The sequence below is a fragment of the Kogia breviceps genome, chromosome 9, assembly GCF_026419965.1.
Source record: "Kogia breviceps isolate mKogBre1 chromosome 9, mKogBre1 haplotype 1, whole genome shotgun sequence".
Classification (NCBI taxonomy): Eukaryota; Metazoa; Chordata; class Mammalia; order Artiodactyla; family Physeteridae; genus Kogia; species Kogia breviceps.
Window position 1 is genome coordinate 88,363,064 of NC_081318.1, and position 141,701 is coordinate 88,504,764.

A 141,701-nucleotide genomic window follows, 5' to 3' on the forward strand; every position below is an offset into this window, starting at 1 on the left:
CTTACCTCAGTATGTTTTTGGACGAGTGTTATCATTTAGAGCTCGGCAGGTTTGTGAAGTGCAGTGCCCCAGAGCTCCGTTTGGCAGCTCGCTTTGGTGTGAGCTGGCCGCAATAGCGCAAGATTGCTTCAGGCCCTGTTGTGCTTGCGGCGAGGCAGGCCGAGCCTTTGGTGAATTCCTCTTCGTGATGGGAAATTAGAGTGACGTGGGCCTGTCCGAACACCGCCAGCTGGTCTCTCATAGGTTGCCCCTCTTCCAGTTCATCCTTCGGACCACTTGCAGAGACTACGAAAGAGGAGTGTCAAGACGCTGATCCTGCAAGTGGGGGAATTGTTAGTCAAGCGGCTGGAATGGCGGACGCTAGCACCCGGAGGTGAAAAATGAGGTGCGCTTTCGAAAGCTTTCCCGATCACACGGTGTACCATCCCCTGGGATTCGCATGAGTGGTTTGGCTGTAGGAAAGTTGCCTTGAACCTGGAGAGGTGGGACCCATGGAATGGGTAGCACGCAGTATAACTCTAGAGGCTCTGCCTTTGCTCCTCCAACCTCAGCAATCCTCTCAGCCTGAGGAGTATCCAGCCTTATGTCTTATGCCGCTGTGGGTGTAGATGTGGTCAATCCTGGTTGCATCACAGCCCCTGAACGCATTTTGGCAGAATTTCCCTCCCTCTCGCCGTGCTTCTTTCTTCTGTGTTTTGGAAATGTATTTTTAGAATGGGCTTTAGCTGATTTTCAGTGCTGTGTTGATGCCGCTTGACACACACTTGATTCACTTACAGAGAGATATCAATACTTAGGTTTTCAGATGCTTACGAGTCTGATATATTCTTCTGTGATGAATAGGAGCTGTTGAGTCCTGTTCACTGAGCAAGGAGTAGGTGGTGTCTATTATATATTTGCTTTTCCGACCGGTATCTGTGCTCATTTCCACGTCGTGTTTTATGCATCACGCCACCTCACCTTTCCGCTTAAGCAGGCCTAAGTGTGTTTTGGAAAAGCGTGAGTCTGTTCTCTTTTGTCATTCGGGTCGTGGGTAGCGATTTGTACATTCCCTCTCTAAGTGATATCCCAAGTTTCTTTTTCTGTGGGACAGATTTCACTTAGCATCATCGTACCTCAATCCACTCATTATGCTGGAACCAGCCTTATGACATGGATTCCATGGCTGAGGGATATTCCCTCGTACCTAAGTAGCACAAATTCTTGGTCCATTTCTCTCTTCCCCGGCATATGAAGGGTGTCCCGAAGTCGAGGTTGTTGTAAAGAGAGAATCCCTAAACTTTGGTGTGCCTGCGTCTGGTTGATTTTTAGTTTTCCCAAGATATAGGCCCACGTGTGGAGGTGCCCTATGCTCTGTGTTTCTGTTCTGTACGTGTTTTAGGAACGAGCATACGCTTCTCCAGAGTGGCTGTTGGCATTTTGCGTCCCTCCCGGCAACTGGACAAGGCTCCCTTATCTCCTTGGCCTGTCCTGCCTTTCTGGTTTTTAGACATTTTCCGGATGGCTCTTTTGCCCGGGGGGGGAGTGAGATTTCTTTGTAGTGCCGATTTGCTCTCCCCGGGTGCTTGGTTGTCCAAAAAGGGCGTATGCGTTTTTTCCTGAATATATTCAGGAAAAAACGCATACGCCCTTTTTGGCCAACTGCATCATTGTCCACGTTCTGCCGCTTTTCCTGTGCTGGGAAGGCCATTCCCATCTACCTCCTGAACTCCGTTTCGTGCAATTCTGCCTTGCGTTCAAATCCCCTTCGTGGCCTTACCTCAGTATGTTTTTGGACGAGTGTTATCATTTAGAGCTCGGCAGGTTTGTGAAGTGCAGTGCCCCAGAGCTCCGTTTGGCAGCTCGCTTTGGTGTGAGCTGGCCGCAATAGCGCAAGATTGCTTCAGGCCCTGTTGTGCTTGCGGCGAGGCAGGCCGAGCCTTTGGTGAATTCCTCTTCGTGATGGGAAATTAGAGTGACGTGGGCCTGTCCGAACACCGCCAGCTGGTCTCTCATAGGTTGCCCCTCTTCCAGTTCATCCTTCGGACCACTTGCAGAGACTACGAAAGAGGAGTATCAAGACGCTGATCCTGCAAGTGGGGGAATTGTTAGTCAAGCGGCTGGAATGGCGGACGCTAGCACCCGGAGGTGAAAAATGAGGTACGCTTTCGAAAGCTTTCCCGATCACACGGTGTACCATCCCCTGGGATTCGCATGAGTGGTTTGGCTGTAGGAAAGTTGCCTTGAACCTGGAGAGGTGGGACCCATGGAATGGGTAGCACGCAGTATAACTCTAGAGGCTCTGCCTTTGCTCCTCCAACCTCAGCAATCCTCTCAGCCTGAGGAGTATCCAGCCTTATGTCTTATGCCGCTGTGGGTGTAGATGTGGTCAATCCTGGTTGCATCACAGCCCCTGAACGCATTTTGGCAGAATTTCCCTCCCTCTCGCCGTGCTTCTTTCTTCTGTGTTTTGGAAATGTATTTTTAGAATGGGCTTTAGCTGATTTTCAGTGCTGTGTTGATGCCGCTTGACACACACTTGATTCACTTACAGAGAGATATCAATACTTAGGTTTTCAGATGCTTACGAGTCTGATATATTCTTCTGTGATGAATAGGAGCTGTTGAGTCCTGTTCACTGAGCAAGGAGTAGGTGGTGTCTATTATATATTTGCTTTTCCGACCGGTATCTGTGCTCATTTCCAAGTCGTGTTTTATGCATCACGCCACCTCACCTTTCCGCTTAAGCAGGCCTAAGTGTGTTTTGGAAAAGCGTGAGTCTGTTCTCTTTTGTCATTCGGGTCGTGGGTAGCGATTTGTACATTCCCTCTCTAAGTGATATCCCAAGTTTCTTTTTCTGTGGGACAGATTTCACTTAGCATCATCGTACCTCAATCCACTCATTATGCTGGAACCAGCCTTATGACATGGATTCCATGGCTGAGGGATATTCCCTCGTACCTAAGTAGCACAAATTCTTGGTCCATTTCTCTCTTCCCCGGCATATGAAGGGTGTCCCGAAGTCGAGGTTGTTGTAAAGAGAGAATCCCTAAACTTTGGTGTGCCTGCGTCTGGTTGATTTTTAGTTTTCCCAAGATATAGGCCCACGTGTGGAGGTGCCCTATGCTCTGTGTTTCTGTTCTGTACGTGTTTTAGGAACGAGCATACGCTTCTCCAGAGTGGCTGTTGGCATTTTGCGTCCCTCCCGGCAACTGGACAAGGCTCCCTTATCTCCTTGGCCTGTCCTGCCTTTCTGGTTTTTAGACATTTTCCGCATGGCTCTTTTGCCCGGGGGGGGCAGTGAGATTTCTTTGTAGTGCCGATTTGCTCTCCCCGGGTGCTTGGTTGGCCAAAAAGGGCGTATGCGTTTTTTCCTGAATATATTCAGGAAAAAACGCATACGCCCTTTTTGGCCAACTGCATCATTGTCCACGTTCTGCCGCTTTTCCTGTGCTGGGAAGGCCATTCCCATCTACCTCCTGAACTCCGTTTCGTGCAATTCTGCCTTGCGTTCAAATCCCCTTCGTGGCCTTACCTCAGTATGTTTTTGGACGAGTGTTATCATTTAGAGCTCGGCAGGTTTGTGAAGTGCAGTGCCCCAGAGCTCCGTTTGGCAGCTCGCTTTGGTGTGAGCTGGCCGCAATAGCGCAAGATTGCTTCAGGCCCTGTTGTGCTTGCGGCGAGGCAGGCCGAGCCTTTGGTGAATTCCTCTTCGTGATGGGAAATTAGAGTGACGTGGGCCTGTCCGAACACCGCCAGCTGGTCTCTCATAGGTTGCCCCTCTTCCAGTTCATCCTTCGGACCACTTGCAGAGACTACGAAAGAGGAGTGTCAAGACGCGGATCCTGCAAGTGGGGGAATTGTTAGTCAAGCGGCTGGAATGGCGGACGCTAGCACCCGGAGGTGAAAAATGAGGTGCGCTTTCGAAAGCTTTCCCGATCACACGGTGTACCATCCCCTGGGATTCGCATGAGTGGTTTGGCTGTAGGAAAGTTGCCTTGAACCTGGAGAGGTGGGACCCATGGAATGGGTAGCACGCAGTATAACTCTAGAGGCTCTGCCTTTGCTCCTCCAACCTCAGCAATCCTCTCAGCCTGAGGAGTATCCAGCCTTATGTCTTATGCCGCTGTGGGTGTAGATGTGGTCAATCCTGGTTGCATCACAGCCCCTGAACGCATTTTGGCAGAATTTCCCTCCCTCTCGCCGTGCTTCTTTCTTCTGTGTTTTGGAAATGTATTTTTAGAATGGGCTTTAGCTGATTTTCAGTGCTGTGTTGATGCCGCTTGACACACACTTGATTCACTTACAGAGAGATATCAATACTTAGGTTTTCAGATGCTTACGAGTCTGATATATTCTTCTGTGATGAATAGGAGCTGTTGAGTCCTGTTCACTGAGCAAGGAGTAGGTGGTGTCTATTATATATTTGCTTTTCCGACCGGTATCTGTGCTCATTTCCAAGTCGTGTTTTATGCATCACGCCACCTCACCTTTCCGCTTAAGCAGGCCTAAGTGTGTTTTGGAAAAGCGTGAGTCTGTTCTCTTTTGTCATTCGGGTCGTGGGTAGCGATTTGTACATTCCCTCTCTAAGTGATATCCCAAGTTTCTTTTTCTGTGGGACAGATTTCACTTAGCATCATCGTACCTCAATCCACTCATTATGCTGGAACCAGCCTTATGACATGGATTCCATGGCTGAGGGATATTCCCTCGTACCTAAGTAGCACAAATTCTTGGTCCATTTCTCTCTTCCCCGGCATATGAAGGGTGTCCCGAAGTCGAGGTTGTTGTAAAGAGAGAATCCCTAAACTTTGGTGTGCTGGCGTCTGGTTGATTTTTAGTTTTCCCAAGATATAGGCCCACGTGTGGAGGTGCCCTATGCTCTGTGGTTCTGTTCTGTACGTGTTTTAGGAACGAGCATACGCTTCTCCAGAGTGGCTGTTGGCATTTTGCGTCCCTCCCGGCAACTGGACAAGGCTCCCTTATCTCCTTGGCCTGTCCTGCCTTTCTGGTTTTTAGACATTTTCCGGATGGCTCTTTTGCCCGGGGGGGGAAGTGAGATTTCTTTGTAGTGCCGATTTGCTCTCCCCGGGTGCTTGGTTGGCCAAAAAGGGCGTATGCCTTTTTTCCTGAATATATTCAGGAAAAAACGCATACGCCCTTTTTGGCCAACTGCATCATTGTCCACGTTCTGCCGCTTTTCCTGTGCTGGGAAGGCCATTCCCATCTACCTCCTGAACTCCGTTTCGTGCAATTCTGCCTTGCGTTCAAATCCCCTTCGTGGCCTTACCTCAGTATGTTTTTGGACGAGTGTTATCATTTAGAGCTCGGCAGGTTTGTGAAGTGCAGTGCCCCAGAGCTCCGTTTGGCAGCTCGCTTTGGTGTGAGCTGGCCGCAATAGCGCAAGATTGCTTCAGGCCCTGTTGTGCTTGCGGCGAGGCAGGCCGAGCCTTTGGTGAATTCCTCTTCGTGATGGGAAATTAGAGTGACGTGGGCCTGTCCGAACACCGCCAGCTGGTCTCTCATAGGTTGCCCCTCTTCCAGTTCATCCTTCGGACCACTTGCAGAGACTACGAAAGAGGAGTATCAAGACGCTGATCCTGCAAGTGGGGGAATTGTTAGTCAAGCGGCTGGAATGGCGGACGCTAGCACCCGGAGGTGAAAAATGAGGTGCGCTTTCGAAAGCTTTCCCGATCACACGGTGTACCATCCCCTGGGATTCGCATGAGTGGTTTGGCTGTAGGAAAGTTGCCTTGAACCTGGAGAGGTGGGACCCATGGAATGGGTAGCACGCAGTATAACTCTAGAGGCTCTGCCTTTGCTCCTCCAACCTCAGCAATCCTCTCAGCCTGAGGAGTATCCAGCCTTATGTCTTATGCCGCTGTGGGTGTAGATGTGGTCAATCCTGGTTGCATCACAGCCCCTGAACGCATTTTGGCAGAATTTCCCTCCCTCTCGCCGTGCTTCTTTCTTCTGTGTTTTGGAAATGTATTTTTAGAATGGGCTTTAGCTGATTTTCAGTGCTGTGTTGATGCCGCTTGACACACACTTGATTCACTTACAGAGAGATATCAATACTTAGGTTTTCAGATGCTTACGAGTCTGATATATTCTTCTGTGATGAATAGGAGCTGTTGAGTCCTGTTCACTGAGCAAGGAGTAGGTGGTGTCTATTATATATTTGCTTTTCCGACCGGTATCTGTGCTCATTTCCAAGTCGTGTTTTATGCATCACGCCACCTCACCTTTCCGCTTAAGCAGGCCTAAGTGTGTTTTGGAAAAGCGTGAGTCTGTTCTCTTTTGTCATTCGGGTCGTGGGTAGCGATTTGTACATTCCCTCTCTAAGTGATATCCCAAGTTTCTTTTTCTGTGGGACAGATTTCACTTAGCATCATCGTACCTCAATCCACTCATTATGCTGGAACCAGCCTTATGACATGGATTCCATGGCTGAGGGATATTCCCTCGTACCTAAGTAGCACAAATTCTTGGTCCATTTCTCTCTTCCCCGGCATATGAAGGGTGTCCCGAAGTCGAGGTTGTTGTAAAGAGAGAATCCCTAAACTTTGGTGTGCCTGCGTCTGGTTGATTTTTAGTTTTCCCAAGATATAGGCCCACGTGTGGAGGTGCCCTATGCTCTGTGTTTCTGTTCTGTACGTGTTTTAGGAACGAGCATACGCTTCTCCAGAGTGGCTGTTGGCATTTTGCATCCCTCCCGGCAACTGGACAAGGCTCCCTTATCTCCTTGGCCTGTCCTGCCTTTCTGGTTTTTAGACATTTTCCGGATGGCTCTTTTGCCGGGGGGGGCAGTGAGATTTCTTTGTAGTGCCGATTTGCTCTCCCCGGTGCTTGGTTGGCCAAAAAGGGCGTATGCGTTTTTTCCTAAATATATTCAGGAAAAAACGCATACGCCCTTTTTGGCCAACTGCATCATTGTCCACGTTCTGCCGCTTTTCCTGTGCTGGGAAGGCCATTCCCATCTACCTCCTGAACTCCGTTTCGTGCAATTCTGCCTTGCGTTCAAATCCCCTTCGTGGCCTTACCTCAGTATGTTTTTGGACGAGTGTTATCATTTAGAGCTCGGCAGGTTTGTGAAGTGCAGTGCCCCAGAGCTCCGTTTGGCAGCTCGCTTTGGTGTGAGCTGGCCGCAATAGCGCAAGATTGCTTCAGGCCCTGTTGTGCTTGCGGCGAGGCAGGCCGAGCCTTTGGTGAATTCCTCTTCGTGATGGGAAATTAGAGTGACGTGGGCCTGTCCGAACACCGCCAGCTGGTCTCTCATAGGTTGCCCCTCTTCCAGTTCATCCTTCGGACCACTTGCAGAGACTACGAAAGAGGAGTGTCAAGACGCTGATCCTGCAAGTGGGGGAATTGTTAGTCAAGCGGCTGGAATGGCGGACGCTAGCACCCGGAGGTGAAAAATGAGGTGCGCTTTCGAAAGCTTTCCCGATCACACGGTGTACCATCCCCTGGGATTCGCATGAGTGGTTTGGCTGTAGGAAAGTTGCCTTGAACCTGGAGAGGTGGGACCCATGGAATGGGTAGCACGCAGTATAACTCTAGAGGCTCTGCCTTTGCTCCTCCAACCTCAGCAATCCTCTCAGCCTGAGGAGTATCCAGCCTTATGTCTTATGCCGCTGTGGGTGTAGATGTGGTCAATCCTGGTTGCATCACAGCCCCTGAACGCATTTTGGCAGAATTTCCCTCCCTCTCGCCGTGCTTCTTTCTTCTGTGTTTTGGAAATGTATTTTTAGAATGGGCTTTAGCTGATTTTCAGTGCTGTGTTGATGCCTCTTGACACACACTTGATTCACTTACAGAGAGATATCAATACTTAGGTTTTCAGATGCTTATGAGTCTGATATATTCTTCTGTGATGAATAGGAGCTGTTGAGTCCTGTTCACTGAGCAAGGAGTAGGTGGTGTCTATTATATATTTGCTTTTCCGACCGGTATCTGTGCTCATTTCCAAGTCGTGTTTTATGCATCACGCCACCTCACCTTTCCGCTTCAGCAGGCCTAAGTGTGTTTTCGAAAAGCGTGAGTCTGTTCTCTTTTATCATTCGGGTCGTGGGTAGCGATTTGTACATTCCCTCTCTAAGTGATATCCCAAGTTTCTTTTTCTGTGGGACAGATTTCACTTAGCATCATCGTACCTCAATCCACTCATTATGCTGGAACCAGCCTTATGACATGGATTCCATGGCTGAGGGATATTCCCTCGTACCTAAGTAGCACAAATTCTTGGTCCATTTCTCTCTTCCCCGGCATATGAAGGGTGTCCCGAAGTCGAGGTTGTTGTAAAGAGAGAATCCCTAAACTTTGGTGTGCCTGCGTCTGGTTGATTTTTAGTTTTCCCAAGATATAGGCCCACGTGTGGAGGTGCCCTATGCTCTGTGTTTCTGTTCTGTACGTGTTTTAGGAACGAGCATACGCTTCTCCAGAGTGGCTGTTGGCATTTTGCATCCCTCCCGGCAACTGGACAAGGCTCCCTTATCTCCTTGGCCTGTCCTGCCTTTCTGGTTTTTAGACATTTTCCGGATGGCTCTTTTGCCGGGGGGGGCAGTGAGATTTCTTTGTAGTGCCGATTTGCTCTCCCCGGGTGCTTGGTTGGCCAAAAAGGGCGTATGCGTTTTTTCCTGAATATATTCAGGAAAAAACGCATACGCCCTTTTTGGCCAACTGCATCATTGTCCACGTTCTGCCGCTTTTCCTGTGCTGGGAAGGCCATTCCCATCTACCTCCTGAACTCCGTTTCGTGCAATTCTGCCTTGCGTTCAAATCCCCTTCGTGGCCTTACCTCAGTATGTTTTTGGACGAGTGTTATCATTTAGAGCTCGGCAGGTTTGTGAAGTGCAGTGCCCCAGAGCTCCGTTTGGCAGCTCGCTTTGGTGTGAGCTGGCCGCAATAGCGCAAGATTGCTTCAGGCCCTGTTGTGCTTGCGGCGAGGCAGGCCGAGCCTTTGGTGAATTCCTCTTCGTGATGGGAAATTAGAGTGACGTGGGCCTGTCCGAACACCGCCAGCTGGTCTCTCATAGGTTGCCCCTCTTCCAGTTCATCCTTCGGACCACTTGCAGAGACTACGAAAGAGGAGTGTCAAGACGCTGATCCTGCAAGTGGGGGAATTGTTAGTCAAGCGGCTGGAATGGCGGACGCTAGCACCCGGAGGTGAAAAATGAGGTGCGCTTTCGAAAGGTTTCCCGATCACACGGTGTACCATCCCCTGGGATTCGCATGAGTGGTTTGGCTGTAGGAAAGGTGCCTTGAACCTGGAGAGGTGGGACCCATGGAATGGGTAGCACGCAGTATAACTCTAGAGGCTCTGCCTTTGCTCCTCCAACCTCAGCAATCCTCTCAGCCTGAGGAGTATCCAGCCTTATGTCTTATGCCGCTGTGGGTGTAGATGTGGTCAATCCTGGTTGCATCACAGCCCCTGAACGCATTTTGGCAGAATTTCCCTCCCTCTCGCCGTGCTTCTTTCTTCTGTGTTTTGGAAATGTATTTTTAGAATGGGCTTTAGCTGATTTTCAGTGCTGTGTTGATGCCGCTTGACACACACTTGATTCACTTACAGAGAGATATCAATACTTAGGTTTTCAGATGCTTACGAGTCTGATATATTCTTCTGTGATGAATAGGAGCTGTTGAGTCCTGTTCACTGAGCAAGGAGTAGGTGGTGTCTATTATATATTTGCTTTTCCGACCGGTATCTGTGCTCATTTCCAAGTCGTGTTTTATGCATCACGCCACCTCACCTTTCCGCTTCAGCAGGCCTAAGTGTGTTTTCGAAAAGCGTGAGTCTGTTCTCTTTTGTCATTCGGGTCGTGGGTAGTGATTTGTACATTCCCTCTCTAAGTGATATCCCAAGTTTCTTTTTCTGTGGGACAGATTTCACTTAGCATCATCGTACCTCAATCCACTCATTATGCTGGAACCAGCCTTATGACATGGATTCCATGGCTGAGGGATATTCCCTCGTACCTAAGTAGCACAAATTCTTGGTCCATTTCTCTCTTCCCCGGCATATGAAGGGTGTCCCGAAGTCGAGGTTGTTGTAAAGAGAGAAGCCCTCAACTTTGGGGTGCCTGCGTCTGGTTGATTTTTAGTTTTCACAAGATATAGGCCCACGTGTGGAGGTGCCCTATGCTCTGTGGTTCTGTTCTGTACGTGTTTTCGGAACGAGCATACGCTTCTCCAGAGTGGCTGTTGGTATTTTGCGTCCCTCCCGGCAACTGGACAAGGCTCCCTTATCTCCTTGGCCTGTCCTGCCTTTCTGGTTTTTAGACATTTTCCGCATGGCTCTTTTGCCCGGGGGGGGAGTGAGATTTCTTTGTAGTGCCGATTTGCTCTCCCCGGGTGCTTGGTTGGCCAAAAAGGGCGTATGCGTTTTTTCCTGAATATATTCAGGAAAAAACGCATACACCCTTTTTGGCCAACTGCATCATTGTCCACGTTCTGCCGCTTTTCCTGTGCTGGGAAGACCATTCCCATCTACCTCCTGAACTCCGTTTCGTGCAATTCTGCCTTGCGTTCAAATCCCCTTCGTGGCCTTACCTCAGTATGTTTTTGGACGAGTGTTATCATTTAGAGCTCGGCAGGTTTGTGAAGTGCAGTGCCCCAGAGCTCCGTTTGGCAGCTCGCTTTGGTGTGAGCTGGCCGCAATAGCGCAAGATTGCTTCAGGCCCTGTTGTGCTTGCGGCGAGGCAGGCCGAGCCTTTGGTGAATTCCTCTTCGTGATGGGAAATTAGAGTGACGTGGGCCTGTCCGAACACCGCCAGCTGGTCTCTCATAGGTTGCCCCTCTTCCAGTTCATCCTTCGGACCACTTGCAGAGACTACGAAAGAGGAGTGTCAAGACGCTGATCCTGCAAGTGGGGGAATTGTTAGTCAAGCGGCTGGAATGGCGGACGCTAGCACCCGGAGGTGAAAAATGAGGTGCGCTTTCGAAAGGTTTCCCGATCACACGGTGTACCATCCCCTGGGATTCGCATGAGTGGTTTGGCTGTAGGAAAGGTGCCTTGAACCTGGAGAGGTGGGACCCATGGAATGGGTAGCACGCAGTATAACTCTAGAGGCTCTGCCTTTGCTCCTCCAACCTCAGCAATCCTCTCAGCCTGAGGAGTATCCAGCCTTATGTCTTATGCCGCTGTGGGTGTAGATGTGGTCAATCCTGGTTGCATCACAGCCCCTGAACGCATTTTGGCAGAATTTCCCTCCCTCTCGCCGTGCTTCTTTCTTCTGTGTTTTGGAAATGTATTTTTAGAATGGGCTTTAGCTGATTTTCAGTGCTGTGTTGATGCCGCTTGACACACACTTGATTCACTTACAGAGAGATATCAATACTTAGGTTTTCAGATGCTTACGAGTCTGATATATTCTTCTGTGATGAATAGGAGCTGTTGAGTCCTGTTCACTGAGCAAGGAGTAGGTGGTGTCTATTATATATTTGCTTTTCCGACCGGTATCTGTGCTCATTTCCAAGTCGTGTTTTATGCATCACGCCACCTCACCTTTCCGCTTCAGCAGGCCTAAGTGTGTTTTCGAAAAGCGTGAGTCTGTTCTCTTTTGTCATTCGGGTCGTGGGTAGTGATTTGTACATTCCCTCTCTAAGTGATATCCCAAGTTTCTTTTTCTGTGGGACAGATTTCACTTAGCATCATCGTACCTCAATCCACTCATTATGCTGGAACCAGCCTTATGACATGGATTCCATGGCTGAGGGATATTCCCTCGTACCTAAGTAGCACAAATTCTTGGTCCATTTCTCTCTTCCCCGGCATATGAAGGGTGTCCCGAAGTCGAGGTTGTTGTAAAGAGAGAAGCCCTCAACTTTGGGGTGCCTGCGTCTGGTTGATTTTTAGTTTTCACAAGATATAGGCCCACGTGTGGAGGTGCCCTATGCTCTGTGGTTCTGTTCTGTACGTGTTTTCGGAACGAGCATACGCTTCTCCAGAGTGGCTGTTGGTATTTTGCGTCCCTCCCGGCAACTGGACAAGGCTCCCTTATCTCCTTGGCCTGTCCTGCCTTTCTGGTTTTTAGACATTTTCCGCATGGCTCTTTTGCCCGGGGGGGGAGTGAGATTTCTTTGTAGTGCCGATTTGCTCTCCCCGGGTGCTTGGTTGGCCAAAAAGGGCGTATGCGTTTTTTCCTGAATATATTCAGGAAAAAACGCATACGCCCTTTTTGGCCAACTGCATCATTGTCCACGTTCTGCCGCTTTTCCTGTGCTGGGAAGGCCATTCCCATCTACCTCCTGAACTCCGTTTCGTGCAATTCTGCCTTGCGTTCAAATCCCCTTCGTGGCCTTACCTCAGTATGTTTTTGGACGAGTGTTATCATTTAGAGCTCGGCAGGTTTGTGAAGTGCAGTGCCCCAGAGCTCCGTTTGGCAGCTCGCTTTGGTGTGAGCTGGCCGCAATAGCGCAAGATTGCTTCAGGCCCTGTTGTGCTTGCGGCGAGGCAGGCCGAGCCTTTGGTGAATTCCTCTTCGTGATGGGAAATTAGAGTGACGTGGGCCTGTCCGAACACCGCCAGCTGGTCTCTCATAGGTTGCCCCTCTTCCAGTTCATCCTTCGGACCACTTGCAGAGACTACGAAAGAGGAGTGTCAAGACGCTGATCCTGCAAGTGGGGGAATTGTTAGTCAAGCGGCTGGAATGGCGGACGCTAGCACCCGGAGGTGAAAAATGAGGTGCGCTTTCGAAAGCTTTCCCGATCACACGGTGTACCATCCCCTGGGATTCGCATGAGTGGTTTGGCTGTAGGAAAGTTGCCTTGAACCTGGAGAGGTGGGACCCATGGAATGGGTAGCACGCAGTATAACTCTAGAGGCTCTGCCTTTGCTCCTCCAACCTCAGCAATCCTCTCAGCCTGAGGAGTATCCAGCCTTATGTCTTATGCCGCTGTGGGTGTAGATGTGGTCAGTCCTGGTTGCATCACAGCCCCTGAACGCATTTTGGCAGAATTTCCCTCCCTCTCGCCGTGCTTCTTTCTTCTGTGTTTTGGAAATGTATTTTTAGAATGGGCTTTAGCTGATTTTCAGTGCTGTGTTGATGCCGCTTGACACACACTTGATTCACTTACAGAGAGATATCAATACTTAGGTTTTCAGATGCTTACGAGTCTGATATATTCTTCTGTGATGAATAGGAGCTGTTGAGTCCTGTTCACTGAGCAAGGAGTAGGTGGTGTCTATTATATATTTGCTTTTCCGACCGGTATCTGTGCTCATTTCCAAGTCGTGTTTTATGCATCACGCCACCTCACCTTTCCGCTTAAGCAGGCCTAAGTGTGTTTTGGAAAAGCGTGAGTCTGTTCTCTTTTGTCATTCGGGTCGTGGGTAGCGATTTGTACATTCCCTCTCTAAGTGATATCCCAAGTTTCTTTTTCTGTGGGACAGATTTCACTTAGCATCATCGTACCTCAATCCACTCATTATGCTGGAACCAGCCTTATGACATGGATTCCATGGCTGAGGGATATTCCCTCGTACCTAAGTAGCACAAATTCTTGGTCCATTTCTCTCTTCCCCGGCATATGAAGGGTGTCCCGAAGTCGAGGTTGTTGTAAAGAGAGAATCCCTAAACTTTGGTGTGCCGGCGTCTGGTTGATTTTTAGTTTTCCCAAGATATAGGCCCACGTGTGGAGGTGCCCTATGCTCTGTGTTTCTGTTCTGTACGTGTTTTAGGAACGAGCATACGCTTCTCCAGAGTGGCTGTTGGCATTTTGCGTCCCTCCCGGCAACTGGACAAGGCTCCCTTATCTCCTTGGCCTGTCCTGCCTTTCTGGTTTTTAGACATTTTCCGGATGGCTCTTTTGCCCGGGGGGGGCAGTGAGATTTCTTTGTAGTGCCGATTTGCTCTCCCCGGGTGCTTGGTTGGCCAAAAAGGGCGTATGCGTTTTTTCCTGAATATATTCAGGAAAAAACGCATACGCCCTTTTTGGCCAACTGCATCATTGTCCACGTTCTGCCGCTTTTCCTGTGCTGGGAAGGCCATTCCCATCTACCTCCTGAACTCCGTTTCGTGCAATTCTGCCTTGCGTTCAAATCCCCTTCGTGGCCTTACCTCAGTATGTTTTTGGACGAGTGTTATCATTTAGACCTCGGCAGGTTTGTGAAGTGCAGTGCCCCAGAGCTCCGTTTGGCAGCTCGCTTTGGTGTGAGCTGGCCGCAATAGCGCAAGATTGCTTCAGGCCCTGTTGTGCTTGCGGCGAGGCAGGCCGAGCCTTTGGTGAATTCCTCTTCGTGATGGGAAATTAGAGTGACGTGGGCCTGTCCGAACACCGCCAGCTGGTCTCTCATAGGTTGCCCCTCTTCCAGTTCATCCTTCGGACCACTTGCAGAGACTACGAAAGAGGAGTGTCAAGACGCTGATCCTGCAAGTGGGGGAATTGTTAGTCAAGCGGCTGGAATGGCGGATGCTAGCACCCGGAGGTGAAAAATGAGGTGCGCTTTCGAAAGGTTTCCCGATCACACGGTGTACCATCCCCTGGGATTCGCATGAGTGGTTTGGCTGTAGGAAAGTTGCCTTGAACCTGGAGCGGTGGGACCCATGGAATGGGTAGCACGCAGTATAACTCTAGAGGCTCTGCCTTTGCTCCTCCAACCTCAGCAATCCTCTCAGCCTGAGGAGTATCCAGCCTTATGTCTTATGCCGCTGTGGGTGTAGATGTGGTCAATCCTGGTTGCATCACAGCCCCTGAACGCATTTTGGCAGAATTTCCCTCCCTCTCGCCGTGCTTCTTTCTTCTGTGTTTTGGAAATGTATTTTTAGAATGGGCTTTAGCTGATTTTCAGTGCTGTGTTGATGCCGCTTGACACACACTTGATTCACTTACAGAGAGATATCAATACTTAGGTGTTCAGATGCTTACGAGTCTGATATATTCTTCTGTGATGAATAGGAGCTGTTGAGTCCTGTTCACTGAGCAAGGAGTAGGTGGTGTCTATTATATATTTGCTTTTCCGACCGGTATCTGTGCTCATTTCCAAGTCGTGTTTTATGCATCACGCCACCTCACCTTTCCGCTTAAGCAGGCCTAAGTGTGTTTTCGAAAAGCGTGAGTCTGTTCTCTTTTGTCATTCGGGTCGTGGGTAGCGATTTGTACATTCCCTCTCTAAGTGATATCCCAAGTTTCTTTTTCTGTGGGACAGATTTCACTTAGCATCATCGTACCTCAATCCACTCATTATGCTGGAACCAGCCTTATGACATGGATTCCATGGCTGAGGGATATTCCCTCGTACCTAAGTAGCACAAATTCTTGGTCCATTTCTCTCTTCCCCGGCATATGAAGGGTGTCCCGAAGTCGAGGTTGTTGTAAAGAGAGAATCCCTAAACTTTGGTGTGCCGGCGTCTGGTTGATTTTTAGTTTTCCCAAGATATAGGCCCACGTGTGGAGGTGCCCTATGCTCTGTGTTTCTGTTCTGTACGTGTTTTAGGAACGAGCATACGCTTCTCCAGAGTGGCTGTTGGCATTTTGCGTCCCTCCCGGCAACTGGACAAGGCTCCCTTATCTCCTTGGCCTGTCCTGCCTTTCTGGTTTTTAGACATTTTCCGGATGGCTCTTTTGCCCGGGGGGGGGGAGTGAGATTTCTTTGTAGTGCCGATTTGCTCTCCCCGGGTGCTTGGTTGGCCAAAAAGGGCGTATGCGTTTTTTCCTGAATATATTCAGGAAAAAACGCATACGCCCTTTTTGGCCAACTGCATCATTGTCCACGTTCTGCCGCTTTTCCTGTGCTGGGAAGGCCATTCCCATCTACCTCCTGAACTCCGTTTCGTGCAATTCTGCCTTGCGTTCAAATCCCCTTCGTGGCCTTACCTCAGTATGTTTTTGGACGAGTGTTATCATTTAGAGCTCGGCAGGTTTGTGAAGTGCAGTGCCCCAGAGCTCCGTTTGGCAGGTCGCTTTGGTGTGAGCTGGCCGCAATAGCGCAAGATTGCTTCAGGCCCTGTTGTGCTTGCGGCGAGGCAGGCCGAGCCTTTGGTGAATTCCTCTTCGTGATGGGAAATTAGAGTGACGTGGGCCTGTCCGAACACCGCCAGCTGGTCTCTCATAGGTTGCCCCTCTTCCAGTTCATCCTTCGGACCACTTGCAGAGACTACGAAAGAGGAGTGTCAAGACGCTGATCCTGCAAGTGGGGGAATTGTTAGTCAAGCGGCTGGAATGGCGGACGCTAGCACCCGGAGGTGAAAAATGAGGTGCGCTTTCGAAAGCTTTCCCGATCACACGGTGTACCATCCCCTGGGATTCGCATGAGTGGTTTGGCTGTAGGAAAGTTGCCTTGAACCTGGAGAGGTGGGACCCATGGAATGGGTAGCACGCAGTATAACTCTAGAGGCTCTGCCTTTGCTCCTCCAACCTCAGCAATCCTCTCAGCCTGAGGAGTATCCAGCCTTATGTCTTATGCCGCTGTGGGTGTAGATGTGGTCAATCCTGGTTGCATCACAGCCCCTGAACGCATTTTGGCAGAATTTCCCTCCCTCTCGCCGTGCTTCTTTCTTCTGTGTTTTGGAAATGTATTTTTAGAATGGGCTTTAGCTGATTTTCAGTGCTGTGTTGATGCCGCTTGACACACACTTGATTCACTTACAGAGAGATATCAATACTTAGGTGTTCAGATGCTTACGAGTCTGATATATTCTTCTGTGATGAATAGGAGCTGTTGAGTCCTGTTCACTGAGCAAGGAGTAGGTGGTGTCTATTATATATTTGCTTTTCCGACCGGTATCTGTGCTCATTTCCAAGTCGTGTTTTATGCATCACGCCACCTCACCTTTCCGCTTAAGCAGGCCTAAGTGTGTTTTCGAAAAGCGTGAGTCTGTTCTCTTTTGTCATTCGGGTCGTGGGTAGCGATTTGTACATTCCCTCTCTAAGTGATATCCCAAGTTTCTTTTTCTGTGGGACAGATTTCACTTAGCATCATCGTACCTCAATCCACTCATTATGCTGGAACCAGCCTTATGACATGGATTCCATGGCTGAGGGATATTCCCTCGTACCTAAGTAGCACAAATTCTTGGTCCATTTCTCTCTTCCCCGGCATATGAAGGGTGTCCCGAAGTCGAGGTTGTTGTAAAGAGAGAATCCCTAAACTTTGGTGTGCCGGCGTCTGGTTGATTTTTAGTTTTCCCAAGATATAGGCCCACGTGTGGAGGTGCCCTATGCTCTGTGTTTCTGTTCTGTACGTGTTTTAGGAACGAGCATACGCTTCTCCAGAGTGGCTGTTGGCATTTTGCGTCCCTCCCGGCAACTGGACAAGGCTCCCTTATCTCCTTGGCCTGTCCTGCCTTTCTGGTTTTTAGACATTTTCCGGATGGCTCTTTTGCCCGGGGGGGGGGAGTGAGATTTCTTTGTAGTGCCGATTTGCTCTCCCCGGGTGCTTGGTTGGCCAAAAAGGGCGTATGCGTTTTTTCCTGAATATATTCAGGAAAAAACGCATACGCCCTTTTTGGCCAACTGCATCATTGTCCACGTTCTGCCGCTTTTCCTGTGCTGGGAAGGCCATTCCCATCTACCTCCTGAACTCCGTTTCGTGCAATTCTGCCTTGCGTTCAAATCCCCTTCGTGGCCTTACCTCAGTATGTTTTTGGACGAGTGTTATCATTTAGAGCTCGGCAGGTTTGTGAAGTGCAGTGCCCCAGAGCTCCGTTTGGCAGGTCGCTTTGGTGTGAGCTGGCCGCAATAGCGCAAGATTGCTTCAGGCCCTGTTGTGCTTGCGGCGAGGCAGGCCGAGCCTTTGGTGAATTCCTCTTCGTGATGGGAAATTAGAGTGACGTGGGCCTGTCCGAACACCGCCAGCTGGTCTCTCATAGGTTGCCCCTCTTCCAGTTCATCCTTCGGACCACTTGCAGAGACTACGAAAGAGGAGTGTCAAGACGCTGATCCTGCAAGTGGGGGAATTGTTAGTCAAGCGGCTGGAATGGCGGACGCTAGCACCCGGAGGTGAAAAATGAGGTGCGCTTTCGAAAGCTTTCCCGATCACACGGTGTACCATCCCCTGGGATTCGCATGAGTGGTTTGGCTGTAGGAAAGTTGCCTTGAACCTGGAGAGGTGGGACCCATGGAATGGGTAGCACGCAGTATAACTCTAGAGGCTCTGCCTTTGCTCCTCCAACCTCAGCAATCCTCTCAGCCTGAGGAGTATCCAGCCTTATGTCTTATGCCGCTGTGGGTGTAGATGTGGTCAATCCTGGTTGCATCACAGCCCCTGAACGCATTTTGGCAGAATTTCCCTCCCTCTCGCCGTGCTTCTTTCTTCTGTGTTTTGGAAATGTATTTTTAGAATGGGCTTTAGCTGATTTTCAGTGCTGTGTTGATGCCGCTTGACACACACTTGATTCACTTACAGAGAGATATCAATACTTAGGTGTTCAGATGCTTACGAGTCTGATATATTCTTCTGTGATGAATAGGAGCTGTTGAGTCCTGTTCACTGAGCAAGGAGTAGGTGGTGTCTATTATATATTTGCTTTTCCGACCGGTATCTGTGCTCATTTCCAAGTCGTGTTTTATGCATCACGCCACCTCACCTTTCCGCTTAAGCAGGCCTAAGTGTGTTTTCGAAAAGCGTGAGTCTGTTCTCTTTTGTCATTCGGGTCGTGGGTAGCGATTTGTACATTCCCTCTCTAAGTGATATCCCAAGTTTCTTTTTCTGTGGGACAGATTTCACTTAGCATCATCGTACCTCAATCCACTCATTATGCTGGAACCAGCCTTATGACATGGATTCCATGGCTGAGGGATATTCCCTCGTACCTAAGTAGCACAAATTCTTGGTCCATTTCTCTCTTCCCCGGCATATGAAGGGTGTCCCGAAGTCGAGGTTGTTGTAAAGAGAGAATCCCTAAACTTTGGTGTGCCGGCGTCTGGTTGATTTTTAGTTTTCCCAAGATATAGGCCCACGTGTGGAGGTGCCCTATGCTCTGTGTTTCTGTTCTGTACGTGTTTTAGGAACGAGCATACGCTTCTCCAGAGTGGCTGTTGGCATTTTGCGTCCCTCCCGGCAACTGGACAAGGCTCCCTTATCTCCTTGGCCTGTCCTGCCTTTCTGGTTTTTAGACATTTTCCGGATGGCTCTTTTGCCCGGGGGGGGGGAGTGAGATTTCTTTGTAGTGCCGATTTGCTCTCCCCGGGTGCTTGGTTGGCCAAAAAGGGCGTATGCGTTTTTTCCTGAATATATTCAGGAAAAAACGCATACGCCCTTTTTGGCCAACTGCATCATTGTCCACGTTCTGCCGCTTTTCCTGTGCTGGGAAGGCCATTCCCATCTACCTCCTGAACTCCGTTTCGTGCAATTCTGCCTTGCGTTCAAATCCCCTTCGTGGCCTTACCTCAGTATGTTTTTGGACGAGTGTTATCATTTAGAGCTCGGCAGGTTTGTGAAGTGCAGTGCCCCAGAGCTCCTTTGGCAGCTCGCTTTGGTGTGAGCTGGCCGCAATAGCGCAAGATTGCTTCAGGCCCTGTTGTGCTTGCGGCGAGGCAGGCCGAGCCTTTGGTGAATTCCTCTTCGTGATGGGAAATTAGAGTGACGTGGGCCTGTCCGAACACCGCCAGCTGGTCTCTCATAGGTTGCCCCTCTTCCAGTTCACCCTTCGGACCACTTGCAGAGACTACGACAGAGGAGTGTCAAGACGCTGATCCTGCAAGTGGGGGAATTGTTAGTCAAGCAGCTGGAATGGCGGACGCTAGCACCCGGAGGTGAAAAATGAGGTGCGCTTTCGAAAGCTTTCCCGATCACACGGTGTACCATCCCCTGGGATTCGCATGAGTGGTTTGGCTGTAGGAAAGTTGCCTTGAACCTGGAGAGGTGGGACCCATGGAATGGGTAGCACGCAGTATAACTCTAGAGGCTCTGCCTTTGCTCCTCCAACCTCAGCAATCCTCTCAGCCTGAGGAGTATCCAGCCTTATGTCTTATGCCGCTGTGGGTGTAGATGTGGTGAATCCTCGTTGCATCACAGCCCCTGAACGCATTTTGGCAGAATTTCCCTCCCTCTCGCCGTGCTTCTTTCTTCTGTGTTTTGGAAATGTATTTATAGAATGGGCTTTAGCTGATTTTCAGTGCTCTGTTGATGCCGCTTGACACACACTTGATTCACTTACAGAGAGATATCAATACTTAGGTGTTCAGATGCTTACGAGTCTGATATATTCTTCTGTGATGAATAGGAGCTGTTGAGTCCTGTTCACTGAGCAAGGAGTAGGTGGTGTCTATTATATATTTGCTTTTCCGAGCGGTATCTGTGCTCATTTCCAAGTCGTGTTTTATGCATCACGCCACCTCACCTTTCCGCTTAAGCAGGCCTAAGTGTGTTTTCGAAAAGCGTGAGTCTGTTCTCTTTTGTCATTCGGGTCGTGGGTAGCGATTTGTACATTCCCTCTCTAAGTGATATCCCAAGTTTCTTTTTCTGTGGGACAGATTTCACTTAGCATCATCGTACCTCAATCCACTCATTATGCTGGAACCAGCCTTATGACATGGATTCCATGGCTGAGGGATATTCCCTCGTACCTAAGTAGCACAAATTCTTGGTCCATTTCTCTCTTCCCCGGCATATGAAGGGTGTCCCGAAGTCGAGGTTGTTGTAAAGAGAGAATCCCTAAACTTTGGTGTGCCGGCGTCTGGTTGATTTTTAGTTTTCCCAAGATATAGGCCCACGTGTGGAGGTGCCCTATGCTCTGTGTTTCTGTTCTGTACGTGTTTTAGGAACGAGCATACGCTTCTCCAGAGTGGCTGTTGGTATTTTGCGTCCCTCCCGGCAACTGGACAAGGCTCCCTTATCTCCTTGGCCTGTCCTGCCTTTCTGGTTTTTAGACATTTTCCGGATGGCTCTTTTGCCCGGGGGGTGAGTGAGATTTCTTTGTAGTGCCGATTTGCTCTCCCCGGGAGCTTGGTTGGCCAAAAAGGGCGTATGCGTTTTTTCCTGAATATATTCAGGAAAAAACGCATACGCCCTTTTTGGCCAACTGCATCATTGTCCACGTTCTGCCGCTTTTCCTGTGCTGGGAAGGCCATTCCCATCTACCTCCTGAACTCCGTTTCGTGCAATTCTGCCTTGCGTTCAAATCCCCTTCGTGGCCTTACCTCAGTATGTTTTTGGACGAGTGTTATCATTTAGAGCTCGGCAGGTTTGTGAAGTGCAGTGCCCCAGAGCTCCGTTTGGCAGCTCGCTTTGGTGTGAGCTGGCCGCAATAGCGCAAGATTGCTTCAGGCCCTGTTGTGCTTGCGGCGAGGCAGGCCGAGCCTTTGGTGAATTCCTCTTCGTGATGGGAAATTAGAGTGACGTGGGCCTGTCCGAACACCGCCAGCTGGTCTCTCATAGGTTGCCCCTCTTCCAGTTCATCCTTCGGACCACTTGCAGAGACTACGAAAGAGGAGTATCAAGACGCTGATCCTGCAAGTGGGGGAATTGTTAGTCAAGCGGCTGGAATGGCGGACGCTAGCACCCGGAGGTGAAAAATGAGGTGCGCTTTCGAAAGCTTTCCCGATCACACGGTGTACCATCCCCTGGGATTCGCATGAGTGGTTTGGCTGTAGGAAAGTTGCCTTGAACCTGGAGAGGTGGGACCCATGGAATGGGTAGCACGCAGTATAACTCTAGAGGCTCTGCCTTTGCTCCTCCAACCTCAGCAATCCTCTCAGCCTGAGGAGTATCCAGCCTTATGTCTTATGCCGCTGTGGGTGTAGATGTGGTCAATCCTGGTTGCATCACAGCCCCTGAACGCATTTTGGCAGAATTTCCCTCCCTCTCGCCGTGCTTCTTTCTTCTGTGTTTTGGAAATGTATTTTTAGAATGGGCTTTAGCTGATTTTCAGTGCTGTGTTGATGCCGCTTGACACACACTTGATTCACTTACAGAGAGATATCAATACTTAGGTTTTCAGATGCTTACGAGTCTGATATATTCTTCTGTGATGAATAGGAGCTGTTGAGTCCTGTTCACTGAGCAAGGAGTAGGTGGTGTCTATTATATATTTGCTTTTCCGACCGGTATCTGTGCTCATTTCCAAGTCGTGTTTTATGCATCACGCCACCTCACCTTTCCGCTTAAGCAGGCCTAAGTGTGTTTTCGAAAAGCGTGAGTCTGTTCTCTTTTGTCATTCGGGTCGTGGGTAGCGATTTGTACATTCCCTCTCTAAGTGATATCCCAAGTTTCTTTTTCTGTGGGACAGATTTCACTTAGCATCATCGTACCTCAATCCACTCATTATGCTGGAACCAGCCTTATGACATGGATTCCATGGCTGAGGGATATTCCCTCGTACCTAAGTAGCACAAATTCTTGGTCCATTTCTCTCTTCCCCGGCATATGAAGGGTGTCCCGAAGTCGAGGTTGTTGTAAAGAGAGAATCCCTAAACTTTGGTGTGCCTGCGTCTGGTTGATTTTTAGTTTTCCCAAGATATAGGCCCACGTGTGGAGGTGCCCTATGCTCTGTGTTTCTGTTCTGTACGTGTTTTAGGAACGAGCATACGCTTCTCCAGAGTGGCTGTTGGTATTTTGCGTCCCTCCCGGCAACTGGACAAGGCTCCCTTATCTCCTTGGCCTGTCCTGCCTTTCTGGTTTTTAGACATTTTCCGGATGGCTCTTTTGCCCGGGGGGTGAGTGAGATTTCTTTGTAGTGCCGATTTGCTCTCCCCGGGTGCTTGTTTGGCCAAAAAGGGCGTATGCGTTTTTTCCTGAATATATTCAGGAAAAAACGCATACGCCCTTTTTGGCCAACTGCATCATTGTCCACGTTCTGCCGCTTTTCCTGTGCTGGGAAGGCCATTCCCATCTACCTCCTGAACTCCGTTTCGTGCAATTCTGCCTTGCGTTCAAATCCCCTTCGTGGCCTTACCTCAGTATGTTTTTGGACGAGTGTTATCATTTAGAGCTCGGCAGGTTTGTGAAGTGCAGTGCCCCAGAGCTCCGTTTGGCAGCTCGCTTTGGTGTGAGCTGGCCGCAATAGCGCAAGATTGCTTCAGGCCCTGTTGTGCTTGCGGCGAGGCAGGCCGAGCCTTTGGTGAATTCCTCTTCGTGATGGGAAATTAGAGTGACGTGGGCCTGTCCGAACACCGCCAGCTGGTCTCTCATAGGTTGCCCCTCTTCCAGTTCATCCTTCGGACCACTTGCAGAGACTACGAAAGAGGAGTGTCAAGACGCTGATCCTGCAAGTGGGGGAATTGTTAGTCAAGCGGCTGGAATGGCGGACGCTAGCACCCGGAGGTGAAAAATGAGGTGCGCTTTCGAAAGGTTTCCCGATCACACGGTGTACCATCCCCTGGGATTCGCATGAGTGGTTTGGCTGTAGGAAAGTTGCCTTGAACCTGGAGAGGTGGGACCCATGGAATGGGTAGCACGCAGTATAACTCTAGAGGCTCTGCCTTTGCTCCTCCAACCTCAGCAATCCTCTCAGCCTGAGGAGTATCCAGCCTTATGTCTTATGCCGCTGTGGGTGTAGATGTGGTCAATCCTGGTTGCATCACAGCCCCTGAACGCATTTTGGCAGAATTTCCCTCCCTCTCGCCGTGCTTCTTTCTTCTGTGTTTTGGAAATGTATTTTTAGAATGGGCTTTAGCTGATTTTCAGTGCTGTGTTGATGCCGCTTGACACACACTTGATTCACTTACAGAGAGATATCAATACTTAGGTTTTCAGATGCTTACGAGTCTGATATATTCTTCTGTGATGAATAGGAGCTGTTGAGTCCTGTTCACTGAGCAAGGAGTAGGTGGTGTCTATTATATATTTGCTTTTCCGACCGGTATCTGTGCTCATTTCGAAGTCGTGTTTTATGCATCACGCCACCTCACCTTTCCGCTTAAGCAGGCCTAAGTGTGTTTTGGAAAAGCGTGAGTCTGTTCTCTTTTGTCATTCGGGTCGTGGGTAGCGATTTGTACATTCCCTCTCTAAGTGATATCCCAAGTTTCTTTTTCTGTGGGACAGATTTCACTTAGCATCATCGTACCTCAATCCACTCATTATGCTGGAACCAGCCTTATGACATGGATTCCATGGCTGAGGGATATTCCCTCGTACCTAAGTAGCACAAATTCTTGGTCCATTTCTCTCTTCCCCGGCATATGAAGGGTGTCCCGAAGTCGAGGTTGTTGTAAAGAGAGAATCCCTAAACTTTGGTGTGCCTGCGTCTGGATGATTTTTAGTTTTCCCAAGATATAGGCCCACGTGTGGAGGTGCCCTATGCTCTGTGTTTCTGTTCTGTACGTGTTTTAGGAACGAGCATACGCTTCTCCAGAGTGGCTGTTGGCATTTTGCGTCCCTCCCGGCAACTGGACAAGGCTCCCTTATCTCCTTGGCCTGTCCTGCCTTTCTGGTTTTTAGACATTTTCCGGATGGCTCTTTTGCCCGGGGGGGGGAGTGAGATTTCTTTGTAGTGCCGATTTGCTCTCCCCGGGTGCTTGGTTGGCCAAAAAGGGCGTATGCGTTTTTTCCTGAATATATTCAGGAAAAAACGCATACGCCCTTTTTGGCCAACTGCATCATTGTCCACGTTCTGCCGCTTTTCCTGTGCTGGGAAGGCCATTCCCATCTACCTCCTGAACTCCGTTTCGTGCAATTCTGCCTTGCGTTCAAATCCCCTTCGTGGCCTTACCTCAGTATGTTTTTGGACGAGTGTTATCATTTAGAGCTCGGCAGGTTTGTGAAGTGCAGTGCCCCAGAGCTCCGTTTGGCAGCTCGCTTTGGTGTGAGCTGGCCGCAATAGCGCAAGATTGCTTCAGGCCCTGTTGTGCTTGCGGCGAGGCAGGCCGAGCCTTTGGTGAATTCCTCTTCGTGATGGGAAATTAGAGTGACGTGGGCCTGTCCGAACACCGCCAGCTGGTCTCTCATAGGTTGCCCCTCTTCCAGTTCATCCTTCGGACCACTTGCAGAGACTACGAAAGAGGAGTGTCAAGACGCTGATCCTGCAAGTGGGGGAATTGTTAGTCAAGCGGCTGGAATGGCGGACGCTAGCACCCGGAGGTGAAAAATGAGGTGCGCTTTCGAAAGCTTTCCCGATCACACGGTGTACCATCCCCTGGGATTCGCATGAGTGGTTTGGCTGTAGGAAAGTTGCCTTGAACCTGGAGAGGTGGGACCCATGGAATGGGTAGCACGCAGTATAACTCTAGAGGCTCTGCCTTTGCTCCTCCAACCTCAGCAATCCTCTCAGCCTGAGGAGTATCCAGCCTTATGTCTTATGCCGCTGTGGGTGTAGATGTGGTCAATCCTGGTTGCATCACAGCCCCTGAACGCATTTTGGCAGAATTTCCCTCCCTCTCGCCGTGCTTCTTTCTTCTGTGTTTTGGAAATGTATTTTTAGAATGGGCTTTAGCTGATTTTCAGTGCTGTGTTGATGCCGCTTGACACACACTTGATTCACTTACAGAGAGATATCAATACTTAGGTTTTCAGATGCTTACGAGTCTGATATATTCTTCTGTGATGAATAGGAGCTGTTGAGTCCTGTTCACTGAGCAAGGAGTAGGTGGTGTCTATTATATATTTGCTTTTCCGACCGGTATCTGTGCTCATTTCCAAGTCGTGTTTTATGCATCACGCCACCTCACCTTTCCGCTTAAGCAGGCCTAAGTGTGTTTTGGAAAAGCGTGAGTCTGTTCTCTTTTGTCATTCGGGTCGTGGGTAGCGATTTGTACATTCCCTCTCTAAGTGATATCCCAAGTTTCTTTTTCTGTGGGACAGATTTCACTTAGCATCATCGTACCTCAATCCACTCATTATGCTGGAACCAGCCTTATGACATGGATTCCATGGCTGAGGGATATTCCCTCGTACCTAAGTAGCACAAATTCTTGGTCCATTTCTCTCTTCCCCGGCATATGAAGGGTGTCCCGAAGTCGAGGTTGTTGTAAAGAGAGAAGCCCTAAACTTTGGGGTGCCTGCGTCTGGTTGATTTTTAGTTTTCACAAGATATAGGCCCACGTGTGGAGGTGCCCTATGCTCTGTGTTTCTGTTCTGTACGTGTTTTAGGAACGAGCATACGCTTCTCCAGAGTGGCTGTTGGCATTTTGCGTCCCTCCCGGCAACTGGACAAGGCTCCCTTATCTCCTTGGCCTGTCCTGCCTTTCTGGTTTTTAGACATTTTCCGGATGGCTCTTTTGCCCGGGGGGGGGGAGTGAGATTTCTTTGTAGTGCCGATTTGCTCTCCCCGGGTGCTTGGTTGGCCAAAAAGGGCGTATGCGTTTTTTCCTGAATATATTCAGGAAAAAACGCATACGCCCTTTTTGGCCAACTGCATCATTGTCCACGTTCTGCCGCTTTTCCTGTGCTGGGAAGGCCATTCCCATCTACCTCCTGAACTCCGTTTCGTGCAATTCTGCCTTGCGTTCAAATCCCCTTCGTGGCCTTACCTCAGTATGTTTTTGGACGAGTGTTATCATTTAGAGCTCGGCAGGTTTGTGAAGTGCAGTGCCCCAGAGCTCCGTTTGGCAGGTCGCTTTGGTGTGAGCTGGCCGCAATAGCGCAAGATTGCTTCAGGCCCTGTTGTGCTTGCGGCGAGGCAGGCCGAGCCTTTGGTGAATTCCTCTTCGTGATGGGAAATTAGAGTGACGTGGGCCTGTCCGAACACCGCCAGCTGGTCTCTCATAGGTTGCCCCTCTTCCAGTTCATCCTTCGGACCACTTGCAGAGACTACGAAAGAGGAGTGTCAAGACGCTGATCCTGCAAGTGGGGGAATTGTTAGTCAAGCGGCTGGAATGGCGGACGCTAGCACCCGGAGGTGAAAAATGAGGTGCGCTTTCGAAAGCTTTCCCGATCACACGGTGTACCATCCCCTGGGATTCGCATGAGTGGTTTGGCTGTAGGAAAGTTGCCTTGAACCTGGAGAGGTGGGACCCATGGAATGGGTAGCACGCAGTATAACTCTAGAGGCTCTGCCTTTGCTCCTCCAACCTCAGCAATCCTCTCAGCCTGAGGAGTATCCAGCCTTATGTCTTATGCCGCTGTGGGTGTAGATGTGGTCAATCCTGGTTGCATCACAGCCCCTGAACGCATTTTGGCAGAATTTCCCTCCCTCTCGCCGTGCTTCTTTCTTCTGTGTTTTGGAAATGTATTTTTAGAATGGGCTTTAGCTGATTTTCAGTGCTGTGTTGATGCCGCTTGACACACACTTGATTCACTTACAGAGAGATATCAATACTTAGGTGTTCAGATGCTTTCGAGTCTGATATATTCTTCTGTGATGAATAGGAGCTGTTGAGTCCTGTTCACTGAGCAAGGAGTAGGTGGTGTCTATTATATATTTGCTTTTCCGACCGGTATCTGTGCTCATTTCCAAGTCGTGTTTTATGCATCACGCCACCTCACCTTTCCGCTTAAGCAGGCCTAAGTGTGTTTTGGAAAAGCGTGAGTCTGTTCTCTTTTGTCATTCGGGTCGTGGGTAGCGATTTGTAAATTCCCTCTCTAAGTGATATCCCAAGTTTCTTTTTCTGTGGGACAGATTTCACTTAGCATCATCGTACCTCAATCCACTCATTATGCTGGAACCAGCCTTATGACATGGATTCCATGGCTGAGGGATATTCCCTCGTACCTAAGTAGCACAAATTCTTGGTCCATTTCTCTCTTCCCCGGCATATGAAGGGTGTCCCGAAGTCGAGGTTGTTGTAAAGAGAGAAGCCCTAAACTTTGGGGTGCCTGCGTCTGGTTGATTTTTAGTTTTCCCAAGATATAGGCCCACGTGTGGAGGTGCCCTATGCTCTGTGTTTCTGTTCTGTACGTGTTTTAGGAACGAGCATACGCTTCTCCAGAGTGGCTGTTGGCATTTTGCGTCCCTCCCGGCAACTGGACAAGGCTCCCTTATCTCCTTGGCCTGTCCTGCCTTTCTGGTTTTTAGACATTTTCCGGATGGCTCTTTTGCCCGGGGGGGGGGAGTGAGATTTCTTTGTAGTGCCGATTTGCTCTCCCCGGGTGCTTGGTTGGCCAAAAAGGGCGTATGCGTTTTTTCCTGAATATATTCAGGAAAAAACGCATACGCCCTTTTTGGCCAACTGCATCATTGTCCACGTTCTGCCGCTTTTCCTGTGCTGGGAAGGCCATTCCCATCTACCTCCTGAACTCCGTTTCGTGCAATTCTGCCTTGCGTTCAAATCCCCTTCGTGGCCTTACCTCAGTATGTTTTTGGACGAGTGTTATCATTTAGAGCTCGGCAGGTTTGTGAAGTGCAGTGCCCCAGAGCTCCGTTTGGCAGCTCGCTTTGGTGTGAGCTGGCCGCAATAGCGCAAGATTGCTTCAGGCCCTGTTGTGCTTGCGGCGAGGCAGGCCGAGCCTTTGGTGAATTCCTCTTCGTGATGGGAAATTAGAGTGACGTGGGCCTGTCCGAACACCGCCAGCTGGTCTCTCATAGGTTGCCCCTCTTCCAGTTCATCCTTCGGACCACTTGCAGAGACTACGAAAGAGGAGTGTCAAGACGCTGATCCTGCAAGTGGGGGAATTGTTAGTCAAGCGGCTGGAATGGCGGACGCTAGCACCCGGAGGTGAAAAATGAGGTGCGCTTTCGAAAGCTTTCCCGATCACACGGTGTACCATCCCCTGGGATTCGCATGAGTGGTTTGGCTGTAGGAAAGTTGCCTTGAACCTGGAGAGGTGGGACCCATGGAATGGGTAGCACGCAGTATAACTCTAGAGGCTCTGCCTTTGCTCCTCCAACCTCAGCAATCCTCTCAGCCTGAGGAGTATCCAGCCTTATGTCTTATGCCGCTGTGGGTGTAGATGTGGTCAATCCTGGTTGCATCACAGCCCCTGAACGCATTTTGGCAGAATTTCCCTCCCTCTCGCCGTGCTTCTTTCTTCTGTGTTTTGGAAATGTATTTTTAGAATGGGCTTTAGCTGATTTTCAGTGCTGTGTTGATGCCGCTTGACACACACTTGATTCACTTACAGAGAGATATCAATACTTAGGTGTTCAGATGCTTTCGAGTCTGATATATTCTTCTGTGATGAATAGGAGCTGTTGAGTCCTGTTCACTGAGCAAGGAGTAGGTGGTGTCTATTATATATTTGCTTTTCCGACCGGTATCTGTGCTCATTTCCAAGTCGTGTTTTATGCATCACGCCACCTCACCTTTCCGCTTAAGCAGGCCTAAGTGTGTTTTGGAAAAGCGTGAGTCTGTTCTCTTTTGTCATTCGGGTCGTGGGTAGCGATTTGTACATTCCCTCTCTAAGTGATATCCCAAGTTTCTTTTTCTGTGGGACAGATTTCACTTAGCATCATCGTACCTCAATCCACTCATTATGCTGGAACCAGCCTTATGACATGGATTCCATGGCTGAGGGATATTCCCTCGTACCTAAGTAGCACAAATTCTTGGTCCATTTCTCTCTTCCCCGGCATATGAAGGGTGTCCCGAAGTCGAGGTTGTTGTAAAGAGAGAAGCCCTAAACTTTGGTGTGCCTGCGTCTGGTTGATTTTTAGTTTTCCCAAGATATAGGCCCACGTGTGGAGGTGCCCTATGCTCTGTGTTTCTGTTCTGTACGTGTTTTAGGAACGAGCATACGCTTCTCCAGAGTGGCTGTTGGCATTTTGCGTCCCTCCCGGCAACTGGACAAGGCTCCCTTATCTCCTTGGCCTGTCCTGCCTTTCTGGTTTTTAGACATTTTCCGGATGGCTCTTTTGCCCGGGGGGGGGGGAGTGAGATTTCTTTGTAGTGCCGATTTGCTCTCCCCGGGTGATTGGTTGGCCAAAAAGGGCGTATGCGTTTTTTCCTGAATATATTCAGGAAAAAACGCATACGCCCTTTTTGGCCAACTGCATCATTGTCCACGTTCTGCCGCTTTTCCTGTGCTGGGAAGGCCATTCCCATCTACCTCCTGAACTCCGTTTCGTGCAATTCTGCCTTGCGTTCAAATCCCCTTCGTGGCCTTACCTCAGTATGTTTTTGGACGAGTGTTATCATTTAGAGCTCGGCAGGTTTGTGAAGTGCAGTGCCCCAGAGCTCCGTTTGGCAGCTCGCTTTGGTGTGAGCTGGCCGCAATAGCGCAAGATTGCTTCAGGCCCTGTTGTGCTTGCGGCGAGGCAGGCCGAGCCTTTGGTGAATTCCTCTTCGTGATGGGAAATTAGAGTGACGTGGGCCTGTCCGAACACCGCCAGCTGGTCTCTCATAGGTTGCCCCTCTTCCAGTTCATCCTTCGGACCACTTGCAGAGACTACGAAAGAGGAGTGTCAAGACGCTGATCCTGCAAGTGGGGGAATTGTTAGTCAAGCGGCTGGAATGGCGGACGCTAGCACCCGGAGGTGAAAAATGAGGTGCGCTTTCGAAAGCTTTCCCGATCACACGGTGTACCATCCCCTGGGATTCCCATGAGTGGTTTGGCTGTAGGAAAGTTGCCTTGAACCTGGAGAGGTGGGACCCATGGAATGGGTAGCACGCAGTATAACTCTAGAGGCTCTGCCTTTGCTCCTCCAACCTCAGCAATCCTCTCAGCCTGAGGAGTATCCAGCCTTATGTCTTATGCCGCTGTGGGTGTAGATGTGGTCAATCCTGGTTGCATCACAGCCCCTGAACGCATTTTGGCAGAATTTCCCTCCCTCTCGCCGTGCTTCTTTCTTCTGTGTTTTGGAAATGTATTTTTAGAATGGGCTTTAGCTGATTTTCAGTGCTGTGTTGATGCCGCTTGACACACACTTGATTCACTTACAGAGAGATATCAATACTTAGGTGTTCAGATGCTTTCGAGTCTGATATATTCTTCTGTGATGAATAGGAGCTGTTGAGTCCTGTTCACTGAGCAAGGAGTAGGTGGTGTCTATTATATATTTGCTTTTCCGACCGGTATCTGTGCTCATTTCCAAGTCGTGTTTTATGCATCACGCCACCTCACCTTTCCGCTTAAGCAGGCCTAAGTGTGTTTTCGAAAAGCGTGAGTCTGTTCTCTTTTGTCATTCGGGTCGTGGGTAGCGATTTGTACATTCCCTCTCTAAGTGATATCCCAAGTTTCTTTTTCTGTGGGACAGATTTCACTTAGCATCATCGTACCTCAATCCACTCATTATGCTGGAACCAGCCTTATGACATGGATTCCGTGGCTGAGGGATATTCCCTCGTACCTAAGTAGCACAAATTCTTGGTCCATTTCTCTCTTCCCCGGCATATGAAGGGTGTCCCGAAGTCGAGGTTGTTGTAAAGAGAGAATCCCTAAACTTTGGTGTGCCGGCGTCTGGTTGATTTTTAGTTTTCCCAAGATATAGGCCCACGTGTGGAGGTGCCCTATGCTCTGTGTTTCTGTTCTGTACGTGTTTTAGGAACGAGCATACGCTTCTCCAGAGTGGCTGTTGGCATTTTGCGTCCCTCCCGGCAACTGGACAAGGCTCCCTTATCTCCTTGGCCTGTCCTGCCTTTCTGGTTTTTAGACATTTTCCGGATGGCTCTTTTGCCCGGGGGGGGGGAGTGAGATTTCTTTGTAGTGCCGATTTGCTCTCCCCGGGTGCTTGGTTGGCCAAAAAGGGCGTATGCGTTTTTTCCTGAATATATTCAGGAAAAAACGCATACGCCCTTTTTGGCCAACTGCATCATTGTCCACGTTCTGCCGCTTTTCCTGTGCTGGGAAGGCCATTCCCATCTACCTCCTGAACTCCGTTTCGTGCAATTCTGCCTTGCGTTCAAATCCCCTTCGTGGCCTTACCTCAGTATGTTTTTGGACGAGTGTTATCATTTAGAGCTCGGCAGGTTTGTGAAGTGCAGTGCCCCAGAGCTCCGTTTGGCAGCTCGCTTTGGTGTGAGCTGGCCGCAATAGCGCAAGATTGCTTCAGGCCCTGTTGTGCTTGCGGCGAGGCAGGCCGAGCCTTTGGTGAATTCCTCTTCGTGATGGGAAATTAGAGTGACGTGGGCCTGTCCGAACACCGCCAGCTGGTCTCTCATAGGTTGCCCCTCTTCCAGTTCATCCTTCGGACCACTTGCAGAGACTACGAAAGAGGAGTGTCAAGACGCTGATCCTGCAAGTGGGGGAATTGTTAGTCAAGCAGCTGGAATGGCGGACGCTAGCACCCGGAGGTGAAAAATGAGGTGCGCTTTCGAAAGCTTTCCCGATCACACGGTGTACCATCCCCTGGGATTCCCATGAGTGGTTTGGCTGTAGGAAAGTTGCCTTGAACCTGGAGAGGTGGGACCCATGGAATGGGTAGCACGCAGTATAACTCTAGAGGCTCTGCCTTTGCTCCTCCAACCTCAGCAATCCTCTCAGCCTGAGGAGTATCCAGCCTTATGTCTTATGCCGCTGTGGGTGTAGATGTGGTCAATCCTGGTTGCATCACAGCCCCTGAACGCATTTTGGCAGAATTTCCCTCCCTCTCGCCGTGCTTCTTTCTTCTGTGTTTTGGAAATGTATTTTTAGAATGGGCTTTAGCTGATTTTCAGTGCTGTGTTGATGCCGCTTGACACACACTTGATTCACTTACAGAGAGATATCAATACTTAGGTGTTCAGATGCTTTCGAGTCTGATATATTCTTCTGTGATGAATAGGAGCTGTTGAGTCCTGTTCACTGAGCAAGGAGTAGGTGGTGTCTATTATATATTTGCTTTTCCGACCGGTATCTGTGCTCATTTCCAAGTCGTGTTTTATGCATCACGCCACCTCACCTTTCCGCTTAAGCAGGCCTAAGTGTGTTTTCGAAAAGCGTGAGTCTGTTCTCTTTTGTCATTCGGGTCGTGGGTAGCGATTTGTACATTCCCTCTCTAAGTGATATCCCAAGTTTCTTTTTCTGTGGGACAGATTTCACTTAGCATCATCGTACCTCAATCCACTCATTATGCTGGAACCAGCCTTATGACATGGATTCCGTGGCTGAGGGATATTCCCTCGTACCTAAGTAGCACAAATTCTTGGTCCATTTCTCTCTTCCCCGGCATATGAAGGGTGTCCCGAAGTCGAGGTTGTTGTAAAGAGAGAATCCCTAAACTTTGGTGTGCCGGCGTCTGGTTGATTTTTAGTTTTCCCAAGATATAGGCCCACGTGTGGAGGTGCCCTATGCTCTGTGTTTCTGTTCTGTACGTGTTTTAGGAACGAGCATACGCTTCTCCAGAGTGGCTGTTGGCATTTTGCGTCCCTCCCGGCAACTGGACAAGGCTCCCTTATCTCCTTGGCCTGTCCTGCCTTTCTGGTTTTTAGACATTTTCCGGATGGCTCTTTTGCCCGGGGGGGGGGAGTGAGATTTCTTTGTAGTGCCGATTTGCTCTCCCCGGGTGCTTGGTTGGCCAAAAAGGGCGTATGCGTTTTTTCCTGAATATATTCAGGAAAAAACGCATACGCCCTTTTTGGCCAACTGCATCATTGTCCACGTTCTGCCGCTTTTCCTGTGCTGGGAAGGCCATTCCCATCTACCTCCTGAACTCCGTTTCGTGCAATTCTGCCTTGCGTTCAAATCCCCTTCGTGGCCTTACCTCAGTATGTTTTTGGACGAGTGTTATCATTTAGAGCTCGGCAGGTTTGTGAAGTGCAGTGCCCCAGAGCTCCGTTTGGCAGCTCGCTTTGGTGTGAGCTGGCCGCAATAGCGCAAGATTGCTTCAGGCCCTGTTGTGCTTGCGGCGAGGCAGGCCGAGCCTTTGGTGAATTCCTCTTCGTGATGGGAAATTAGAGTGACGTGGGCCTGTCCGAACACCGCCAGCTGGTCTCTCATAGGTTGCCCCTCTTCCACTTCATCCTTCGGACCACTTGCAGAGACTACGAAAGAGGAGTATCAAGACGCTGATCCTGCAAGTGGGGGAATTGTTAGTCAAGCGGCTGGAATGGCGGACGCTAGCACCCGGAGGTGAAAAATGAGGTGCGCTTTCGAAAGCTTTCCCGATCACACGGTGTACCATCCCCTGGGATTCGCATGAGTGGTTTGGCTGTAGGAAAGTTGCCTTGAACCTGGAGAGGTGGGACCCATGGAATGGGTAGCACGCAGTATAACTCTAGAGGCTCTGCCTTTGCTCCTCCAACCTCAGCAATCCTCTCAGCCTGAGGAGTATCCAGCCTTATGTCTTATGCCGCTGTGGGTGTAGATGTGGTCAATCCTGGTTGCATCACAGCCCCTGAACGCATTTTGGCAGAATTTCCCTCCCTCTCGCCGTGCTTCTTTCTTCTGTGTTTTGGAAATGTATTTTTAGAATGGGCTTTAGCTGATTTTCAGTGCTGTGTTGATGCCGCTTGACACACACTTGATTCACTTACAGAGAGATATCAATACTTAGGTTTTCAGATGCTTACGAGTCTGATATATTCTTCTGTGATGAATAGGAGCTGTTGAGTCCTGTTCACTGAGCAAGGAGTAGGTGGTGTCTATTATATATTTGCTTTTCCGAGCGGTATCTGTGCTCATTTCCAAGTCGTGTTTTATGCATCACGCCACCTCACCTTTCCGCTTAAGCAGGCCTAAGTGTGTTTTCGAAAAGCGTGAGTCTGTTCTCTTTTGTCATTCGGGTCGTGGGTAGCGATTTGTACATTCCCTCTCTAAGTGATATCCCAAGTTTCTTTTTCTGTGGGACAGATTTCACTTAGCATCATCGTACCTCAATCCACTCATTATGCTGGAACCAGCCTTATGACATGGATTCCATGGCTGAGGGATATTCCCTCGTACCTAAGTAGCACAAATTCTTGGTCCATTTCTCTCTTCCCCGGCATATGAAGGGTGTCCCGAAGTCGAGGTTGTTGTAAAGAGAGAATCCCTAAACTTTGGTGTGCCGGCGTCTGGTTGATTTTTAGTTTTCCCAAGATATAGGCCCACGTGTGGAGGTGCCCTATGCTCTGTGTTTCTGTTCTGTACGTGTTTTAGGAACGAGCATACGCTTCTCCAGAGTGGCTGTTGGTATTTTGCGTCCCTCCCGGCAACTGGACAAGGCTCCCTTATCTCCTTGGCCTGTCCTGCCTTTCTGGTTTTTAGACATTTTCCGGATGGCTCTTTTGCCCGGGGGGTGAGTGAGATTTCTTTGTAGTGCCGATTTGCTCTCCCCGGGTGCTTGGTTGGCCAAAAAGGGCGTATGCGTTTTTTCCTGAATATATTCAGGAAAAAACGCATACGCCCTTTTTGGCCAACTGCATCATTGTCCACGTTCTGCCGCTTTTCCTGTGCTGGGAAGGCCATTCCCATCTACCTCCTGAACTCCGTTTCGTGCAATTCTGCCTTGCGTTCAAATCCCCTTCGTGGCCTTACCTCAGTATGTTTTTGGACGAGTGTTATCATTTAGAGCTCGGCAGGTTTGTGAAGTGCAGTGCCCCAGAGCTCCGTTTGGCAGCTCGCTTTGGTGTGAGCTGGCCGCAATAGCGCAAGATTGCTTCAGGCCCTGTTGTGCTTGCGGCGAGGCAGGCCGAGCCTTTGGTGAATTCCTCTTCGTGATGGGAAATTAGAGTGACGTGGGCCTGTCCGAACACCGCCAGCTGGTCTCTCATAGGTTGCCCCTCTTCCACTTCATCCTTCGGACCACTTGCAGAGACTACGAAAGAGGAGTATCAAGACGCTGATCCTGCAAGTGGGGGAATTGTTAGTCAAGCGGCTGGAATGGCGGACGCTAGCACCCGGAGGTGAAAAATGAGGTGCGCTTTCGAAAGCTTTCCCGATCACACGGTGTACCATCCCCTGGGATTCGCATGAGTGGTTTGGCTGTAGGAAAGTTGCCTTGAACCTGGAGAGGTGGGACCCATGGAATGGGTAGCACGCAGTATAACTCTAGAGGCTCTGCCTTTGCTCCTCCAACCTCAGCAATCCTCTCAGCCTGAGGAGTATCCAGCCTTATGTCTTATGCCGCTGTGGGTGTAGATGTGGTCAATCCTGGTTGCATCACAGCCTCTGAACGCATTTTGGCAGAATTTCCCTCCCTCTCGCCGTGCTTCTTTCTTCTGTGTTTTGGAAATGTATTTTTAGAATGGGCTTTAGCTGATTTTCAGTGCTGTGTTGATGCCGCTTGACACACACTTGATTCACTTACAGAGAGATATCAATACTTAGGTTTTCAGATGCTTACGAGTCTGATATATTCTTCTGTGATGAATAGGAGCTGTTGAGTCCTGTTCACTGAGCAAGGAGTAGGTGGTGTCTATTATATATTTGCTTTTCCGACCGGTATCTGTGCTCATTTCCAAGTCGTGTTTTATGCATCACGCCACCTCACCTTTCCGCTTAAGCAGGCCTAAGTGTGTTTTCGAAAAGCGTGAGTCTGTTCTCTTTTGTCATTCGGGTCGTGGGTAGCGATTTGTACATTCCCTCTCTAAGTGATATCCCAAGTTTATTTTTCTGTGGGACAGATTTCACTTAGCATCATCGTACCTCAATCCACTCATTATGCTGGAACCAGCCTTATGACATGGATTCCATGGCTGAGGGATATTCCCTCGTACCTAAGTAGCACAAATTCTTGGTCCATTTCTCTCTTCCCCGGCATATGAAGGGTGTCCCGAAGTCGAGGTTGTTGTAAAGAGAGAATCCCTAAACTTTGGTGTGCCGGCGTCTGGTTGATTTTTAGTTTTCCCAAGATATAGGCCCAGGTGTGGAGGTGCCCTATGCTCTGTGTTTCTGTTCTGTACGTGTTTTAGGAACGAGCATACGCTTCTCCAGAGTGGCTGTTGGTATTTTGCGTCCCTCCCGGCAACTGGACAAGGCTCCCTTATCTCCTTGGCCTGTCCTGCCTTTCTGGTTTTTAGACATTTTCCGGATGGCTCTTTTGCCCGGGGGGTGAGTGAGATTTCTTTGTAGTGCCGATTTGCTCTCCCCGGGTGCTTGGTTGGCCAAAAAGGGCGTATGCGTTTTTTCCTGAATATATTCAGGAAAAAACGCATACGCCCTTTTTGGCCAACTGCATCATTGTCCACGTTCTGCCGCTTTTCCTGTGCTGGGAAGGCCATTCCCATCTACCTCCTGAACTCCGTTTCGTGCAATTCTGCCTTGCGTTCAAATCCCCTTCGTGGCCTTACCTCAGTATGTTTTTGGACGAGTGTTATCATTTAGAGCTCGGCAGGTTTGTGAAGTGCAGTGCCCCAGAGCTCCGTTTGGCAGCTCGCTTTGGTGTGAGCTGGCCGCAATAGCGCAAGATTGCTTCAGGCCCTGTTGTGCTTGCGGCGAGGCAGGCCGAGCCTTTGGTGAATTCCTCTTCGTGATGGGAAATTAGAGTGACGTGGGCCTGTCCGAACACCGCCAGCTGGTCTCTCATAGGTTGCCCCTCTTCCAGTTCATCCTTCGGACCACTTGCAGAGACTACGAAAGAGGAGTGTCAAGACGCTGATCCTGCAAGTGGGGGAATTGTTAGTCAAGCGGCTGGAATGGCGGACGCTAGCACCCGGAGGTGAAAAATGAGGTGCGCTTTCGAAAGCTTTCCCGATCACACGGTGTACCATCCCCTGGGATTCGCATGAGTGGTTTGGCTGTAGGAAAGTTGCCTTGAACCTGGAGAGGTGGGACCCATGGAATGGGTAGCACGCAGTATAACTCTAGAGGCTCTGCCTTTGCTCCTCCAACCTCAGCAATCCTCTCAGCCTGAGGAGTATCCAGCCTTATGTCTTATGCCGCTGTGGGTGTAGATGTGGTCAATCCTGGTTGCATCACAGCCCCTGAACGCATTTTGGCAGAATTTCCCTCCCTCTCGCCGTGCTTCTTTCTTCTGTGTTTTGGAAATGTATTTTTAGAATGGGCTTTAGCTGATTTTCAGTGCTGTGTTGATGCCGCTTGACACACACTTGATTCACTTACAGAGAGATATCAATACTTAGGTTTTCAGATGCTTACGAGTCTGATATATTCTTCTGTGATGAATAGGAGCTGTTGAGTCCTGTTCACTGAGCAAGGAGTAGGTGGTGTCTATTATATATTTGCTTTTCCGACCGGTATCTGTGCTCATTTCCAAGTCGTGTTTTATGCATCACGCCACCTCACCTTTCCGCTTAAGCAGGCCTAAGTGTGTTTTCGAAAAGCGTGAGTCTGTTCTCTTTTGTCATTCGGGTCGTGGGTAGCGATTTGTACATTCCCTCTCTAAGTGATATCCCAAGTTTCTTTTTCTGTGGGACAGATTTCACTTAGCATCATCGTACCTCAATCCACTCATTATGCTGGAACCAGCCTTATGACATGGATTCCATGGCTGAGGGATATTCCCTCGTACCTAAGTAGCACAAATTCTTGGTCCATTTCTCTCTTCCCCGGCATATGAAGGGTGTCCCGAAGTCGAGGTTGTTGTAAAGAGAGAATCCCTAAACTTTGGTGTGCCGGCGTCTGGTTGATTTTTAGTTTTCCCAAGATATAGGCCCACGTGTGGAGGTGCCCTATGCTCTGTGTTTCTGTTCTGTACGTGTTTTAGGAACGAGCATACGCTTCTCCAGAGTGGCTGTTGGCATTTTGCGTCCCTCCCGGCAACTGGACAAGGCTCCCTTATCTCCTTGGCCTGTCCTGCCTTTCTGGTTTTTAGACATTTTCCGGATGGCTCTTTTGCCCGGGGGGGGGGAGTGAGATTTCTTTGTAGTGCCGATTTGCTCTCCCCGGGTGCTTGGTTGGCCAAAAAGGGCGTATGCGTTTTTTCCTGAATATATTCAGGAAAAAACGCATACGCCCTTTTTGGCCAACTGCATCATTGTCCACGTTCTGCCGCTTTTCCTGTGCTGGGAAGGCCATTCCCATCTACCTCCTGAACTCCGTTTCGTGCAATTCTGCCTTGCGTTCAAATCCCCTTCGTGGCCTTACCTCAGTATGTTTTTGGACGAGTGTTATCATTTAGAGCTCGGCAGGTTTGTGAAGTGCAGTGCCCCAGAGCTCCGTTTGGCAGCTCGCTTTGGTGTGAGCTGGCCGCAATAGCGCAAGATTGCTTCAGGCCCTGTTGTGCTTGCGGCGAGGCAGGCCGAGCCTTTGGTGAATTCCTCTTCGTGATGGGAAATTAGAGTGACGTGGGCCTGTCCGAACACCGCCAGCTGGTCTCTCATAGGTTGCCCCTCTTCCAGTTCATCCTTCGGACCACTTGCAGAGACTACGAAAGAGGAGTGTCAAGACGCTGATCCTGCAAGTGGGGGAATTGTTAGTCAAGCGGCTGGAATGGCGGACGCTAGCACCCGGAGGTGAAAAATGAGGTGCGCTTTCGAAAGCTTTCCCGATCACACGGTGTACCATCCCCTGGGATTCGCATGAGTGGTTTGGCTGTAGGAAAGTTGCCTTGAACCTGGAGAGGTGGGACCCATGGAATGGGTAGCACGCAGTATAACTCTAGAGGCTCTGCCTTTGCTCCTCCAACCTCAGCAATCCTCTCAGCCTGAGGAGTATCCAGCCTTATGTCTTATGCCGCTGTGGGTGTAGATGTGGTCAATCCTGGTTGCATCACAGCCCCTGAACGCATTTTGGCAGAATTTCCCTCCCTCTCGCCGTGCTTCTTTCTTCTGTGTTTTGGAAATGTATTTTTAGAATGGGCTTTAGCTGATTTTCAGTGCTGTGTTGATGCCGCTTGACACACACTTGATTCACTTACAGAGAGATATCAATACTTAGGTTTTCAGATGCTTACGAGTCTGATATATTCTTCTGTGATGAATAGGAGCTGTTGAGTCCTGTTCACTGAGCAAGGAGTAGGTGGTGTCTATTATATATTTGCTTTTCCGACCGGTATCTGTGCTCATTTCCAAGTCGTGTTTTATGCATCACGCCACCTCACCTTTCCGCTTAAGCAGGCCTAAGTGTGTTTTGGAAAAGCGTGAGTCTGTTCTCTTTTGTCATTCGGGTCGTGGGTAGCGATTTGTACATTCCCTCTCTAAGTGATATCCCAAGTTTCTTTTTCTGTGGGACAGATTTCACTTAGCATCATCGTACCTCAATCCACTCATTATGCTGGAACCAGCCTTATGACATGGATTCCATGGCTGAGGGATATTCCCTCGTACCTAAGTAGCACAAATTCTTGGTCCATTTCTCTCTTCCCCGGCATATGAAGGGTGTCCCGAAGTCGAGGTTGTTGTAAAGAGAGAATCCCTAAACTTTGGTGTGCCGGCGTCTGGTTGATTTTTAGTTTTCCCAAGATATAGGCCCACGTGTGGAGGTGCCCTATGCTCTGTGTTTCTGTTCTGTACGTGTTTTAGGAACGAGCATACGCTTCTCCAGAGTGGCTGTTGGCATTTTGCGTCCCTCCCGGCAACTGGACAAGGCTCCCTTATCTCCTTGGCCTGTCCTGCCTTTCTGGTTTTTAGACATTTTCCGGATGGCTCTTTTGCCCGGGGGGGGGAGTGAGATTTCTTTGTAGTGCCGATTTGCTCTCCCCGGGTGCTTGGTTGGCCAAAAAGGGCGTATGCGTTTTTTCCTGAATATATTCAGGAAAAAACGCATACGCCCTTTTTGGCCAACTGCATCATTGTCCACGTTCTGCCGCTTTTCCTGTGCTGGGAAGGCCATTCCCATCTACCTCCTGAACTCCGTTTCGTGCAATTCTGCCTTGCGTTCAAATCCCCTTCGTGGCCTTACCTCAGTATGTTTTTGGACGAGTGTTATCATTTAGAGCTCGGCAGGTTTGTGAAGTGCAGTGCCCCAGAGCTCCGTTTGGCAGCTCGCTTTGGTGTGAGCTGGCCGCAATAGCGCAAGATTGCTTCAGGCCCTGTTGTGCTTGCGGCGAGGCAGGCCGAGCCTTTGGTGAATTCCTCTTCGTGATGGGAAATTAGAGTGACGTGGGCCTGTCCGAACACCGCCAGCTGGTCTCTCATAGGTTGCCCCTCTTCCAGTTCATCCTTCGGACCACTTGCAGAGACTACGAAAGAGGAGTGTCAAGACGCTGATCCTGCAAGTGGGGGAATTGTTAGTCAAGCGGCTGGAATGGTGGACGCTAGCACCCGGAGGTGAAAAATGAGGTGCGCTTTCGAAAGGTTTCCCGATCACACGGTGTACCATCCCCTGGGATTCGCATGAGTGGTTTGGCTGTAGGAAAGTTGCCTTGAACCTGGAGAGGTGGGACCCATGGAATGGGTAGCACGCAGTATAACTCTAGAGGCTCTGCCTTTGCTCCTCCAACCTCAGCAATCCTCTCAGCCTGAGGAGTATCCAGCCTTATGTCTTATGCCGCTGTGGGTGTAGATGTGGTCAATCCTGGTTGCATCACAGCCCCTGAACGCATTTTGGCAGAATTTCCCTCCCTCTCGCCGTGCTTCTTTCTTCTGTGTTTTGGAAATGTATTTTTAGAATGGGCTTTAGCTGATTTTCAGTGCTGTGTTGATGCCGCTTGACACACACTTGATTCACTTACAGAGAGATATCAATACTTAGGTTTTCAGATGCTTACGAGTCTGATATATTCTTCTGTGATGAATAGGAGCTGTTGAGTCCTGTTCACTGAGCAAGGAGTAGGTGGTGTCTATTATATATTTGCTTTTCCGACCGGTATCTGTGCTCATTTCCAAGTCGTGTTTTATGCATCACGCCACCTCACCTTTCCGCTTAAGCAGGCCTAAGTGTGTTTTCGAAAAGCGTGAGTCTGTTCTCTTTTGTCATTCGGGTCGTGGGTAGCGATTTGTACATTCCCTCTCTAAGTGATATCCCAAGTTTCTTTTTCTGTGGGACAGATTTCACTTAGCATCATCGTACCTCAATCCACTCATTATGCTGGAACCAGCCTTATGACATGGATTCCATGGCTGAGGGATATTCCCTCGTACCTAAGTAGCACAAATTCTTGGTCCATTTCTCTCTTCCCCGGCATATGAAGGGTGTCCCGAAGTCGAGGTTGTTGTAAAGAGAGAATCCCTAAACTTTGGTGTGCCTGCGTCTGGATGATTTTTAGTTTTCCCAAGATATAGGCCCACGTGTGGAGGTGCCCTATGCTCTGTGTTTCTGTTCTGTGCGTGTTTTAGGAACGAGCATACGCTTCTCCAGAGTGGCTGTTGGCATTTTGCGTCCCTCCCGGCAACTGGACAAGGCTCCCTTATCTCCTTGGCCTGTCCTGCCTTTCTGGTTTTTAGACATTTTCCGGATGGCTCTTTTGCCCGGGGGGGGGAGTGAGATTTCTTTGTAGTGCCGATTTGCTCTCCCCGGGTGCTTGGTTGGCCAAAAAGGGCGTATGCGTTTTTTCCTGAATATATTCAGGAAAAAACGCATACGCCCTTTTTGGCCAACTGCATCATTGTCCACGTTCTGCCGCTTTTCCTGTGCTGGGAAGGCCATTCCCATCTACCTCCTGAACTCCGTTTCGTGCAATTCTGCCTTGCGTTCCAATCCCCTTCGTGGCCTTACCTCAGTATGTTTTTGGACGAGTGTTATCATTTAGAGCTCGGCAGGTTTGTGAAGTGCAGTGCCCCAGAGCTCCGTTTGGCAGGTCGCTTTGGTGTGAGCTGGCCGCAATAGCGCAAGATTGCTTCAGGCCCTGTTGTGCTTGCGGCGAGGCAGGCCGAGCCTTTGGTGAATTCCTCTTCGTGATGGGAAATTAGAGTGACGTGGGCCTGTCCGAACACCGCCAGCTGGTCTCTCATAGGTTGCCCCTCTTCCAGTTCATCCTTCGGACCACTTGCAGAGACTACGAAAGAGGAGTGTCAAGACGCTGATCCTGCAAGTGGGGGAATTGTTAGTCAAGCGGCTGGAATGGCGGACGCTAGCACCCGGAGGTGAAAAATGAGGTGCGCTTTCGAAAGGTTTCCCGATCACACGGTGTACCATCCCCTGGGATTCGCATGAGTGGTTTGGCTGTAGGAAAGTTGCCTTGAACCTGGAGAGGTGGGACCCATGGAATGGGTAGCACGCAGTATAACTCTAGAGGCTCTGCCTTTGCTCCTCCAACCTCAGCAATCCTCTCAGCCTGAGGAGTATCCAGCCTTATGTCTTATGCCGCTGTGGGTGTAGATGTGGTCAATCCTGGTTGCATCACAGCCCCTGAACGCATTTTGGCAGAATTTCCCTCCCTCTCGCCGTGCTTCTTTCTTCTGTGTTTTGGAAATGTATTTTTAGAATGGGCTTTAGCTGATTTTCAGTGCTGTGTTGATGCCGCTTGACACACACTTGATTCACTTACAGAGAGATATCAATACTTAGGTTTTCAGATGCTTACGAGTCTGATATATTCTTCTGTGATGAATAGGAGCTGTTGAGTCCTGTTCACTGAGCAAGGAGTAGGTGGTGTCTATTATATATTTGCTTTTCCGACCGGTATCTGTGCTCATTTCCAAGTCGTGTTTTATGCATCACGCCACCTCACCTTTCCGCTTAAGCAGGCCTAAGTGTGTTTTCGAAAAGCGTGAGTCTGTTCTCTTTTGTCATTCGGGTCGTGGGTAGCGATTTGTACATTCCCTCTCTAAGTGATATCCCAAGTTTCTTTTTCTGTGGGACAGATTTCACTTAGCATCATCGTACCTCAATCCACTCATTATGCTGGAACCAGCCTTATGACATGGATTCCATGGCTGAGGGATATTCCCTCGTACCTAAGTAGCACAAATTCTTGGTCCATTTCTCTCTTCCCCGGCATATGAAGGGTGTCCCGAAGTCGAGGTTGTTGTAAAGAGAGAATCCCTAAACTTTGGTGTGCCGGCGTCTGGTTGATTTTTAGTTTTCCCAAGATATAGGCCCACGTGTGGAGGTGCCCTATGCTCTGTGTTTCTGTTCTGTACGTGTTTTAGGAACGAGCATACGCTTCTCCAGAGTGGCTGTTGGCATTTTGCGTCCCTCCCGGCAACTGGACAAGGCTCCCTTATCTCCTTGGCCTGTCCTGCCTTTCTGGTTTTTAGACATTTTCCGGATGGCTCTTTTGCCCGGGGGGGGGGAGTGAGATTTCTTTGTAGTGCCGATTTGCTCTCCCCGGGTGCTTGGTTGGCCAAAAAGGGCGTATGCGTTTTTTCCTGAATATATTCAGGAAAAAACGCATACGCCCTTTTTGGCCAACTGCATCATTGTCCACGTTCTGCCGCTTTTCCTGTGCTGGGAAGGCCATTCCCATCTACCTCCTGAACTCCGTTTCGTGCAATTCTGCCTTGCGTTCAAATCCCCTTCGTGGCCTTACCTCAGTATGTTTTTGGACGAGTGTTATCATTTAGAGCTCGGCAGGTTTGTGAAGTGCAGTGCCCCAGAGCTCCGTTTGGCAGCTCGCTTTGGTGTGAGCTGGCCGCAATAGCGCAAGATTGCTTCAGGCCCTGTTGTGCTTGCGGCGAGGCAGGCCGAGCCTTTGGTGAATTCCTCTTCGTGATGGGAAATTAGAGTGACGTGGGCCTGTCCGAACACCGCCAGCTGGTCTCTCATAGGTTGCCCCTCTTCCAGTTCATCCTTCGGACCACTTGCAGAGACTACGAAAGAGGAGTGTCAAGACGCTGATCCTGCAAGTGGGGGAATTGTTAGTCAAGCGGCTGGAATGGCGGACGCTAGCACCCGGAGGTGAAAAATGAGGTGCGCTTTCGAAAGCTTTCCCGATCACACGGTGTACCATCCCCTGGGATTCGCATGAGTGGTTTGGCTGTAGGAAAGTTGCCTTGAACCTGGAGAGGTGGGACCCATGGAATGGGTAGCACGCAGTATAACTCTAGAGGCTCTGCCTTTGCTCCTCCAACCTCAGCAATCCTCTCAGCCTGAGGAGTATCCAGCCTTATGTCTTATGCCGCTGTGGGTGTAGATGTGGTCAATCCTGGTTGCATCACAGCCCCTGAACGCATTTTGGCAGAATTTCCCTCCCTCTCGCCGTGCTTCTTTCTTCTGTGTTTTGGAAATGTATTTTTAGAATGGGCTTTAGCTGATTTTCAGTGCTGTGTTGATGCCGCTTGACACACACTTGATTCACTTACAGAGAGATATCAATACTTAGGTTTTCAGATGCTTACGAGTCTGATATATTCTTCTGTGATGAATAGGAGCTGTTGAGTCCTGTTCACTGAGCAAGGAGTAGGTGGTGTCTATTATATATTTGCTTTTCCGACCGGTATCTGTGCTCATTTCCAAGTCGTGTTTTATGCATCACGCCACCTCACCTTTCCGCTTAAGCAGGCCTAAGTGTGTTTTCGAAAAGCGTGAGTCTGTTCTCTTTTGTCATTCGGGTCGTGGGTAGCGATTTGTACATTCCCTCTCTAAGTGATATCCCAAGTTTCTTTTTCTGTGGGACAGATTTCACTTAGCATCATCGTACCTCAATCCACTCATTATGCTGGAACCAGCCTTATGACATGGATTCCATGGCTGAGGGATATTCCCTCGTACCTAAGTAGCACAAATTCTTGGTCCATTTCTCTCTTCCCCGGCATATGAAGGGTGTCCCGAAGTCGAGGTTGTTGTAAAGAGAGAATCCCTAAACTTTGGTGTGCCGGCGTCTGGTTGATTTTTAGTTTTCCCAAGATATAGGCCCACGTGTGGAGGTGCCCTATGCTCTGTGTTTCTGTTCTGTACGTGTTTTAGGAACGAGCATACGCTTCTCCAGAGTGGCTGTTGGCATTTTGCGTCCCTCCCGGCAACTGGACAAGGCTCCCTTATCTCCTTGGCCTGTCCTGCCTTTCTGGTTTTTAGACATTTTCCGGATGGCTCTTTTGCCCGGGGGGGGGAGTGAGATTTCTTTGTAGTGCCGATTTGCTCTCCCCGGGTGCTTGGTTGGCCAAAAAGGGCGTATGCGTTTTTTCCTGAATATATTCAGGAAAAAACGCATACGCCCTTTTTGGCCAACTGCATCATTGTCCACGTTCTGCCGCTTTTCCTGTGCTGGGAAGGCCATTCCCATCTACCTCCTGAACTCCGTTTCGTGCAATTCTGCCTTGCGTTCAAATCCCCTTCGTGGCCTTACCTCAGTATGTTTTTGGACGAGTGTTATCATTTAGAGCTCGGCAGGTTTGTGAAGTGCAGTGCCCCAGAGCTCCGTTTGGCAGCTCGCTTTGGTGTGAGCTGGCCGCAATAGCGCAAGATTGCTTCAGGCCCTGTTGTGCTTGCGGCGAGGCAGGCCGAGCCTTTGGTGAATTCCTCTTCGTGATGGGAAATTAGAGTGACGTGGGCCTGTCCGAACACCGCCAGCTGGTCTCTCATAGGTTGCCCCTCTTCCAGTTCATCCTTCGGACCACTTGCAGAGACTACGAAAGAGGAGTGTCAAGACGCTGATCCTGCAAGTGGGGGAATTGTTAGTCAAGCGGCTGGAATGGCGGACGCTAGCACCCGGAGGTGAAAAATGAGGTGCGCTTTCGAAAGGTTTCCCGATCACACGGTGTACCATCCCCTGGGATTCGCATGAGTGGTTTGGCTGTAGGAAAGTTGCCTTGAACCTGGAGAGGTGGGACCCATGGAATGGGTAGCACGCAGTATAACTCTAGAGGCTCTGCCTTTGCTCCTCCAACCTCAGCAATCCTCTCAGCCTGAGGAGTATCCAGCCTTATGTCTTATGCCGCTGTGGGTGTAGATGTGGTCAATCCTGGTTGCATCACAGCCCCTGAACGCATTTTGGCAGAATTTCCCTCCCTCTCGCCGTGCTTCTTTCTTCTGTGTTTTGGAAATGTATTTTTAGAATGGGCTTTAGCTGATTTTCAGTGCTGTGTTGATGCCGCTTGACACACACTTGATTCACTTACAGAGAGATATCAATACTTAGGTTTTCAGATGCTTACGAGTCTGATATATTCTTCTGTGATGAATAGGAGCTGTTGAGTCCTGTTCACTGAGCAAGGAGTAGGTGGTGTCTATTATATATTTGCTTTTCCGACCGGTATCTGTGCTCATTTCCAAGTCGTGTTTTATGCATCACGCCACCTCACCTTTCCGCTTAAGCAGGCCTAAGTGTGTTTTGGAAAAGCGTGAGTCTGTTCTCTTTTGTCATTCGGGTCGTGGGTAGCGATTTGTACATTCCCTCTCTAAGTGATATCCCAAGTTTCTTTTTCTGTGGGACAGATTTCACTTAGCATCATCGTACCTCAATCCACTCATTATGCTGGAACCAGCCTTATGACATGGATTCCATGGCTGAGGGATATTCCCTCGTACCTAAGTAGCACAAATTCTTGGTCCATTTCTCTCTTCCCCGGCATATGAAGGGTGTCCCGAAGTCGAGGTTGTTGTAAAGAGAGAATCCCTAAACTTTGGTGTGCCGGCGTCTGGTTGATTTTTAGTTTTCCCAAGATATAGGCCCACGTGTGGAGGTGCCCTATGCTCTGTGTTTCTGTTCTGTACGTGTTTTAGGAACGAGCATACGCTTCTCCAGAGTGGCTGTTGGCATTTTGCGTCCCTCCCGGCAACTGGACAAGGCTCCCTTATCTCCTTGGCCTGTCCTGCCTTTCTGGTTTTTAGACATTTTCCGGATGGCTCTTTTGCCCGGGGGGGGGGAGTGAGATTTCTTTGTAGTGCCGATTTGCTCTCCCCGGGTGCTTGGTTGGCCAAAAAGGGCGTATGCGTTTTTTCCTGAATATATTCAGGAAAAAACGCATACGCCCTTTTTGGCCAACTGCATCATTGTCCACGTTCTGCCGCTTTTCCTGTGCTGGGAAGGCCATTCCCATCTACCTCCTGAACTCCGTTTCGTGCAATTCTGCCTTGCGTTCAAATCCCCTTCGTGGCCTTACCTCAGTATGTTTTTGGACGAGTGTTATCATTTAGAGCTCGGCAGGTTTGTGAAGTGCAGTGCCCCAGAGCTCCGTTTGGCAGCTCGCTTTGGTGTGAGCTGGCCGCAATAGCGCAAGATTGCTTCAGGCCCTGTTGTGCTTGCGGCGAGGCAGGCCGAGCCTTTGGTGAATTCCTCTTCGTGATGGGAAATTAGAGTGACGTGGGCCTGTCCGAACACCGCCAGCTGGTCTCTCATAGGTTGCCCCTCTTCCAGTTCATCCTTCGGACCACTTGCAGAGACTACGAAAGAGGAGTGTCAAGACGCTGATCCTGCAAGTGGGGGAATTGTTAGTCAAGCGGCTGGAATGGCGGACGCTAGCACCCGGAGGTGAAAAATGAGGTGCGCTTTCGAAAGCTTTCCCGATCACACGGTGTACCATCCCCTGGGATTTGCATGAGTGGTTTGGCTGTAGGAAAGTTGCCTTGAACCTGGAGAGGTGGGACCCATGGAATGGGTAGCACGTAGTATAACTCTAGAGGCTCTGCCTTTGCTCCTCCAACCTCAGCAATCCTCTCAGCCTGAGGAGTATCCAGCCTTATGTCTTATGCCGCTGTGGGTGTAGATGTGGTCAATCCTGGTTGCATCACAGCCCCTGAACGCATTTTGGCAGAATTTCCCTCCCTCTCGCCGTGCTTCTTTCTTCTGTGTTTTGGAAATGTATTTTTAGAATGGGCTTTAGCTGATTTTCAGTGCTGTGTTGATGCCGCTTGACACACACTTGATTCACTTACAGAGAGATATCAATACTTAGGTTTTCAGATGCTTACGAGTCTGATATATTCTTCTGTGATGAATAGGAGCTGTTGAGTCCTGTTCACTGAGCAAGGAGTAGGTGGTGTCTATTATATATTTGCTTTTCCGACCGGTATCTGTGCTCATTTCCAAGTCGTGTTTTATGCATCACGCCACCTCACCTTTCCGCTTAAGCAGGCCTAAGTGTGTTTTCGAAAAGCGTGAGTCTGTTCTCTTTTGTCATTCGGGTCGTGGGTAGCGATTTGTACATTCCCTCTCTAAGTGATATCCCAAGTTTCTTTTTCTGTGGGACAGATTTCACTTAGCATCATCGTACCTCAATCCACTCATTATGCTGGAACCAGCCTTATGACATGGATTCCATGGCTGAGGGATATTCCCTCGTACCTAAGTAGCACAAATTCTTGGTCCATTTCTCTCTTCCCCGGCATATGAAGGGTGTCCCGAAGTCGAGGTTGTTGTAAAGAGAGAATCCCTAAACTTTGGTGTGCCGGCGTCTGGTTGATTTTTAGTTTTCCCAAGATATAGGCCCACGTGTGGAGGTGCCCTATGCTCTGTGTTTCTGTTCTGTACGTGTTTTAGGAACGAGCATACGCTTCTCCAGAGTGGCTGTTGGCATTTTGCGTCCCTCCCGGCAACTGGACAAGGCTCCCTTATCTCCTTGGCCTGTCCTGCCTTTCTGGTTTTTAGACATTTTCCGGATGGCTCTTTTGCCCGGGGGGGGGAGTGAGATTTCTTTGTAGTGCCGATTTGCTCTCCCCGGGTGCTTGGTTGGCCAAAAAGGGCGTATGCGTTTTTTCCTGAATATATTCAGGAAAAAACGCATACGCCCTTTTTGGCCAACTGCATCATTGTCCACGTTCTGCCGCTTTTCCTGTGCTGGGAAGGCCATTCCCATCTACCTCCTGAACTCCGTTTCGTGCAATTCTGCCTTGCGTTCAAATCCCCTTCGTGGCCTTACCTCAGTATGTTTTTGGACGAGTGTTATCATTTAGAGCTCGGCAGGTTTGTGAAGTGCAGTGCCCCAGAGCTCCGTTTGGCAGCTCGCTTTGGTGTGAGCTGGCCGCAATAGCGCAAGATTGCTTCAGGCCCTGTTGTGCTTGCGGCGAGGCAGGCCGAGCCTTTGGTGAATTCCTCTTCGTGATGGGAAATTAGAGTGACGTGGGCCTGTCCGAACACCGCCAGCTGGTCTCTCATAGGTTGCCCCTCTTCCAGTTCATCCTTCGGACCACTTGCAGAGACTACGAAAGAGGAGTGTCAAGACGCTGATCCTGCAAGTGGGGGAATTGTTAGTCAAGCGGCTGGAATGGCGGACGCTAGCACCCGGAGGTGAAAAATGAGGTGCGCTTTCGAAAGGTTTCCCGATCACACGGTGTACCATCCCCTGGGATTCGCATGAGTGGTTTGGCTGTAGGAAAGTTGCCTTGAACCTGGAGAGGTGGGACCCATGGAATGGGTAGCACGCAGTATAACTCTAGAGGCTCTGCCTTTGCTCCTCCAACCTCAGCAATCCTCTCAGCCTGAGGAGTATCCAGCCTTATGTCTTATGCCGCTGTGGGTGTAGATGTGGTCAATCCTGGTTGCATCACAGCCCCTGAACGCATTTTGGCAGAATTTCCCTCCCTCTCGCCGTGCTTCTTTCTTCTGTGTTTTGGAAATGTATTTTTAGAATGGGCTTTAGCTGATTTTCAGTGCTGTGTTGATGCCGCTTGACACACACTTGATTCACTTACAGAGAGATATCAATACTTAGGTTTTCAGATGCTTACGAGTCTGATATATTCTTCTGTGATGAATAGGAGCTGTTGAGTCCTGTTCACTGAGCAAGGAGTAGGTGGTGTCTATTATATATTTGCTTTTCCGACCGGTATCTGTGCTCATTTCCAAGTCGTGTTTTATGCATCACGCCACCTCACCTTTCCGCTTAAGCAGGCCTAAGTGTGTTTTCGAAAAGCGTGAGTCTGTTCTCTTTTGTCATTCGGGTCGTGGGTAGCGATTTGTACATTCCCTCTCTAAGTGATATCCCAAGTTTCTTTTTCTGTGGGACAGATTTCACTTAGCATCATCGTACCTCAATCCACTCATTATGCTGGAACCAGCCTTATGACATGGATTCCATGGCTGAGGGATATTCCCTCGTACCTAAGTAGCACAAATTCTTGGTCCATTTCTCTCTTCCCCGGCATATGAAGGGTGTCCCGAAGTCGAGGTTGTTGTAAAGAGAGAATCCCTAAACTTTGGTGTGCCGGCGTCTGGTTGATTTTTAGTTTTCCCAAGATATAGGCCCACGTGTGGAGGTGCCCTATGCTCTGTGTTTCTGTTCTGTACGTGTTTTAGGAACGAGCATACGCTTCTCCAGAGTGGCTGTTGGCATTTTGCGTCCCTCCCGGCAACTGGACAAGGCTCCCTTATCTCCTTGGCCTGTCCTGCCTTTCTGGTTTTTAGACATTTTCCGGATGGCTCTTTTGCCCGGGGGGGGGGAGTGAGATTTCTTTGTAGTGCCGATTTGCTCTCCCCGGGTGCTTGGTTGGCCAAAAAGGGCGTATGCGTTTTTTCCTGAATATATTCAGGAAAAAACGCATACGCCCTTTTTGGCCAACTGCATCATTGTCCACGTTCTGCCGCTTTTCCTGTGCTGGGAAGGCCATTCCCATCTACCTCCTGAACTCCGTTTCGTGCAATTCTGCCTTGCGTTCAAATCCCCTTCGTGGCCTTACCTCAGTATGTTTTTGGACGAGTGTTATCATTTAGAGCTCGGCAGGTTTGTGAAGTGCAGTGCCCCAGAGCTCCGTTTGGCAGCTCGCTTTGGTGTGAGCTGGCCGCAATAGCGCAAGATTGCTTCAGGCCCTGTTGTGCTTGCGGCGAGGCAGGCCGAGCCTTTGGTGAATTCCTCTTCGTGATGGGAAATTAGAGTGACGTGGGCCTGTCCGAACACCGCCAGCTGGTCTCTCATAGGTTGCCCCTCTTCCAGTTCATCCTTCGGACCACTTGCAGAGACTACGAAAGAGGAGTGTCAAGACGCTGATCCTGCAAGTGGGGGAATTGTTAGTCAAGCGGCTGGAATGGCGGACGCTAGCACCCGGAGGTGAAAAATGAGGTGCGCTTTCGAAAGCTTTCCCGATCACACGGTGTACCATCCCCTGGGATTCGCATGAGTGGTTTGGCTGTAGGAAAGTTGCCTTGAACCTGGAGAGGTGGGACCCATGGAATGGGTAGCACGTAGTATAACTCTAGAGGCTCTGCCTTTGCTCCTCCAACCTCAGCAATCCTCTCAGCCTGAGGAGTATCCAGCCTTATGTCTTATGCCGCTGTGGGTGTAGATGTGGTCAATCCTGGTTGCATCACAGCCCCTGAACGCATTTTGGCAGAATTTCCCTCCCTCTCGCCGTGCTTCTTTCTTCTGTGTTTTGGAAATGTATTTTTAGAATGGGCTTTAGCTGATTTTCAGTGCTGTGTTGATGCCGCTTGACACACACTTGATTCACTTACAGAGAGATATCAATACTTAGGTTTTCAGATGCTTACGAGTCTGATATATTCTTCTGTGATGAATAGGAGCTGTTGAGTCCTGTTCACTGAGCAAGGAGTAGGTGGTGTCTATTATATATTTGCTTTTCCGACCGGTATCTGTGCTCATTTCCAAGTCGTGTTTTATGCATCACGCCACCTCACCTTTCCGCTTAAGCAGGCCTAAGTGTGTTTTCGAAAAGCGTGAGTCTGTTCTCTTTTGTCATTCGGGTCGTGGGTAGCGATTTGTACATTCCCTCTCTAAGTGATATCCCAAGTTTCTTTTTCTGTGGGACAGATTTCACTTAGCATCATCGTACCTCAATCCACTCATTATGCTGGAACCAGCCTTATGACATGGATTCCATGGCTGAGGGATATTCCCTCGTACCTAAGTAGCACAAATTCTTGGTCCATTTCTCTCTTCCCCGGCATATGAAGGGTGTCCCGAAGTCGAGGTTGTTGTAAAGAGAGAATCCCTAAACTTTGGTGTGCCGGCGTCTGGTTGATTTTTAGTTTTCCCAAGATATAGGCCCACGTGTGGAGGTGCCCTATGCTCTGTGTTTCTGTTCTGTACGTGTTTTAGGAACGAGCATACGCTTCTCCAGAGTGGCTGTTGGCATTTTGCGTCCCTCCCGGCAACTGGACAAGGCTCCCTTATCTCCTTGGCCTGTCCTGCCTTTCTGGTTTTTAGACATTTTCCGGATGGCTCTTTTGCCCGGGGGGGGGAGTGAGATTTCTTTGTAGTGCCGATTTGCTCTCCCCGGGTGCTTGGTTGGCCAAAAAGGGCGTATGCGTTTTTTCCTGAATATATTCAGGAAAAAACGCATACGCCCTTTTTGGCCAACTGCATCATTGTCCACGTTCTGCCGCTTTTCCTGTGCTGGGAAGGCCATTCCCATCTACCTCCTGAACTCCGTTTCGTGCAATTCTGCCTTGCGTTCAAATCCCCTTCGTGGCCTTACCTCAGTATGTTTTTGGACGAGTGTTATCATTTAGAGCTCGGCAGGTTTGTGAAGTGCAGTGCCCCAGAGCTCCGTTTGGCAGCTCGCTTTGGTGTGAGCTGGCCGCAATAGCGCAAGATTGCTTCAGGCCCTGTTGTGCTTGCGGCGAGGCAGGCCGAGCCTTTGGTGAATTCCTCTTCGTGATGGGAAATTAGAGTGACGTGGGCCTGTCCGAACACCGCCAGCTGGTCTCTCATAGGTTGCCCCTCTTCCAGTTCATCCTTCGGACCACTTGCAGAGACTACGAAAGAGGAGTGTCAAGACGCTGATCCTGCAAGTGGGGGAATTGTTAGTCAAGCGGCTGGAATGGCGGACGCTAGCACCCGGAGGTGAAAAATGAGGTGCGCTTTCGAAAGGTTTCCCGATCACACGGTGTACCATCCCCTGGGATTCGCATGAGTGGTTTGGCTGTAGGAAAGTTGCCTTGAACCTGGAGAGGTGGGACCCATGGAATGGGTAGCACGCAGTATAACTCTAGAGGCTCTGCCTTTGCTCCTCCAACCTCAGCAATCCTCTCAGCCTGAGGAGTATCCAGCCTTATGTCTTATGCCGCTGTGGGTGTAGATGTGGTCAATCCTGGTTGCATCACAGCCCCTGAACGCATTTTGGCAGAATTTCCCTCCCTCTCGCCGTGCTTCTTTCTTCTGTGTTTTGGAAATGTATTTTTAGAATGGGCTTTAGCTGATTTTCAGTGCTGTGTTGATGCCGCTTGACACACACTTGATTCACTTACAGAGAGATATCAATACTTAGGTTTTCAGATGCTTACGAGTCTGATATATTCTTCTGTGATGAATAGGAGCTGTTGAGTCCTGTTCACTGAGCAAGGAGTAGGTGGTGTCTATTATATATTTGCTTTTCCGACCGGTATCTGTGCTCATTTCCAAGTCGTGTTTTATGCATCACGCCACCTCACCTTTCCGCTTAAGCAGGCCTAAGTGTGTTTTCGAAAAGCGTGAGTCTGTTCTCTTTTGTCATTCGGGTCGTGGGTAGCGATTTGTACATTCCCTCTCTAAGTGATATCCCAAGTTTCTTTTTCTGTGGGACAGATTTCACTTAGCATCATCGTACCTCAATCCACTCATTATGCTGGAACCAGCCTTATGACATGGATTCCATGGCTGAGGGATATTCCCTCGTACCTAAGTAGCACAAATTCTTGGTCCATTTCTCTCTTCCCCGGCATATGAAGGGTGTCCCGAAGTCGAGGTTGTTGTAAAGAGAGAATCCCTAAACTTTGGTGTGCCGGCGTCTGGTTGATTTTTAGTTTTCCCAAGATATAGGCCCACGTGTGGAGGTGCCCTATGCTCTGTGTTTCTGTTCTGTACGTGTTTTAGGAACGAGCATACGCTTCTCCAGAGTGGCTGTTGGCATTTTGCGTCCCTCCCGGCAACTGGACAAGGCTCCCTTATCTCCTTGGCCTGTCCTGCCTTTCTGGTTTTTAGACATTTTCCGGATGGCTCTTTTGCCCGGGGGGGGGAGTGAGATTTCTTTGTAGTGCCGATTTGCTCTCCCCGGGTGCTTGGTTGGCCAAAAAGGGCGTATGCGTTTTTTCCTGAATATATTCAGGAAAAAACGCATACGCCCTTTTTGGCCAACTGCATCATTGTCCACGTTCTGCCGCTTTTCCTGTGCTGGGAAGGCCATTCCCATCTACCTCCTGAACTCCGTTTCGTGCAATTCTGCCTTGCGTTCAAATCCCCTTCGTGGCCTTACCTCAGTATGTTTTTGGACGAGTGTTATCATTTAGAGCTCGGCAGGTTTGTGAAGTGCAGTGCCCCAGAGCTCCGTTTGGCAGCTCGCTTTGGTGTGAGCTGGCCGCAATAGCGCAAGATTGCTTCAGGCCCTGTTGTGCTTGCGGCGAGGCAGGCCGAGCCTTTGGTGAATTCCTCTTCGTGATGGGAAATTAGAGTGACGTGGGCCTGTCCGAACACCGCCAGCTGGTCTCTCATAGGTTGCCCCTCTTCCAGTTCATCCTTCGGACCACTTGCAGAGACTACGAAAGAGGAGTGTCAAGACGCTGATCCTGCAAGTGGGGGAATTGTTAGTCAAGCGGCTGGAATGGCGGACGCTAGCACCCGGAGGTGAAAAATGAGGTGCGCTTTCGAAAGCTTTCCCGATCACACGGTGTACCATCCCCTGGGATTCGCATGAGTGGTTTGGCTGTAGGAAAGTTGCCTTGAACCTGGAGAGGTGGGACCCATGGAATGGGTAGCACGCAGTATAACTCTAGAGGCTCTGCCTTTGCTCCTCCAACCTCAGCAATCCTCTCAGCCTGAGGAGTATCCAGCCTTATGTCTTATGCCGCTGTGGGTGTAGATGTGGTCAATCCTGGTTGCATCACAGCCCCTGAACGCATTTTGGCAGAATTTCCCTCCCTCTCGCCGTGCTTCTTTCTTCTGTGTTTTGGAAATGTATTTTTAGAATGGGCTTTAGCTGATTTTCAGTGCTGTGTTGATGCCGCTTGACACACACTTGATTCACTTACAGAGAGATATCAATACTTAGGTTTTCAGATGCTTACGAGTCTGATATATTCTTCTGTGATGAATAGGAGCTGTTGAGTCCTGTTCACTGAGCAAGGAGTAGGTGGTGTCTATTATATATTTGCTTTTCCGACCGGTATCTGTGCTCATTTCCAAGTCGTGTTTTATGCATCACGCCACCTCACCTTTCCGCTTAAGCAGGCCTAAGTGTGTTTTGGAAAAGCGTGAGTCTGTTCTCTTTTGTCATTCGGGTCGTGGGTAGCGATTTGTACATTCCCTCTCTAAGTGATATCCCAAGTTTCTTTTTCTGTGGGACAGATTTCACTTAGCATCATCGTACCTCAATCCACTCATTATGCTGGAACCAGCCTTATGACATGGATTCCATGGCTGAGGGATATTCCCTCGTACCTAAGTAGCACAAATTCTTGGTCCATTTCTCTCTTCCCCGGCATATGAAGGGTGTCCCGAAGTCGAGGTTGTTGTAAAGAGAGAATCCCTAAACTTTGGTGTGCCGGCGTCTGGTTGATTTTTAGTTTTCCCAAGATATAGGCCCACGTGTGGAGGTGCCCTATGCTCTGTGGTTCTGTTCTGTACGTGTTTTAGGAACGAGCATACGCTTCTCCAGAGTGCCTGTTGGCATTTTGCGTCCCTCCCGGCAACTGGACAAGGCTCCCTTATCTCCTTGGCCTGTCCTGCCTTTCTGGTTTTTAGACATTTTCCGCATGGCTCTTTTGCCCGGGGGGGGGGAGTGAGATTTCTTTGTAGTGCCGATTTGCTCTCCCCGGGTGCTTGGTTGGCCAAAAAGGGCGTATGCGTTTTTTCCTGAATATATTCAGGAAAAAACGCATACGCCCTTTTTGGCCAACTGCATCATTGTCCACGTTCTGCCGCTTTTCCTGTGCTGGGAAGGCCATTCCCATCTACCTCCTGAACTCCGTTTCGTGCAATTCTGCCTTGCGTTCAAATCCCCTTCGTGGCCTTACCTCAGTATGTTTTTGGACGAGTGTTATCATTTAGAGCTCGGCAGGTTTGTGAAGTGCAGTGCCCCAGAGCTCCGTTTGGCAGCTCGCTTTGGTGTGAGCTGGCCGCAATAGCGCAAGATTGCTTCAGGCCCTGTTGTGCTTGCGGCGAGGCAGGCCGAGCCTTTGGTGAATTCCTCTTCGTGATGGGAAATTAGAGTGACGTGGGCCTGTCCGAACACCGCCAGCTGGTCTCTCATAGGTTGCCCCTCTTCCAGTTCATCCTTCGGACCACTTGCAGAGACTACGAAAGAGGAGTGTCAAGACGCTGATCCTGCAAGTGGGGGAATTGTTAGTCAAGCGGCTGGAATGGCGGACGCTAGCACCCGGAGGTGAAAAATGAGGTGCGCTTTCGAAAGCTTTCCCGATCACACGGTGTACCATCCCCTGGGATTCGCATGAGTGGTTTGGCTGTAGGAAAGTTGCCTTGAACCTGGAGAGGTGGGACCCATGGAATGGGTAGCACGCAGTATAACTCTAGAGGCTCTGCCTTTGCTCCTCCAACCTCAGCAATCCTCTCAGCCTGAGGAGTATCCAGCCTTATGTCTTATGCCGCTGTGGGTGTAGATGTGGTCAATCCTGGTTGCATCACAGCCCCTGAACGCATTTTGGCAGAATTTCCCTCCCTCTCGCCGTGCTTCTTTCTTCTGTGTTTTGGAAATGTATTTTTAGAATGGGCTTTAGCTGATTTTCAGTGCTGTGTTGATGCCGCTTGACACACACTTGATTCACTTACAGAGAGATATCAATACTTAGGTGTTCAGATGCTTTCGAGTCTGATATATTCTTCTGTGATGAATAGGAGCTGTTGAGTCCTGTTCACTGAGCAAGGAGTAGGTGGTGTCTATTATATATTTGCTTTTCCGACCGGTATCTGTGCTCATTTCCAAGTCGTGTTTTATGCATCACGCCACCTCACCTTTCCGCTTAAGCAGGCCTAAGTGTGTTTTCGAAAAGCGTGAGTCTGTTCTCTTTTGTCATTCGGGTCGTGGGTAGCGATTTGTACATTCCCTCTCTAAGTGATATCCCAAGTTTCTTTTTCTGTGGGACAGATTTCACTTAGCATCATCGTACCTCAATCCACTCATTATGCTGGAACCAGCCTTATGACATGGATTCCATGGCTGAGGGATATTCCCTCGTACCTAAGTAGCACAAATTCTTGGTCCATTTCTCTCTTCCCCGGCATATGAAGGGTGTCCCGAAGTCGAGGTTGTTGTAAAGAGAGAATCCCTAAACTTTGGTGTGCCGGCGTCTGGTTGATTTTTAGTTTTCCCAAGATATAGGCCCACGTGTGGAGGTGCCCTATGCTCTGTGTTTCTGTTCTGTACGTGTTTTAGGAACGAGCATACGCTTCTCCAGAGTGGCTGTTGGCATTTTGCGTCCCTCCCGGCAACTGGACAAGGCTCCCTTATCTCCTTGGCCTGTCCTGCCTTTCTGGTTTTTAGACATTTTCCGGATGGCTCTTTTGCCCGGGGGGGGGAGTGAGATTTCTTTGTAGTGCCGATTTGCTCTCCCCGGGTGCTTGGTTGGCCAAAAAGGGCGTATGCGTTTTTTCCTGAATATATTCAGGAAAAAACGCATACGCCCTTTTTGGCCAACTGCATCATTGTCCACGTTCTGCCGCTTTTCCTGTGCTGGGAAGGCCATTCCCATCTACCTCCTGAACTCCGTTTCGTGCAATTCTGCCTTGCGTTCAAATCCCCTTCGTGGCCTTACCTCAGTATGTTTTTGGACGAGTGTTATCATTTAGAGCTCGGCAGGTTTGTGAAGTGCAGTGCCCCAGAGCTCCGTTTGGCAGGTCGCTTTGGTGTGAGCTGGCCGCAATAGCGCAAGATTGCTTCAGGCCCTGTTGTGCTTGCGGCGAGGCAGGCCGAGCCTTTGGTGAATTCCTCTTCGTGATGGGAAATTAGAGTGACGTGGGCCTGTCCGAACACCGCCAGCTGGTCTCTCATAGGTTGCCCCTCTTCCAGTTCATCCTTCGGACCACTTGCAGAGACTACGAAAGAGGAGTGTCAAGACGCTGATCCTGCAAGTGGGGGAATTGTTAGTCAAGCGGCTGGAATGGCGGACGCTAGCACCCGGAGGTGAAAAATGAGGTGCGCTTTCGAAAGCTTTCCCGATCACACGGTGTACCATCCCCTGGGATTCGCATGAGTGGTTTGGCTGTAGGAAAGTTGCCTTGAACCTGGAGAGGTGGGACCCATGGAATGGGTAGCACGCAGTATAACTCTAGAGGCTCTGCCTTTGCTCCTCCAACCTCAGCAATCCTCTCAGCCTGAGGAGTATCCAGCCTTATGTCTTATGCCGCTGTGGGTGTAGATGTGGTCAATCCTGGTTGCATCACAGCCCCTGAACGCATTTTGGCAGAATTTCCCTCCCTCTCGCCGTGCTTCTTTCTTCTGTGTTTTGGAAATGTATTTTTAGAATGGGCTTTAGCTGATTTTCAGTGCTGTGTTGATGCCGCTTGACACACACTTGATTCACTTACAGAGAGATATCAATACTTAGGTGTTCAGATGCTTTCGAGTCTGATATATTCTTCTGTGATGAATAGGAGCTGTTGAGTCCTGTTCACTGAGCAAGGAGTAGGTGGTGTCTATTATATATTTGCTTTTCCGACCGGTATCTGTGCTCATTTCCAAGTCGTGTTTTATGCATCACGCCACCTCACCTTTCCGCTTAAGCAGGCCTAAGTGTGTTTTGGAAAAGCGTGAGTCTGTTCTCTTTTGTCATTCGGGTCGTGGGTAGCGATTTGTACATTCCCTCTCTAAGTGATATCCCAAGTTTCTTTTTCTGTGGGACAGATTTCACTTAGCATCATCGTACCTCAATCCACTCATTATGCTGGAACCAGCCTTATGACATGGATTCCATGGCTGAGGGATATTCCCTCGTACCTAAGTAGCACAAATTCTTGGTCCATTTCTCTCTTCCCCGGCATATGAAGGGTGTCCCGAAGTCGAGGTTGTTGTAAAGAGAGAATCCCTAAACTTTGGTGTGCCGGCGTCTGGTTGATTTTTAGTTTTCCCAAGATATAGGCCCACGTGTGGAGGTGCCCTATGCTCTGTGTTTCTGTTCTGTACGTGTTTTAGGAACGAGCATACGCTTCTCCAGAGTGGCTGTTGGCATTTTGCGTCCCTCCCGGCAACTGGACAAGGCTCCCTTATCTCCTTGGCCTGTCCTGCCTTTCTGGTTTTTAGACATTTTCCGGATGGCTCTTTTGCCCGGGGGGGGGAGTGAGATTTCTTTGTAGTGCCGATTTGCTCTCCCCGGGTGCTTGGTTGGCCAAAAAGGGCGTATGCGTTTTTTCCTGAATATATTCAGGAAAAAACGCATACGCCCTTTTTGGCCAACTGCATCATTGTCCACGTTCTGCCGCTTTTCCTGTGCTGGGAAGGCCATTCCCATCTACCTCCTGAACTCCGTTTCGTGCAATTCTGCCTTGCGTTCAAATCCCCTTCGTGGCCTTACCTCAGTATGTTTTTGGACGAGTGTTATCATTTAGAGCTCGGCAGGTTTGTGAAGTGCAGTGCCCCAGAGCTCCGTTTGGCAGCTCGCTTTGGTGTGAGCTGGCCGCAATAGCGCAAGATTGCTTCAGGCCCTGTTGTGCTTGCGGCGAGGCAGGCCGAGCCTTTGGTGAATTCCTCTTCGTGATGGGAAATTAGAGTGACGTGGGCCTGTCCGAACACCGCCAGCTGGTCTCTCATAGGTTGCCCCTCTTCCAGTTCATCCTTCGGACCACTTGCAGAGACTACGAAAGAGGAGTGTCAAGACGCTGATCCTGCAAGTGGGGGAATTGTTAGTCAAGCGGCTGGAATGGCGGACGCTAGCACCCGGAGGTGAAAAATGAGGTGCGCTTTCGAAAGCTTTCCCGATCACACGGTGTACCATCCCCTGGGATTCGCATGAGTGGTTTGGCTGTAGGAAAGTTGCCTTGAACCTGGAGAGGTGGGACCCATGGAATGGGTAGCACGCAGTATAACTCTAGAGGCTCTGCCTTTGCTCCTCCAACCTCAGCAATCCTCTCAGCCTGAGGAGTATCCAGCCTTATGTCTTATGCCGCTGTGGGTGTAGATGTGGTCAATCCTGGTTGCATCACAGCCCCTGAACGCATTTTGGCAGAATTTCCCTCCCTCTCGCCGTGCTTCTTTCTTCTGTGTTTTGGAAATGTATTTTTAGAATGGGCTTTAGCTGATTTTCAGTGCTGTGTTGATGCCGCTTGACACACACTTGATTCACTTACAGAGAGATATCAATACTTAGGTGTTCAGATGCTTTCGAGTCTGATATATTCTTCTGTGATGAATAGGAGCTGTTGAGTCCTGTTCACTGAGCAAGGAGTAGGTGGTGTCTATTATATATTTGCTTTTCCGACCGGTATCTGTGCTCATTTCCAAGTCGTGTTTTATGCATCACGCCACCTCACCTTTCCGCTTAAGCAGGCCTAAGTGTGTTTTGGAAAAGCGTGAGTCTGTTCTCTTTTGTCATTCGGGTCGTGGGTAGCGATTTGTACATTCCCTCTCTAAGTGATATCCCAAGTTTCTTTTTCTGTGGGACAGATTTCACTTAGCATCATCGTACCTCAATCCACTCATTATGCTGGAACCAGCCTTATGACATGGATTCCATGGCTGAGGGATATTCCCTCGTACCTAAGTAGCACAAATTCTTGGTCCATTTCTCTCTTCCCCGGCATATGAAGGGTGTCCCGAAGTCGAGGTTGTTGTAAAGAGAGAATCCCTAAACTTTGGTGTGCCGGCGTCTGGTTGATTTTTAGTTTTCCCAAGATATAGGCCCACGTGTGGAGGTGCCCTATGCTCTGTGTTTCTGTTCTGTACGTGTTTTAGGAACGAGCATACGCTTCTCCAGAGTGGCTGTTGGCATTTTGCGTCCCTCCCGGCAACTGGACAAGGCTCCCTTATCTCCTTGGCCTGTCCTGCCTTTCTGGTTTTTAGACATTTTCCGGATGGCTCTTTTGCCCGGGGGGGGGAGTGAGATTTCTTTGTAGTGCCGATTTGCTCTCCCCGGGTGCTTGGTTGGCCAAAAAGGGCGTATGCGTTTTTTCCTGAATATATTCAGGAAAAAACGCATACGCCCTTTTTGGCCAACTGCATCATTGTCCACGTTCTGCCGCTTTTCCTGTGCTGGGAAGGCCATTCCCATCTACCTCCTGAACTCCGTTTCGTGCAATTCTGCCTTGCGTTCAAATCCCCTTCGTGGCCTTACCTCAGTATGTTTTTGGACGAGTGTTATCATTTAGAGCTCGGCAGGTTTGTGAAGTGCAGTGCCCCAGAGCTCCGTTTGGCAGCTCGCTTTGGTGTGAGCTGGCCGCAATAGCGCAAGATTGCTTCAGGCCCTGTTGTGCTTGCGGCGAGGCAGGCCGAGCCTTTGGTGAATTCCTCTTCGTGATGGGAAATTAGAGTGACGTGGGCCTGTCCGAACACCGCCAGCTGGTCTCTCATAGGTTGCCCCTCTTCCAGTTCATCCTTCGGACCACTTGCAGAGACTACGAAAGAGGAGTGTCAAGACGCTGATCCTGCAAGTGGGGGAATTGTTAGTCAAGCGGCTGGAATGGCGGACGCTAGCACCCGGAGGTGAAAAATGAGGTGCGCTTTCGAAAGCTTTCCCGATCACACGGTGTACCATCCCCTGGGATTCCCATGAGTGGTTTGGCTGTAGGAAAGTTGCCTTGAACCTGGAGAGGTGGGACCCATGGAATGGGTAGCACGCAGTATAACTCTAGAGGCTCTGCCTTTGCTCCTCCAACCTCAGCAATCCTCTCAGCCTGAGGAGTATCCAGCCTTATGTCTTATGCCGCTGTGGGTGTAGATGTGGTCAATCCTGGTTGCATCACAGCCCCTGAACGCATTTTGGCAGAATTTCCCTCCCTCTCGCCGTGCTTCTTTCTTCTGTGTTTTGGAAATGTATTTTTAGAATGGGCTTTAGCTGATTTTCAGTGCTGTGTTGATGCCGCTTGACACACACTTGATTCACTTACAGAGAGATATCAATACTTAGGTGTTCAGATGCTTTCGAGTCTGATATATTCTTCTGTGATGAATAGGAGCTGTTGAGTCCTGTTCACTGAGCAAGGAGTAGGTGGTGTCTATTATATATTTGCTTTTCCGACCGGTATCTGTGCTCATTTCCAAGTCGTGTTTTATGCATCACGCCACCTCACCTTTCCGCTTAAGCAGGCCTAAGTGTGTTTTCGAAAAGCGTGAGTCTGTTCTCTTTTGTCATTCGGGTCGTGGGTAGCGATTTGTACATTCCCTCTCTAAGTGATATCCCAAGTTTCTTTTTCTGTGGGACAGATTTCACTTAGCATCATCGTACCTCAATCCACTCATTATGCTGGAACCAGCCTTATGACATGGATTCCATGGCTGAGGGATATTCCCTCGTACCTAAGTAGCACAAATTCTTGGTCCATTTCTCTCTTCCCCGGCATATGAAGGGTGTCCCGAAGTCGAGGTTGTTGTAAAGAGAGAATCCCTAAACTTTGGTGTGCCGGCGTCTGGTTGATTTTTAGTTTTCCCAAGATATAGGCCCACGTGTGGAGGTGCCCTATGCTCTGTGTTTCTGTTCTGTACGTGTTTTAGGAACGAGCATACGCTTCTCCAGAGTGGCTGTTGGCATTTTGCGTCCCTCCCGGCAACTGGACAAGGCTCCCTTATCTCCTTGGCCTGTCCTGCCTTTCTGGTTTTTAGACATTTTCCGGATGGCTCTTTTGCCCGGGGGGGGGAGTGAGATTTCTTTGTAGTGCCGATTTGCTCTCCCCGGGTGCTTGGTTGGCCAAAAAGGGCGTATGCGTTTTTTCCTGAATATATTCAGGAAAAAACGCATACGCCCTTTTTGGCCAACTGCATCATTGTCCACGTTCTGCCGCTTTTCCTGTGCTGGGAAGGCCATTCCCATCTACCTCCTGAACTCCGTTTCGTGCAATTCTGCCTTGCGTTCAAATCCCCTTCGTGGCCTTACCTCAGTATGTTTTTGGACGAGTGTTATCATTTAGAGCTCGGCAGGTTTGTGAAGTGCAGTGCCCCAGAGCTCCGTTTGGCAGCTCGCTTTGGTGTGAGCTGGCCGCAATAGCGCAAGATTGCTTCAGGCCCTGTTGTGCTTGCGGCGAGGCAGGCCGAGCCTTTGGTGAATTCCTCTTCGTGATGGGAAATTAGAGTGACGTGGGCCTGTCCGAACACCGCCAGCTGGTCTCTCATAGGTTGCCCCTCTTCCAGTTCATCCTTCGGACCACTTGCAGAGACTACGAAAGAGGAGTGTCAAGACGCTGATCCTGCAAGTGGGGGAATTGTTAGTCAAGCGGCTGGAATGGCGGACGCTAGCACCCGGAGGTGAAAAATGAGGTGCGCTTTCGAAAGCTTTCCCGATCACACGGTGTACCATCCCCTGGGATTCCCATGAGTGGTTTGGCTGTAGGAAAGTTGCCTTGAACCTGGAGAGGTGGGACCCATGGAATGGGTAGCACGCAGTATAACTCTAGAGGCTCTGCCTTTGCTCCTCCAACCTCAGCAATCCTCTCAGCCTGAGGAGTATCCAGCCTTATGTCTTATGCCGCTGTGGGTGTAGATGTGGTCAATCCTGGTTGCATCACAGCCCCTGAACGCATTTTGGCAGAATTTCCCTCCCTCTCGCCGTGCTTCTTTCTTCTGTGTTTTGGAAATGTATTTTTAGAATGGGCTTTAGCTGATTTTCAGTGCTGTGTTGATGCCGCTTGACACACACTTGATTCACTTACAGAGAGATATCAATACTTAGGTGTTCAGATGCTTACGAGTCTGATATATTCTTCTGTGATGAATAGGAGCTGTTGAGTCCTGTTCACTGAGCAAGGAGTAGGTGGTGTCTATTATATATTTGCTTTTCCGACCGGTATCTGTGCTCATTTCCAAGTCGTGTTTTATGCATCACGCCACCTCACCTTTCCGCTTAAGCAGGCCTAAGTGTGTTTTCGAAAAGCGTGAGTCTGTTCTCTTTTGTCATTCGGGTCGTGGGTAGCGATTTGTACATTCCCTCTCTAAGTGATATCCCAAGTTTCTTTTTCTGTGGGACAGATTTCACTTAGCATCATCGTACCTCAATCCACTCATTATGCTGGAACCAGCCTTATGACATGGATTCCGTGGCTGAGGGATATTCCATCGTACCTAAGTAGCACAAATTCTTGGTCCATTTCTCTCTTCCCCGGCATATGAAGGGTGTCCCGAAGTCGAGGTTGTTGTAAAGAGAGAATCCCTAAACTTTGGTGTGCCGGCGTCTGGTTGATTTTTAGTTTTCCCAAGATATAGGCCCACGTGTGGAGGTGCCCTATGCTCTGTGTTTCTGTTCTGTACGTGTTTTAGGAACGATCATACGCTTCTCCAGAGTGGCTGTTGGCATTTTGCGTCCCTCCCGGCAACTGGACAAGGCTCCCTTATCTCCTTGGCCTGTCCTGCCTTTCTGGTTTTTAGACATTTTCCGGATGGCTCTTTTGCCCGGGGGGGGGAGTGAGATTTCTTTGTAGTGCCGATTTGCTCTCCCCGGGTGCTTGGTTGGCCAAAAAGGGCGTATGCGTTTTTTCCTGAATATATTCAGGAAAAAACGCATACGCCCTTTTTGGCCAACTGCATCATTGTCCACGTTCTGCCGCTTTTCCTGTGCTGGGAAGGCCATTCCCATCTACCTCCTGAACTCCGTTTCGTGCAATTCTGCCTTGCGTTCAAATCCCCTTCGTGGCCTTACCTCAGTATGTTTTTGGACGAGTGTTATCATTTAGAGCTCGGCAGGTTTGTGAAGTGCAGTGCCCCAGAGCTCCGTTTGGCAGGTCGCTTTGGTGTGAGCTGGCCGCAATAGCGCAAGATTGCTTCAGGCCCTGTTGTGCTTGCGGCGAGGCAGGCCGAGCCTTTGGTGAATTCCTCTTCGTGATGGGAAATTAGAGTGACGTGGGCCTGTCCGAACACCGCCAGCTGGTCTCTCATAGGTTGCCCCTCTTCCAGTTCATCCTTCGGACCACTTGCAGAGACTACGAAAGAGGAGTATCAAGACGCTGATCCTGCAAGTGGGGGAATTGTTAGTCAAGCGGCTGGAATGGCGGACGCTAGCACCCGGAGGTGAAAAATGAGGTGCGCTTTCGAAAGCTTTCCCGATCACACGGTGTACCATCCCCTGGGATTCGCATGAGTGGTTTGGCTGTAGGAAAGTTGCCTTGAACCTGGAGAGGTGGGACCCATGGAATGGGTAGCACGCAGTATAACTCTAGAGGCTCTGCCTTTGCTCCTCCAACCTCAGCAATCCTCTCAGCCTGAGGAGTATCCAGCCTTATGTCTTATGCCGCTGTGGGTGTAGATGTGGTCAATCCTGGTTGCATCACAGCCCCTGAACGCATTTTGGCAGAATTTCCCTCCCTCTCGCCGTGCTTCTTTCTTCTGTGTTTTGGAAATGTATTTTTAGAATGGGCTTTAGCTGATTTTCAGTGCTGTGTTGTTGCCGCTTGACACACACTTGATTCACTTACAGAGAGATATCAATACTTAGGTGTTCAGATGCTTACGAGTCTGATATATTCTTCTGTGATGAATAGGAGCTGTTGAGTCCTGTTCACTGAGCAAGGAGTAGGTGGTGTCTATTATATATTTGCTTTTCCGACCGGTATCTGTGCTCATTTCCAAGTCGTGTTTTATGCATCACGCCACCTCACCTTTCCGCTTAAGCAGGCCTAAGTGTGTTTTGGAAAAGCGTGAGTCTGTTCTCTTTTGTCATTCGGGTCGTGGGTAGCGATTTGTACATTCCCTCTCTAAGTGATATCCCAAGTTTCTTTTTCTGTGGGACAGATTTCACTTAGCATCATCGTACCTCAATCCACTCATTATGCTGGAACCAGCCTTATGACATGGATTCCGTGGCTGAGGGATATTCCATCGTACCTCAGTAGCACAAATTCTTGGTCCATTTCTCTCTTCCCCGGCATATGAAGGGTGTCCCGAAGTCGAGGTTGTTGTAAAGAGAGAATCCCTAAACTTTGGTGTGCCGGCGTCTGGTTGATTTTTAGTTTTCCCAAGATATAGGCCCACGTGTGGAGGTGCCCTATGCTCTGTGTTTCTGTTCTGTACGTGTTTTAGGAACGAGCATACGCTTCTCCAGAGTGGCTGTTGGCATTTTGCGTCCCTCCCGGCAACTGGACAAGGCTCCCTTATCTCCTTGGCCTGTCCTGCCTTTCTGGTTTTTAGACATTTTCCGGATGGCTCTTTTGCCCGGGGGGGGGGAGTGAGATTTCTTTGTAGTGCCGATTTGCTCTCCCCGGGTGCTTGGTTGGCCAAAAAGGGCGTATGCGTTTTTTCCTGAATATATTCAGGAAAAAACGCATACGCCCTTTTTGGCCAACTGCATCATTGTCCACGTTCTGCCGCTTTTCCTGTGCTGGGAAGGCCATTCCCATCTACCTCCTGAACTCCGTTTCGTGCAATTCTGCCTTGCGTTCAAATCCCCTTCGTGGCCTTACCTCAGTATGTTTTTGGACGAGTGTTATCATTTAGAGCTCGGCAGGTTTGTGAAGTGCAGTGCCCCAGAGCTCCGTTTGGCAGGTCGCTTTGGTGTGAGCTGGCCGCAATAGCGCAAGATTGCTTCAGGCCCTGTTGTGCTTGCGGCGAGGCAGGCCGAGCCTTTGGTGAATTCCTCTTCGTGATGGGAAATTAGAGTGACGTGGGCCTGTCCGAACACCGCCAGCTGGTCTCTCATAGGTTGCCCCTCTTCCAGTTCATCCTTCGGACCACTTGCAGAGACTACGAAAGAGGAGTGTCAAGACGCTGATCCTGCAAGTGGGGGAATTGTTAGTCAAGCGGCTGGAATGGCGGACGCTAGCACCCGGAGGTGAAAAATGAGGTGCGCTTTCGAAAGCTTTCCCGATCACACGGTGTACCATCCCCTGGGATTCGCATGAGTGGTTTGGCTGTAGGAAAGTTGCCTTGAACCTGGAGAGGTGGGACCCATGGAATGGGTAGCACGCAGTATAACTCTAGAGGCTCTGCCTTTGCTCCTCCAACCTCAGCAATCCTCTCAGCCTGAGGAGTATCCAGCCTTATGTCTTATGCCACTGTGGGTGTAGATGTGGTCAATCCTCGTTGCATCACAGCCCCTGAACGCATTTTGGCAGAATTTCCCTCCCTCTCGCCGTGCTTCTTTCTTCTGTGTTTTGGAAATGTATTTTTAGAATGGGCTTTAGCTGATTTTCAGTGCTGTGTTGATGCCGCTTGACACACACTTGATTCACTTACAGAGAGATATCAATACTTAGGTGTTCAGATGCTTACGAGTCTGATATATTCTTCTGTGATGAATAGGAGCTGTTGAGTCCTGTTCACTGAGCAAGGAGTAGGTGGTGTCTATTATATATTTGCTTTTCCGACCGGTATCTGTGCTCATTTCCAAGTCGTGTTTTATGCATCACGCCACCTCACCTTTCCGCTTAAGCAGGCCTAAGTGTGTTTTCGAAAAGCGTGAGTCTGTTCTCTTTTGTCATTCGGGTCGTGGGTAGCGATTTGTACATTCCCTCTCTAAGTGATATCCCAAGTTTCTTTTTCTGTGGGACAGATTTCACTTAGCATCATCGTACCTCAATCCACTCATTATGCTGGAACCAGCCTTATGACATGGATTCCATGGCTGAGGGATATTCCCTCGTACCTAAGTAGCACAAATTCTTGGTCCATTTCTCTCTTCCCCGGCATATGAAGGGTGTCCCGAAGTCGAGGTTGTTGTAAAGAGAGAATCCCTAAACTTTGGTGTGCCGGCGTCTGGTTGATTTTTAGTTTTCCCAAGATATAGGCCCACGTGTGGAGGTGCCCTATGCTCTGTGTTTCTGTTCTGTACGTGTTTTAGGAACGAGCATACGCTTCTCCAGAGTGGCTGTTGGCATTTTGCGTCCCTCCCGGCAACTGGACAAGGCTCCCTTATCTCCTTGGCCTGTCCTGCCTTTCTGGTTTTTAGACATTTTCCGGATGGCTCTTTTGCCCGGGGGGGGGGGAGTGAGATTTCTTTGTAGTGCCGATTTGCTCTCCCCGGGTGCTTGGTTGGCCAAAAAGGGCGTATGCGTTTTTTCCTGAATATATTCAGGAAAAAACGCATACGCCCTTTTTGGCCAACTGCATCATTGTCCACGTTCTGCCGCTTTTCCTGTGCTGGGAAGGCCATTCCCATCTACCTCCTGAACTCCGTTTCGTGCAATTCTGCCTTGCGTTCAAATCCCCTTCGTGGCCTTACCTCAGTATGTTTTTGGACGAGTGTTATCATTTAGAGCTCGGCAGGTTTGTGAAGTGCAGTGCCCCAGAGCTCCGTTTGGCAGCTCGCTTTGGTGTGAGCTGGCCGCAATAGCGCAAGATTGCTTCAGGCCCTGTTGTGCTTGCGGCGAGGCAGGCCGAGCCTTTGGTGAATTCCTCTTCGTGATGGGAAATTAGAGTGACGTGGGCCTGTCCGAACACCGCCAGCTGGTCTCTCATAGGTTGCCCCTCTTCCAGTTCATCCTTCGGACCACTTGCAGAGACTACGAAAGAGGAGTGTCAAGACGCTGATCCTGCAAGTGGGGGAATTGTTAGTCAAGCGGCTGGAATGGCGGACGCTAGCACCCGGAGGTGAAAAATGAGGTGCGCTTTCGAAAGCTTTCCCGATCACACGGTGTACCATCCCCTGGGATTCGCATGAGTGGTTTGGCTGTAGGAAAGTTGCCTTGAACCTGGAGAGGTGGGACCCATGGAATGGGTAGCACGCAGTATAACTCTAGAGGCTCTGCCTTTGCTCCTCCAACCTCAGCAATCCTCTCAGCCTGAGGAGTATCCAGCCTTATGTCTTATGCCGCTGTGGGTGTAGATGTGGTCAATCCTGGTTGCATCACAGCCCCTGAACGCATTTTGGCAGAATTTCCCTCCCTCTCGCCGTGCTTCTTTCTTCTGTGTTTTGGAAATGTATTTTTAGAATGGGCTTTAGCTGATTTTCAGTGCTGTGTTGATGCCGCTTGACACACACTTGATTCACTTACAGAGAGATATCAATACTTAGGTTTTCAGATGCTTACGAGTCTGATATATTCTTCTGTGATGAATAGGAGCTGTTGAGTCCTGTTCACTGAGCAAGGAGTAGGTGGTGTCTATTATATATTTGCTTTTCCGACCGGTATCTGTGCTCATTTCCAAGTCGTGTTTTATGCATCACGCCACCTCACCTTTCCGCTTAAGCAGGCCTAAGTGTGTTTTGGAAAAGCGTGAGTCTGTTCTCTTTTGTCATTCGGGTCGTGGGTAGCGATTTGTACATTCCCTCTCTAAGTGATATCCCAAGTTTCTTTTTCTGTGGGACAGATTTCACTTAGCATCATCGTACCTCAATCCACTCATTATGCTGGAACCAGCCTTATGACATGGATTCCATGGCTGAGGGATATTCCCTCGTACCTAAGTAGCACAAATTCTTGGTCCATTTCTCTCTTCCCCGGCATATGAAGGGTGTCCCGAAGTCGAGGTTGTTGTAAAGAGAGAATCCCTAAACTTTGGTGTGCCTGCGTCTGGTTGATTTTTAGTTTTCCCAAGATATAGGCCCACGTGTGGAGGTGCCCTATGCTCTGTGTTTCTGTTCTGTACGTGTTTTAGGAACGAGCATACGCTTCTCCAGAGTGGCTGTTGGCATTTTGCGTCCCTCCCGGCAACTGGACAAGGCTCCCTTATCTCCTTGGCCTGTCCTGCCTTTCTGGTTTTTAGACATTTTCCGGATGGCTCTTTTGCCCGGGGGGGGGAGTGAGATTTCTTTGTAGTGCCGATTTGCTCTCCCCGGGTGCTTGGTTGGCCAAAAAGGGCGTATGCGTTTTTTCCTGAATGTATTCAGGAAAAAACGCATACGCCCTTTTTGGCCAACTGCATCATTGTCCACGTTCTGCCGCTTTTCCTGTGCTGGGAAGGCCATTCCCATCTACCTCCTGAACTCCGTTTCGTGCAATTCTGCCTTGCGTTCAAATCCCCTTCGTGGCCTTACCTCAGTATGTTTTTGGACGAGTGTTATCATTTAGAGCTCGGCAGGTTTGTGAAGTGCAGTGCCCCAGAGCTCGCTTTCCTGTGAGCTGGCCGCAATAGCGCAAGATTGCTTCAGGCCCTGTTGTGCTTGCGGCGAGGCAGGCCGAGCCTTTGGTGAATTCCTCTTCGTGATGGGAAATTAGAGTGACGTGGGCCTGTCCGAACACCGCCAGCTGGTCTCTCATAGGTTGCCCCTCTTCCAGTTCATCCTTCGGACCACTTGCAGAGACTACGAAAGAGGAGTGTCAAGACGCTGATCCTGCAAGTGGGGGAATTGTTAGTCAAGCGGCTGGAATGGCGGACGCTAGCACCCGGAGGTGAAAAATGAGGTGCGCTTTCGAAAGCTTTCCCGATCACACGGTGTACCATCCCCTGGGATTCGCATGAGTGGTTTGGCTGTAGGAAAGTTGCCTTGAACCTGGAGAGGTGGGACCCATGGAATGGGTAGCACGCAGTATAACTCTAGAGGCTCTGCCTTTGCTCCTCCAACCTCAGCAATCCTCTCAGCCTGAGGAGTATCCAGCCTTATGTCTTATGCCGCTGTGGGTGTAGATGTGGTCAATCCTGGTTGCATCACAGCCCCTGAACGCATTTTGGCAGAATTTCCCTCCCTCTCGCCGTGCTTCTTTCTTCTGTGTTTTGGAAATGTATTTTTAGAATGGGCTTTAGCTGATTTTCAGTGCTGTGTTGATGCCGCTTGACACACACTTGATTCACTTACAGAGAGATATCAATACTTAGGTTTTCAGATGCTTACGAGTCTGATATATTCTTCTGTGATGAATAGGAGCTGTTGAGTCCTGTTCACTGAGCAAGGAGTAGGTGGTGTCTATTATATATTTGCTTTTCCGACCGGTATCTGTGCTCATTTCCAAGTCGTGTTTTATGCATCACGCCACGTCACCTTTCCGCTTAAGCAGGCCTAAGTGTGTTTTGGAAAAGCGTGAGTCTGTTCTCTTTTGTCATTCGGGTCGTGGGTAGCGATTTGTACATTCCCTCTCTAAGTGATATCCCAAGTTTCTTTTTCTGTGGGACAGATTTCACTTAGCATCATCGTACCTCAATCCACTCATTATGCTGGAACCAGCCTTATGACATGGATTCCATGGCTGAGGGATATTCCCTCGTACCTAAGTAGCACAAATTCTTGGTCCATTTCTCTCTTCCCCGGCATATGAAGGGTGTCCCGAAGTCGAGGTTGTTGTAAAGAGAGAATCCCTAAACTTTGGTGTGCCTGCGTCTGGTTGATTTTTAGTTTTCCCAAGATATAGGCCCACGTGTGGAGGTGCCCTATGCTCTGTGTTTCTGTTCTGTACGTGTTTTAGGAACGAGCATACGCTTCTCCAGAGTGGCTGTTGGCATTTTGCGTCCCTCCCGGCAACTGGACAAGGCTCCCTTATCTCCTTGGCCTGTCCTGCCTTTCTGGTTTTTAGACATTTTCCGGATGGCTCTTTTGCCCGGGGGGGGGAGTGAGATTTCTTTGTAGTGCCGATTTGCTCTCCCCGGGTGCTTGGTTGGCCAAAAAGGGCGTATGCGTTTTTTCCTGAATATATTCAGGAAAAAACGCATACGCCCTTTTTGGCCAACTGCATCATTGTCCACGTTCTGCCGCTTTTCCTGTGCTGGGAAGGCCATTCCCATCTACCTCCTGAACTCCGTTTCGTGCAATTCTGCCTTGCGTTCAAATCCCCTTCGTGGCCTTACCTCAGTATGTTTTTGGACGAGTGTTATCATTTAGAGCTCGGCAGGTTTGTGAAGTGCAGTGCCCCAGAGCTCCGTTTGGCAGCTCGCTTTGGTGTGAGCTGGCCGCAATAGCGCAAGATTGCTTCAGGCCCTGTTGTGCTTGCGGCGAGGCAGGCCGAGCCTTTGGTGAATTCCTCTTCGTGATGGGAAATTAGAGTGACGTGGGCCTGTCCGAACACCGCCAGCTGGTCTCTCATAGGTTGCCCCTCTTACAGTTCATCCTTCGGACCACTTGCAGAGACTACGAAAGAGGAGTGTCAAGACGCTGATCCTGCAAGTGGGGGAATTGTTAGTCAAGCGGCTGGAATGGCGGACGCTAGCACCCGGAGGTGAAAAATGAGGTGCGCTTTCGAAAGCTTTCCCGATCACACGGTGTACCATCCCCTGGGATTCGCATGAGTGGTTTGGCTGTAGGAAAGTTGCCTTGAACCTGGAGAGGTGGGACCCATGGAATGGGTAGCACGCAGTATAACTCTAGAGGCTCTGCCTTTGCTCCTCCAACCTCAGCAATCCTCTCAGCCTGAGGAGTATCCAGCCTTATGTCTTATGCCGCTGTGGGTGTAGATGTGGTCAATCCTGGTTGCATCACAGCCCCTGAACGCATTTTGGCAGAATTTCCCTCCCTCTCGCCGTGCTTCTTTCTTCTGTGTTTTGGAAATGTATTTTTAGAATGGGCTTTAGCTGATTTTCAGTGCTGTGTTGATGCCGCTTGACACACACTTGATTCACTTACAGAGAGATATCAATACTTAGGTTTTCAGATGCTTACGAGTCTGATATATTCTTCTGTGATGAATAGGAGCTGTTGAGTCCTGTTCACTGAGCAAGGAGTAGGTGGTGTCTATTATATATTTGCTTTTCCGACCGGTATCTGTGCTCATTTCCAAGTCGTGTTTTATGCATCACGCCACCTCACCTTTCCGCTTAAGCAGGCCTAAGTGTGTTTTGGAAAAGCGTGAGTCTGTTCTCTTTTGTCATTCGGGTCGTGGGTAGCGATTTGTACATTCCCTCTCTAAGTGATATCCCAAGTTTCTTTTTCTGTGGGACAGATTTCACTTAGCATCATCGTACCTCAATCCACTCATTATGCTGGAACCAGCCTTATGACATGGATTCCATGGCTGAGGGATATTCCCTCGTACCTAAGTAGCACAAATTCTTGGTCCATTTCTCTCTTCCCCGGCATATGAAGGGTGTCCCGAAGTCGAGGTTGTTGTAAAGAGAGAATCCCTAAACTTTGGTGTGCCTGCGTCTGGTTGATTTTTAGTTTTCCCAAGATATAGGCCCACGTGTGGAGGTGCCCTATGCTCTGTGTTTCTGTTCTGTACGTGTTTTAGGAACGAGCATACGCTTCTCCAGAGTGGCTGTTGGCATTTTGCGTCCCTCCCGGCAACTGGACAAGGCTCCCTTATCTCCTTGGCCTGTCCTGCCTTTCTGGTTTTTAGACATTTTCCGGATGGCTCTTTTGCCCGGGGGGGGGGAGTGAGATTTCTTTGTAGTGCCGATTTGCTCTCCCCGGGTGCTTGGTTGGCCAAAAAGGGCGTATGCGTTTTTTCCTGAATGTATTCAGGAAAAAACGCATACGCCCTTTTTGGCCAACTGCATCATTGTCCACGTTCTGCCGCTTTTCCTGTGCTGGGAAGGCCATTCCCATCTACCTCCTGAACTCCGTTTCGTGCAATTCTGCCTTGCGTTCAAATCCCCTTCGTGGCCTTACCTCAGTATGTTTTTGGACGAGTGTTATCATTTAGAGCTCGGCAGGTTTGTGAAGTGCAGTGCCCCAGAGCTCGCTTTCGTGTGAGCTGGCCGCAATAGCGCAAGATTGCTTCAGGCCCTGTTGTGCTTGCGGCGAGGCAGGCCGAGCCTTTGGTGAATTCCTCTTCGTGATGGGAAATTAGAGTGACGTGGGCCTGTCCGAACACCGCCAGCTGGTCTCTCATAGGTTGCCCCTCTTCCAGTTCATCCTTCGGACCACTTGCAGAGACTACGAAAGAGGAGTGTCAAGACGCTGATCCTGCAAGTGGGGGAATTGTTAGTCAAGCGGCTGGAATGGCGGACGCTAGCACCCGGAGGTGAAAAATGAGGTGCGCTTTCGAAAGCTTTCCCGATCACACGGTGTACCATCCCCTGGGATTCGCATGAGTGGTTTGGCTGTAGGAAAGTTGCCTTGAACCTGGAGAGGTGGGACCCATGGAATGGGTAGCACGCAGTATAACTCTAGAGGCTCTGCCTTTGCTCCTCCAACCTCAGCAATCCTCTCAGCCTGAGGAGTATCCAGCCTTATGTCTTATGCCGCTGTGGGTGTAGATGTGGTCAGTCCTGGTTGCATCACAGCCCCTGAACGCATTTTGGCAGAATTTCCCTCCCTCTCGCCGTGCTTCTTTCTTCTGTGTTTTGGAAATGTATTTTTAGAATGGGCTTTAGCTGATTTTCAGTGCTGTGTTGATGCCGCTTGACACACACTTGATTCACTTACAGAGAGATATCAATACTTAGGTGTTCAGATGTTTACGAGTCTGATATATTCTTCTGTGATGAATAGGAGCTGTTGAGTCCTGTTCACTGAGCAAGGAGTAGGTGGTGTCTATTATATATTTGCTTTTCCGACCGGTATCTGTGCTCATTTCCAAGTCGTGTTTTATGCATCACGCCACCTCACCTTTCCGCTTAAGCAGGCCTAAGTGTGTTTTCGAAAAGCGTGAGTCTGTTCTCTTTTGTCATTCGGGTCGTGGGTAGCGATTTGTACATTCCCTCTCTAAGTGATATCCCAAGTTTCTTTTTCTGTGGGACAGATTTCACTTAGCATCATCGTACCTCAATCCACTCATTATGCTGGAACCAGCCTTATGACATGGATTCCATGGCTGAGGGATATTCCCTCGTACCTAAGTAGCACAAATTCTTGGTCCATTTCTCTCTTCCCCGGCATATGAAGGGTGTCCCGAAGTCGAGGTTGTTGTAAAGAGAGAATCCCTAAACTTTGGTGTGCCGGCGTCTGGTTGATTTTTAGTTTTCCCAAGATATAGGCCCACGTGTGGAGGTGCCCTATGCTCTGTGGTTCTGTTCTGTACGTGTTTTAGGAACGAGCATACGCTTCTCCAGAGTGGCTGTTGGCATTTTGCGTCCCTCCCGGCAACTGGACAAGGCTCCCTTATCTCCTTGGCCTGTCCTGCCTTTCTGGTTTTTAGACATTTTCCGGATGGCTCTTTTGCCCGGGGGGGGAGTGAGATTTCTTTGTAGTGCCGATTTGCTCTCCCCGGGTGCTTGGTTGGCCAAAAAGGGCGTATGCGTTTTTTCCTGAATATATTCAGGAAAAAACGCATACGCCCTTTTTGGCCAACTGCATCATTGTCCACGTTCTGCCGCTTTTCCTGTGCTGGGAAGGCCATTCCCATCTACCTCCTGAACTCCGTTTCGTGCAATTCTGCCTTGCGTTCAAATCCCCTTCGTGGCCTTACCTCAGTATGTTTTTGGACGAGTGTTATCATTTAGAGCTCGGCAGGTTTGTGAAGTGCAGTGCCCCAGAGCTCCGTTTGGCAGGTCGCTTTGGTGTGAGCTGGCCGCAATAGCGCAAGATTGCTTCAGGCCCTGTTGTGCTTGCGGCGAGGCAGGCCGAGCCTTTGGTGAATTCCTCTTCGTGATGGGAAATTAGAGTGACGTGGGCCTGTCCGAACACCGCCAGCTGGTCTCTCATAGGTTGCCCCTCTTCCAGTTCATCCTTCGGACCACTTGCAGAGACTACGAAAGAGGAGTGTCAAGACGCTGATCCTGCAAGTGGGGGAATTGTTAGTCAAGCGGCTGGAATGGCGGACGCTAGCACCCGGAGGTGAAAAATGAGGTGCGCTTTCGAAAGCTTTCCCGATCACACGGTGTACCATCCCCTGGGATTCGCATGAGTGGTTTGGCTGTAGGAAAGTTGCCTTGAACCTGGAGAGGTGGGACCCATGGAATGGGTAGCACGCAGTATAACTCTAGAGGCTCTGCCTTTGCTCCTCCAACCTCAGCAATCCTCTCAGCCTGAGGAGTATCCAGCCTTATGTCTTATGCCGCTGTGGGTGTAGATGTGGTCAATCCTGGTTGCATCACAGCCCCTGAACGCATTTTGGCAGAATTTCCCTCCCTCTCGCCGTGCTTCTTTCTTCTGTGTTTTGGAAATGTATTTTTAGAATGGGCTTTAGCTGATTTTCAGTGCTGTGTTGATGCCGCTTGACACACACTTGATTCACTTACAGAGAGATATCAATACTTAGGTTTTCAGATGCTTACGAGTCTGATATATTCTTCTGTGATGAATAGGAGCTGTTGAGTCCTGTTCACTGAGCAAGGAGTAGGTGGTGTCTATTATATATTTGCTTTTCCGACCGGTATCTGTGCTCATTTCCAAGTTGTTTTTTATGCATCACGCCACCTCACCTTTCCGCTTAAGCAGGCCTAAGTGTGTTTTGGAAAAGCGTGAGTCTGTTCTCTTTTGTCATTCGGGTCGTGGGTAGCGATTTGTACATTCCCTCTCTAAGTGATATCCCAAGTTTCTTTTTCTGTGGGACAGATTTCACTTAGCATCATCGTACCTCAATCCACTCATTATGCTGGAACCAGCCTTATGACATGGATTCCATGGCTGAGGGATATTCCCTCGTACCTAAGTAGCACAAATTCTTGGTCCATTTCTCTCTTCCCCGGCATATGAAGGGTGTCCCGAAGTCGAGGTTGTTGTAAAGAGAGAATCCCTAAACTTTGGTGTGCCTGCGTCTGGTTGATTTTTAGTTTTCCCAAGATATAGGCCCACGTGTGGAGGTGCCCTATGCTCTGTGTTTCTGTTCTGTACGTGTTTTAGGAACGAGCATACGCTTCTCCAGAGTGGCTGTTGGCATTTTGCGTCCCTCCCGGCAACTGGACAAGGCTCCCTTATCTCCTTGGCCTGTCCTGCCTTTCTGGTTTTTAGACATTTTCCGGATGGCTCTTTTGCCCGGGGGGGGGAGTGAGATTTCTTTGTAGTGCCGATTTGCTCTCCCCGGGTGCTTGGTTGGCCAAAAAGGGCGTATGCGTTTTTTCCTGAATGTATTCAGGAAAAAACGCATACGCCCTTTTTGGCCAACTGCATCATTGTCCACGTTCTGCCGCTTTTCCTGTGCTGGGAAGGCCATTCCCATCTACCTCCTGAACTCCGTTTCGTGCAATTCTGCCTTGCGTTCAAATCCCCTTCGTGGCCTTACCTCAGTATGTTTTTGGACGAGTGTTATCATTTAGAGCTCGGCAGGTTTGTGAAGTGCAGTGCCCCAGAGCTCGCTTTCGTGTGAGCTGGCCGCAATAGCGCAAGATTGCTTCAGGCCCTGTTGTGCTTGCGGCGAGGCAGGCCGAGCCTTTGGTGAATTCCTCTTCGTGATGGGAAATTAGAGTGACGTGGGCCTGTCCGAACACCGCCAGCTGGTCTCTCATAGGTTGCCCCTCTTCCAGTTCACCCTTCGGACCACTTGCAGAGACTACGAAAGAGGAGTGTCAAGACGCTGATCCTGCAAGTGGGGGAATTGTTAGTCAAGCGGCTGGAATGGCGGACGCTAGCACCCGGAGGTGAAAAATGAGGTGCGCTTTCGAAAGCTTTCCCGATCACACGGTGTACCATCCCCTGGGATTCGCATGAGTGGTTTGGCTGTAGGAAAGTTGCCTTGAACCTGGAGAGGTGGGACCCATGGAATGGGTAGCACGCAGTATAACTCTAGAGGCTCTGCCTTTGCTCCTCCAACCTCAGCAATCCTCTCAGCCTGAGGAGTATCCAGCCTTATGTCTTATGCCGCTGTGGGTGTAGATGTGGTCAATCCTCGTTGCATCACAGCCCCTGAACGCATTTTGGCAGAATTTCCCTCCCTCTCGCCGTGCTTCTTTCTTCTGTGTTTTGGAAATGTATTTTTAGAATGGGCTTCAGCTGATTTTCAGTGCTCTGTTGATGCCGCTTGACACACACTTGATTCACTTACAGAGAGATATCAATACTTAGGTGTTCAGATGCTTACGAGTCTGATATATTCTTCTGTGATGAATAGGAGCTGTTGAGTCCTGTTCACTGAGCAAGGAGTAGGTGGTGTCTATTATATATTTGCTTTTCCGACCGGTATCCTTGCTCATTTCCAAGTCGTGTTTTATGCATCACGCCACCTCACCTTTCCGCTTAAGCAGGCCTAAGTGTGTTTTCGAAAAGCGTGAGTCTGTTCTCTTTTGTCATTCGGGTCGTGGGTAGCGATTTGTACATTCCCTCTCTAAGTGATATCCCAAGTTTCTTTTTCTGTGGGACAGATTTCACTTAGCATCATCGTACCTCAATCCACTCATTATGCTGGAACCAGCCTTATGACATGGATTCCATGGCTGAGGGATATTCCCTCGTACCTAAGTAGCACAAATTCTTGGTCCATTTCTCTCTTCCCCGGCATATGAAGGGTGTCCCGAAGTCGAGGTTGTTGTAAAGAGAGAATCCCTAAACTTTGGTGTGCCGGCGTCTGGTTGATTTTTAGTTTTCCCAAGATATAGGCCCACGTGTGGAGGTGCCCTATGCTCTGTGGTTCTGTTCTGTACGTGTTTTAGGAACGAGCATACGCTTCTCCAGAGTGGCTGTTGGCATTTTGCGTCCCTCCCGGCAACTGGACAAGGCTCCCTTATCTCCTTGGCCTGTCCTGCCTTTCTGGTTTTTAGACATTTTCCGGATGGCTCTTTTGCCCGGGGGGGGGGAGTGAGATTTCTTTGTAGTGCCGATTTGCTCTCCCCGGGTGCTTGGTTGGCCAAAAAGGGCGTATGCGTTTTTTCCTGAATATATTCAGGAAAAAACGCATACGCCCTTTTTGGCCAACTGCATCATTGTCCACGTTCTGCCGCTTTTCCTGTGCTGGGAAGGCCATTCCCATCTACCTCCTGAACTCCGTTTCGTGCAATTCTGCCTTGCGTTCAAATCCCCTTCGTGGCCTTACCTCAGTATGTTTTTGGACGAGTGTTATCATTTAGAGCTCGGCAGGTTTGTGAAGTGCAGTGCCCCAGAGCTCGCTTTCGTGTGAGCTGGCCGCAATAGCGCAAGATTGCTTCAGGCCCTGTTGTGCTTGCGGCGAGGCAGGCCGAGCCTTTGGTGAATTCCTCTTCGTGATGGGAAATTAGAGTGACGTGGGCCTGTCCGAACACCGCCAGCTGGTCTCTCATAGGTTGCCCCTCTTCCAGTTCATCCTTCGGACCACTTGCAGAGACTACGAAAGAGGAGTGTCAAGACGCTGATCCTGCAAGTGGGGGAATTGTTAGTCAAGCGGCTGGAATGGCGGACGCTAGCACCCGGAGGTGAAAAATGAGGTGCGCTTTCGAAAGCTTTCCCGATCACACGGTGTACCATACCCTGGGATTCGCATGAGTGGTTTGGCTGTAGGAAAGTTGCCTTGAACCTGGAGAGGTGGGACCCATGGAATGGGTAGCACGCAGTATAACTCTAGAGGCTCTGCCTTTGCTCCTCCAACCTCAGCAATCCTCTCAGCCTGAGGAGTATCCAGCCTTATGTCTTATGCTGCTGTGGGTGTAGATGTGGTCAATCCTGGTTGCATCACAGCCCCTGAACGCATTTTGGCAGAATTTCCCTCCCTCTCGCCGTGCTTCTTTCTTCTGTGTTTTGGAAATGTATTTTTAGAATGGGCTTTAGCTGATTTTCAGTGCTGTGTTGATGCCGCTTGACACACACTTGATTCACTTACAGAGAGATATCAATACTTAGGTGTTCAGATGCTTACGAGTCTGATATATTCTTCTGTGATGAATAGGAGCTGTTGAGTCCTGTTCACTGAGCAAGGAGTAGGTGGTGTCTATTATATATTTGCTTTTCCGACCGGTATCTGTGCTCATTTCCAAGTCGTGTTTTATGCATCATGCCACCTCACCTTTCCACTTAAGCAGGCCTAAGTGTGTTTTGGAAAAGCGTGAGTCTGTTCTCTTTTGTCATTCGGGTCGTGGGTAGCGATTTGTACATTCCCTCTCTAAGTGATATCCCAAGTTTCTTTTTCTGTGGGACAGATTTCACTTAGCATCATCGTACCTCAATCCACTCATTATGCTGGAACCAGCCTTATGACATGGATTCCATGGCTGAGGGATATTCCCTCGTACCTAAGTAGCACAAATTCTTGGTCCATTTCTCTCTTCCCCGGCATATGAAGGGTGTCCCGAAGTCGAGGTTGTTGTAAAGAGAGAATGCCTAAACTTTGGTGTGCCTGCGTCTGGTTGATTTTTAGTTTTCCCAAGATATAGGCCCACGTGTGGAGGTGCCCTATGCTCTGTGGTTCTGTTCTGTACGTGTTTTAGGAACGAGCATATGCTTCTCCAGAGTGGCTGTTGGTATTTTGCGTCCCTCCCGGCAACTGGACAAGGCTCCCTTATCTCCTTGGCCTGTCCTGCCTTTCTGGTTTTTAGACATTTTCCGGATGGCTCTTTTGCCCGGGGGGGGAGTGAGATTTCTTTGTAGTGCCGATTTGCTCTCCCCGGGTGCTTGGTTGGCCAAAAAGGGCGTATGCGTTTTTTCCTGAATATATTCAGGAAAAAACGCATACGCCCTTTTTGGCCAACTGCATCATTGTCCACGTTCTGCCGCTTTTCCTGTGCTGGGAAGGCCATTCCCATCTACCTCCTGAACTCCGTTTCGTGCAATTCTGCCTTGCGTTCAAATCCCCTTCGTGGCCTTACCTCAGTATGTTTTTGGACGAGTGTTATCATTTAGAGCTCGGCAGGTTTGTGAAGTGCAGTGCCCCAGAGCTCCGTTTGGCAGCTCGCTTTGGTGTGAGCTGGCCGCAATAGCGCAAGATTGCTTCAGGCCCTGTTGTGCTTGCGGCGAGGCAGGCCGAGCCTTTGGTGAATTCCTCTTCGTGATGGGAAATTAGAGTGACGTGGGCCTGTCCGAACACCGCCAGCTGGTCTCTCATAGGTTGCCCCTCTTCCAGTTCATCCTTCGGACCACTTGCAGAGACTACGAAAGAGGAGTGTCAAGACGCTGATCCTGCAAGTGGGGGAATTGTTAGTCAAGCGGCTGGAATGGCGGACGCTAGCACCCGGAGGTGAAAAATGAGGTGCGCTTTCGAAAGCTTTCCCGATCACACGGTGTACCATCCCCTGGGATTCGCATGAGTGGTTTGGCTGTAGGAAAGTTGCCTTGAACCTGGAGAGGTGGGACCCATGGAATGGGTAGCACGCAGTATAACTCTAGAGGCTCTGCCTTTGCTCCTCCAACCTCAGCAATCCTCTCAGCCTGAGGAGTATCCAGCCTTATGTCTTATGCCGCTGTGGGTGTAGATGTGGTCAGTCCTGGTTGCATCACAGCCCCTGAACGCATTTTGGCAGAATTTCCCTCCCTCTCGCCGTGCTTCTTTCTTCTGTGTTTTGGAAATGTATTTTTAGAATGGGCTTTAGCTGATTTTCAGTGCTGTGTTGATGCCGCTTGACACACACTTGATTCACTTACAGAGAGATATCAATACTTAGGTTTTCAGATGCTTACGAGTCTGATATATTCTTCTGTGATGAATAGGAGCTGTTGAGTCCTGTTCACTGAGCAAGGAGTAGGTGGTGTCTATTATATATTTGCTTTTCCGACCGGTATCTGTGCTCATTTCCAAGTCGTGTTTTATGCATCACGCCACCTCACCTTTCCGCTTAAGCAGGCCTAAGTGTGTTTTCGAAAAGCGTGAGTCTGTTCTCTTTTGTCATTCGGGTCGTGGGTAGCGATTTGTACATTCCCTCTCTAAGTGATATCCCAAGTTTCTTTTTCTGTGGGACAGATTTCACTTAGCATCATCGTACCTCAATCCACTCATTATGCTGGAACCAGCCTTATGACATGGATTCCATGGCTGAGGGATATTCCCTCGTACCTAAGTAGCACAAATTCTTGGTCCATTTCTCTCTTCCCCGGCATATGAAGGGTGTCCCGAAGTCGAGGTTGTTGTAAAGAGAGAAGCCCTAAACTTTGGGGTGCCTGCGTCTGGTTGATTTTTAGTTTTCCCAAGATATAGGCCCACGTGTGGAGGTGCCCTATGCTCTGTGTTTCTGTTCTGTACGTGTTTTAGGAACGAGCATACGCTTCTCCAGAGTGGCTGTTGGCATTTTGCGTCCCTCCCGGCAACTGGACAAGGCTCCCTTATCTCCTTGGCCTGTCCTGCCTTTCTGGTTTTTAGACATTTTCCGGATGGCTCTTTTGCCCGGGGGGGGGGGAGTGAGATTTCTTTGTAGTGCCGATTTGCTCTCCCCGGGTGCTTGGTTGGCCAAAAAGGGCGTATGCGTTTTTTCCTGAATATATTCAGGAAAAAACGCATACGCCCTTTTTGGCCAACTGCATCATTGTCCACGTTCTGCCGCTTTTCCTGTGCTGGGAAGGCCATTCCCATCTACCTCCTGAACTCCGTTTCGTGCAATTCTGCCTTGCGTTCAAATCCCCTTCGTGGCCTTACCTCAGTATGTTTTTGGACGAGTGTTATCATTTAGAGCTCGGCAGGTTTGTGAAGTGCAGTGCCCCAGAGCTCCGTTTGGCAGCTCGCTTTGGTGTGAGCTGGCCGCAATAGCGCAAGATTGCTTCAGGCCCTGTTGTGCTTGCGGCGAGGCAGGCCGAGCCTTTGGTGAATTCCTCTTCGTGATGGGAAATTAGAGTGACGTGGGCCTGTCCGAACACCGCCAGCTGGTCTCTCATAGGTTGCCCCTCTTCCAGTTCATCCTTCGGACCACTTGCAGAGACTACGAAAGAGGAGTGTCAAGACGCTGATCCTGCAAGTGGGGGAATTGTTAGTCAAGCGGCTGGAATGGCGGACGCTAGCACCCGGAGGTGAAAAATGAGGTGCGCTTTCGAAAGCTTTCCCGATCACACGGTGTACCATCCCCTGGGATTCGCATGAGTGGTTTGGCTGTAGGAAAGTTGCCTTGAACCTGGAGAGGTGGGACCCATGGAATGGGTAGCACGCAGTATAACTCTAGAGGCTCTGCCTTTGCTCCTCCAACCTCAGCAATCCTCTCAGCCTGAGGAGTATCCAGCCTTATGTCTTATGCCGCTGTGGGTGTAGATGTGGTCAATCCTGGTTGCATCACAGCCCCTGAACGCATTTTGGCAGAATTTCCCTCCCTCTCGCCGTGCTTCTTTCTTCTGTGTTTTGGAAATGTATTTTTAGAATGGGCTTTAGCTGATTTTCAGTGCTGTGTTGATGCCGCTTGACACACACTTGATTCACTTACAGAGAGATATCAATACTTAGGTTTTCAGATGCTTACGAGTCTGATATATTCTTCTGTGATGAATAGGAGCTGTTGAGTCCTGTTCACTGAGCAAGGAGTAGGTGGTGTCTATTATATATTTGCTTTTCCGACCGGTATCTGTGCTCATTTCCAAGTCGTGTTTTATGCATCACGCCACCTCACCTTTCCGCTTAAGCAGGCCTAAGTGTGTTTTGGAAAAGCGTGAGTCTGTTCTCTTTTGTCATTCGGGTCGTGGGTAGCGATTTGTACATTCCCTCTCTAAGTGATATCCCAAGTTTCTTTTTCTGTGGGACAGATTTCACTTAGCATCATCGTACCTCAATCCACTCATTATGCTGGAACCAGCCTTATGACATGGATTCCATGGCTGAGGGATATTCCCTCGTACCTAAGTAGCACAAATTCTTGGTCCATTTCTCTCTTCCCCGGCATATGAAGGGTGTCCCGAAGTCGAGGTTGTTGTAAAGAGAGAATCCCTAAACTTTGGTGTGCCTGCGTCTGGTTGATTTTTAGTTTTCCCAAGATATAGGCCCACGTGTGGAGGTGCCCTATGCTCTGTGTTTCTGTTCTGTACGTGTTTTAGGAACGAGCATACGCTTCTCCAGAGTGGCTGTTGGCATTTTGCGTCCCTCCCGGCAACTGGACAAGGCTCCCTTATCTCCTTGGCCTGTCCTGCCTTTCTGGTTTTTAGACATTTTCCGGATGGCTCTTTTGCCCGGGGGGGGGAGTGAGATTTCTTTGTAGTGCCGATTTGCTCTCCCCGGGTGCTTGGTTGGCCAAAAAGGGCGTATGCGTTTTTTCCTGAATGTATTCAGGAAAAAACGCATACGCCCTTTTTGGCCAACTGCATCATTGTCCACGTTCTGCCGCTTTTCCTGTGCTGGGAAGGCCATTCCCATCTACCTCCTGAACTCCGTTTCGTGCAATTCTGCCTTGCGTTCAAATCCCCTTCGTGGCCTTACCTCAGTATGTTTTTGGACGAGTGTTATCATTTAGAGCTCGGCAGGTTTGTGAAGTGCAGTGCCCCAGAGCTCGCTTTCCTGTGAGCTGGCCGCAATAGCGCAAGATTGCTTCAGGCCCTGTTGTGCTTGCGGCGAGGCAGGCCGAGCCTTTGGTGAATTCCTCTTCGTGATGGGAAATTAGAGTGACGTGGGCCTGTCCGAACACCGCCAGCTGGTCTCTCATAGGTTGCCCCTCTTCCAGTTCATCCTTCGGACCACTTGCAGAGACTACGAAAGAGGAGTGTCAAGACGCTGATCCTGCAAGTGGGGGAATTGTTAGTCAAGCGGCTGGAATGGCGGACGCTAGCACCCGGAGGTGAAAAATGAGGTGCGCTTTCGAAAGCTTTCCCGATCACACGGTGTACCATCCCCTGGGATTCGCATGAGTGGTTTGGCTGTAGGAAAGTTGCCTTGAACCTGGAGAGGTGGGACCCATGGAATGGGTAGCACGCAGTATAACTCTAGAGGCTCTGCCTTTGCTCCTCCAACCTCAGCAATCCTCTCAGCCTGAGGAGTATCCAGCCTTATGTCTTATGCCGCTGTGGGTGTAGATGTGGTCAGTCCTGGTTGCATCACAGCCCCTGAACGCATTTTGGCAGAATTTCCCTCCCTCTCGCCGTGCTTCTTTCTTCTGTGTTTTGGAAATGTATTTTTAGAATGGGCTTTAGCTGATTTTCAGTGCTGTGTTGATGCCGCTTGACACACACTTGATTCACTTACAGAGAGATATCAATACTTAGGTTTTCAGATGCTTACGAGTCTGATATATTCTTCTGTGATGAATAGGAGCTGTTGAGTCCTGTTCACTGAGCAAGGAGTAGGTGGTGTCTATTATATATTTGCTTTTCCGACCGGTATCTGTGCTCATTTCCAAGTCGTGTTTTATGCATCACGCCACCTCACCTTTCCGCTTAAGCAGGCCTAAGTGTGTTTTGGAAAAGCGTGAGTCTGTTCTCTTTTGTCATTCGGGTCGTGGGTAGCGATTTGTACATTCCCTCTCTAAGTGATATCCCAAGTTTCTTTTTCTGTGGGACAGATTTCACTTAGCATCATCGTACCTCAATCCACTCATTATGCTGGAACCAGCCTTATGACATGGATTCCATGGCTGAGGGATATTCCCTCGTACCTAAGTAGCACAAATTCTTGGTCCATTTCTCTCTTCCCCGGCATATGAAGGGTGTCCCGAAGTCGAGGTTGTTGTAAAGAGAGAATCCCTAAACTTTGGTGTGCCTGCGTCTGGTTGATTTTTAGTTTTCCCAAGATATAGGCCCACGTGTGGAGGTGCCCTATGCTCTGTGTTTCTGTTCTGTACGTGTTTTAGGAACGAGCATACGCTTCTCCAGAGTGGCTGTTGGCATTTTGCGTCCCTCCCGGCAACTGGACAAGGCTCCCTTATCTCCTTGGCCTGTCCTGCCTTTCTGGTTTTTAGACATTTTCCGGATGGCTCTTTTGCCCGGGGGGGGGAGTGAGATTTCTTTGTAGTGCCGATTTGCTCTCCCCGGGTGCTTGGTTGGCCAAAAAGGGCGTATGCGTTTTTTCCTGAATGTATTCAGGAAAAAACGCATACGCCCTTTTTGGCCAACTGCATCATTGTCCACGTTCTGCCGCTTTTCCTGTGCTGGGAAGGCCATTCCCATCTACCTCCTGAACTCCGTTTCGTGCAATTCTGCCTTGCGTTCAAATCCCCTTCGTGGCCTTACCTCAGTATGTTTTTGGACGAGTGTTATCATTTAGAGCTCGGCAGGTTTGTGAAGTGCAGTGCCCCAGAGCTCCGTTTGGCAGCTCGCTTTGGTGTGAGCTGGCCGCAATAGCGCAAGATTGCTTCAGGCCCTGTTGTGCTTGCGGCGAGGCAGGCCGAGCCTTTGGTGAATTCCTCTTCGTGATGGGAAATTAGAGTGACGTGGGCCTGTCCGAACACCGCCAGCTGGTCTCTCATAGGTTGCCCCTCTTCCAGTTCATCCTTCGGACCACTTGCAGAGACTACGAAAGAGGAGTGTCAAGACGCTGATCCTGCAAGTGGGGGAATTGTTAGTCAAGCGGCTGGAATGGCGGACGCTAGCACCCGGAGGTGAAAAATGAGGTGCGCTTTCGAAAGCTTTCCCGATCACACGGTGTACCATCCCCTGGGATTCGCATGAGTGGTTTGGCTGTAGGAAAGTTGCCTTGAACCTGGAGAGGTGGGACCCATGGAATGGGTAGCACGCAGTATAACTCTAGAGGCTCTGCCTTTGCTCCTCCAACCTCAGCAATCCTCTCAGCCTGAGGAGTATCCAGCCTTATGTCTTATGCCGCTGTGGGTGTAGATGTGGTCAATCCTGGTTGCATCACAGCCCCTGAACGCATTTTGGCAGAATTTCCCTCCCTCTCGCCGTGCTTCTTTCTTCTGTGTTTTGGAAATGTATTTTTAGAATGGGCTTTAGCTGATTTTCAGTGCTGTGTTGATGCCGCTTGACACACACTTGATTCACTTACAGAGAGATATCAATACTTAGGTTTTCAGATGCTTACGAGTCTGATATATTCTTCTGTGATGAATAGGAGCTGTTGAGTCCTGTTCACTGAGCAAGGAGTAGGTGGTGTCTATTATATATTTGCTTTTCCGACCGGTATCTGTGCTCATTTCCAAGTCGTGTTTTATGCATCACGCCACCTCACCTTTCCGCTTAAGCAGGCCTAAGTGTGTTTTGGAAAAGCGTGAGTCTGTTCTCTTTTGTCATTCGGGTCGTGGGTAGCGATTTGTACATTCCCTCTCTAAGTGATATCCCAAGTTTCTTTTTCTGTGGGACAGATTTCACTTAGCATCATCGTACCTCAATCCACTCATTATGCTGGAACCAGCCTTATGACATGGATTCCATGGCTGAGGGATATTCCCTCGTACCTAAGTAGCACAAATTCTTGGTCCATTTCTCTCTTCCCCGGCATATGAAGGGTGTCCCGAAGTCGAGGTTGTTGTAAAGAGAGAATCCCTAAACTTTGGTGTGCCTGCGTCTGGTTGATTTTTAGTTTTCCCAAGATATAGGCCCACGTGTGGAGGTGCCCTATGCTCTGTGTTTCTGTTCTGTACGTGTTTTAGGAACGAGCATACGCTTCTCCAGAGTGGCTGTTGGCATTTTGCGTCCCTCCCGGCAACTGGACAAGGCTCCCTTATCTCCTTGGCCTGTCCTGCCTTTCTGGTTTTTAGACATTTTCCGGATGGCTCTTTTGCCCGGGGGGGGGAGTGAGATTTCTTTGTAGTGCCGATTTGCTCTCCCCGGGTGCTTGGTTGGCCAAAAAGGGCGTATGCGTTTTTTCCTGAATGTATTCAGGAAAAAACGCATACGCCCTTTTTGGCCAACTGCATCATTGTCCACGTTCTGCCGCTTTTCCTGTGCTGGGAAGGCCATTCCCATCTACCTCCTGAACTCCGTTTCGTGCAATTCTGCCTTGCGTTCAAATCCCCTTCGTGGCCTTACCTCAGTATGTTTTTGGACGAGTGTTATCATTTAGAGCTCGGCAGGTTTGTGAAGTGCAGTGCCCCAGAGCTCGCTTTCGTGTGAGCTGGCCGCAATAGCGCAAGATTGCTTCAGGCCCTGTTGTGCTTGCGGCGAGGCAGGCCGAGCCTTTGGTGAATTCCTCTTCGTGATGGGAAATTAGAGTGACGTGGGCCTGTCCGAACACCGCCAGCTGGTCTCTCATAGGTTGCCCCTCTTCCAGTTCACCCTTCGGACCACTTGCAGAGACTACGAAAGAGGAGTGTCAAGACGCTGATCCTGCAAGTGGGGGAATTGTTAGTCAAGCGGCTGGAATGGCGGACGCTAGCACCCGGAGGTGAAAAATGAGGTGCGCTTTCGAAAGCTTTCCCGATCACACGGTGTACCATCCCCTGGGATTCGCATGAGTGGTTTGGCTGTAGGAAAGTTGCCTTGAACCTGGAGAGGTGGGACCCATGGAATGGGTAGCACGCAGTATAACTCTAGAGGCTCTGCCTTTGCTCCTCCAACCTCAGCAATCCTCTCAGCCTGAGGAGTATCCAGCCTTATGTCTTATGCCGCTGTGGGTGTAGATGTGGTCAATCCTCGTTGCATCACAGCCCCTGAACGCATTTTGGCAGAATTTCCCTCCCTCTCGCCGTGCTTCTTTCTTCTGTGTTTTGGAAATGTATTTTTAGAATGGGCTTCAGCTGATTTTCAGTGCTCTGTTGATGCCGCTTGACACACACTTGATTCACTTACAGAGAGATATCAATACTTAGGTGATCAGATGCTTACGAGTCTGATATATTCTTCTGTGATGAATAGGAGCTGTTGAGTCCTGTTCACTGAGCAAGGAGTAGGTGGTGTCTATTATATATTTGCTTTTCCGACCGGTATCCTTGCTCATTTCCAAGTCGTGTTTTATGCATCACGCCACCTCACCTTTCCGCTTAAGCAGGCCTAAGTGTGTTTTCGAAAAGCGAGAGTCTGTTCTCTTTTGTCATTCGGGTCGTGGGTAGCGATTTGTACATTCCCTCTCTAAGTGATATCCCAAGTTTCTTTTTCTGTGGGACAGATTTCACTTAGCATCATCATACCTCAATCCACTCATTATGCTGGAACCAGCCTTATGACATGGATTCCATGGCTGAGGGATATTCCCTCGTACCTAAGTAGCACAAATTCTTGGTCCATTTCTCTCTTCCCCGGCATATGAAGGGTGTCCCGAAGTCGAGGTTGTTGTAAAGAGAGAATCCCTAAACTTTGGTGTGCCGGCGTCTGGTTGATTTTTAGTTTTCCCAAGATATAGGCCCACGTGTGGAGGTGCCCTATGCTCTGTGGTTCTGTTCTGTACGTGTTTTAGGAACGAGCATACGCTTCTCCAGAGTGGCTGTTGGCATTTTGCGTCCCTCCCGGCAACTGGACAAGGCTCCCTTATCTCCTTGGCCTGTCCTGCCTTTCTGGTTTTTAGACATTTTCCGGATGGCTCTTTTGCCCGGGGGGGGGGAGTGAGATTTCTTTGTAGTGCCGATTTGCTCTCCCCGGGTGCTTGGTTGGCCAAAAAGGGCGTATGCGTTTTTTCCTGAATATATTCAGGAAAAAACGCATACGCCCTTTTTGGCCAACTGCATCATTGTCCACGTTCTGCCGCTTTTCCTGTGCTGGGAAGGCCATTCCCATCTACCTCCTGAACTCCGTTTCGTGCAATTCTGCCTTGCGTTCAAATCCCCTTCGTGGCCTTACCTCAGTATGTTTTTGGACGAGTGTTATCATTTAGAGCTCGGCAGGTTTGTGAAGTGCAGTGCCCCAGAGCTCGCTTTCGTGTGAGCTGGCCGCAATAGCGCAAGATTGCTTCAGGCCCTGTTGTGCTTGCGGCGAGGCAGGCCGAGCCTTTGGTGAATTCCTCTTCGTGATGGGAAATTAGAGTGACGTGGGCCTGTCCGAACACCGCCAGCTGGTCTCTCATAGGTTGCCCCTCTTCCAGTTCATCCTTCGGACCACTTGCAGAGACTACGAAAGAGGAGTGTCAAGACGCTGATCCTGCAAGTGGGGGAATTGTTAGTCAAGCGGCTGGAATGGCGGACGCTAGCACCCGGAGGTGAAAAATGAGGTGCGCTTTCGAAAGCTTTCCCGATCACACGGTGTACCATCCCCTGGGATTCGCATGAGTGGTTTGGCTGTAGGAAAGTTGCCTTGAACCTGGAGAGGTGGGACCCATGGAATGGGTAGCACGCAGTATAACTCTAGAGGCTCTGCCTTTGCTCCTCCAACCTCAGCAATCCTCTCAGCCTGAGGAGTATCCAGCCTTATGTCTTATGCTGCTGTGGGTGTAGATGTGGTCAATCCTGGTTGCATCACAGCCCCTGAACGCATTTTGGCAGAATTTCCCTCCCTCTCGCCGTGCTTCTTTCTTCTGTGTTTTGGAAATGTATTTTTAGAATGGGCTTTAGCTGATTTTCAGTGCTGTGTTGATGCCGCTTGACACACACTTGATTCACTTACAGAGAGATATCAATACTTAGGTGTTCAGATGCTTACGAGTCTGATATATTCTTCTGTGATGAATAGGAGCTGTTGAGTCCTGTTCACTGAGCAAGGAGTAGGTGGTGTCTATTATATATTTGCTTTTCCGACCGGTATCTGTGCTCATTTCCAAGTCGTGTTTTATGCATCATGCCACCTCACCTTTCCACTTAAGCAGGCCTAAGTGTGTTTTGGAAAAGCGTGAGTCTGTTCTCTTTTGTCATTCGGGTCGTGGGTAGCGATTTGTACATTCCCTCTCTAAGTGATATCCCAAGTTTCTTTTTCTGTGGGACAGATTTCACTTAGCATCATCGTACCTCAATCCACTCATTATGCTGGAACCAGCCTTATGACATGGATTCCATGGCTGAGGGATATTCCCTCGTACCTAAGTAGCACAAATTCTTGGTCCATTTCTCTCTTCCCCGGCATATGAAGGGTGTCCCGAAGTCGAGGTTGTTGTAAAGAGAGAATGCCTAAACTTTGGTGTGCCTGCGTCTGGTTGATTTTTAGTTTTCCCAAGATATAGGCCCACGTGTGGAGGTGCCCTATGCTCTGTGGTTCTGTTCTGTACGTGTTTTAGGAACGAGCATATGCTTCTCCAGAGTGGCTGTTGGTATTTTGCGTCCCTCCCGGCAACTGGACAAGGCTCCCTTATCTCCTTGGCCTGTCCTGCCTTTCTGGTTTTTAGACATTTTCCGGATGGCTCTTTTGCCCGGGGGGGGAGTGAGATTTCTTTGTAGTGCCGATTTGCTCTCCCCGGGTGCTTGGTTGGCCAAAAAGGGCGTATGCGTTTTTTCCTGAATATATTCAGGAAAAAACGCATACGCCCTTTTTGGCCAACTGCATCATTGTCCACGTTCTGCCGCTTTTCCTGTGCTGGGAAGGCCATTCCCATCTACCTCCTGAACTCCGTTTCGTGCAATTCTGCCTTGCGTTCAAATCCCCTTCGTGGCCTTACCTCAGTATGTTTTTGGACGAGTGTTATCATTTAGAGCTCGGCAGGTTTGTGAAGTGCACTGCCCCAGAGCTCCGTTTGGCAGCTCGCTTTGGTGTGAGCTGGCCGCAATAGCGCAAGATTGCTTCAGGCCCTGTTGTGCTTGCGGCGAGGCAGGCCGAGCCTTTGGTGAATTCCTCTTCGTGATGGGAAATTAGAGTGACGTGGGCCTGTCCGAACACCGCCAGCTGGTCTCTCATAGGTTGCCCCTCTTCCAGTTCATCCTTCGGACCACTTGCAGAGACTACGAAAGAGGAGTGTCAAGACGCTGATCCTGCAAGTGGGGGAATTGTTAGTCAAGCGGCTGGAATGGCGGACGCTAGCACCCGGAGGTGAAAAATGAGGTGCGCTTTCGAAAGCTTTCCCGATCACACGGTGTACCATCCCCTGGGATTCGCATGAGTGGTTTGGCTGTAGGAAAGTTGCCTTGAACCTGGAGAGGTGGGACCCATGGAATGGGTAGCACGCAGTATAACTCTAGAGGCTCTGCCTTTGCTCCTCCAACCTCAGCAATCCTCTCAGCCTGAGGAGTATCCAGCCTTATGTCTTATGCCGCTGTGGGTGTAGATGTGGTCAGTCCTGGTTGCATCACAGCCCCTGAACGCATTTTGGCAGAATTTCCCTCCCTCTCGCCGTGCTTCTTTCTTCTGTGTTTTGGAAATGTATTTTTAGAATGGGCTTTAGCTGATTTTCAGTGCTGTGTTGATGCCGCTTGACACACACTTGATTCACTTACAGAGAGATATCAATACTTAGGTTTTCAGATGCTTACGAGTCTGATATATTCTTCTGTGATGAATAGGAGCTGTTGAGTCCTGTTCACTGAGCAAGGAGTAGGTGGTGTCTATTATATATTTGCTTTTCCGACCGGTATCTGTGCTCATTTCCAAGTCGTGTTTTATGCATCACGCCACCTCACCTTTCCGCTTAAGCAGGCCTAAGTGTGTTTTGGAAAAGCGTGAGTCTGTTCTCTTTTGTCATTCGGGTCGTGGGTAGCGATTTGTACATTCCCTCTCTAAGTGATATCCCAAGTTTCTTTTTCTGTGGGACAGATTTCACTTAGCATCATCGTACCTCCATCCACTCATTATGCTGGAACCAGCCTTATGACATGGATTCCATGGCTGAGGGATATTCCCTCGTACCTAAGTAGCACAAATTCTTGGTCCATTTCTCTCTTCCCCGGCATATGAAGGGTGTCCCGAAGTCGAGGTTGTTGTAAAGAGAGAAGCCCTCAACTTTGGGGTGCCTGCGTCTGGTTGATTTTTAGTTTTCCCAAGATATAGGCCCACGTGTGGAGGTGCCCTATGCTCTGTGGTTCTGTTCTGTACGTGTTTTAGGAACGAGCATACGCTTCTCCAGAGTGGCTGTTGGCATTTTGCGTCCCTCCCGGCAACTGGACAAGGCTCCCTTATCTCCTTGGCCTGTCCTGCCTTTCTGGTTTTTAGACATTTTCCGGATGGCTCTTTTGCCCGGGGGGGGAGTGAGATTTCTTTGTAGTGCCGATTTGCTCTCCCCGGGTGCTTGGTTGGCCAAAAAGGGCGTATGCGTTTTTTCCTGAATATATTCAGGAAAAAACGCATACGCCCTTTTTGGCCAACTGCATCATTGTCCACGTTCTGCCGCTTTTCCTGTGCTGGGAAGGCCATTCCCATCTACCTCCTGAACTCCGTTTCGTGCAATTCTGCCTTGCGTTCAAATCCCCTTCGTGGCCTTACCTCAGTATGTTTTTGGACGAGTGTTATCATTTAGAGCTCGGCAGGTTTGTGAAGTGCAGTGCCCCAGAGCTCCGTTTGGCAGGTCGCTTTGGTGTGAGCTGGCCGCAATAGCGCAAGATTGCTTCAGGCCCTGTTGTGCTTGCGGCGAGGCAGGCCGAGCCTTTGGTGAATTCCTCTTCGTGATGGGAAATTAGAGTGACGTGGGCCTGTCCGAACACCGCCAGCTGGTCTCTCATAGGTTGCCCCTCTTCCAGTTCATCCTTCGGACCACTTGCAGAGACTACGAAAGAGGAGTGTCAAGACGCTGATCCTGCAAGTGGGGGAATTGTTAGTCAAGCGGCTGGAATGGCGGACGCTAGCACCCGGAGGTGAAAAATGAGGTGCGCTTTCGAAAGCTTTCCCGATCACACGGTGTACCATCCCCTGGGATTCGCATGAGTGGTTTGGCTGTAGGAAAGTTGCCTTGAACCTGGAGAGGTGGGACCCATGGAATGGGTAGCACGCAGTATAACTCTAGAGGCTCTGCCTTTGCTCCTCCAACCTCAGCAATCCTCTCAGCCTGAGGAGTATCCAGCCTTATGTCTTATGCCGCTGTGGGTGTAGATGTGGTCAATCCTGGTTGCATCACAGCCCCTGAACGCATTTTGGCAGAATTTCCCTCCCTCTCGCCGTGCTTCTTTCTTCTGTGTTTTGGAAATGTATTTTTAGAATGGACTTTAGCTGATTTTCAGTGCTGTGTTGATGCCGCTTGACACACACTTGATTCACTTACAGAGAGATATCAATACTTAGGTTTTCAGATGCTTACGAGTCTGATATATTCTTCTGTGATGAATAGGAGCTGTTGAGTCCTGTTCACTGAGCAAGGAGTAGGTGGTGTCTATTATATATTTGCTTTTCCGACCGGTATCTGTGCTCATTTCCAAGTCGTGTTTTATGCATCACGCCACCTCACCTTTCCGCTTAAGCAGGCCTAAGTGTGTTTTGGAAAAGCGTGAGTCTGTTCTCTTTTGTCATTCGGGTCGTGGGTAGCGATTTGTACATTCCCTCTCTAAGTGATATCCCAAGTTTCTTTTTCTGTGGGACAGATTTCACTTAGCATCATCGTACCTCAATCCACTCATTATGCTGGAACCAGCCTTATGACATGGATTCCATGGCTGAGGGATATTCCCTCGTACCTAAGTAGCACAAATTCTTGGTCCATTTCTCTCTTCCCCGGCATATGAAGGGTGTCCCGAAGTCGAGGTTGTTGTAAAGAGAGAATCCCTAAACTTTGGTGTGCCTGCGTCTGGTTGATTTTTAGTTTTCCCAAGATATAGGCCCACGTGTGGAGGTGCCCTATGCTCTGTGTTTCTGTTCTGTACGTGTTTTAGGAACGAGCATACGCTTCTCCAGAGTGGCTGTTGGCATTTTGCGTCCCTCCCGGCAACTGGACAAGGCTCCCTTATCTCCTTGGCCTGTCCTGCCTTTCTGGTTTTTAGACATTTTCCGGATGGCTCTTTTGCCCGGGGGGGGAGTGAGATTTCTTTGTAGTGCCGATTTGCTCTCCCCGGGTGCTTGGTTGGCCAAAAAGGGCGTATGCGTTTTTTCCTGAATGTATTCAGGAAAAAACGCATACGCCCTTTTTGGCCAACTGCATCATTGTCCACGTTCTGCCGCTTTTCCTGTGCTGGGAAGGCCATTCCCATCTACCTCCTGAACTCCGTTTCGTGCAATTCTGCCTTGCGTTCAAATCCCCTTCGTGGCCTTACCTCAGTATGTTTTTGGACGAGTGTTATCATTTAGAGCTCGGCAGGTTTGTGAAGTGCAGTGCCCCAGAGCTCGCTTTCGTGTGAGCTGGCCGCAATAGCGCAAGATTGCTTCAGGCCCTGTTGTGCTTGCGGCGAGGCAGGCCGAGCCTTTGGTGAATTCCTCTTCGTGATGGGAAATTAGAGTGACGTGGGCCTGTCCGAACACCACCAGCTGGTCTCTCATAGGTTGCCCCTCTTCCAGTTCACCCTTCGGACCACTTGCAGAGACTACGAAAGAGGAGTGTCAAGACGCTGATCCTGCAAGTGGGGGAATTGTTAGTCAAGCGGCTGGAATGGCGGACGCTAGCACCCGGAGGTGAAAAATGAGGTGCGCTTTCGAAAGCTTTCCCGATCACACGGTGTACCATCCCCTGGGATTCGCATGAGTGGTTTGGCTGTAGGAAAGTTGCCTTGAACCTGGAGAGGTGGGACCCATGGAATGGGTAGCACGCAGTATAACTCTAGAGGCTCTGCCTTTGCTCCTCCAACCTCAGCAATCCTCTCAGCCTGAGGAGTATCCAGCCTTATGTCTTATGCCGCTGTGGGTGTAGATGTGGTCAATCCTGGTTGCATCACAGCCCCTGAACGCATTTTGGCAGAATTTCCCTCCCTCTCGCCGTGCTTCTTTCTTCTGTGTTTTGGAAATGTATTTTTAGAATGGGCTTTAGCTGATTTTCAGTGCTGTGTTGATGCCGCTTGACACACACTTGATTCACTTACAGAGAGATATCAATACTTAGGTTTTCAGATGCTTACGAGTCTGATATATTCTTCTGTGATGAATAGGAGCTGTTGAGTCCTGTTCACTGAGCAAGGAGTAGGTGGTGTCTATTATATATTTGCTTTTCCGACCGGTATCTGTGCTCATTTCCAAGTCGTGTTTTATGCATCACGCCACCTCACCTTTCCGCTTAAGCAGGCCTAAGTGTGTTTTCGAAAAGCGTGAGTCTGTTCTCTTTTGTCATTCGGGTCGTGGGTAGCGATTTGTACATTCCCTCTCTAAGTGATATCCCAAGTTTCTTTTTCTGTGGGACAGATTTCACTTAGCATCATCGTACCTCAATCCACTCATTATGCTGGAACCAGCCTTATGACATGGATTCCATGGCTGAGGGATATTCCCTCGTACCTAAGTAGCACAAATTCTTGGTCCATTTCTCTCTTCCCCGGCATATGAAGGGTGTCCCGAAGTCGAGGTTGTTGTAAAGAGAGAATGCCTAAATTTTGGTGTGCCTGCGTCTGGTTGATTTTTAGTTTTCCCAAGATATAGGCCCACGTGTGGAGGTGCCCTATGCTCTGTGGTTCTGTTCTGTACGTGTTTTAGGAACGAGCACATGCTTCTCCAGAGTGGCTGTTGGTATTTTGCGTCCCTCCCGGCAACTGGACAAGGCTCCCTTATCTCCTTGGCCTGTCCTGCCTTTCTGGTTTTTAGACATTTTCCGGATGGCTCTTTTGCCCGGGGGGGGGAGTGAGATTTCTTTGTAGTGCCGATTTGCTCTCCCCGGGTGCTTGGTTGGCCAAAAAGGGCGTATGCGTTTTTTCCTGAATATATTCAGGAAAAAACGCATACGCCCTTTTTGGCCAACTGCATCATTGTCCACGTTCTGCCGCTTTTCCTGTGCTGGGAAGGCCATTCCCATCTACCTCCTGAACTCCGTTTCGTGCAATTCTGCCTTGCGTTCAAATCCCCTTCGTGGCCTTACCTCAGTATGTTTTTGGACGAGTGTTATCATTTAGAGCTCGGCAGGTTTGTGAAGTGCAGTGCCCCAGAGCTCCGTTTGGCAGCTCGCTTTGGTGTGAGCTGGCCGCAATAGCGCAAGATTGCTTCAGGCCCTGTTGTGCTTGCGGCGAGGCAGGCCGAGCCTTTGGTGAATTCCTCTTCGTGATGGGAAATTAGAGTGACGTGGGCCTGTCCGAACACCGCCAGCTGGTCTCTCATAGGTTGCCCCTCTTCCAGTTCATCCTTCGGACCACTTGCAGAGACTACGAAAGAGGAGTGTCAAGACGCTGATCCTGCAAGTGGGGGAATTGTTAGTCAAGCGGCTGGAATGGCGGACGCTAGCACCCGGAGGTGAAAAATGAGGTGCGCTTTCGAAAGCTTTCCCGATCACACGGTGTACCATCCCCTGGGATTCGCATGAGTGGTTTGGCTGTAGGAAAGTTGCCTTGAACCTGGAGAGGTGGGACCCATGGAATGGGTAGCACGCAGTATAACTCTAGAGGCTCTGCCTTTGCTCCTCCAACCTCAGCAATCCTCTCAGCCTGAGGAGTATCCAGCCTTATGTCTTATGCCGCTGTGGGTGTAGATGTGGTCAGTCCTGGTTGCATCACAGCCCCTGAACGCATTTTGGCAGAATTTCCCTCCCTCTCGCCGTGCTTCTCTCTTCTGTGTTTTGGAAATGTATTTTTAGAATGGGCTTTAGCTGATTTTCAGTGCTGTGTTGATGCCGCTTGACACACACTTGATTCACTTACAGAGAGATATCAATACTTAGATTTTCAGATGCTTACGAGTCTGATATATTCTTCTGTGATGAATAGGAGCTGTTGAGTCCTGTTCACTGAGCAAGGAGTAGGTGGTGTCTATTATATATTTGCTTTTCCGACCGGTATCTGTGCTCATTTCCAAGTCGTGTTTTATGCATCACGCCACCTCACCTTTCCGCTTAAGCAGGCCTAAGTGTGTTTTCGAAAAGCGTGAGTCTGTTCTCTTTTGTCATTCGGGTCGTGGGTAGCGATTTGTACATTCCCTCTCTAAGTGATATCCCAAGTTTCTTTTTCTGTGGGACAGATTTCACTTAGCATCATCGTACCTCCATCCACTCATTATGCTGGAACCAGCCTTATGACATGGATTCCATGGCTGAGGGATATTCCCTCGTACCTAAGTAGCACAAATTCTTGGTCCATTTCTCTCTTCCCCGGCATATGAAGGGTGTCCCGAAGTCGAGGTTGTTGTAAAGAGAGAAGCCCTCAACTTTGGGGTGCCTGCGTCTGGTTGATTTTTAGTTTTCCCAAGATATAGGCCCACGTGTGGAGGTGCCCTATGCTCTGTGGTTCTGTTCTGTACGTGTTTTAGGAACGAGCATACGCTTCTCCAGAGTGGCTGTTGGCATTTTGCGTCCCTCCCGGCAACTGGACAAGGCTCCCTTATCTCCTTGGCCTGTCCTGCCTTTCTGGTTTTTAGACATTTTCCGGATGGCTCTTTTGCCCGGGGGGGGAGTGAGATTTCTTTGTAGTGCCGATTTGCTCTCCCCGGGTGCTTGGTTGGCCAAAAAGGGCGTATGCGTTTTTTCCTGAATATATTCAGGAAAAAACGCATACGCCCTTTTTGGCCAACTGCATCATTGTCCACGTTCTGCCGCTTTTCCTGTGCTGGGAAGGCCATTCCCATCTACCTCCTGAACTCCGTTTCGTGCAATTCTGCCTTGCGTTCAAATCCCCTTCGTGGCCTTACCTCAGTATGTTTTTGGACGAGTGTTATCATTTAGAGCTCGGCAGGTTTGTGAAGTGCAGTGCCCCAGAGCTCCGTTTGGCAGGTCGCTTTGGTGTGAGCTGGCCGCAATAGCGCGAGATTGCTTCAGGCCCTGTTGTGCTTGCGGCGAGGCAGGCCGAGCCTTTGGTGAATTCCTCTTCGTGATGGGAAATTAGAGTGACGTGGGCCTGTCCGAACACCGCCAGCTGGTCTCTCATAGGTTGCCCCTCTTCCAGTTCATCCTTCGGACCACTTGCAGAGACTACGAAAGAGGAGTGTCAAGACGCTGATCCTGCAAGTGGGGGAATTGTTAGTCAAGCGGCTGGAATGGCGGACGCTAGCACCCGGAGGTGAAAAATGAGGTGCGCTTTCGAAAGCTTTCCCGATCACACGGTGTACCATCCCCTGGGATTCGCATGAGTGGTTTGGCTGTAGGAAAGTTGCCTTGAACCTGGAGAGGTGGGACCCATGGAATGGGTAGCACGCAGTATAACTCTAGAGGCTCTGCCTTTGCTCCTCCAACCTCAGCAATCCTCTCAGCCTGAGGAGTATCCAGCCTTATGTCTTATGCCGCTGTGGGTGTAGATGTGGTCAATCCTCGTTGCATCACAGCCCCTGAACGCATTTTGGCAGAATTTCCCTCCCTCTCGCCGTGCTTCTTTCTTCTGTGTTTTGGAAATGTATTTTTAGAATGGGCTTTAGCTGATTTTCAGTGCTGTGTTGATGCCGCTTGACACACACTTGATTCACTTACAGAGAGATATCAATACTTAGGTTTTTAGATGCTTACGAGTCTGATATATTCTTCTGTGATGAATAGGAGCTGTTGAGTCCTGTTCACTGAGCAAGGAGTAGGTGGTGTCTATTATATATTTGCTTTTCCGACCGGTATCTGTGCTCATTTCCAAGTTGTTTTTTATGCATCACGCCACCTCACCTTTCCGCTTAAGCAGGCCTAAGTGTGTTTTGGAAAAGCGTGAGTCTGTTCTCTTTTGTCATTCGGGTCGTGGGTAGCGATTTGTACATTCCCTCTCTAAGTGATATCCCAAGTTTCTTTTTCTGTGGGACAGATTTCACTTAGCATCATCGTACCTCAATCCACTCATTATGCTGGAACCAGCCTTATGACATGGATTCCATGGCTGAGGGATATTCCCTCGTACCTAAGTAGCACAAATTCTTGGTCCATTTCTCTCTTCCCCGGCATATGAAGGGTGTCCCGAAGTCGAGGTTGTTGTAAAGAGAGAATCCCTAAACTTTGGTGTGCCTGCGTCTGGTTGATTTTTAGTTTTCCCAAGATATAGGCCCACGTGTGGAGGTGCCCTATGCTCTGTGGTTCTGTTCTGTACGTGTTTTAGGAACGAGCATACGCTTCTCCAGAGTGGCTGTTGGCATTTTGCGTCCCTCCCGGCAACTGGACAAGGCTCCCTTATCTCCTTGGCCTGTCCTGCCTTTCTGGTTTTTAGACATTTTCCGGATGGCTCTTTTGCCCGGGGGGGGAGTGAGATTTCTTTGTAGTGCCGATTTGCTCTCCCCGGGTGCTTGGTTGGCCAAAAAGGGCGTATGCGTTTTTTCCTGAATATATTCAGGAAAAAACGCATACGCCCTTTTTGGCCAACTGCATCATTGTCCACGTTCTGCCGCTTTTCCTGTGCTGGGAAGGCCATTCCCATCTACCTCCTGAACTCCGTTTCGTGCAATTCTGCCTTGCGTTCCAATCCCCTTCGTGGCCTTACCTCAGTATGTTTTTGGACGAGTGTTATCATTTAGAGCTCGGCAGGTTTGTGAAGTGCAGTGCCCCAGAGCTCCGTTTGGCAGGTCGCTTTGGTGTGAGCTGGCCGCAATAGCGCAAGATTGCTTCAGGCCCTGTTGTGCTTGCGGCGAGGCAGGCCGAGCCTTTGGTGAATTCCTCTTCGTGATGGGAAATTAGAGTGACGTGGGCCTGTCCGAACACCGCCAGCTGGTCTCTCATAGGTTGCCCCTCTTCCAGTTCATCCTTCGGACCACTTGCAGAGACTACGAAAGAGGAGTGTCAAGACGCGGATCCTGCAAGTGGGGGAATTGTTAGTCAAGCGGCTGGAATGGCGGACGCTAGCACCCGGAGGTGAAAAATGAGGTGCGCTTTCGAAAGCTTTCCCGATCACACGGTGTACCATCCCCTGGGATTCGCATGAGTGGTTTGGCTGTAGGAAAGTTGCCTTGAACCTGGAGAGGTGGGACCCATGGAATGGGTAGCACGCAGTATAACTCTAGAGGCTCTGCCTTTGCTCCTCCAACCTCAGCAATCCTCTCAGCCTGAGGAGTATCCAGCCTTATGTCTTATGCCGCTGTGGGTGTAGATGTGGTCAATCCTGGTTGCATCACAGCCCCTGAACGCATTTTGGCAGAATTTCCCTCCCTCTCGCCGTGCTTCTTTCTTCTGTGTTTTGGAAATGTATTTTTAGAATGGGCTTTAGCTGATTTTCAGTGCTGTGTTGATGCCGCTTGACACACACTTGATTCACTTACAGAGAGATATCAATACTTAGGTTTTTAGATGCTTACGAGTCTGATATATTCTTCTGTGATGAATAGGAGCTGTTGAGTCCTGTTCACTGAGCAAGGAGTAGGTGGTGTCTATTATATATTTGCTTTTCCGACCGGTATCTGTGCTCATTTCCAAGTTGTTTTTTATGCATCACGCCACCTCACCTTTCCGCTTAAGCAGGCCTAAGTGTGTTTTGGAAAAGCGTGAGTCTGTTCTCTTTTGTCATTCGGGTCGTGGGTAGCGATTTGTACATTCCCTCTCTAAGTGATATCCCAAGTTTCTTTTTCTGTGGGACAGATTTCACTTAGCATCATCGTACCTCAATCCACTCATTATGCTGGAACCAGCCTTATGACATGGATTCCATGGCTGAGGGATATTCCCTCGTACCTAAGTAGCACAAATTCTTCGTCCATTTCTCTCTTCCCCGGCATATGAAGGGTGTCCCGAAGTCGAGGTTGTTGTAAAGAGAGAAGCCCTAAACTTTGGGGTGCCTGCGTCTGGTTGATTTTTAGTTTTCCCAAGATATAGGCCCACGTGTGGAGGTGCCCTATGCTCTGTGGTTCTGTTCTGTACGTGTTTTAGGAACGAGCATACGCTTCTCCAGAGTGGCTGTTGGCATTTTGCGTCCCTCCCGGCAACTGGACAAGGCTCCCTTATCTCCTTGGCCTGTCCTGCCTTTCTGGTTTTTAGACATTTTCCGGATGGCTCTTTTGCCCGGGGGGGGAGTGAGATTTCTTTGTAGTGCCGATTTGCTCTCCCCGGGTGCTTGGTTGGCCAAAAAGGGCGTATGCGTTTTTTCCTGAATATATTCAGGAAAAAACGCATACGCCCTTTTTGGCCAACTGCATCATTGTCCACGTTCTGCCGCTTTTCCTGTGCTGGGAAGGCCATTCCCATCTACCTCCTGAACTCCGTTTCGTGCAATTCTGCCTTGCGTTCCAATCCCCTTCGTGGCCTTACCTCAGTATGTTTTTGGACGAGTGTTATCATTTAGAGCTCGGCAGGTTTGTGAAGTGCAGTGCCCCAGAGCTCCGTTTGGCAGCTCGCTTTGGTGTGAGCTGGCCGCAATAGCGCAAGATTGCTTCAGGCCCTGTTGTGCTTGCGGCGAGGCAGGCCGAGCCTTTGGTGAATTCCTCTTCGTGATGGGAAATTAGAGTGACGTGGGCCTGTCCGAACACCGCCAGCTGGTCTCTCATAGGTTGCCCCTCTTCCAGTTCATCCTTCGGACCACTTGCAGAGACTACGAAAGAGGAGTGTCAAGACGCGGATCCTGCAAGTGGGGGAATTGTTAGTCAAGCGGCTGGAATGGCGGACGCTAGCACCCGGAGGTGAAAAATGAGGTGCGCTTTCGAAAGCTTTCCCGATCACACGGTGTACCATCCCCTGGGATTCCCATGAGTGGTTTGGCTGTAGGAAAGTTGCCTTGAACCTGGAGAGGTGGGACCCATGGAATGGGTAGCACGCAGTATAACTCTAGAGGCTCTGCCTTTGCTCCTCCAACCTCAGCAATCCTCTCAGCCTGAGGAGTATCCAGCCTTATGTCTTATGCCGCTGTGGGTGTAGATGTGGTCAATCCTCGTTGCATCACAGCCCCTGAACGCATTTTGGCAGAATTTCCCTCCCTCTCGCCGTGCTTCTTTCTTCTGTGTTTTGGAAATGTATTTTTAGAATGGGCTTTAGCTGATTTTCAGTGCTGTGTTGATGCCGCTTGACACACACTTGATTCACTTACAGAGAGATATCAATACTTAGGTTTTCAGATGCTTACGAGTCTGATATATTCTTCTGTGATGAATAGGAGCTGTTGAGTCCTGTTCACTGAGCAAGGAGTAGGTGGTGTCTATTATATATTTGCTTTTCCGACCGGTATCTGTGCTCATTTCCAAGTCGTGTTTTATGCATCACGCCACCTCACCTTTCCGCTTAAGCAGGCCTAAGTGTGTTTTCGAAAAGCGTGAGTCTGTTCTCTTTTGTCATTCGGGTCGTGGGTAGCGATTTGTACATTCCCTCTCTAAGTGATATCCCAAGTTTCTTTTTCTGTGGGACAGATTTCACTTAGCATCATCGTACCTCAATCCACTCATTATGCTGGAACCAGCCTTATGACATGGATTCCATGGCTGAGGGATATTCCCTCGTACCTAAGTAGCACAAATTCTTGGTCCATTTCTCTCTTCCCCGGCATATGAAGGGTGTCCCGAAGTCGAGGTTGTTGTAAAGAGAGAAGCCCTCAACTTTGGGGTGCCTGCGTCTGGTTGATTTTTAGTTTTCCCAAGATATAGGCCCACGTGTGGAGGTGCCCTATGCTCTGTGGTTCTGTTCTGTACGTGTTTTAGGAACGAGCATACGCTTCTCCAGAGTGGCTGTTGGTATTTTGCGTCCCTCCCGGCAACTGGACAAGGCTCCCTTATCTCCTTGGCCTGTCCTGCCTTTCTGGTTTTTAGACATTTTCCGGATGGCTCTTTTGCCCGGGGGGGGAGTGAGATTTCTTTGTAGTGCCGATTTGCTCTCCCCGGGTGCTTGGTTGGCCAAAAAGGGCGTATGCGTTTTTTCCTGAATATATTCAGGAAAAAACGCATACGCCCTTTTTGGCCAACTGCATCATTGTCCACGTTCTGCCGCTTTTCCTGTGCTGGGAAGGCCATTCCCATCTACCTCCTGAACTCCGTTTCGTGCAATTCTGCCTTGCGTTCAAATCCCCTTCGTGGCCTTACCTCAGTATGTTTTTGGACGAGTGTTATCATTTAGAGCTCGGCAGGTTTGTGAAGTGCAGTGCCCCAGAGCTCCGTTTGGCAGCTCGCTTTGGTGTGAGCTGGCCGCAATAGCGCAAGATTGCTTCAGGCCCTGTTGTGCTTGCGGCGAGGCAGGCCGAGCCTTTGGTGAATTCCTCTTCGTGATGGGAAATTAGAGTGACGTGGGCCTGTCCGAACACCGCCAGCTGGTCTCTCATAGGTTGCCCCTCTTCCAGTTCATCCTTCGGACCACTTGCAGAGACTACGAAAGAGGAGTGTCAAGACGCGGATCCTGCAAGTGGGGGAATTGTTAGTCAAGCGGCTGGAATGGCGGACGCTAGCACCCGGAGGTGAAAAATGAGGTGCGCTTTCGAAAGCTTTCCCGATCACACGGTGTACCATCCCCTGGGATTCCCATGAGTGGTTTGGCTGTAGGAAAGTTGCCTTGAACCTGGAGAGGTGGGACCCATGGAATGGGTAGCACGCAGTATAACTCTAGAGGCTCTGCCTTTGCTCCTCCAACCTCAGCAATCCTCTCAGCCTGAGGAGTATCCAGCCTTATGTCTTATGCCGCTGTGGGTGTAGATGTGGTCAATCCTCGTTGCATCACAGCCCCTGAACGCATTTTGGCAGAATTTCCCTCCCTCTCGCCGTGCTTCTTTCTTCTGTGTTTTGGAAATGTATTTTTAGAATGGGCTTTAGCTGATTTTCAGTGCTGTGTTGATGCCGCTTGACACACACTTGATTCACTTACAGAGAGATATCAATACTTAGGTTTTCAGATGCTTACGAGTCTGATATATTCTTCTGTGATGAATAGGAGCTGTTGAGTCCTGTTCACTGAGCAAGGAGTAGGTGGTGTCTATTATATATTTGCTTTTCCGACCGGTATCTGTGCTCATTTCCAAGTCGTGTTTTATGCATCACGCCACCTCACCTTTCCGCTTAAGCAGGCCTAAGTGTGTTTTGGAAAAGCGTGAGTCTGTTCTCTTTTGTCATTCGGGTCGTGGGTAGCGATTTGTACATTCCCTCTCTAAGTGATATCCCAAGTTTCTTTTTCTGTGGGACAGATTTCACTTAGCATCATCGTACCTCAATCCACTCATTATGCTGGAACCAGCCTTATGACATGGATTCCGTGGCTGAGGGATATTCCCTCGTACCTAAGTAGCACAAATTCTTGGTCCATTTCTCTCTTCCCCGGCATATGAAGGGTGTCCCGAAGTCGAGGTTGTTGTAAAGAGAGAAGCCCTAAACTTTGGGGTGCCTGCGTCTGGTTGATTTTTAGTTTTCCCAAGATATAGGCCCACGTGTGGAGGTGCCCTATGCTCTGTGGTTCTGTTCTGTACGTGTTTTAGGAACGAGCATACGCTTCTCCAGAGTGGCTGTTGGTATTTTGCGTCCCTCCCGGCAACTGGACAAGGCTCCCTTATCTCCTTGGCCTGTCCTGCCTTTCTGGTTTTTAGACATTTTCCGGATGGCTCTTTTGCCCGGGGGGGGGAGTGAGATTTCTTTGTAGTGCCGATTTGCTCTCCCCGGGTGCTTGGTTGGCCAAAAAGGGCGTATGCGTTTTTTCCTGAATATATTCAGGAAAAAACGCATACGCCCTTTTTGGCCAACTGCATCATTGTCCACGTTCTGCCGCTTTTCCTGTGCTGGGAAGGCCATTCCCATCTACCTCCTGAACTCCGTTTCGTGCAATTCTGCCTTGCGTTCAAATCCCCTTCGTGGCCTTACCTCAGTATGTTTTTGGACGAGTGTTATCATTTAGAGCTCGGCAGGTTTGTGAAGTGCAGTGCCCCAGAGCTCCGTTTGGCAGCTCGCTTTGGTGTGAGCTGGCCGCAATAGCGCAAGATTGCTTCAGGCCCTGTTGTGCTTGCGGCGAGGCAGGCCGAGCCTTTGGTGAATTCCTCTTCGTGATGGGAAATTAGAGTGACGTGGGCCTGTCCGAACACCGCCAGCTGGTCTCTCATAGGTTGCCCCTCTTCCAGTTCATCCTTCGGACCACTTGCAGAGACTACGAAAGAGGAGTGTCAAGACGCTGATCCTGCAAGTGGGGGAATTGTTAGTCAAGCGGCTGGAATGGCGGACGCTAGCACCCGGAGGTGAAAAATGAGGTGCGCTTTCGAAAGCTTTCCCGATCACACGGTGTACCATCCCCTGGGATTCGCATGAGTGGTTTGGCTGTAGGAAAGTTGCCTTGAACCTGGAGAGGTGGGACCCATGGAATGGGTAGCACGCAGTATAACTCTAGAGGCTCTGCCTTTGCTCCTCCAACCTCAGCAATCCTCTCAGCCTGAGGAGTATCCAGCCTTATGTCTTATGCCGCTGTGGGTGTAGATGTGGTCAATCCTCGTTGCATCACAGCCCCTGAACGCATTTTGGCAGAATTTCCCTCCCTCTCGCCGTGCTTCTTTCTTCTGTGTTTTGGAAATGTATTTTTAGAATGGGCTTTAGCTGATTTTCAGTGCTGTGTTGATGCCGCTTGACACACACTTGATTCACTTACAGAGAGATATCAATACTTAGGTTTTCAGATGCTTACGAGTCTGATATATTCTTCTGTGATGAATAGGAGCTGTTGAGTCCTGTTCACTGAGCAAGGAGTAGGTGGTGTCTATTATATATTTGCTTTTCCGACCGGTATCTGTGCTCATTTCCAAGTCGTGTTTTATGCATCACGCCACCTCACCTTTCCGCTTAAGCAGGCCTAAGTGTGTTTTGGAAAAGCGTGAGTCTGTTCTCTTTTGTCATTCGGGTCGTGGGTAGCGATTTGTACATTCCCTCTCTAAGTGATATCCCAAGTTTCTTTTTCTGTGGGACAGATTTCACTTAGCATCATCGTACCTCAATCCACTCATTATGCTGGAACCAGCCTTATGACATGGATTCCGTGGCTGAGGGATATTCCATCGTACCTAAGTAGCACAAATTCTTGGTCCATTTCTCTCTTCCCCGGCATATGAAGGGTGTCCCGAAGTCGAGGTTGTTGTAAAGAGAGAAGCCCTAAACTTTGGGGTGCCTGCGTCTGGTTGATTTTTAGTTTTCCCAAGATATAGGCCCACGTGTGGAGGTGCCCTATGCTCTGTGGTTCTGTTCTGTACGTGTTTTAGGAACGAGCATACGCTTCTCCAGAGTGGCTGTTGGCATTTTGCGTCCCTCCCGGCAACTGGACAAGGCTCCCTTATCTCCTTGGCCTGTCCTGCCTTTCTGGTTTTTAGACATTTTCCGGATGGCTCTTTTGCCCGGGGGGGGAGTGAGATTTCTTTGTAGTGCCGATTTGCTCTCCCCGGGTGCTTGGTTGGCCAAAAAGGGCGTATGCGTTTTTTCCTGAATATATTCAGGAAAAAACGCATACGCCCTTTTTGGCCAACTGCATCATTGTCCACGTTCTGCCGCTTTTCCTGTGCTGGGAAGGCCATTCCCATCTACCTCCTGAACTCCGTTTCGTGCAATTCTGCCTTGCGTTCAAATCCCCTTCGTGGCCTTACCTCAGTATGTTTTTGGACGAGTGTTATCATTTAGAGCTCGGCAGGTTTGTGAAGTGCAGTGCCCCAGAGCTCCGTTTGGCAGCTCGCTTTGGTGTGAGCTGGCCGCAATAGCGCAAGATTGCTTCAGGCCCTGTTGTGCTTGCGGCGAGGCAGGCCGAGCCTTTGGTGAATTCCTCTTCGTGATGGGAAATTAGAGTGACGTGGGCCTGTCCGAACACCGCCAGCTGGTCTCTCATAGGTTGCCCCTCTTCCAGTTCATCCTTCGGACCACTTGCAGAGACTACGAAAGAGGAGTGTCAAGACGCGGATCCTGCAAGTGGGGGAATTGTTAGTCAAGCGGCTGGAATGGCGGACGCTAGCACCCGGAGGTGAAAAATGAGGTGCGCTTTCGAAAGCTTTCCCGATCACACGGTGTACCATCCCCTGGGATTCCCATGAGTGGTTTGGCTGTAGGAAAGTTGCCTTGAACCTGGAGAGGTGGGACCCATGGAATGGGTAGCACGCAGTATAACTCTAGAGGCTCTGCCTTTGCTCCTCCAACCTCAGCAATCCTCTCAGCCTGAGGAGTATCCAGCCTTATGTCTTATGCCGCTGTGGGTGTAGATGTGGTCAATCCTGGTTGCATCACAGCCCCTGAACGCATTTTGGCAGAATTTCCCTCCCTCTCGCCGTGCTTCTTTCTTCTGTGTTTTGGAAATGTATTTTTAGAATGGGCTTTAGCTGATTTTCAGTGCTGTGTTGATGCCGCTTGACACACACTTGATTCACTTACAGAGAGATATCAATACTTAGGTTTTCAGATGCTTACGAGTCTGATATATTCTTCTGTGATGAATAGGAGCTGTTGAGTCCTGTTCACTGAGCAAGGAGTAGGTGGTGTCTATTATATATTTGCTTTTCCGACCGGTATCTGTGCTCATTTCCAAGTCGTGTTTTATGCATCACGCCACCTCACCTTTCCGCTTAAGCAGGCCTAAGTGTGTTTTGGAAAAGCGTGAGTCTGTTCTCTTTTGTCATTCGGGTCGTGGGTAGCGATTTGTACATTCCCTCTCTAAGTGATATCCCAAGTTTCTTTTTCTGTGGGACAGATTTCACTTAGCATCATCGTACCTCAATCCACTCATTATGCTGGAACCAGCCTTATGACATGGATTCCGTGGCTGAGGGATATTCCATCGTACCTAAGTAGCACAAATTCTTGGTCCATTTCTCTCTTCCCCGGCATATGAAGGGTGTCCCGAAGTCGAGGTTGTTGTAAAGAGAGAAGCCCTAAACTTTGGGGTGCCTGCGTCTGGTTGATTTTTAGTTTTCCCAAGATATAGGCCCACGTGTGGAGGTGCCCTATGCTCTGTGGTTCTGTTCTGTACGTGTTTTAGGAACGAGCATACGCTTCTCCAGAGTGGCTGTTGGCATTTTGCGTCCCTCCCGGCAACTGGACAAGGCTCCCTTATCTCCTTGGCCTGTCCTGCCTTTCTGGTTTTTAGACATTTTCCGGATGGCTCTTTTGCCCGGGGGGGGAGTGAGATTTCTTTGTAGTGCCGATTTGCTCTCCCCGGGTGCTTGGTTGGCCAAAAAGGGCGTATGCGTTTTTTCCTGAATATATTCAGGAAAAAACGCATACGCCCTTTTTGGCCAACTGCATCATTGTCCACGTTCTGCCGCTTTTCCTGTGCTGGGAAGGCCATTCCCATCTACCTCCTGAACTCCGTTTCGTGCAATTCTGCCTTGCGTTCAAATCCCCTTCGTGGCCTTACCTCAGTATGTTTTTGGACGAGTGTTATCATTTAGAGCTCGGCAGGTTTGTGAAGTGCAGTGCCCCAGAGCTCCGTTTGGCAGCTCGCTTTGGTGTGAGCTGGCCGCAATAGCGCAAGATTGCTTCAGGCCCTGTTGTGCTTGCGGCGAGGCAGGCCGAGCCTTTGGTGAATTCCTCTTCGTGATGGGAAATTAGAGTGACGTGGGCCTGTCCGAACACCGCCAGCTGGTCTCTCATAGGTTGCCCCTCTTCCAGTTCATCCTTCGGACCACTTGCAGAGACTACGAAAGAGGAGTGTCAAGACGCGGATCCTGCAAGTGGGGGAATTGTTAGTCAAGCGGCTGGAATGGCGGACGCTAGCACCCGGAGGTGAAAAATGAGGTGCGCTTTCGAAAGCTTTCCCGATCACACGGTGTACCATCCCCTGGGATTCCCATGAGTGGTTTGGCTGTAGGAAAGTTGCCTTGAACCTGGAGAGGTGGGACCCATGGAATGGGTAGCACGCAGTATAACTCTAGAGGCTCTGCCTTTGCTCCTCCAACCTCAGCAATCCTCTCAGCCTGAGGAGTATCCAGCCTTATGTCTTATGCCGCTGTGGGTGTAGATGTGGTCAATCCTGGTTGCATCACAGCCCCTGAACGCATTTTGGCAGAATTTCCCTCCCTCTCGCCGTGCTTCTTTCTTCTGTGTTTTGGAAATGTATTTTTAGAATGGGCTTTAGCTGATTTTCAGTGCTGTGTTGATGCCGCTTGACACACACTTGATTCACTTACAGAGAGATATCAATACTTAGGTTTTCAGATGCTTACGAGTCTGATATATTCTTCTGTGATGAATAGGAGCTGTTGAGTCCTGTTCACTGAGCAAGGAGTAGGTGGTGTCTATTATATATTTGCTTTTCCGACCGGTATCTGTGCTCATTTCCAAGTCGTGTTTTATGCATCACGCCACCTCACCTTTCCGCTTAAGCAGGCCTAAGTGTGTTTTGGAAAAGCGTGAGTCTGTTCTCTTTTGTCATTCGGGTCGTGGGTAGCGATTTGTACATTCCCTCTCTAAGTGATATCCCAAGTTTCTTTTTCTGTGGGACAGATTTCACTTAGCATCATCGTACCTCAATCCACTCATTATGCTGGAACCAGCCTTATGACATGGATTCCATGGCTGAGGGATATTCCATCGTACCTAAGTAGCACAAATTCTTGGTCCATTTCTCTCTTCCCCGGCATATGAAGGGTGTCCTGAAGTCGAGGTTGTTGTAAAGAGAGAAGCCCTAAACTTTGGGGTGCCTGCGTCTGGTTGATTTTTAGTTTTCCCAAGATATAGGCCCACGTGTGGAGGTGCCCTATGCTCTGTGGTTCTGTTCTGTACGTGATTTAGGAACGAGCATACGCTTCTCCAGAGTGGCTGTTGGTATTTTGCGTCCCTCCCGGCAACTGGACAAGGCTCCCTTATCTCCTTGGCCTGTCCTGCCTTTCTGGTTTTTAGACATTTTCCGGATGGCTCTTTTGCCCGGGGGGGGAGTGAGATTTCTTTGTAGTGCCGATTTGCTCTCCCCGGGTGCTTGGTTGGCCAAAAAGGGCGTATGCGTTTTTTCCTGAATATATTCAGGAAAAAACGCATACGCCCTTTTTGGCCAACTGCATCATTGTCCACGTTCTGCCGCTTTTCCTGTGCTGGGAAGGCCATTCCCATCTACCTCCTGAACTCCGTTTCGTGCAATTCTGCCTTGCGTTCAAATCCCCTTCGTGGCCTTACCTCAGTATGTTTTTGGACGAGTGTTATCATTTAGAGCTCGGCAGGTTTGTGAAGTGCAGTGCCCCAGAGCTCCGTTTGGCAGGTCGCTTTGGTGTGAGCTGGCCGCAATAGCGCAAGATTGCTTCAGGCCCTGTTGTGCTTGCGGCGAGGCAGGCCGAGCCTTTGGTGAATTCCTCTTCGTGATGGGAAATTAGAGTGACGTGGGCCTGTCCGAACACCGCCAGCTGGTCTCTCATAGGTTGCCCCTCTTCCAGTTCATCCTTCGGACCACTTGCAGAGACTACGAAAGAGGAGTGTCAAGACGCTGATCCTGCAAGTGGGGGAATTGTTAGTCAAGCGGCTGGAATGGCGGACGCTAGCACCCGGAGGTGAAAAATGAGGTGCGCTTTCGAAAGCTTTCCCGATCACACGGTGTACCATCCCCTGGGATTCGCATGAGTGGTTTGGCTGTAGGAAAGTTGCCTTGAACCTGGAGAGGTGGGACCCATGGAATGGGTAGCACGCAGTATAACTCTAGAGGCTCTGCCTTTGCTCCTCCAACCTCAGCAATCCTCTCAGCCTGAGGAGTATCCAGCCTTATGTCTTATGCCGCTGTGGGTGTAGATGTGGTCAATCCTGGTTGCATCACAGCCCCTGAACGCATTTTGGCAGAATTTCCCTCCCTCTCGCCGTGCTTCTTTCTTCTGTGTTTTGGAAATGTATTTTTAGAATGGGCTTTAGCTGATTTTCAGTGCTGTGTTGATGCCTCTTGACACACACTTGATTCACTTACAGAGAGATATCAATACTTAGGTTTTCAGATGCTTACGAGTCTGATATATTCTTCTGTGATGAATAGGAGCTGTTGAGTCCTGTTCACTGAGCAAGGAGTAGGTGGTGTCTATTATATATTTGCTTTTCCGACCGGTATCTGTGCTCATTTCCAAGTCGTGTTTTATGCATCAAGCCACCTCACCTTTCCGCTTAAGCAGGCCTAAGTGTGTTTTGGAAAAGCGTGAGTCTGTTCTCTTTTGTCATTCGGGTCGTGGGTAGCGATTTGTACATTCCCTCTCTAAGTGATATCCCAAGTTTCTTTTTCTGTGGGACAGATTTCACTTAGCATCATCGTACCTCAATCCACTCATTATGCTGGAACCAGCCTTATGACATGGATTCCATGGCTGAGGGATATTCCCTCGTACCTAAGTAGCACAAATTCTTGGTCCATTTCTCTCTTCCCCGGCATATGAAGGGTGTCCCGAAGTCGAGGTTGTTGTAAAGAGAGAAGCCCTCAACTTTGGGGTGCCTGCGTCTGGTTGATTTTTAGTTTTCCCAAGATATAGGCCCACGTGTGGAGGTGCCCTATGCTCTGTGGTTCTGTTCTGTACGTGTTTTAGGAACGAGCATACGCTTCTCCAGAGTGGCTGTTGGTATTTTTCGTCCCTCCCGGCAACTGGACAAGGCTCCCTTATCTCCTTGGCCTGTCCTGCCTTTCTGGTTTTTAGACATTTTCCGGATGGCTCTTTTGCCCGGGGGGGGAGTGAGATTTCTTTGTAGTGCCGATTTGCTCTCCCCGGGTGCTTGGTTGGCCAAAAAGGGCGTATGCGTTTTTTCCTGAATATATTCAGGAAAAAACGCATACGCCCTTTTTGGCCAACTGCATCATTGTCCACGTTCTGCCGCTTTTCCTGTGCTGGGAAGGCCATTCCCATCTACCTCCTGAACTCCGTTTCGTGCAATTCTGCCTTGCGTTCAAATCCCCTTCGTGGCCTTACCTCAGTATGTTTTTGGACGAGTGTTATCATTTAGAGCTCGGCAGGTTTGTGAAGTGCAGTGCCCCAGAGCTCCGTTTGGCAGGTCGCTTTGGTGTGAGCTGGCCGCAATAGCGCAAGATTGCTTCAGGCCCTGTTGTGCTTGCGGCGAGGCAGGCCGAGCCTTTGGTGAATTCCTCTTCGTGATGGGAAATTAGAGTGACGTGGGCCTGTCCGAACACCGCCAGCTGGTCTCTCATAGGTTGCCCCTCTTCCAGTTCATCCTTCGGACCACTTGCAGAGACTACGAAAGAGGAGTGTCAAGACGCTGATCCTGCAAGTGGGGGAATTGTTAGTCAAGGGGCTGGAATGGCGGACGCTAGCACCCGGAGGTGAAAAATGAGGTGCGCTTTCGAAAGCTTTCCCGATCACACGGTGTACCATCCCCTGGGATTCGCATGAGTGGTTTGGCTGTAGGAAAGTTGCCTTGAACCTGGAGAGGTGGGACCCATGGAATGGGTAGCACGCAGTATAACTCTAGAGGCTCTGCCTTTGCTCCTCCAACCTCAGCAATCCTCTCAGCCTGAGGAGTATCCAGCCTTATGTCTTATGCCGCTGTGGGTGTAGATGTGGTCAATCCTGGTTGCATCACAGCCCCTGAACGCATTTTGGCAGAATTTCCCTCCCTCTCGCCGTGCTTCTTTCTTCTGTGTTTTGGAAATGTATTTTTAGAATGGGCTTTAGCTGATTTTCAGTGCTGTGTTGATGCCGCTTGACACACACTTGATTCACTTACAGAGAGATATCAATACTTAGGTGTTCAGATGCTTACGAGTCTGATATATTCTTCTGTGATGAATAGGAGCTGTTGAGTCCTGTTCACTGAGCAAGGAGTAGGTGGTGTCTATTATATATTTGCTTTTCCGACCGGTATCTGTGCTCATTTCCAAGTCGTGTTTTATGCATCACGCCACCTCACCTTTCCGCTTAAGCAGGCCTAAGTGTGTTTTGGAAAAGCGTGAGTCTGTTCTCTTTTGTCATTCGGGTCGTGGGTAGCGATTTGTACATTCCCTCTCTAAGTGATATCCCAAGTTTCTTTTTCTGTGGGACAGATTTCACTTAGCATCATCGTACCTCAATCCACTCATTATGCTGGAACCAGCCTTATGACATGGATTCCGTGGCTGAGGGATATTCCCTCGTACCTAAGTAGCACAAATTCTTGGTCCATTTCTCTCTTCCCCGGCATATGAAGGGTGTCCCGAAGTCGAGGTTGTTGTAAAGAGAGAAGCCCTAAACTTTGGGGTGCCTGCGTCTGGTTGATTTTTAGTTTTCCCAAGATATAGGCCCACGTGTGGAGGTGCCCTATGCTCTGTGGTTCTGTTCTGTACGTGTTTTAGGAACGAGCATACGCTTCTCCAGAGTGGCTGTTGGCATTTTGCGTCCCTCCCGGCAACTGGACAAGGCTCCCTTATCTCCTTGGCCTGTCCTGCCTTTCTGGTTTTTAGACATTTTCCGGATGGCTCTTTTGCCCGGGGGGGGAGTGAGATTTCTTTGTAGTGCCGATTTGCTCTCCCCGGGTGCTTGGTTGGCCAAAAAGGGCGTATGCGTTTTTTCCTGAATATATTCAGGAAAAAACGCATACGCCCTTTTTGGCCAACTGCATCATTGTCCACGTTCTGCCGCTTTTCCTGTGCTGGGAAGGCCATTCCCATCTACCTCCTGAACTCCGTTTCGTGCAATTCTGCCTTGCGTTCAAATCCCCTTCGTGGCCTTACCTCAGTATGTTTTTGGACGAGTGTTATCATTTAGAGCTCGGCAGGTTTGTGAAGTGCAGTGCCCCAGAGCTCCGTTTGGCAGGTCGCTTTGGTGTGAGCTGGCCGCAATAGCGCAAGATTGCTTCAGGCCCTGTTGTGCTTGCGGCGAGGCAGGCCGAGCCTTTGGTGAATTCCTCTTCGTGATGGGAAATTAGAGTGACGTGGGCCTGTCCGAACACCGCCAGCTGGTCTCTCATAGGTTGCCCCTCTTCCAGTTCATCCTTCGGACCACTTGCAGAGACTACGAAAGAGGAGTGTCAAGACGCTGATCCTGCAAGTGGGGGAATTGTTAGTCAAGCGGCTGGAATGGCGGACGCTAGCACCCGGAGGTGAAAAATGAGGTGCGCTTTCGAAAACTTTCCCGATCACACGGTGTACCATCCCCTGGGATTCGCATGAGTGGTTTGGCTGTAGGAAAGTTGCCTTGAACCTGGAGAGGTGGGACCCATGGAATGGGTAGCACGCAGTATAACTCTAGAGGATCTGCCTTTGCTCCTCCAACCTCAGCAATCCTCTCAGCCTGAGGAGTATCCAGCCTTATGTCTTATGCCGCTGTGGGTGTAGATGTGGTCAATCCTGGTTGCATCACAGCCCCTGAACGCATTTTGGCAGAATTTCCCTCCCTCTCGCCGTGCTTCTTTCTTCTGTGTTTTGGAAATGTATTTTTAGAATGGGCTTTAGCTGATTTTCAGTGCTGTGTTGATGCCGCTTGACACACACTTGATTCACTTACAGAGAGATATCAATACTTAGGTTTTCAGATGCTTACGAGTCTGATATATTCTTCTGTGATGAATAGGAGCTGTTGAGTCCTGTTCACTGAGCAAGGAGTAGGTGGTGTCTATTATATATTTGCTTTTCCGACCGGTATCTGTGCTCATTTCCAAGTCGTGTTTTATGCATCACGCCACCTCACCTTTCCGCTTAAGCAGGCCTAAGTGTGTTTTGGAAAAGCGTGAGTCTGTTCTCTTTTGTCATTCGGGTCGTGGGTAGCGATTTGTACATTCCCTCTCTAAGTGATATCCCAAGTTTCTTTTTCTGTGGGACAGATTTCACTTAGCATCATCGTACCTCCATCCACTCATTATGCTGGAACCAGCCTTATGACATGGATTCCATGGCTGAGGGATATTCCCTCGTACCTAAGTAGCACAAATTCTTGGTCCATTTCTCTCTTCCCCGGCATATGAAGGGTGTCCCGAAGTCGAGGTTGTTGTAAAGAGAGAATGCCTAAACTTTGGTGTGCCTGCGTCTGGTTGATTTTTAGTTTTCCCAAGATATAGGCCCACGTGTGGAGGTGCCCTATGCTCTGTGGTTCTGTTCTGTACGTGTTTTAGGAACGAGCATACGCTTCTCCAGAGTGGCTGTTGGTATTTTGCGTCCCTCCCGGCAACTGGACAAGGCTCCCTTATCTCCTTGGCCTGTCCTGCCTTTCTGGTTTTTAGACATTTTCCGGATGGCTCTTTTGCCCGGGGGGGGAGTGAGATTTCTTTGTAGTGCCGATTTGCTCTCCCCGGGTGCTTGGTTGGCCAAAAAGGGCGTATGCGTTTTTTCCTGAATATATTCAGGAAAAAACGCATACGCCCTTTTTGGCCAACTGCATCATTGTCCACGTTCTGCCGCTTTTCCTGTGCTGGGAAGGCCATTCCCATCTACCTCCTGAACTCCGTTTCGTGCAATTCTGCCTTGCGTTCAAATCCCCTTCGTGGCCTTACCTCAGTATGTTTTTGGACGAGTGTTATCATTTAGAGCTCGGCAGGTTTGTGAAGTGCAGTGCCCCAGAGCTCCGTTTGGCAGGTCGCTTTGGTGTGAGCTGGCCGCAATAGCGCAAGATTGCTTCAGGCCCTGTTGTGCTTGCGGCGAGGGAGGCCGAGCCTTTGGTGAATTCCTCTTCGTGATGGGAAATTAGAGTGACGTGGGCCTGTCCGAACACCGCCAGCTGGTCTCTCATAGGTTGCCCCTCTTCCAGTTCATCCTTCGGACCACTTGCAGAGACTACGAAAGAGGAGTGTCAAGACGCTGATCCTGCAAGTGGGGGAATTGTTAGTCAAGCGGCTGGAATGGCGGACGCTAGCACCAGGAGGTGAAAAATGAGGTGCGCTTTCGAAAGCTTTCCCGATCACACGGTGTACCATCCCCTGGGATTCCCATGAGTGGTTTGGCTGTAGGAAAGTTGCCTTGAACCTGGAGAGGTGGGACCCATGGAATGGGTAGCACGCAGTATAACTCTAGAGGCTCTGCCTTTGCTCCTCCAACCTCAGCAATCCTCTCAGCCTGAGGAGTATCCAGCCTTATGTCTTATGCCGCTGTGGGTGTAGATGTGGTCAATCCTGGTTGCATCACAGCCCCTGAACGCATTTTGGCAGAATTTCCCTCCCTCTCGCCGTGCTTCTTTCTTCTGTGTTTTGGAAATGTATTTTTAGAATGGGCTTTAGCTTATTTTCAGTGCTGTGTTGATGCCGCTTGACACACACTTGATTCACTTACAGAGAGATATCAATACTTAGGTTTTCAGATGCTTACGAGTCTGATATATTCTTCTGTGATGAATAGGAGCTGTTGAGTCCTGTTCACTGAGCAAGGAGTAGGTGGTGTCTATTATATATTTGCTTTTCCGACCGGTATCTGTGCTCATTTCCAAGTCGTGTTTTATGCATCACGCCACCTCACCTTTCCGCTTAAGCAGGCCTAAGTGTGTTTTGGAAAAGCGTGAGTCTGTTCTCTTTTGTCATTCAGGTCGTGGGTAGCGATTTGTACATTCCCTCTCTAAGTGATATCCCAAGTTTCTTTTTCTGTGGAACAGATTTCACTTAGCATCATCGTACCTCAATCCACTCATTATGCTGGAACCAGCCTTATGACATGGATTCCATGGCTGAGGGATATTCCATCGTACCTAAGTAGCACAAATTCTTGGTCCATTTCTCTCTTCCCCGGCATATGAAGGGTGTCCCGAAGTCGAGGTTGTTGTAAAGAGAGAAGCCCTAAACTTTGGGGTGCCTGCGTCTGGTTGATTTTTAGTTTTCCCAAGATATAGGCCCACGTGTGGAGGTGCCCTATGCTCTGTGGTTCTGTTCTGTACGTGTTTTAGGAACGAGCATACGCTTCTCCAGAGTGGCTGTTGGTATTTTGCGTCCCTCCCGGCAACTGGACAAGGCTCCCTTATCTCCTTGGCCTGTCCTGCCTTTCTGGTTTTTAGACATTTTCCGAATGGCTCTTTTGCCCGGGGGGGGGAGTGAGATTTCTTTGTAGTGCCGATTTGCTCTCCCCGGGTGCTTGGTTGGCCAAAAAGGGCGTATGCGTTTTTTCCTGAATATATTCAGGAAAAAACGCATACGCCCTTTTTGGCCAACTGCATCATTGTCCACGTTCTGCCGCTTTTCCTGTGCTGGGAAGGCCATTCCCATCTACCTCCTGAACTCCGTTTCGTGCAATTCTGCCTTGCGTTCAAATCCCCTTCGTGGCCTTACCTCAGTATGTTTTTGGACGAGTGTTATCATTTAGAGCTCGGCAGGTTTGTGAAGTGCAGTGCCCCAGAGCTCCGTTTGGCAGGTCGCTTTGGTGTGAGCTGGCCGCAATAGCGCAAGATTGCTTCAGGCCCTGTTGTGCTTGCGGCGAGGCAGGCCGAGCCTTTGGTGAATTCCTCTTCGTGATGGGAAATTAGAGTGACGTGGGCCTGTCCGAACACCGCCAGCTGGTCTCTCATAGGTTGCCCCTCTTCCAGTTCATCCTTCGGACCACTTGCAGAGACTACGAAAGAGGAGTGTCAAGACGCTGATCCTGCAAGTGGGGGAATTGTTAGTCAAGCGGCTGGAATGGCGGACGCTAGCACCCGGAGGTGAAAAATGAGGTGCGCTTTCGAAAGCTTTCCCGATCACACGGTGTACCATCCCCTGGGATTCGCATGAGTGGTTTGGCTGTAGGAAAGTTGCCTTGAACCTGGAGAGGTGGGACCCATGGAATGGGTAGCACGCAGTATAACTCTAGAGGCTCTGCCTTTGCTCCTCCAACCTCAGCAATCCTCTCAGCCTGAGGAGTATCCAGCCTTATGTCTTATGCCGCTGTGGGTGTAGATGTGGTCAATCCTGGTTGCATCACAGCCCCTGAACGCATTTTGGCAGAATTTCCCTCCCTCTCGCCGTGCTTCTTTCTTCTGTGTTTTGGAAATGTATTTTTAGAATGGGCTTTAGCTGATTTTCAGTGCTGTGTTGATGCCGCTTGACACACACTTGATTCACTTACAGAGAGATATCAATACTTAGGTTTTCAGATGCTTACGAGTCTGATATATTCTTCTGTGATGAATAGGAGCTGTTGAGTCCTGTTCACTGAGCAAGGAGTAGGTGGTGTCTATTATATATTTGCTTTTCCGACCGGTATCTGTGCTCATTTCCAAGTCGTGTTTTATGCATCACGCCACCTCACCTTTCCGCTTAAGCAGGCCTAAGTGTGTTTTGGAAAAGCGTGAGTCTGTTCTCTTTTGTCATTCGGGTCGTGGGTAGCGATTTGTACATTCCCTCTCTAAGTGATATCCCAAGTTTCTTTTTCTGTGGGACAGATTTCACTTAGCATCATCGTACCTCAATCCACTCATTATGCTGGAACCAGCCTTATGACATGGATTCCATGGCTGAGGGATATTCCCTCGTACCTAAGTAGCACAAATTCTTGGTCCATTTCTCTCTTCCCCGGCATATGAAGGGTGTCCCGAAGTCGAGGTTGTTGTAAAGAGAGAAGCCCTAAACTTTGGGGTGCCTGCGTCTGGTTGATTTTTAGTTTTCCCAAGATATAGGCCCACGTGTGGAGGTGCCCTATGCTCTGTGGTTCTGTTCTGTACGTGTTTTAGGAACGAGCATACGCTTCTCCAGAGTGGCTGTTGGCATTTTGCGTCCCTCCCGGCAACTGGACAAGGCTCCCTTATCTCCTTGGCCTGTCCTGCCTTTCTGGTTTTTAGACATTTTCCGGATGGCTCTTTTGCCCGGGGGGGGAGTGAGATTTCTTTGTAGTGCCGATTTGCTCTCCCCGGGTGCTTGGTTGGCCAAAAAGGGCGTATGCGTTTTTTCCTGAATATATTTAGGAAAAAACGCATACGCCCTTTTTGGCCAACTGCATCATTGTCCACGTTCTGCCGCTTTTCCTGTGCTGGGAAGGCCATTCCCATCTACCTCCTGAACTCCGTTTCGTGCAATTCTGCCTTGCGTTCAAATCCCCTTCGTGGCCTTACCTCAGTATGTTTTTGGACGAGTGTTATCATTTAGAGCTCGGCAGGTTTGTGAAGTGCAGTGCCCCAGAGCTCCGTTTGGCAGGTCGCTTTGGTGTGAGCTGGCCGCAATAGCGCAAGATTGCTTCAGGCCCTGTTGTGCTTGCGGCGAGGCAGGCCGAGCCTTTGGTGAATTCCTCTTCGTGATGGGAAATTAGAGTGACGTGGGCCTGTCCGAACACCGCCAGCTGGTCTCTCATAGGTTGCCCCTCTTCCAGTTCATCCTTCGGACCACTTGCAGAGACTACGAAAGAGGAGTGTCAAGATGCTGATCCTGCAAGTGGGGGAATTGTTAGTCAAGCGGCTGGAATGGCGGACGCTAGCACCCGGAGGTGAAAAATGAGGTGCGCTTTCGAAAGCTTTCCCGATCACACGGTGTACCATCCCCTGGGATTCCCATGAGTGGTTTGGCTGTAGGAAAGTTGCCTTGAACCTGGAGAGGTGGGACCCATGGAATGGGTAGCACGCAGTATAACTCTAGAGGCTCTGCCTTTGCTCCTCCAACCTCAGCAATCCTCTCAGCCTGAGGAGTATCCAGCCTTATGTCTTATGCCGCTGTGGGTGTAGATGTGGTCAATCCTGGTTGCATCACAGCCCCTGAACGCATTTTGGCAGAATTTCCCTCCCTCTCGCCGTGCTTCTTTCTTCTGTGTTTTGGAAATGTATTTTTAGAATGGGCTTTAGCTGATTTTCAGTGCTGTGTTGATGCCTCTTGACACACACTTGATTCACTTACAGAGAGATATCAATACTTAGGTTTTCAGATGCTTACGAGTCTGATATATTCTTCTGTGATGAATAGGAGCTGTTGAGTCCTGTTCACTGAGCAAGGAGTAGGTGGTGTCTATTATATATTTGCTTTTCCGACCGGTATCTGTGCTCATTTCCAAGTCGTGTTTTATGCATCACGCCACCTCACCTTTCCGCTTAAGCAGGCCTAAGTGTGTTTTCGAAAAGCGTGAGTCTGTTCTCTTTTGTCATTCGGGTCGTGGGTAGCGATTTGTACATTCCCTCTCTAAGTGATATCCCAAGTTTCTTTTTCTGTGGGACAGATTTCACTTAGCATCATCGTACCTCAATCCACTCATTATGCTGGAACCAGCCTTATGACATGGATTCCATGGCTGAGGGATATTCCCTCGTACCTAAGTAGCACAAATTCTTGGTCCATTTCTCTCTTCCCCGGCATATGAAGGGTGTCCCGAAGTCGAGGTTGTTGTAAAGAGAGAAGCCCTAAACTTTGGGGTGCCTGCGTCTGGTTGATTTTTAGTTTTCCCAAGATATAGGCCCACGTGTGGAGGTGCCCTATGCTCTGTGGTTCTGTTCTGTACGTGTTTTAGGAACGAGCATACGCTTCTCCAGAGTGGCTGTTGGCATTTTGCGTCCCTCCCGGCAACTGGACAAGGCTCCCTTATCTCCTTGGCCTGTCCTGCCTTTCTGGTTTTTAGACATTTTCCGGATGGCTCTTTTGCCCGGGGGGGGAGTGAGATTTCTTTGTAGTGCCGATTTGCTCTCCCCGGGTGCTTGGTTGGCCAAAAAGGGCGTATGCGTTTTTTCCTGAATATATTCAGGAAAAAACGCATACGCCCTTTTTGGCCAACTGCATCATTGTCCACGTTCTGCCGCTTTTCCTGTGCTGGGAAGGCCATTCCCATCTACCTCCTGAACTCCGTTTCGTGCAATTCTGCCTTGCGTTCAAATCCCCTTCGTGGCCTTACCTCAGTATGTTTTTGGACGAGTGTTATCATTTAGAGCTCGGCAGGTTTGTGAAGTGCAGTGCCCCAGAGCTCCGTTTGGCAGCTCGCTTTGGTGTGAGCTGGCCGCAATAGCGCAAGATTGCTTCAGGCCCTGTTGTGCTTGCGGCGAGGCAGGCCGAGCCTTTGGTGAATTCCTCTTCGTGATGGGAAATTAGAGTGACGTGGGCCTGTCCGAACACCGCCAGCTGGTCTCTCATAGGTTGCCCCTCTTCCAGTTCATCCTTCGGACCACTTGCAGAGACTACGAAAGAGGAGTGTCAAGACGCTGATCCTGCAAGTGGGGGAATTGTTAGTCAAGCGGCTGGAATGGCGGACGCTAGCACCCGGAGGTGAAAAATGAGGTGCGCTTTCGAAAGCTTTCCCGATCACACGGTGTACCATCCCCTGGGATTCGCATGAGTGGTTTGGCTGTAGGAAAGTTGCCTTGAACCTGGAGAGGTGGGACCCATGGAATGGGTAGCACGCAGTATAACTCTAGAGGCTCTGCCTTTGCTCCTCCAACCTCAGCAATCCTCTCAGCCTGAGGAGTATCCAGCCTTATGTCTTATGCCGCTGTGGGTGTAGATGTGGTCAATCCTGGTTGCATCACAGCCCCTGAACGCATTTTGGCAGAATTTCCCTCCCTCTCGCCGTGCTTCTTTCTTCTGTGTTTTGGAAATGTATTTTTAGAATGGGCTTTAGCTGATTTTCAGTGCTGTGTTGATGCCGCTTGACACACACTTGATTCACTTACAGAGAGATATCAATACTTAGGTTTTCAGATGCTTACGAGTCTGATATATTCTTCTGTGATGAATAGGAGCTGTTGAGTCCTGTTCACTGAGCAAGGAGTAGGTGGTGTCTATTATATATTTGCTTTTCCGACCGGTATCTGTGCTCATTTCCAAGTCGTGTTTTATGCATCACGCCACCTCACCTTTCCGCTTAAGCAGGCCTAAGTGTGTTTTGGAAAAGCGTGAGTCTGTTCTCTTTTGTCATTCGGGTCGTGGGTAGCGATTTGTACATTCCCTCTCTAAGTGATATCCCAAGTTTCTTTTTCTGTGGGACAGATTTCACTTAGCATCATCGTACCTCCATCCACTCATTATGCTGGAACCAGCCTTATGACATGGATTCCATGGCTGAGGGATATTCCCTCGTACCTAAGTAGCACAAATTCTTGGTCCATTTCTCTCTTCCCCGGCATATGAAGGGTGTCCCGAAGTCGAGGTTGTTGTAAAGAGAGAAGCCCTCAACTTTGGGGTGCCTGCGTCTGGTTGATTTTTAGTTTTCCCAAGATATAGGCCCACGTGTGGAGGTGCCCTATGCTCTGTGGTTCTGTTCTGTACGTGTTTTAGGAACGAGCATACGCTTCTCCAGAGTGGCTGTTGGCATTTTGCGTCCCTCCCGGCAACTGGACAAGGCTCCCTTATCTCCTTGGCCTGTCCTGCCTTTCTGGTTTTTAGACATTTTCCGGATGGCTCTTTTGCCCGGGGGGGGGAGTGAGATTTCTTTGTAGTGCCGATTTGCTCTCCCCGGGTGCTTGGTTGGCCAAAAAGGGCGTATGCGTTTTTTCCTGAATGTATTCAGGAAAAAACGCATACGCCCTTTTTGGCCAACTGCATCATTGTCCACGTTCTGCCGCTTTTCCTGTGCTGGGAAGGCCATTCCCATCTACCTCCTGAACTCCGTTTCGTGCAATTCTGCCTTGCGTTCAAATCCCCTTCGTGGCCTTACCTCAGTATGTTTTTGGACGAGTGTTATCATTTAGAGCTCGGCAGGTTTGTGAAGTGCAGTGCCCCAGAGCTCGCTTTCGTGTGAGCTGGCCGCAATAGCGCAAGATTGCTTCAGGCCCTGTTGTGCTTGCGGCGAGGCAGGCCGAGCCTTTGGTGAATTCCTCTTCGTGATGGGAAATTAGAGTGACGTGGGCCTGTCCGAACACCGCCAGCTGGTCTCTCATAGGTTGCCCCTCTTCCAGTTCACCCTTCGGACCACTTGCAGAGACTACGAAAGAGGAGTGTCAAGACGCTGATCCTGCAAGTGGGGGAATTGTTAGTCAAGCGGCTGGAATGGCGGACGCTAGCACCCGGAGGTGAAAAATGAGGTGCGCTTTCGAAAGCTTTCCCGATCACACGGTGTACCATCCCCTGGGATTCGCATGAGTGGTTTGGCTGTAGGAAAGTTGCCTTGAACCTGGAGAGGTGGGACCCATGGAATGGGTAGCACGCAGTATAACTCTAGAGGCTCTGCCTTTGCTCCTCCAACCTCAGCAATCCTCTCAGCCTGAGGAGTATCCAGCCTTATGTCTTATGCCGCTGTGGGTGTAGATGTGGTCAATCCTCGTTGCATCACAGCCCCTGAACGCATTTTGGCAGAATTTCCCTCCCTCTCGCCGTGCTTCTTTCTTCTGTGTTTTGGAAATGTATTTTTAGAATGGGCTTTAGCTGATTTTCAGTGCTGTGTTGATGCCGCTTGACACACACTTGATTCACTTACAGAGAGATATCAATACTTAGGTGTTCAGATGCTTACGAGTCTGATATATTCTTCTGTGATGAATAGGAGCTGTTGAGTCCTGTTCACTGAGCAAGGAGTAGGTGGTGTCTATTATATATTTGCTTTTCCGACCGGTATCTGTGCTCATTTCCAAGTCGTGTTTTATGCATCACGCCACCTCACCTTTCCGCTTAAGCAGGCCTAAGTGTGTTTTCGAAAAGCGTGAGTCTGTTCTCTTTTGTCATTCGGGTCGTGGGTAGCGATTTGTACATTCCCTCTCTAAGTGATATCCCAAGTTTCTTTTTCTGTGGGACAGATTTCACTTAGCATCATCGTACCTCCATCCACTCATTATGCTGGAACCAGCCTTATGACATGGATTCCATGGCTGAGGGATATTCCCTCGTACCTAAGTAGCACAAATTCTTGGTCCATTTCTCTCTTCCCCGGCATATGAAGGGTGTCCCGAAGTCGAGGTTGTTGTAAAGAGAGAAGCCCTCAACTTTGGGGTGCCTGCGTCTGGTTGATTTTTAGTTTTCCCAAGATATAGGCCCACGTGTGGAGGTGCCCTATGCTCTGTGGTTCTGTTCTGTACGTGTTTTAGGAACGAGCATACGCTTCTCCAGAGTGGCTGTTGGCATTTTGCGTCCCTCCCGGCAACTGGACAAGGCTCCCTTATCTCCTTGGCCTGTCCTGCCTTTCTGGTTTTTAGACATTTTCCGGATGGCTCTTTTGCCCGGGGGGGGAGTGAGATTTCTTTGTAGTGCCGATTTGCTCTCCCCGGGTGCTTGGTTGGCCAAAAAGGGCGTATGCGTTTTTTCCTGAATATATTCAGGAAAAAACGCATACGCCCTTTTTGGCCAACTGCATCATTGTCCACGTTCTGCCGCTTTTCCTGTGCTGGGAAGGCCATTCCCATCTACCTCCTGAACTCCGTTTCGTGCAATTCTGCCTTGCGTTCAAATCCCCTTCGTGGCCTTACCTCAGTATGTTTTTGGACGAGTGTTATCATTTAGAGCTCGGCAGGTTTGTGAAGTGCAGTGCCCCAGAGCTCCGTTTGGCAGGTCGCTTTGGTGTGAGCTGGCCGCAATAGCGCAAGATTGCTTCAGGCCCTGTTGTGCTTGCGGCGAGGCAGGCCGAGCCTTTGGTGAATTCCTCTTCGTGATGGGAAATTAGAGTGACGTGGGCCTGTCCGAACACCGCCAGCTGGTCTCTCATAGGTTGCCCCTCTTCCAGTTCATCCTTCGGACCACTTGCAGAGACTACGAAAGAGGAGTGTCAAGACGCTGATCCTGCAAGTGGGGGAATTGTTAGTCAAGCGGCTGGAATGGCGGACGCTAGCACCCGGAGGTGAAAAATGAGGTGCGCTTTCGAAAGCTTTCCCGATCACACGGTGTACCATCCCCTGGGATTCGCATGAGTGGTTTGGCTGTAGGAAAGTTGCCTTGAACCTGGAGAGGTGGGACCCATGGAATGGGTAGCACGCAGTATAACTCTAGAGGCTCTGCCTTTGCTCCTCCAACCTCAGCAATCCTCTCAGCCTGAGGAGTATCCAGCCTTATGTCTTATGCCGCTGTGGGTGTAGATGTGGTCAATCCTGGTTGCATCACAGCCCCTGAACGCATTTTGGCAGAATTTCCCTCCCTCTCGCCGTGCTTCTTTCTTCTGTGTTTTGGAAATGTATTTTTAGAATGGGCTTTAGCTGATTTTCAGTGCTGTGTTGATGCCGCTTGACACACACTTGATTCACTTACAGAGAGATATCAATACTTAGGTTTTCAGATGCTTACGAGTCTGATATATTCTTCTGTGATGAATAGGAGCTGTTGAGTCCTGTTCACTGAGCAAGGAGTAGGTGGTGTCTATTATATATTTGCTTTTCCGACCGGTATCTGTGCTCATTTCCAAGTCGTGTTTTATGCATCACGCCACCTCACCTTTCCGCTTAAGCAGGCCTAAGTGTGTTTTGGAAAAGCGTGAGTCTGTTCTCTTTTGTCATTCGGGTCGTGGGAAGCGATTTGTACATTCCCTCTCTAAGTGATATCCCAAGTTTCTTTTTCTGTGGGACAGATTTCACTTAGCATCATCGTACCTCAATCCACTCATTATGCTGGAACCAGCCTTATGACATGGATTCCATGGCTGAGGGATATTCCCTCGTACCTAAGTAGCACAAATTCTTGGTCCATTTCTCTCTTCCCCGGCATATGAAGGGTGTCCCGAAGTCGAGGTTGTTGTAAAGAGAGAATCCCTAAACTTTGGTGTGCCTGCGTCTGGTTGATTTTTAGTTTTCCCAAGATATAGGCCCACGTGTGGAGGTGCCCTATGCTCTGTGGTTCTGTTCTGTACGTGTTTTAGGAACGAGCATACGCTTCTCCAGAGTGGCTGTTGGCATTTTGCGTCCCTCCCGGCAACTGGACAAGGCTCCCTTATCTCCTTGGCCTGTCCTGCCTTTCTGGTTTTTAGACATTTTCCGGATGGCTCTTTTGCCCGGGGGGGGAGTGAGATTTCTTTGTAGTGCCGATTTGCTCTCCCCGGGTGCTTGGTTGGCCAAAAAGGGCGTATGCGTTTTTTCCTGAATATATTCAGGAAAAAACGCATACGCCCTTTTTGGCCAACTGCATCATTGTCCACGTTCTGCCGCTTTTCCTGTGCTGGGAAGGCCATTCCCATCTACCTCCTGAACTCCGTTTCGTGCAATTCTGCCTTGCGTTCAAATCCCCTTCGTGGCCTTACCTCAGTATGTTTTTGGACGAGTGTTATCATTTAGAGCTCGGCAGGTTTGTGAAGTGCAGTGCTCCAGAGCTCCGTTTGGCAGGTCGCTTTGGTGTGAGCTGGCCGCAATAGCGCGAGATTGCTTCAGGCCCTGTTGTGCTTGCGGCGAGGCAGGCCGAGCCTTTGGTGAATTCCTCTTCGTGTTGGGAAATTAGAGTGACGTGGGCCTGTCCGAACACCGCCAGCTGGTCTCTCATAGGTTGCCCCTCTTCCAGTTCATCCTTCGGACCACTTGCAGAGACTACGAAAGAGGAGTGTCAAGACGCTGATCCTGCAAGTGGGGGAATTGTTAGTCAAGCGGCTGGAATGGCGGACGCTAGCACCCGGAGGTGAAAAATGAGGTGCGCTTTCGAAAGCTTTCCCGATCACACGGTGTACCATCCCCTGGGATTCGCATGAGTGGTTTGGCTGTAGGAAAGTTGCCTTGAACCTGGAGAGGTGGGACCCATGGAATGGGTAGCACGCAGTATAACTCTAGAGGCTCTGCCTTTGCTCCTCCAACCTCAGCAATCCTCTCAGCCTGAGGAGTATCCAGCCTTATGTCTTATGCCGCTGTGGGTGTAGATGTGGTCAATCCTGGTTGCATCACAGCCCCTGAACGCATTTTGGCAGAATTTCCCTCCCTCTCGCCGTGCTTCTTTCTTCTGTGTTTTGGAAATGTATTTTTAGAATGGGCTTTAGCTGATTTTCAGTGCTGTGTTGATGCCGCTTGACACACACTTGATTCACTTACAGAGAGATATCAATACTTAGGTTTTCAGATGCTTACGAGTCTGATATATTCTTCTGTGATGAATAGGAGCTGTTGAGTCCTGTTCACTGAGCAAGGAGTAGGTGGTGTCTATTATATATTTGCTTTTCCGACCGGTATCTGTGCTCATTTCCAAGTCGTGTTTTATGCATCACGCCACCTCACCTTTCCGCTTAAGCAGGCCTAAGTGTGTTTTGGAAAAGCGTGAGTCTGTTCTCTTTTGTCATTCGGGTCGTGGGTAGCGATTTGTACATTCCCTCTCTAAGTGATATCCCAAGTTTCTTTTTCTGTGGGACAGATTTCACTTAGCATCATCGTACCTCAATCCACTCATTATGCTGGAACCAGCCTTATGACATGGATTCCATGGCTGAGGGATATTCCCTCGTACCTAAGTAGCACAAATTCTTGGTCCATTTCTCTCTTCCCCGGCATATGAAGGGTGTCCCGAAGTCGAGGTTGTTGTAAAGAGAGAATCCCTAAACTTTGGTGTGCCTGCGTCTGGTTGATTTTTAGTTTTCCCAAGATATAGGCCCACGTGTGGAGGTGCCCTATGCTCTGTGGTTCTGTTCTGTACGTGTTTTAGGAACGAGCATACGCTTCTCCAGAGTGGCTGTTGGCATTTTGCGTCCCTCCCGGCAACTGGACAAGGCTCCCTTATCTCCTTGGCCTGTCCTGCCTTTCTGGTTTTTAGACATTTTCCGGATGGCTCTTTTGCCCGGGGGGGGAGTGAGATTTCTTTGTAGTGCCGATTTGCTCTCCCCGGGTGCTTGGTTGGCCAAAAAGGGCGTATGCGTTTTTTCCTGAATATATTCAGGAAAAAACGCATACGCCCTTTTTGGCCAACTGCATCATTGTCCACGTTCTGCCGCTTTTCCTGTGCTGGGAAGGCCATTCCCATCTACCTCCTGAACTCCGTTTCGTGCAATTCTGCCTTGCGTTCAAATCCCCTTCGTGGCCTTACCTCAGTATGTTTTTGGACGAGTGTTATCATTTAGAGCTCGGCAGGTTTGTGAAGTGCAGTGCCCCAGAGCTCCGTTTGGCAGCTCGCTTTGGTGTGAGCTGGCCGCAATAGCGCAAGATTGCTTCAGGCCCTGTTGTGCTTGCGGCGAGGCAGGCCGAGCCTTTGGTGAATTCCTCTTCGTGATGGGAAATTAGAGTGACGTGGGCCTGTCCGAACACCGCCAGCTGGTCTCTCATAGGTTGCCCCTCTTCCAGTTCATCCTTCGGACCACTTGCAGAGACTACGAAAGAGGAGTGTCAAGACGCTGATCCTGCAAGTGGGGGAATTGTTAGTCAAGCGGCTGGAATGGCGGACGCTAGCACCCGGAGGTGAAAAATGAGGTGCGCTTTCGAAAGCTTTCCCGATCACACGGTGTACCATCCCCTGGGATTCGCATGAGTGGTTTGGCTGTAGGAAAGTTGCCTTGAACCTGGAGAGGTGGGACCCATGGAATGGGTAGCACGCAGTATAACTCTAGAGGCTCTGCCTTTGCTCCTCCAACCTCAGCAATCCTCTCAGCCTGAGGAGTATCCAGCCTTATGTCTTATGCCGCTGTGGGTGTAGATGTGGTCAGTCCTGGTTGCATCACAGCCCCTGAACGCATTTTGGCAGAATTTCCCTCCCTCTCGCCGTGCTTCTTTCTTCTGTGTTTTGGAAATGTATTTTTAGAATGGGCTTTAGCTGATTTTCAGTGCTGTGTTGATGCCGCTTGACACACACTTGATTCACTTACAGAGAGATATCAATACTTAGGTTTTCAGATGCTTACGAGTCTGATATATTCTTCTGTGATGAATAGGAGCTGTTGAGTCCTGTTCACTGAGCAAGGAGTAGGTGGTGTCTATTATATATTTGCTTTTCCGACCGGTATCTGTGCTCATTTCCAAGTCGTGTTTTATGCATCACGCCACCTCACCTTTCCGCTTAAGCAGGCCTAAGTGTGTTTTGGAAAAGCGTGAGTCTGTTCTCTTTTGTCATTCGGGTCGTGGGTAGCGATTTGTACATTCCCTCTCTAAGTGATATCCCAAGTTTCTTTTTCTGTGGGACAGATTTCACTTAGCATCATCGTACCTCAATCCACTCATTATGCTGGAACCAGCCTTATGACATGGATTCCATGGCTGAGGGATATTCCCTCGTACCTAAGTAGCACAAATTCTTGGTCCATTTCTCTCTTCCCCGGCATATGAAGGGTGTCCCGAAGTCGAGGTTGTTGTAAAGAGAGAAGCCCTAAACTTTGGGGTGCCTGCGTCTGGTTGATTTTTAGTTTTCCCAAGATATAGGCCCACGTGTGGAGGTGCCCTATGCTCTGTGGTTCTGTTCTGTACGTGTTTTAGGAACGAGCATACGCTTCTCCAGAGTGGCTGTTGGCATTTTGCGTCCCTCCCGGCAACTGGACAAGGCTCCCTTATCTCCTTGGCCTGTCCTGCCTTTCTGGTTTTTAGACATTTTCCGGATGGCTCTTTTGCCCGGGGGGGGAGTGAGATTTCTTTGTAGTGCCGATTTGCTCTCCCCGGGTGCTTGGTTGGCCAAAAAGGGCGTATGCGTTTTTTCCTGAATATATTCAGGAAAAAACGCATACGCCCTTTTTGGCCAACTGCATCATTGTCCACGTTCTGCCGCTTTTCCTGTGCTGGGAAGGCCATTCCCATCTACCTCCTGAACTCCGTTTCGTGCAATTCTGCCTTGCGTTCAAATCCCCTTCGTGGCCTTACCTCAGTATGTTTTTGGACGAGTGTTATCATTTAGAGCTCGGCAGGTTTGTGAAGTGCAGTGCCCCAGAGCTCCGTTTGGCAGGTCGCTTTGGTGTGAGCTGGCCGCAATAGCGCAAGATTGCTTCAGGCCCTGTTGTGCTTGCGGCGAGGCAGGCCGAGCCTTTGGTGAATTCCTCTTCGTGATGGGAAATTAGAGTGACGTGGGCCTGTCCGAACACCGCCAGCTGGTCTCTCATAGGTTGCCCCTCTTCCAGTTCATCCTTCGGACCACTTGCAGAGACTACGAAAGAGGAGTGTCAAGACGCGGATCCTGCAAGTGGGGGAATTGTTAGTCAAGCGGCTGGAATGGCGGACGCTAGCACCCGGAGGTGAAAAATGAGGTGCGCTTTCGAAAGCTTTCCCGATCACACGGTGTACCATCCCCTGGGATTCGCATGAGTGGTTTGGCTGTAGGAAAGTTGCCTTGAACCTGGAGAGGTGGGACCCATGGAATGGGTAGCACGCAGTATAACTCTAGAGGCTCTGCCTTTGCTCCTCCAACCTCAGCAATCCTCTCAGCCTGAGGAGTATCCAGCCTTATGTCTTATGCCGCTGTGGGTGTAGATGTGGTCAGTCCTGGTTGCATCACAGCCCCTGAACGCATTTTGGCAGAATTTCCCTCCCTCTCGCCGTGCTTCTTTCTTCTGTGTTTTGGAAATGTATTTTTAGAATGGGCTTTAGCTGATTTTCAGTGCTGTGTTGATGCCGCTTGACACACACTTGATTCACTTACAGAGAGATATCAATACTTAGGTTTTCAGATGCTTACGAGTCTGATATATTCTTCTGTGATGAATAGGAGCTGTTGAGTCCTGTTCACTGAGCAAGGAGTAGGTGGTGTCTATTATATATTTGCTTTTCCGACCGGTATCTGTGCTCATTTCCAAGTCGTGTTTTATGCATCACGCCACCTCACCTTTCCGCTTAAGCAGGCCTAAGTGTGTTTTGGAAAAGCGTGAGTCTGTTCTCTTTTGTCATTCGGGTCGTGGGTAGCGATTTGTACATTCCCTCTCTAAGTGATATCCCAAGTTTCTTTTTCTGTGGGACAGATTTCACTTAGCATCATCGTACCTCCATCCACTCATTATGCTGGAACCAGCCTTATGACATGGATTCCATGGCTGAGGGATATTCCCTCGTACCTAAGTAGCACAAATTCTTGGTCCATTTCTCTCTTCCCCGGCATATGAAGGGTGTCCCGAAGTCGAGGTTGTTGTAAAGAGAGAAGCCCTCAACTTTGGGGTGCCTGCGTCTGGTTGATTTTTAGTTTTCCCAAGATATAGGCCCACGTGTGGAGGTGCCCTATGCTCTGTGGTTCTGTTCTGTACGTGTTTTAGGAACGAGCATACGCTTCTCCAGAGTGGCTGTTGGCATTTTGCGTCCCTCCCGGCAACTGGACAAGGCTCCCTTATCTCCTTGGCCTGTCCTGCCTTTCTGGTTTTTAGACATTTTCCGGATGGCTCTTTTGCCCGGGGGGGGAGTGAGATTTCTTTGTAGTGCCGATTTGCTCTCCCCGGGTGCTTGGTTGGCCAAAAAGGGCGTATGCGTTTTTTCCTGAATATATTCAGGAAAAAACGCATACGCCCTTTTTGGCCAACTGCATCATTGTCCACGTTCTGCCGCTTTTCCTGTGCTGGGAAGGCCATTCCCATCTACCTCCTGAACTCCGTTTCGTGCAATTCTGCCTTGCGTTCAAATCCCCTTCGTGGCCTTACCTCAGTATGTTTTTGGACGAGTGTTATCATTTAGAGCTCGGCAGGTTTGTGAAGTGCAGTGCCCCAGAGCTCCGTTTGGCAGGTCGCTTTGGTGTGAGCTGGCCGCAATAGCGCAAGATTGCTTCAGGCCCTGTTGTGCTTGCGGCGAGGCAGGCCGAGCCTTTGGTGAATTCCTCTTCGTGATGGGAAATTAGAGTGACGTGGGCCTGTCCGAACACCGCCAGCTGGTCTCTCATAGGTTGCCCCTCTTCCAGTTCATCCTTCGGACCACTTGCAGAGACTACGAAAGAGGAGTGTCAAGACGCTGATCCTGCAAGTGGGGGAATTGTTAGTCAAGCGGCTGGAATGGCGGACGCTAGCACCCGGAGGTGAAAAATGAGGTGCGCTTTCGAAAGCTTTCCCGATCACACGGTGTACCATCCCCTGGGATTCGCATGAGTGGTTTGGCTGTAGGAAAGTTGCCTTGAACCTGGAGAGGTGGGACCCATGGAATGGGTAGCACGCAGTATAACTCTAGAGGCTCTGCCTTTGCTCCTCCAACCTCAGCAATCCTCTCAGCCTGAGGAGTATCCAGCCTTATGTCTTATGCCGCTGTGGGTGTAGATGTGGTCAATCCTGGTTGCATCACAGCCCCTGAACGCATTTTGGCAGAATTTCCCTCCCTCTCGCCGTGCTTCTTTCTTCTGTGTTTTGGAAATGTATTTTTAGAATGGGCTTTAGCTGATTTTCAGTGCTGTGTTGATGCCGCTTGACACACACTTGATTCACTTACAGAGAGATATCAATACTTAGGTTTTCAGATGCTTACGAGTCTGATATATTCTTCTGTGATGAATAGGAGCTGTTGAGTCCTGTTCACTGAGCAAGGAGTAGGTGGTGTCTATTATATATTTGCTTTTCCGACCGGTATCTGTGCTCATTTCCAAGTCGTGTTTTATGCATCACGCCACCTCACCTTTCCGCTTCAGCAGGCCTAAGTGTGTTTTGGAAAAGCGTGAGTCTGTTCTCTTTTGTCATTCGGGTCGTGGGTAGCGATTTGTACATTCCCTCTCTAAGTGATATCCCAAGTTTCTTTTTCTGTGGGACAGATTTCACTTAGCATCATCGTACCTCAATCCACTCATTATGCTGGAACCAGCCTTATGACATGGATTCCATGGCTGAGGGATATTCCCTCGTACCTAAGTAGCACAAATTCTTGGTCCATTTCTCTCTTCCCCGGCATATGAAGGGTGTCCCGAAGTCGAGGTTGTTGTAAAGAGAGAATCCCTAAACTTTGGTGTGCCTGCGTCTGGTTGATTTTTAGTTTTCCCAAGATATAGGCCCACGTGTGGAGGTGCCCTATGCTCTGTGGTTCTGTTCTGTACGTGTTTTAGGAACGAGCATACGCTTCTCCAGAGTGGCTGTTGGCATTTTGCGTCCCTCCCGGCAACTGGACAAGGCTCCCTTATCTCCTTGGCCTGTCCTGCCTTTCTGGTTTTTAGACATTTTCCGGATGGCTCTTTTGCCCGGGGGGGGAGTGAGATTTCTTTGTAGTGCCGATTTGCTCTCCCCGGGTGCTTGGTTGGCCAAAAAGGGCGTATGCGTTTTTTCCTGAATATATTCAGGAAAAAACGCATACGCCCTTTTTGGCCAACTGCATCATTGTCCACGTTCTGCCGCTTTTCCTGTGCTGGGAAGGCCATTCCCATCTACCTCCTGAACTCCGTTTCGTGCAATTCTGCCTTGCGTTCAAATCCCCTTCGTGGCCTTACCTCAGTATGTTTTTGGACGAGTGTTATCATTTAGAGCTCGGCAGGTTTGTGAAGTGCAGTGCCCCAGAGCTCCGTTTGGCAGGTCGCTTTGGTGTGAGCTGGCCGCAATAGCGCGAGATTGCTTCAGGCCCTGTTGTGCTTGCGGCGAGGCAGGCCGAGCCTTTGGTGAATTCCTCTTCGTGTTGGGAAATTAGAGTGACGTGGGCCTGTCCGAACACCGCCAGCTGGTCTCTCATAGGTTGCCCCTCTTCCAGTTCATCCTTCGGACCACTTGCAGAGACTACGAAAGAGGAGTGTCAAGACGCTGATCCTGCAAGTGGGGGAATTGTTAGTCAAGCGGCTGGAATGGCGGACGCTAGCACCCGGAGGTGAAAAATGAGGTGCGCTTTCGAAAGCTTTCCCGATCACACGGTGTACCATCCCCTGGGATTCGCATGAGTGGTTTGGCTGTAGGAAAGTTGCCTTGAACCTGGAGAGGTGGGACCCATGGAATGGGTAGCACGCAGTATAACTCTAGAGGCTCTGCCTTTGCTCCTCCAACCTCAGCAATCCTCTCAGCCTGAGGAGTATCCAGCCTTATGTCTTATGCCGCTGTGGGTGTAGATGTGGTCAATCCTGGTTGCATCACAGCCCCTGAACGCATTTTGGCAGAATTTCCCTCCCTCTCGCCGTGCTTCTTTCTTCTGTGTTTTGGAAATGTATTTTTAGAATGGGCTTTAGCTGATTTTCAGTGCTGTGTTGATGCCGCTTGACACACACTTGATTCACTTACAGAGAGATATCAATACTTAGGTTTTCAGATGCTTACGAGTCTGATATATTCTTCTGTGATGAATAGGAGCTGTTGAGTCCTGTTCACTGAGCAAGGAGTAGGTGGTGTCTATTATATATTTGCTTTTCCGACCGGTATCTGTGCTCATTTCCAAGTCGTGTTTTATGCATCACGCCACCTCACCTTTCCGCTTAAGCAGGCCTAAGTGTGTTTTGGAAAAGCGTGAGTCTGTTCTCTTTTGTCATTCGGGTCGTGGGTAGCGATTTGTACATTCCCTCTCTAAGTGATATCCCAAGTTTCTTTTTCTGTGGGACAGATTTCACTTAGCATCATCGTACCTCAATCCACTCATTATGCTGGAACCAGCCTTATGACATGGATTCCATGGCTGAGGGATATTCCCTCGTACCTAAGTAGCACAAATTCTTGGTCCATTTCTCTCTTCCCCGGCATATGAAGGGTGTCCCGAAGTCGAGGTTGTTGTAAAGAGAGAATCCCTAAACTTTGGTGTGCCTGCGTCTGGTTGATTTTTAGTTTTCCCAAGATATAGGCCCACGTGTGGAGGTGCCCTATGCTCTGTGGTTCTGTTCTGTACGTGTTTTAGGAACGAGCATACGCTTCTCCAGAGTGGCTGTTGGCATTTTGCGTCCCTCCCGGCAACTGGACAAGGCTCCCTTATCTCCTTGGCCTGTCCTGCCTTTCTGGTTTTTAGACATTTTCCGGATGGCTCTTTTGCCCGGGGGGGGAGTGAGATTTCTTTGTAGTGCCGATTTGCTCTCCCCGGGTGCTTGGTTGGCCAAAAAGGGCGTATGCGTTTTTTCCTGAATATATTCAGGAAAAAACGCATACGCCCTTTTTGGCCAACTGCATCATTGTCCACGTTCTGCCGCTTTTCCTGTGCTGGGAAGGCCATTCCCATCTACCTCCTGAACTCCGTTTCGTGCAATTCTGCCTTGCGTTCAAATCCCCTTCGTGGCCTTACCTCAGTATGTTTTTGGACGAGTGTTATCATTTAGAGCTCGGCAGGTTTGTGAAGTGCAGTGCCCCAGAGCTCCGTTTGGCAGGTCGCTTTGGTGTGAGCTGGCCGCAATAGCGCAAGATTGCTTCAGGCCCTGTTGTGCTTGCGGCGAGGCAGGCCGAGCCTTTGGTGAATTCCTCTTCGTGATGGGAAATTAGAGTGACGTGGGCCTGTCCGAACACCGCCAGCTGGTCTCTCATAGGTTGCCCCTCTTCCAGTTCATCCTTCGGACCACTTGCAGAGACTACGAAAGAGGAGTGTCAAGACGCTGATCCTGCAAGTGGGGGAATTGTTAGTCAAGCGGCTGGAATGGCGGACGCTAGCACCCGGAGGTGAAAAATGAGGTGCGCTTTCGAAAGCTTTCCCGATCACACGGTGTACCATCCCCTGGGATTCCCATGAGTGGTTTGGCTGTAGGAAAGTTGCCTTGAACCTGGAGAGGTGGGACCCATGGAATGGGTAGCACGCAGTATAACTCTAGAGGCTCTGCCTTTGCTCCTCCAACCTCAGCAATCCTCTCAGCCTGAGGAGTATCCAGCCTTATGTCTTATGCCGCTGTGGGTGTAGATGTGGTCAGTCCTGGTTGCATCACAGCCCCTGAACGCATTTTGGCAGAATTTCCCTCCCTCTCGCCGTGCTTCTTTCTTCTGTGTTTTGGAAATGTATTTTTAGAATGGGCTTTAGCTGATTTTCAGTGCTGTGTTGATGCCGCTTGACACACACTTGATTCACTTACAGAGAGATATCAATACTTAGGTTTTCAGATGCTTACGAGTCTGATATATTCTTCTGTGATGAATAGGAGCTGTTGAGTCCTGTTCACTGAGCAAGGAGTAGGTGGTGTCTATTATATATTTGCTTTTCCGACCGGTATCTGTGCTCATTTCCAAGTCGTGTTTTATGCATCACGCCACCTCACCTTTCCGCTTAAGCAGGCCTAAGTGTGTTTTGGAAAAGCGTGAGTCTGTTCTCTTTTGTCATTCGGGTCGTGGGTAGCGATTTGTACATTCCCTCTCTAAGTGATATCCCAAGTTTCTTTTTCTGTGGGACAGATTTCACTTAGCATCATCGTACCTCCATCCACTCATTATGCTGGAACCAGCCTTATGACATGGATTCCATGGCTGAGGGATATTCCCTCGTACCTAAGTAGCACAAATTCTTGGTCCATTTCTCTCTTCCCCGGCATATGAAGGGTGTCCCGAAGTCGAGGTTGTTGTAAAGAGAGAAGCCCTCAACTTTGGGGTGCCTGCGTCTGGTTGATTTTTAGTTTTCCCAAGATATAGGCCCACGTGTGGAGGTGCCCTATGCTCTGTGGTTCTGTTCTGTACGTGTTTTAGGAACGAGCATACGCTTCTCCAGAGTGGCTGTTGGCATTTTGCGTCCCTCCCGGCAACTGGACAAGGCTCCCTTATCTCCTTGGCCTGTCCTGCCTTTCTGGTTTTTAGACATTTTCCGGATGGCTCTTTTGCCCGGGGGGGGAGTGAGATTTCTTTGTAGTGCCGATTTGCTCTCCCCGGGTGCTTGGTTGGCCAAAAAGGGCGTATGCGTTTTTTCCTGAATATATTCAGGAAAAAACGCATACGCCCTTTTTGGCCAACTGCATCATTGTCCACGTTCTGCCGCTTTTCCTGTGCTGGGAAGGCCATTCCCATCTACCTCCTGAACTCCGTTTCGTGCAATTCTGCCTTGCGTTCAAATCCCCTTCGTGGCCTTACCTCAGTATGTTTTTGGACGAGTGTTATCATTTAGAGCTCGGCAGGTTTGTGAAGTGCAGTGCCCCAGAGCTCCGTTTGGCAGCTCGCTTTGGTGTGAGCTGGCCGCAATAGCGCAAGATTGCTTCAGGCCCTGTTGTGCTTGCGGCGAGGCAGGCCGAGCCTTTGGTGAATTCCTCTTCGTGATGGGAAATTAGAGTGACGTGGGCCTGTCCGAACACCGCCAGCTGGTCTCTCATAGGTTGCCCCTCTTCCAGTTCATCCTTCGGACCACTTGCAGAGACTACGAAAGAGGAGTGTCAAGACGCTGATCCTGCAAGTGGGGGAATTGTTAGTCAAGCGGCTGGAATGGCGGACGCTAGCACCCGGAGGTGAAAAATGAGGTGCGCTTTCGAAAGCTTTCCCGATCACACGGTGTACCATCCCCTGGGATTCGCATGAGTGGTTTGGCTGTAGGAAAGTTGCCTTGAACCTGGAGAGGTGGGACCCATGGAATGGGTAGCACGCAGTATAACTCTAGAGGCTCTGCCTTTGCTCCTCCAACCTCAGCAATCCTCTCAGCCTGAGGAGTATCCAGCCTTATGTCTTATGCCGCTGTGGGTGTAGATGTGGTCAATCCTGGTTGCATCACAGCCCCTGAACGCATTTTGGCAGAATTTCCCTCCCTCTCGCCGTGCTTCTTTCTTCTGTGTTTTGGAAATGTATTTTTAGAATGGGCTTTAGCTGATTTTCAGTGCTGTGTTGATGCCGCTTGACACACACTTGATTCACTTACAGAGAGATATCAATACTTAGGTTTTCAGATGCTTACGAGTCTGATATATTCTTCTGTGATGAATAGGAGCTGTTGAGTCCTGTTCACTGAGCAAGGAGTAGGTGGTGTCTATTATATATTTGCTTTTCCGACCGGTATCTGTGCTCATTTCCAAGTCGTGTTTTATGCATCACGCCACCTCACCTTTCCGCTTAAGCAGGCCTAAGTGTGTTTTGGAAAAGCGTGAGTCTGTTCTCTTTTGTCATTCGGGTCGTGGGTAGCGATTTGTACATTCCCTCTCTAAGTGATATCCCAAGTTTCTTTTTCTGTGGGACAGATTTCACTTAGCATCATCGTACCTCAATCCACTCATTATGCTGGAACCAGCCTTATGACATGGATTCCATGGCTGAGGGATATTCCCTCGTACCTAAGTAGCACAAATTCTTGGTCCATTTCTCTCTTCCCCGGCATATGAAGGGTGTCCCGAAGTCGAGGTTGTTGTAAAGAGAGAAGCCCTAAACTTTGGGGTGCCTGCGTCTGGTTGATTTTTAGTTTTCCCAAGATATAGGCCCACGTGTGGAGGTGCCCTATGCTCTGTGGTTCTGTTCTGTACGTGTTTTAGGAACGAGCATACGCTTCTCCAGAGTGGCTGTTGGCATTTTGCGTCCCTCCCGGCAACTGGACAAGGCTCCCTTATCTCCTTGGCCTGTCCTGCCTTTCTGGTTTTTAGACATTTTCCGGATGGCTCTTTTGCCCGGGGGGGGAGTGAGATTTCTTTGTAGTGCCGATTTGCTCTCCCCGGGTGCTTGGTTGGCCAAAAAGGGCGTATGCGTTTTTTCCTGAATATATTCAGGAAAAAACGCATACGCCCTTTTTGGCCAACTGCATCATTGTCCACGTTCTGCCGCTTTTCCTGTGCTGGGAAGGCCATTCCCATCTACCTCCTGAACTCCGTTTCGTGCAATTCTGCCTTGCGTTCAAATCCCCTTCGTGGCCTTACCTCAGTATGTTTTTGGACGAGTGTTATCATTTAGAGCTCGGCAGGTTTGTGAAGTGCAGTGCCCCAGAGCTCCGTTTGGCAGGTCGCTTTGGTGTGAGCTGGCCGCAATAGCGCAAGATTGCTTCAGGCCCTGTTGTGCTTGCGGCGAGGCAGGCCGAGCCTTTGGTGAATTCCTCTTCGTGATGGGAAATTAGAGTGACGTGGGCCTGTCCGAACACCGCCAGCTGGTCTCTCATAGGTTGCCCCTCTTCCAGTTCATCCTTCGGACCACTTGCAGAGACTACGAAAGAGGAGTGTCAAGACGCTGATCCTGCAAGTGGGGGAATTGTTAGTCAAGCGGCTGGAATGGCGGACGCTAGCACCCGGAGGTGAAAAATGAGGTGCGCTTTCGAAAGCTTTCCCGATCACACGGTGTACCATCCCCTGGGATTCGCATGAGTGGTTTGGCTGTAGGAAAGTTGCCTTGAACCTGGAGAGGTGGGACCCATGGAATGGGTAGCACGCAGTATAACTCTAGAGGCTCTGCCTTTGCTCCTCCAACCTCAGCAATCCTCTCAGCCTGAGGAGTATCCAGCCTTATGTCTTATGCCGCTGTGGGTGTAGATGTGGTCAATCCTCGTTGCATCACAGCCCCTGAACGCATTTTGGCAGAATTTCCCTCCCTCTCGCCGTGCTTCTTTCTTCTGTGTTTTGGAAATGTATTTTTAGAATGGGCTTTAGCTGATTTTCAGTGCTGTGTTGATGCCGCTTGACACACACTTGATTCACTTACAGAGAGATATCAATACTTAGGTTTTCAGATGCTTACGAGTCTGATATATTCTTCTGTGATGAATAGGAGCTGTTGAGTCCTGTTCACTGAGCAAGGAGTAGGTGGTGTCTATTATATATTTGCTTTTCCGACCGGTATCTGTGCTCATTTCCAAGTCGTGTTTTATGCATCACGCCACCTCACCTTTCCGCTTAAGCAGGCCTAAGTGTGTTTTGGAAAAGCGTGAGTCTGTTCTCTTTTGTCATTCGGGTCGTGGGTAGCGATTTGTACATTCCCTCTCTAAGTGATATCCCAAGTTTCTTTTTCTGTGGGACCGATTTCACTTAGCATCATCGTACCTCAATCCACTCATTATGCTGGAACCAGCCTTATGACATGGATTCCGTGGCTGAGGGATATTCCATCGTACCTAAGTAGCACAAATTCTTGGTCCATTTCTCTCTTCCCCGGCATATGAAGGGTGTCCCGAAGTCGAGGTTGTTGTAAAGAGAGAAGCCCTAAACTTTGGGGTGCCTGCGTCTGGTTGATTTTTAGTTTTCCCAAGATATAGGCCCACGTGTGGAGGTGCCCTATGCTCTGTGTTTCTGTTCTGTACGTGTTTTAGGAACGAGCATACGCTTCTCCAGAGTGGCTGTTGGCATTTTGCGTCCCTCCCGGCAACTGGACAAGGCTCCCTTATCTCCTTGGCCTGTCCTGCCTTTCTGGTTTTTAGACATTTTCCGGATGGCTCTTTTGCCCGGGGGGGGAGTGAGATTTCTTTGTAGTGCCGATTTGCTCTCCCCGGGTGCTTGGTTGGCCAAAAAGGGCGTATGCGTTTTTTCCTGAATATATTCAGGAAAAAACGCATACGCCCTTTTTGGCCAACTGCATCATTGTCCACGTTCTGCCGCTTTTCCTGTGCTGGGAAGGCCATTCCCATCTACCTCCTGAACTCCGTTTCGTGCAATTCTGCCTTGCGTTCAAATCCCCTTCGTGGCCTTACCTCAGTATGTTTTTGGACGAGTGTTATCATTTAGAGCTCGGCAGGTTTGTGAAGTGCAGTGCCCCAGAGCTCCGTTTGGCAGGTCGCTTTGGTGTGAGCTGGCCGCAATAGCGCAAGATTGCTTCAGGCCCTGTTGTGCTTGCGGCGAGGCAGGCCGAGCCTTTGGTGAATTCCTCTTCGTGATGGGAAATTAGAGTGACGTGGGCCTGTCCGAACACCGCCAGCTGGTCTCTCATAGGTTGCCCCTCTTCCAGTTCATCCTTCGGACCACTTGCAGAGACTACGAAAGAGGAGTGTCAAGACGCGGATCCTGCAAGTGGGGGAATTGTTAGTCAAGCGGCTGGAATGGCGGACGCTAGCACCCGGAGGTGAAAAATGAGGTGCGCTTTCGAAAGCTTTCCCGATCACACGGTGTACCATCCCCTGGGATTCCCATGAGTGGTTTGGCTGTAGGAAAGTTGCCTTGAACCTGGAGAGGTGGGACCCATGGAATGGGTAGCACGCAGTATAACTCTAGAGGCTCTGCCTTTGCTCCTCCAACCTCAGCAATCCTCTCAGCCTGAGGAGTATCCAGCCTTATGTCTTATGCCGCTGTGGGTGTAGATGTGGTCAATCCTGGTTGCATCACAGCCCCTGAACGCATTTTGGCAGAATTTCCCTCCCTCTCGCCGTGCTTCTTTCTTCTGTGTTTTGGAAATGTATTTTTAGAATGGGCTTTAGCTGATTTTCAGTGCTGTGTTGATGCCGCTTGACACACACTTGATTCACTTACAGAGAGATATCAATACTTAGGTTTTCAGATGCTTACGAGTCTGATATATTCTTCTGTGATGAATAGGAGCTGTTGAGTCCTGTTCACTGAGCAAGGAGTAGGTGGTGTCTATTATATATTTGCTTTTCCGACCGGTATCTGTGCTCATTTCCAAGTCGTGTTTTATGCATCACGCCACCTCACCTTTCCGCTTAAGCAGGCCTAAGTGTGTTTTGGAAAAGCGTGAGTCTGTTCTCTTTTGTCATTCGGGTCGTGGGTAGCGATTTGTACATTCCCTCTCTAAGTGATATCCCAAGTTTCTTTTTCTGTGGGACAGATTTCACTTAGCATCATCGTACCTCAATCCACTCATTATGCTGGAACCAGCCTTATGACATGGATTCCATGGCTGAGGGATATTCCATCGTACCTAAGTAGCACAAATTCTTGGTCCATTTCTCTCTTCCCCGGCATATGAAGGGTGTCCTGAAGTCGAGGTTGTTGTAAAGAGAGAAGCCCTAAACTTTGGGGTGCCTGCGTCTGGTTGATTTTTAGTTTTCCCAAGATATAGGCCCACGTGTGGAGGTGCCCTATGCTCTGTGGTTCTGTTCTGTACGTGATTTAGGAACGAGCATACGCTTCTCCAGAGTGGCTGTTGGTATTTTGCGTCCCTCCCGG